This window comes from Arachis hypogaea, chromosome 13 (genome assembly GCF_003086295.3).
Source record: "Arachis hypogaea cultivar Tifrunner chromosome 13, arahy.Tifrunner.gnm2.J5K5, whole genome shotgun sequence".
NCBI lineage: Eukaryota > Viridiplantae > Streptophyta > Magnoliopsida > Fabales > Fabaceae > Arachis > Arachis hypogaea.
Window position 1 is genome coordinate 2,122,362 of NC_092048.1, and position 141,182 is coordinate 2,263,543.

Here is a 141,182-nt window from a genome sequence, read left to right on the forward strand (position 1 = left end):
AGGTCGGCCCGTGTAACCTGCCAAAAAAGGCAAGCCGAACTGAAAATTTGTAACTGCCATAATTAAAAAGCCTGTCTAACTTGCACCGCCTAATTCATGGACTTTGGCGGGGCAGGACGGGCTTCCCCGGCAAGCCGCCGTTTTTTTAAACGATAATTAAAAATGTTCTAAGTTATAATTGGATTATGTTCTATGTTTGATTGATTAGAGACTTGAAGATATTTAATTATATGTTTTGGATAATGTTTATTTTATTTTGGACAATGTTAGTTTTATTATTTTGTTTCAAAAAATTGGTTGATGATTATGTATTTATGTTTATTACATATTCAAAATTATAAAGACTTTAATGTTTGTGAATTTAGAAATTATGTATATTATTTAATATTTAATGGTTTATTAAAAAAAAAGAGAGAAACTTGGCTGCCTAAACCCGCCAACCCGCCAATTTGTTGTTAGAGGGGTGGAAGAAAAATTCAAGACCGCCTCACTAGGCAACGGGAGACGAACTAGCCCATTTACCATCCCTACGGAGAACCAACTAAATTCATCAACTTAGAAAACAAATTACATCAAAATGATATAAATATTTTTTTTAAGAAATGCCTCAAATATTTGTCTTTTCAATATTACAAAAAGATAGAATCAGAAAAACCGGAGTGGATCCTCTTCAGTGGAAAAAAAATTAGATGGTGTCCAGTGTAGGATTTCACCTTTCATTGCTCTTTCTCTTCTATTTAATTTTGGTCCCACTTATAAAATTAAAAGTGAGAGATCACACTTTATTCTCTCAAGTGTTAAAAAAAATGGAGATGATCCATTTCCCAGAAAAACATGGTATATAATGAATAAAAGTAATTGAAAAGATAAATGAGAGAATGTCAAAAAATGACTGAGTGTATTTTCTTTCCTTAATCAAAATCTGGTTGATATGCCAATATATACGAAAGACAATACGCTCAAAGATTGAATCTTTGCAATATGAAAAAATCAAAATGTTGAGCAAAACTTTGGAGAAGAAAATGGCTTTGATTGTCCTTAGTATTTTTTTTCTTTTTCCTCCTTGCTTATATACTGATGTATTCCCTTTTTCATTTGTGTTGAACTATTATATACCTGAATTCTATGCTAATTCATATAGGAGTAGTTATATTTCAATGTTTGTCCAAAAATTGATTTGCTTACTTGGTATTGACTACACAAATAAAACACACACTAAATAAAAAATGAAATTTTAAATTCAAACAAATATTTGTCATCATAATTAAAAATTAAATTATTTGCTAAACTCACCAAATATTTTAGAGAAAAATCAGCTTCTTTAATTCAAAATAACCAAATAATCTACTGTGTAAACCATCGTACCTAATTAATTCAGTCAACTACATCACAACTACCAGAAGTTTCATTGAACTATATACATCTAAACAAATAAATAATGTAGTTAGACCATCCTCTACCACGTATGCACGCACGTTTTGGTATATTTTAATTCGTTGTATAAAGATTTGATGGTATTACTGCATGATTTTTAGTCTTGGCACCGATCTTTAAAGTTATGGTGAGTTTGATAGTAGTTATTATTACAGTGGATATATTAGTGATGAAATTTTGATAATATTTAAAAAAGTATAGTTGAAATTAAGATTGTATATTTTTTTTATTATTTGATAAAACCTTTTAATTTAAAAAGAAAAAAGTGATTAAATTAAAAATATTGTCAAATAATAATAAAAAATTTTATTTTAACTTTAATTATTATATTTTTAAATATTGTAAAAATTTCGTATTTATCGTAGTAATTAATAACTGTCACCGTATATGTAGTGGCGGAGCTTGAAACAAAATTTTAGGAGGCCAAAAATTTAATATAAAAATTTAAGGTCAAACTCATCTGATGCAACTCTTTAAATTTTTGAAGGTTGTATCTCACTTTTTTCGTGATTCATTAAAGTAGAAAAACTATTTATAGGTGTTGATATTGTAGAAGTTATATGTTCTCCTTCTTGAATATTAGTCTTCCTCTTAAAAAATGCATCAATTCTTTGATTTTTCATCATTATTTTTGTATAAAAATTTGAATATATATCCTGTAAAATATGTAAAAAAAAAATTAAAAAGATAAATATTAAAATTTTATAATATTTATTGATTTTTTTTATCAATTTATACAAATACAATAATATCAATACTTATTGAATATTCTAATATTTTTTATCATATAAAAATTAAATTAAATAAATAATAATATATGAAATAATATTAAATTAAATAAATAAAAATACCTAATTTTAGAATGAGAAGTAAAATATGTTTTTATAATGAAAAACAAAGCAGCAAGCATGATGATTTTTGTTAGATAACTTTTTTTTGTTAGATGTGTTGTGAAGCCAATAAAAATCCACTCTAAAAATTATTATGCAATAAAAACATGAAATAAGAATTAAACCTGGATATTCTAAATTATAATAAAGCATTTGAACAAATTAAACTACTCTTTATTTTTTGAAAACTTACTACTAATTTTTTTTTTATAAAAGATTTGGAGACCATAGCCCCATTGCCCTAATTAAGCTCTACCACTGCGTATATCTATATCTCCTAAAACATTTTTCCTTCTTTTTTCTTTTAATTTTTTATTTAGTATTATAACATAGGATATATAATCTATAGTATCAGACAATAGATTTTATTATATTTTAGAAGAAAAAGTGTCTTATTATTTTTTATGTGACGTTACATTATTAGATGTACGTATAAAACTTTTTTATATTAATAAAACATCAAAATCAAATTCTATATACATTTGGTTATTTTTGTCATATTTTTTAATTTTTTTTCATTCTTTTAAAACAAATTCTGTCATTCACAAAATAATTCACTTGAATGAAATTACTAAGTTTTAAAAATAAAAAAGTCTCATTTATTCTAATTATATTTTAAAAAATGCATTAAAATTTGATAATTTTATTTTTAAAATATATATTTAATATTTAGAATAAAATATATTTTTGTTCTTGAAGTTTGACAAAAAATTTAAAAATATCCATAACTTTTATTTTATTTCAATGTTGTCCTATAATTTTTTGATTTGCATCAAATATATTTTTGGTGGCTAATTTTTTAAAAAATTTAGGAATAATTCAACAACAATCTTATAACAACTTTCAATACAAACAAATTAAACATAATTGTTATGCATTGTTGTTGGATTGTTTTTAAATTTTTTGAAAATTTATTAATTAGTTGTCGGAGTTTGATGCAAATTGAAAATTTTTAGGATAAAATTGAAACAAAATAAAATTTATGGATATTTTTAAAATTTTTGTCAAACTTCAGGGACAAATTAAAAAAATATACTTTACCTTAATCTTTCATTTTTTCATGTCTTTAATTTTTTAAATTTTATTTGTTAAATAAATAATCATTTTTTACCATAAAAATTATTTAATTATTGATAAAACTGATCATAAAAAATTTAAATACATTTGATAACCATCAAAATCTATTTTAGTCTAACAAAAGTAACAAAATATTAACTCCATTAATATAGTTTCACAAATACCTTCTATTTTCTTCTTTCTTCTTCATATTTATTTTATAACATTTTCTATTTTTATCACCGTTATTATATCCCACAATGCTATTCAAATAATTTTAAAATTGAATCAAAACAAAAAATCAACAAGTAAACAAATAAGCTTCAACTTCATCATCTTAATGTAGGCTTATGAAATAATGGGGTAAGAAAAATCTCACAATTCTTAATGCCACCAACATCAATCTTATTTCGAATGGCGGACTTCACCTTTTTGTAACCCAATTTTTCAAATAATGGCACATAAACTTTTTCATGATCCATCCTTTGCTAGAGAATCTGTCAAGCAACAAGTATTCTTCATCTCATATAACCCTATCCATATCAAACAATAAGAATTCCATTATCGTCACTAGAATCCACTAGTTCGCGGCACAGTCACACCACACAAGGTCCACACAAGCAATCACAGTTGTTACGCACACCTACTACTATAAGAAAAATGCTGAATACCGTCGGATTTAGCGTTAGACGTTAGCGCTGGATTTACCGATGGAATTACCGGTAAATTTGGCAATAAATTCGTCGGGTAAAAAAATTACCGTTAGATTTGGCTTTTCGACAGTAAATTTACCAGTAATAAATGGAGGGGAAAAAAAGAAAAATTTGTGCAATCATTATCGTTGGATTTATCGGTGGATAAATCTGACGGTAATCTGAATTAGTGGAACACTGTGTTTTTGGTCATTCGCAAAGCGTTACCGTCAGATTTGTCCGCTGATAAATCCGACGGTAATGTTGTCCTAAATTCGAATCGTGAACCCTCTCCATGGCATTTCTGAACTATGTTCCTTTCTCTCTAACCTTCTCCTTTCTCTTTGTCCCTCACTCTCTCCCCCACAAACCACCTCCGACAACCCCTCCACCACTGTCGGCCACCACCAACAGCATTCAAAGACTGCATGGACTCCTTACGTTGTGTTGGTTGCTCTATCGCCGTTTTTGTCGTTCCGCCACTGCTACCATCATTGTTGCTGCTGCTCCTTGTGTCACCGGAGCTGTCTCCTTCCTCCCTCTAAGTATTTTGTCCTTCTTCTTGTTTCTACTATTTTTTTAATTTATTCAAAAAAATCTTAAATCCTAATTTATTTAATTTTAATTTGTTATGTATTAAAAAATTTACAATTAGGGTGTCTATATTAGAGATTTAACTATTTTTTAGATATAGTTCATGTATTAGTTTAGATTTAGGGTTTTTAATTATGTTTTTATATTTAAGACATTTTAAAATTCTATTTTGGTTATGTGTGTTTTGACTTTGAATGTGAATGGTGTTGAGAATTGTGATGGAGAATGCTTGCTAGGTTGTGCAAGGAATTATCAATGAGCTTGAGTCACGGGGCGCTCTTCCTCGGAGCAATTCTAGAGTTTCTTCACTTGCTACTTGTTGTGGACCTAGGTTGGTACCCAAATAGTTGCACATTGTTGTTGATTCCATATGTTTCTGATCTGTTGATTTGTGTTGTGTGTTGTTACTTGTTTTTGATCCCAACATTAGATGAAACCTTGTGATGGTAGCTTGTTTTATAGTTTAAATTTGATCCCGGTCAGTATATAAGTGTCAAGTGTGAAATGTAAACTGTTATTTAACAATACACGACACACATTCCTTTAATGGTTGGATGAGCCATGCATGAAAACTAAATCTCTTAATGACAAGAAGAGGAAGTTCTTTTGTAGTTAGTGAACCCTGAACATACATCAACTACAAACTATAAGTGAAATCCTTTGGTAAAACTTTAAACTTAAAAATATTGTTAAGTGATTGGATTCCTTCCTCCCTCACCCGAGCCAAAAAAGATGCCATTACAAAAAGAGAATACCTTGTGATGCATTTCAAATTATATTTCTGCTTATACTTTCTGTTTTGTTGAATTGTACACTTCGTTTTGACATTATTCTATGATATATAATCCATATTATTTTTGGCTTTATTTATTTTCTTTTATGTTCTTATAACATCACATGGTATTGAGTAACTCAATTGAATCTTTTATCTTACTCAGGCAAGAATAGCCCTTGAAAGAAGAAAGTTTTTTAAGAATACTGAAATGGCTATACAACGTCAGGCTATGTGATCAAGTTTGGCTCATGAAATGACTACTGAATTTCGTGGCTTATGTGCTGAAGAGGTATATCAATATCTGAACACTACCTAAAACAATGTATAGTTGTTTTTATTTATATTATAACTTTAATTATTGATTTAAGTTATGTTTTTGGTTTAAATTATGTTTCTGGATTAATGATAGTTGAATGTCAATTAGTGTTTGATATGGCTGATTGATTGATTGTATATGGTTGTATTTGGCTAATGTTGTGGATTTTAGATTTGGTCCTATGATGCACGGACACGGACACGTACACGAGACACGACACGACACGGAACACATCGACACGCGAATTTTAAAATCTTACATGACACGGGGAAACGCATATATATAAAATATAAAGTATTTTTTAGATAAATTGTAATGATATTTTGAAATTTTATTGATATTAAAATATAAAATAAAATTTTTAATTATTTTTAATGTCTTATTTAATTATATCAAGTATTTAAAATATTTTTTGTTTTAATAAATAATAATATATACTATATCTAAATTTATTTTAAGAATATATGTTAAAAATAAGACTGGACATGCGGACACGTGATAGTATTTAGGTGTGTCCAGGCGTGTCCGGAGAATAATTTTTTATTTTTTATTAAGACACGGTTGGACACAGCAGACACGCGTGTCGGACGAGTGTCGGTGAGTGTCGTGTCCAAAATGTGTCTGACACGCGGACACGATAACTCAGCGAAGTGTCCGTGCTTCATAGATTTGGTGAATAGATCTGCAAAGTTTTTATGGTGTTTGCTTGATTTTGGTTCATGTATGGTTTGTGAACTTATGACTGAATGTTAATAGTGACTCTCAGATGATTAATATTAATAATAATTGACAATGAAATCTTTATTGGTCATGAATTGGTGTTTGATTTGGATATTGTATTAGCTTAATTTATGACAATGTATAGTTGATCTTGTAGGCGATAAATTAGTTAATTGTTAATATCATAAATAGTTTGGCATGGTTGATTCTTTATGTAATATAGTATTATTAGTATGGTCTAATCTCTAATATTTATCAGTATTGCTCTTTCGATTTCTAATTTAATATTATTCAATTTTTATAATTGAGAGTTTCGTGCCTTTCAAATCTAATTTTTCTACTTAATTGAATTCTTTTTTTAAATAATAAACTTTAATATTTAAACTTGTTTGTGAACTTTCAACTAAAAATTATTAAATTGTTAGTTTATAAATTATTAGATTTAAATATTTAAAATTATATATTAATTTTTCAAATAAATTTTTAAAAAAATTAAAATTTAAGTTTACCGTCGGATTTACTGTCGGTTAAATCCGCCGATAACTATTAATTTAATTATTAATAATAAATAATATATTATTGTTGGATTTATCGAAAAAAAATCCGACGGTAACGAACTCCAGAATTTTGCAATTAAAGGTTTATATTCGCCGGTAATTAATAGCAAACGAAAAAATCTTACAGTAAACAGTTACTACGCGAGGTTTATACCGTCAGATTTATTCTACCGCTAAATCTGACAGTAAACAGGCAAACTTTTTTAAAAAATTCGACGGTACTTAACGTTTTCTTGTAGTGTATGCTCATCATTGTAGTCACAATCGTCATGTTGTGAAGCTTCGTCGTTGTAGCGAATCATCCCATGCTACCACCGACAACCAAATCATTAACTTGGCGGACTTCACGATCTAAAAGCTATGAAATCAGGAGATCGAGGTCGGTCTTCTAGGATGTCAACTTGTATAATGCAGATGAAGGGTTGAACGGGATTACAAGAGGGGATGAGGGTTTGTGCAACGAGATTCGAGAAAAGCAGCAACGACGGAAAAGAATGACCGTTGCAGAAGATCAGGAATTCGAGTGAGATGGTGGACTTTGCAATGGAGGTGGGATTAATTGTGCGGGTGGAATATTAGAGATAATATTGATGATATTAATGGTAAAAAATGTAGAACAAATTAATAAAAAGAAGATAAAGAAAAAAAGCATTTCTAAAATAATTTTAATAAAGTTAATATTTTATTAATTTTGTCAAATAAAGACAAATTTTGATAATTATCAGACGGGCGGGAACCATAAGTTTCTAAACCCATTTGTGGATTCATCAACAATCTGATTAAGCGATTAACTCTATGCATGGACCACAATGAGCTGGATGGCAGATCAATTAATTAATAAACCATGCATCTGAAGCTAAGGTACAGGCCTACATGGAACTTAAAAAAAACCCAGTAACGCCCTACCCAACCAACTAGTAACTTAGTAAGCCACTAACAAGCTGTCACACGTTAAGCCTTGCATTAATATTAATTGATTGATTATCTGTTATTTTGTGGCAAACGCACCAAACACATTTTGAGGCATCTGGCTTTTCAGATTTTACAACATGACACATCACTAACCAAGTTTTTGCTGCGATAGACTTGCGCAATCTTCTTTTTTTTTTTTTTTTTCTTTTTTTGAAAACAAAAGTACGACGCAATGAGGTGGAGCAATGCTTACAAAACAAAATAAAAAAACAAAAAAATATTACTTAAATTATTTTTTTATTAATTTAATATTGATAGTAATTAATTATATTAAAAGTACATAAACAGTATTAAAATTTTTTACTTTTCTGTTTTTTATTTATTAAAAATGATCAAAATAAAAAGAACCAATTTTTTTTTTTCTTTCAACTTTCACTCTTCTTCTTTTTTTTTTTTTGTTTGTCAAACCATTAACATCATAGTTTGAATATTTACATTTTGATCATTTTTAACAAATAAAAAACAGTATCTATTCTTACTATAATTAATTATTATCAATATTAAACTAATAAAAAATTAATTTAAGTAACAAAGTAAATTTTTTTATTTTCTTATATTGTCATTAACAATAAAAGAGATTAACACCTAAAAATTTTTCACTCCACTTGTAATTTTTGAATGATTTATGAATAATTTTCTTAAAGCAATACGGCTTGCTTTATTTTAAATTAAAAATATCCTTTTATTTTTTCTATCAAATATTTTAAATGAAAGAGAAAAAATTAATTAACCACTTCTTAATTCTTACACTCTTCTTTTTACTAAATATTAATATCCAACTCTTAAACTGTTGATTTATTGCACATAAAATATTCCAAAATTTACTAAAATCAACTATTCAAGCACATTATGGGTCGTTTAGATAGGTTCATAAGTAGTATTAATATCTGTTACAATTTTTAAAACAAAATTGTAACTTTTTAAAAGGCTATTTTAGTGTTTAAGGAGAAATTAAAAAAATGACTTCTTTCATAATAAAAAGCTTTTTATCACTTTTTTTTTAAAATAAGTATTAATGTCTGTTACCTAATAAATAACATTATTACTCTACTACTCAATAACATTTAAATATTTAATCTACTCAATTTGTTCTTTCTATTAACCCTATGCTAAAACAAATAATATAAATCGTTTAAATCGCGGTAATACTAAACTTCTTGATACAGCTTTAGTAAAATTGTAACTTAATATATTCGTCGATAATATTGTTTTTTGCATACTTATATAAAAGTGTTAGTTGAAAAAAAAAAATAAATCAAACTTTTATGCAATTTTATTTTTTTCTGTTGTTTATTTTTTTTATCAGTTAAATATTTTATATACAGTAGTAATTGCGCATGAATAAATCACCTTTCTTTTGAAAATTTAAGTTTGTTAGAAACAAGAGACCAACTGGAGAAAGGATTTGTGTATTATTGAGTGTATTCTAGTTGTCTATTCAAGTTGTTTTGAAATGATACAATATAGAAGGGTATTTATAGGGGCTAAGAGAATCGTAATAATAAAGACGTAATTTTCTATAATAAATATTCAGATATACTAAATAATACTAATTGATCCTAATTATATTCTAACATCCCCTCAAACTCAAGTGACAACTTGAGTTTGAAACATATTTAAAACAACGAAATAAATAGAAAAAAAAACTGCATAAATTGATAAAACGGGTGCAGACGGAACTGTTGGAAGGAAGCACAAATGGAACTGCCGCTAATCTGAAGGAAGCGCAGACGGAATTGTCTGAAGGAAGCGCAGACGAAACTGCCGGTATCTGAAGGAAGTGCAGACGGAACTGCCACTAGAGAACACAAACGGAACTACCACGAGAGAACACAAATGAAACTGCCAAAAAAGAGCGGAAACTATATGATTTCTTCATGTAAGCAGCGGATGACAGTGGTGTTTGATCTTTCGACTCGAAAAAACACAAGACAGAGAAAACAAACTAGTCGGTGAGGTGAAAAAGTATCGAGTGACAAAAGGTAAGAAATAATGGCATAGAAAAAAAGTGCAAAAACTACGATGATTTCATAGCAAGGAAAACAACCTATTCTCTTCAAGGAGGATACCATAGCTCTGATACCATGTTAGAAACAAGAGACTACACTGGAGAAAGAATTTGTGTATTATTGAGTATATTCTAGTTGTCTATTCAAGTTGTTTTGAAATGATACAATATAGAAGAGTATTTATAAGGGCTAAGAGAATCGTAATAATAAAGATGTAATTTTCTATAATAAATATTCAGATATACTAAATAATATTAATTGATCCTAATTATATTCTAACAAAGTTAATTTATTTTTAATGGGTTAAGTTACGAATTTAGTTTTTGTTCTAAAATGACTTTAGTATTAACAAAGAAGAAAATGAAAATAGACCGTTAAATTGGATGGATAGAGTGTTTGATTTGCTTGTGGACTGTGACTTGTAAGGGTGTTCGCGGTGTGATTTGGTTCGGTTATAAGGGAAAAAAATCATCCGATTTGAACGTTTAATTTATGTGCGGTGCGATTTGGATTGGATGAACTTTTTTTAAAAATCCAATCCGATCCGATCCGATTACAAGCAGTTTGGATCGGTTTGGATTTGCCGTTTTTTAAATAAAAAAATTAAATACATATAACATAACAAGTCTTAACATATCTTAACATCAAATTTTAAATAATCAACAATAACATAACAAGTCTTAATATATCTTAAAAAACTAACGATAACATAACAATAGAAATAAAATTATAGATTAGTTAAAATAAATAAAAAAATAATATTTTAAACATAAAATATTTATTAAATAATAATAATACATGAATAATAAAAAAATATATAATAAATTGAACATGTTATAAATATAATTGTAAATATAATAATAAAATAATAATATTATAACACATTATGCGATTTGGATTGGATTTGATCGGTTATAAAAAGTAGATTCGAAATCCGATCCAATCCAGCGGTTTGCAAAAAATAGAATCCAATCAAATCTAAATTAGTGCGATTTTAATCGATTTTCGGTTTAAATTGAATTGAATAAGTAGTTTAATTTAGATCGGTTTGAATTTGAACACCGATAGTGACTTGGAGTGTTTTTTTTTTTTTTTTCGGATTTAAGTTGCAATTAAATGTGGCTAGAGTAGCATATACATACTTAATACATCCCTATATATTTATTATTCATGATATCGTAGGTTGAAACGTTACTTACCTGTTGTCATTACTGTGAATATTGATATTGAGTAATGGTTGTATTGGTCTTTAATATTTATTTTAATCAAATCAATTATTTTAATCTCACTGTCAATCCTGTAAGAATTATAATGCACTTCGAACAACTCTATCTTCATTCTTCATGTTAAACCACTCCAACTTCAATCCAAAGAAAGGGAATTTATATGCATCATATTAGGATTAGGATTTATTATTTAGCGATTGATTTAATCAAATTTTATAAAGTTATTATGTTTGTAGTCATTATGAAACGTGTTACATTAACTTTTGTTAACGGTAACAACAAAAAAAAAGTTGACAGAATGACGTGATTAACTTAAAATTTTTTAAGAATTAATTTAAATAATTTTTTTTTTAAAAATCGATTTATCGCGTAATTTTTTAAAGATTAATTTGACTATCTACTCAATATATGTTATTTGATTTCTATATATAAAAAAATTGCTGGTAAATAATACATAAATTTAATGAAAGTGTTATTACTTTAAAATTGTAATAAAAAATATTATCATATATATATATATATATATGTTTTTTTTTCAGGATATTATGTCAAATTTCATAAATTTTTATTTTATAATTATTTATTAAATACTACAAACAAGAGTCTACACAAGAAAAAAAATGTGTACTCTACTCATTTCTTTTTCTAATCTGACATCAAGAATAACTCCAACAAAATCTTTTTAATCATTTCATATATTTGCAATTCCAAAATTAAACAACTAGTTTTACTTGCACCTCGGGAAATTATGGTAGTGACAAGGCTTTATTTACTATATTATAATATTACATTTTTTAAGCAAATAAGGTATAAATCAATAGGGGGTTAATTTGCATACATTCATATTGATAATTGTCCTTCTTAAATTCATCAATACTAATATACAAAAATATTTGAAAGATAATAAAAAGTTAATTTAAAATCTGTCTAAAATTGTTTTATTTTATATTTTTTAATTATCACTTGTATTATTTTATATTTTTTAATTTCTAATGAAATAATTGAGTAATATTAGATATAATAACTGTATAATTATATAAATATTACATATATAAAATTATAGATATTAATATAAATTAAATAATTTTAGATTATTAACTTTCTACCATAACCGATTGATATATTACTATTTGTTAGATTTAGATCAGTGCATGGCGTGAAATTTAGATAGATATATAAATTAAAAAAAAATTAAAATTTATATAATTAAAATATTTATAAAGCTCGGGAAAAAATTATGAAAAATTCAATTGAAATTTTTTATTTAATTTTATATAATCATTTTTATTTTTTCTTTTTCTTAAGTTGTTGTTTTTTTTTTTTTTGTCTTTTTAGGTTAAAATTAAACACTCTAAAGCAAGAATAACGCTATTAGATGCAATGCAAATGCATATATAATATTTCAATAACTAAAAATAACATTTAATTTTTTAATTTTATTTTTTATCAATCACAACCCCATGCATTTTTAACATTATTATTATAATAAAATAATATTAGAAATATAAATTGTTGAAATGGTAAAAAAGTAATATGTAGGTGACAAATACAATATATAATTAATGAACACAATTAGACAAAAGCAAAAAAAAAAAAAAAATTGTAAGAACATATGTTTTAGTGTTCTAAAAAATTCATCATCTAATACATGATGAGCCAATTGTTTAGCAAAACAAGAAAAAGAACTTTTAATATTAATAATAATTTCACAAAATATTAGCAAAAATGAAAAGAGTAAAAGACCTCAGATTATGTAGAAAGAGATAAAAAAAAAGGTGTGGAGTGGATGTTGAAAAGATTTTTTAGGTATTTTCAATAACAACTATAAAAGTCATCTTGATTTATTTAGATTTATATAGTAAATATGAATAGAAGTGATTATAAAAATGAAAGAATGAATTTGGTGATTATGATTTGAGAATTAGCTGCCGAAAGAGAATATATTGTGTGTAGATAACGAAGGTAATTAGTAAGAGTTAGTGAGTATAATTGCTTAATTAGTGAAAAAAATGAATGCAATCATAACAGTTTCTAGAAACATTATAGATAAAAAAATAAACTTAAATGGTAATATGAGAAAAAATTAGACATTTATACTATAATACAATCAAATTATCAACATCGCATTGTCTCATAATATTGGTATTTGCTTTTATATTATATAAATATAAGATGCAAAACACATTATTTTTCATAAAATTTGAGCTGATTATTATTAATTTATTATACAATGCTCTACCCGTTTTCCCCCAAAAGGAAAGCTAACAACAAACTAAATTCAAGCTCGAAATTATCACTCAATTACTATTCTTTCGTTAGTATAATAACTATTACGTTTTCATTTTATGCATGTTCTGCCATATTTAATATTTACATTAAATTATATCATATTCAAATTTCTTGTTAACGATAATATAACTTTCACAACATTAGAAAAAGGGTTTAGTTAAAAAAACCACTCCTGTACAAACAAAAGTCATAAACCTTTTTCCTTTTTTTCCCACGATATTAAGGGTTAATTCGTGACAAATCTAAACTTTATTTAAGGTTTTATTATTGGTCAATAAATTGTTGCATGCATGAAATAATATTCGAACTCCTAACACTTATTTAAAGAGACTATTAAACTAAGTACTAAACTATTTAAAGTTAGTTAAATTCATAAACCTTTTAAAAATATTAAAAGGTTGTCAAATTTCATTCGAAAGTAGCACGAACACATTTCACCGCCAAAATGGCCCTCGTTTTGAGACTTTGATGATTGCTTTTCTTAATATTGCGCGACTATAGCATTTCACTATAATTCACCATGACACCATTTCACTATGCTCATCCCATCATCATTTTCAAACAGAATAAAAACTAAATTTTTATTATCCAACGCTTGTTGTAAAGGAGCCCAATCATGCTAAGCCGATCCCAGCCTCGGCTCCTCCCAACAGCAGCTGGCTAAGGGCAAAGTTTACAGCATAGGACAGCACCGAAATGTTGTCTCTCCTTTGGTGGATGAAGTTCACCATGCTTTGCAGACTAATAATCCTATCTACAAAATTTTCCTTTTAATCTCATCTTTCCATATATTTTATCATAAATCTCCGTGTTTAGAAAATGAAACACCAACATTCCATTCAAGTACACTAGAACATTTTAACACCTTCCAAAAACATACATCATTATGTATATCTTTTAGAGACATAAGAGCGATAGACATTAATCAAGCATTAACCAATTAATCAAACTGACAAAGCATTGAAAAAAGGTCATAGCGTATACAAATTAAAATATAAAGTTAAAAGAATTTAAACCTGGATAAAAGATTACAATAATCCACATTTACAAATGGGTAGCTCACAATAATGGCATAGAACTTCATCAGGCTCCAGCTTGTATTTTTAATTTTTATAATACAGCAACGAGAAAAAACATATGCCAACAAAGACTTAACTGTTTCTAGACTCTCAATTTTCCTGCTCAAGCTCATAAATTCGAATTTGGAATACTCCGATTCATACATTGATAGGATTCATTTTGAGAACTGTGGAACTGTCAACTAGGATCTGCATGATGGTAGAGTGATGCCTCCACAACAAGCAGCGATAATAAGGTAAAGTAAGAGAACAATCAAGCAAGTCAATAGCGCCCTGTTGAAGACCAAAGACACATACAATCAAGACAAGAATCCCAGCAAAAGGAAAAGGTGCCCTCTACCTTAAGATTTACTGATTTTGGAATCCATATACTTTATAAATTACTATAATAGGAAGCATATGAAAGAAATTAAACTCACAGGAGTTTGAAATTTTTCATCCAAAGAGCTCTTCGAAGGCGCTTTGATTGTTTCCTAAAGTGAAATGCACTGTCTTGCATTGTCGCGGTCTTATCAACAAGAAGCTCAATTCGATCGCCTCTCTCCAATATTTTCTCAATATTGTCCACCATGATAGTGCGTATCTATACCACAGATTGATAAGTTTAACGTCACCAACTAAATGAACAGACTCAAAAACATAGATGCATGATAATCAAATATCAATGAAGTGAACCATATTACAGCATCTATACAACTCAGAAACAAAACCCAACGTGCAACACAGAAGCATGTTGGTATAGTGATTTTCAGTAAAAACCATATATAACTTGGCTAGTAATCTAGTATAGCCTCTTGGTCATCCTCCTAAAAGCACGTGAAGATTCCAAGGGGTATCTGCTTCTGTTTAGCATAACAACTTTCTATAAAAGAAAATACTAATAACTGATATCTCTGCCATCGTTCTCCACGTCAAAATACAAATTACTAAGTGAAAATAACCTACTTTGGTACCTAAAATTCAGAACAATGAGGAGGAAGGGAAACTTAACGATGAAACATAGGGTTACAAATTACATAAACCACAGCACAACTTCACTTAGCATATCAAAACTTTATTAGCTTGTATAGTCTTCCATTCTCATATTATACTAGATAAATAAAATGGTAAGGATAAAGACAAAACGGGGAGGGACAGAGTTTTCTTTAAAGTGCACTTGCCTCACCAACTTCACCCCTGACACGATTGAGGGTATCAGCACTAGGATTGCTAGAAAAGAATTCCATTTGCTGGTGAAGAACTCTTGAAAACTCATCATTCATAGCATAGGCTGGTGCAAATTGGGCCACTCTACCGTAGTTCTTCATAAACCTCATTTGGATATCTTCTAAGTATGAAAAAGGGATTCTCCCTGCACAAAGAGAAAATGGAACATAGTTAGTATTATAGTAAGCTGATTAAAACATAGCATAATTGCTCGGACTATGGTTTTATATATAACTTCTACTTGTTATTTATTGTGATGCACAGACAAATATGCTAATCTTTACCAACAGATTTTAGAATTCAAAGGTTTCGACAAAGAAAGTTGGAAAACAGCACAGCAGGTAGCACTATAAAAGATTAAACTGAGGGTCCTGCGTATCAAATGATTATTGGAAAACCACTAGTCTACGCCACACTTTCTTTTAATGGTGCAAGTAGTTTTTGTCTCTAACAAGTTATAAAGAGCAAAGCATTCTATATTATCTCAAAGATATTTAAACGAGTAAACTACCATTTCTACCTACAAATGATCAAAATGCTGATAAATCTATCCACGAAAAAATGAAACTAACATTGTATCCATGAAAGATGGGTTTCGTGTATAATAATACCTAAATACTAAGAAACTGGCCAAAATTCTCAAACTACCCGTCCTAGCCCAACCTAACTTCAAATTTCCAATCACAACTCTAACCCACCCTAGCCCTGATCCCCAACCCTTCACCCCCACTCAGGGATCTCATTCAGGATGAATTGTCCAACCATCGATCTGGTTGCCAAGGCTTGCCTCTTCATTTCCAGAGTTTCCATTTCTTACTCTTTTCTATGCTTCCGCGGCCTCCCTCTAGATCTAGCAACAGGTGGGACCACCACTTTTTCAAACGAAAACTAAAATTTTAGAAAAATCGAAACCCTAACCCTTTTATTTCCTTCAGAAACTTCTAATTCTCATCCACCGTAGCTCTTAAAGGTACGATTTATTCGGATCCAAAAGCAATGTGTGCAAACCGAAGGAGGAACTTGAAAATATTTCGAAGAGTCGATGGAAAATTTGAAAATGGAAGGGAGGGGGGGGGATGGTTAGAAAAGAAAAAGTGTGTGTGTGCACGAGCGCGCGCGCGCGTGTGTGTGTGTGTGAGAGAGAGAGAGAGAGAGAGAGAGAGAGAGAGAGAGAGAGAGAGAGAGAGAGAGAGAGAGGTGAGTTTGAAGACAAACAGTTTTTGTTTGAAAAAGAGTGAGTGATTTTTTTGGTGAGACTGAGTAGTATTGTCCACCGAAACCTATCTTTCATGGGTACAATATTTCTTTAGATTTATTAGTGTTCTGAACAAAAGGTAATTTACTCTATCTAAAGCCTCACAAAGTTAAAAGGTCTCTCAAATATGGACATGTATCTTTCATCAATATGGTTTGTCAGCCTCACTACTTGCTAATACAATTTTTGCTTTCCCAATACATACTTGTTAATACATTAAAACAGGCTGCTGATTACATAGTTGGAAAATATCTGGCCCCATTGAATGCAAACAGAATTACAGAACTGAATAGGTTCTACAGCAGAGTCAATAAAGTTTAAGAAACACAATCTTGAAAACCTCAGTTGGAATGGTGGATCAGATGGGAATAACTTAGAGGCTAGGGATAGAGGGAGACCTAAAATACCCTGGATGAGCTGATCAAAAGAGATTTAAGTAACGGACTTAATTTAAACATGATTTACAACAAGGTATAATAACATTTGTCCATGCAGCTGATTCCACTTAGGTTTGGTTTGGAAAAGTTTTTGAAGAGGTAAACCAAAAGCACAATCACCTCGTTTTATATTTGGTAAATCAAAAGAATCATGTACTTGTGTTTTCAGCTTTTAGAAGTTAGCGGTGTTTTGAAAGAGCATCTAAAGAGGAACTTTTCAAAGTTGACTTGTGCTTATCAAAATTAAAAAAGTCTAATATAATATCATACATTAAGAAATATTCAAATTTACTCTTATGTCAATTATGGTCTTTAAAAATTTTTAAAACTATTTTACCAAACACAATTTTTGTTGCTTGGGCTTATTGAAAGACATTTTTAGCTTGATTTACCAAACATAGTTTCTATAACTTTTAGAAAGCCAAAAGATAGCTTTGATAAGCTACTTTTGAAAAATAAAAACTTTACCAAACCAAACTAGGATTTTGTTGTTGCTTTTTATGTAAACTATATAGGACTACAATAGGTAATGAAAGACTACAAAGTTTATCAGGTGGCAGTTATAAAACAAGCAAAGCATGTTGAGGTTCACGCAAAGGATATCCTTTTGTGCTTCAACACCACATACAACTTTTCAAGGAAAACTTGACATATTACAAGACTCGTATGTGGGAGATGGCACTAGGCCTCTGGCTGACTCTGGAAGCCTTGTAAGAAATTGTGTGTGTTTGGCTATCTGGCTAGAGAACATCCTCTAATTTAAGAATCAGAAGTCAGCAGACACATACTATGAGGAGCTGTGTGGTCTAGCGATTCTAGTAAAAAAATTCTGGACAGTCTAACAGTTTAAAGCAAGACTAGGTTTGGTAGAATCATGCATCATGGCATTTTTTCTCGTCAAGTGTGGTATTTTAGTCCGTATTCGCAACCTACTACAACATAGTGTTTAGAGCATATTCTAAAACTTCACACATCCCCTAAAGCTACAGACTTCACTCCTGAGTCCACACAGTTCCCTGATGGAAAAAGCCTTTCAAAAAGCAGTTAGTTTAAGATATCATGCCAGTGCACACCACATTCGACCAATTTGAGCACAGTGGGAGATAATGATAAAATCAATCAAGCACAGCAACCATGAACAATTGATAAACTCATACTGGCTATCAAAGAACATAGTAAAATATCTCGAGAATATCTCTCTCGATAACGATGAACAGATACAGAACAACATTTCAGAACTTGATTGACAGCCTTTACACAAATTTCAAGCCTCTCAGATAGATCCTAAGCTTATGCAGGAGAAGCAACACCATTAATCTCCCAAAACGAGTTCAAACTAGCGTAAATACTAGTGAATTGGATAACACAACAAGAAGTATAAGAAGAAAAGAAAGAGTTCAGGGCTCACTTCCGAAGGTGTCGTTGGCCATACAGAGGTATGAGAGGCCATCGGAACGGAGTATGTGGAAGATGTATCGGTCCTGAGAAAAGCAGAGCCTGGACTCGGCCTCCGCCGGGAGCTTCTCCAGGATGCGGCGTGCCACAGCGCCAGTATTCCCGGTGACAGCGCTGAACTCCGCCAGCACCACTGTGCCCCTGGCCACCAAGGCATAGAGGATCGCCATCGCGCAAAACCGCCGGCTGTAGAACTTTGTAGAAGGTTCTTGGGTCCCTCTGCTATTCCTTCTTCTTCCTCTGATTCCCCTTTCTAGCTAGATCTTCGAGTTCTAGGTCCCAATCCCATGGATAGAACCACCACGGTGCTATCAAAAAGAAAACGTTGAAATCGCTCCTACTATTTCCTGTTTTCCTCTTGTTTTGTTTTGCTTTTTTATTTTGGAGAAAAGGAAAGGGGGGGTGGGGGTGGGGGTGGGGGTTTGGTTAATTTTTTATTTTCTACCGGGGTTGTGATAACTAGGGCCTAAACCACCACGGGTGATTCCAGGGTGGGGAAAGATTAAGATACAGATTACAGAGACAGCGAAGCCACCCAAGTGACGCGTTGTTGGCTCCGGCTCATTGGTCGATCATCACTGTTTTGACTTTTGATTGAAAAATTGTTGAGGTAATCTAATTTGTTTTAATGAAAAGTTTATTTAGTTTTACTGTTACATATTTGGTGAGTAGATTTTGGAGTAAATGGTTAATTTTTTGGTGTTTAAATATTAAAAAAAAATAAAGTAAAACATTTATCTAAAATCATATATAATAATTTGTTGGAAAGTTTCGTAAGATTAAGATCAAATAACATGATTGAGATTATTTCTAACTTCATATCTAGGGATGGCAACGAGACAGCACGGAAGTAGACAACACCTTTTCGCTCTTCAGTCCTGCTCATAGATTTGTTCTTTGTTCTCGCCCTAATTTCTATCATGGGGGACTATTACTCTCCATTCCTATTTTTCGTGTATCTCTATTTCCTGTGGACATTATTCTCTATCTTTCTATATTGATCATTTATATAAAAGTTCTAATGAAAAATTTAAAATAATAAATTAAAAAAATCAGAAAATATTACTACAATATACAAGGACACAATCATGCAGCGGTGAAAAGGAGAAAGGACACCGCAATCAGAGACAATGAGGCGGCGAGGGGGTGACGACATGATGAGCACTGAGCAGGAGTGGCTAGGGATATGGTTGTGACGCTATGGGAGATTGGGATTTGTCATCCCTATTCATATCTAGTCATCCAATCCGTAGTTTTATTTGCTTCCCTACATATCTAATCAAATTGTTCGTACTAGGGTCTTGATAACAGTTACTGAATTTTGTTAACTAAATCAACAACTTCAAATTTACACCCACCAAAAGAGTCATACAAAAGATGAAGAATGTCCAGACAATCTGTTTTACACACTATGTCTCTCAATCCGCAATCCCAAGCTAAAACAAGGCCCCTCCAAACTGCAAAAAGCTCACATCAGATGATATATCAGGGAGGAAAGCTACCAGAACAACTCGCAATTCAACCCCATTTGAATTTTTAATAAGACAACCAAATCCAACCAAGCTCAAATCAGTAAACAAATTAGCATCACAATTAACTTTAAAACTATTACCTACAGGAGGTTTCCAGGACAAACGGTTCCTGAAGGTATTAAAAGAAGTATACTTATTCATATATAACCTTAGATCCATTACCGTGCTTATGATAAGAGCAACCACCTTGTGATATGTCAAATGATTTTTAACATTGAAAATGTCATTGCACCTATGCCTCTACAACCACCACACTCCGGTTCCTAAAAGAGCATCCTTATCAGACATGACCTTCCGAAACCAGGCTTCCACAGAGAAGCCTTCAACCGAATCAATAATCCGAGAATCTAGCATCTGCCAAATAACTCTGAAATATACACAATCTCTAAGGCAATGTTCTACTGTTTTCGAAGCCGCATTGCATCTCTGGCACATAACTGAACTAGCTAGATGCCACCTGAAATGAAAGACCTCCGTTGGGAGAGCATTATAAACCCCAAACCACATAGTCAAATTGATCTTTTCCGGAAGATTCAAGTGTCAAAGCCAGTTCCAGTTGCTATTTTTATTCCAATTCAAATTATTCTTTAACAACCAACGATAATCCTCTCTTGCACTATACCATTTTGTCCCTGCAGGTCACCGACTCCACTCCGGTTCCATGTCAGCCAAAGTCAGATAATGCAGACAATGAATGAAATGCTTGACCTAAAGAGGAATTGTCAATGCAAGTCTCTCTACCTCCCAAGATCCATCATGCCACAAATCCACCACTACAAAATCATATTCAGATATGTGAACATAGGGAACAAGATCACAAAGTCTTCCAAAAGAAATCCACTCATCATACCACCTAGATTGCTGCACATCCCCAACATTCCATTTGAACCCATCCTTGAGAGTATCAGATGCTTTGAGAATGTTCTTCCAAATGGCTGAAGAATTCTGATTGTTGTTGTTGTCAAGAAAAGTTTAATTCCAAAAATATTTATGCATTATAACCTGAACCCACAACTTGTCTCTATTATTGAAGCAATTCCAAACCAATTTGTCAATAAGTGCCACGTTAGCTTAGTAGGTATCCCTAACACCCAAACCACCCATCCTTTTATGAGTTATAGCAATATCCCACTTAACCAACAACAACCGTCTCCCATTAGTTTGGCCTTTTCATAAAAATTGTCTTATCAAAGAATCTATCTTTTCATAAGCTTACTTCGAAAGAAGAGCAAGCTGCATGTTGTAAACCGGAATAAAAGTCATTACCGATTTAACCAAACAAAGTCTTCCTATCTTATTCAGCAAACACGCACCCTTTTTAACTAGCAAGCTTCTTCTGAATCTTTTCAATAACATCTTGAGTCGTCCTCCTGAAAGACCTTTCATGCCTAATATTCACCCCTAGATATCTTTCCAAGTCTTGACAAAAGCAAATAGTAAATACTCTCGAGAGCACCTTTTTCCTTCTCTCAGAAATATCATTTGAGAAATGAACCTTAGATTTACTAAGATTCACATTCAATCCTAATGCTTTGGAAAATAACTCCATAGTCTGCATAACCTCCCCTACCTGAGCTTTCGTAGCTTTACAGAAAAATAGGAGATCGTCAGCAAACACCAAAAGGGAGATTTTAGGGCCATATCTGGAGACCGACACAGGTATCCACAACCCTTGAGAAACCCAATGAGTAATAAAATAAGCAAGAGCCTCCATACAAAGCACCAAAAGATATGGTAACATGAGATTAATAGCAGCTATAGGGAAACCAAACCTGACCAACGAAGCTTCAAAGAATCTCCAATCCACTCTATCATAAGCTTTCTCTAAATCAATCTTGAAAGTCATAGTCCCCTTTCTAGACTTAGTGTCCCTCGTGAAATGCATAATTTCCTGTGCAACAATGATGTTCTTCAGAGTTCCCCTTCCCGGGATAAAATCACCCTGGAACGGGCCGATGATCTCCGAAAAAAATAATCTGACCCTGTTCACCATCACTTTTGTAATAATTTTGTAAAGAACATTACATAAACTAATGGGACAAAAATCTCTTAACGAAGAAGGAGCTTTCACTTTAGAAATTAGAACAATTAAGGTCTCAAAAATAGCGGGATTTAAAATTTTGCCCTTAAAGACTCTCTTGACTAACCCCAACACATCGTAACTAAGAGAGTTCCAAAATTCTTTATAAAATAGAGCTTGAAAACCATCCAGCTCCGGAGCTTTGAAAGAATTTATAGTCATTATAGCTCTTTTCACCTCTTCTAATGTCACCGGTTTAACAAATCTTTGATAGGCCTCATTGCTAAGAGATGGGCAGAGAAAACCTCCCATAGCATTAAGGTCAATATTCTCCCTCGTAGAAAATAGTTTTTGAAAGAGAATTCATTTCTTGCTCAATCACCTGCGTCTCAGTGGCCCAGGTTCCATCATCTAACAATAACCCATGGATCTTATTCCTCTTTTGCCTAATAACCATCTGCAGGTGAAAAAATTTAGTATTTCTGTCACCACATCGAACCCACTGCTCTCTAGATTTTTGCTTTTTGGTACCACAAAATCTTTTCCTGAAGAAGGATAGAATTTAGCTCCTCCTGAATATATTGCTCTTTCACCCTCAACTTTGGATCTTTTCCACTCTCGAGAGAAATCTGAACATCATTCCACTACCTCTCCAACTCCTTCTTTTTAACAAAAACATTTTCAAAAGTTTCTTTATTAAAAGCAAGCGCATCCCTCTGATCCTCTAGCAAACTCCTGACAACATTGAGGGATCCTTTATTCCAAGCTGTATGAACAACATGTCAAAAAAGCGGATGAGTCATCCAGGCAGCTTGAAATCTAAAGAGACGGGGACCCTTCTTAGTTATCCTAGCTTTTGTACATCTGATGAGTAAGGGACAGTTATCAGAGTGAAGACATGCCAAAACTTCATTATAAGCCTCAGGAAACAGCAAACGCCACTCCTGATTAATGACAGCTCTATCCAATTTTTTTGCAACCTGTAACCCCCTCTGACTTTCCTATACCAAGTGAAACTCCTTCCAATAGCTCCCATATTAAATAGTCGATAGTTTGTCAAAGTATCTCCAAAAAGATCAGCTCTAACATTACTAAACGTTCCTCCTTTAACTTCATTCTGCAACAGAATCTCATTAAAATCCCTAACATAATCCACGGACCTTGTATTGTATTAGAGACCCTGATTAAATCATTCCACAGACCCATTCACCGATGGACATGAGGATTAGCATACACTGCACTACAAAAGTTAGAAACATTGCCCATAAAGATTTTAAAACTGATACATTGATCAGCCACATCAACCATTCTCACAGTCATCATAGAATTAGAACAAAGAACCTAAATACCCCTACTATGACCTCTAGCCTCAACAATTCCAATATCCTGATAACCAACCTTACTCCAAAAGGATCTCATTGTCTCGAAAGGAACATGAGTTTCAATAAGAATGAAAATTATTGGATGAAATTTACTAACTAATTCTTTATCATGCACTCGGACTATTTTGTTAGAAGCCCCTCTAATATTCCAAGATAAAAAACTTATATCTACACAATCCATAAAAATAAAATAGACATAAACAAAAACCAACCTCAGCAAAGGTCCATTGATGAAGCAACGATAGACCTCCAATATTCCCACTACTTCCTTGCCTCTCCCCAACTCATGGTTGCTCAGATACGCTCCCCATTGCAACAATAGCCACCACCGATGGGTTCTAGTTCTACTGGTTTGACGCACCATCATTGGCTTAGAATACTAGTGAGTTTTGCAACGAGGCAGGGTGCAACCTCTTGTGGCCATTTTAAGAGTAGGAGTAATCGATGGCACGACCATAGCTGCACCCTTGATCTTCACCCCATCCTTCATTGATGCTTGACGCGCTTGAGAGGAGTAAGACCCACTACCTGACTCATCTGCTGCCCAAAAATGAGAGGTTTATTACCTTTAGTAGCAGATTGGGCCTTCCTTGTTTGGCCCACTTTCCCTCTTCCCATGCCACAAACCTTAGTCTAGCCCTCTTCTTCTCCCAATGTAAGCATCCCTTCTTTCCTCCTATGCAGCGTGCTTGCCTTCATCTTCTCCGCAGAATCTGCAACTAGTGCAGAATGCGTATAGATCCAAATTCAAAAACTTGTTGAACCTTGTCTGATGAACATTTCTCATGATCCACCGCTGTGTGAACTTCCCCTACCTAGTCATCCACAGATGTCGAGGTAACCATGGTCACGCTACATTCACCTGCAACATGCCCAAAGCAATTACACCTCTCACATATCAATCGTAAACATTCCTATTTCATGTTATATTCATAGTCGTTCACAACCACTCTCCGAACAACCGGCAGTCCCAAATTCACTTGAACACAAGCTCGAGCAAATTTGCCTCTCTCCGCCGACTTGGTTGCAAGGTCTACCTTGATTGGTTTACCTACAGTGGAGGCAATATACATCGTGGCTTTCTCATGGTAATACCATATACTTAATCCCGCAATTCTTATCTAAACCATGGTGTCCCCAAAGGAGGCCTCACATGGTTTAAAATTCAGCGACCATGGCTTAACCGCGATGTAATGACCTAACATCATTTATGGACCCCCTAATAAAACCTTTTCCCTATCTTCCTTGAGATCACATTTGACAAGGAAGTAATCAAACGCAACATCCAAAATTCATATCCAATTTTTAGCCTCCATACCCCTTTCAGTTTATGCACCAAGGCCATATAGCTGAAGTGTTTCCTAAGAACCTTAATCACTATGGCCTCCGGCCTCCTTGTAAGGTTCTGATAGAGAGTTCCTAAATTCTTCAGTAAAGCTATTCTTCGGGGGTGTTGGATCACCTTGTTTTTCCATGACTACTGCCATCGTATCACCATCCAAGACATCAACACTGCCAAGCCCCAAGGTTTCAGAAGACCTTATCACCTTATCACAGAACGAAACCTTATGAGTCACCTAGCACTACCCTTACGTAAGCCCTCCTTGTCACCTGAAGTAATCCTCTCCGTACTCTCTCCCGTAATATCCTTGATTGGTAAAGTCTCACTGTGTTCTTCCTTCAGACACTCCACCCATCTCTCATCAGTCATTCCTCCATTGCCCATGTTGTGTAAATGGTTAATTTGGTCTTTGAAAGATGACGCGATTTCTATTTTGGTCTCTAAAAGATTTTTTTTAATCAAAATCATCCCTAAAATATTTTAAGTTAGTCACATTAGTCCTTCCGCCAATTCCATTGATAATGCCGTTAACAAAAACTGACATGGAACGATAAGGGTACACCTCAGCTTATTAAACAACACCATTTTAAGTCTTTGAGAGTTGAAATCGAAATGATGTCGTATTCCTAGCAACAAAGACAAAACACAAAACGTCAATCCCTCACTCTTCAACCACACTTCTCTTCACTCTTAGTAAAAAAAACTATTCTTTGTGGTTCTCTAAACCCAACAAAAACACTCCGTGGAAGACAATCGAGGTTCGAATTAGACGCATGATTATACGGTAGGTATCACGTGCTTCTTCTCCGGTGAGAGTCGGTTCACAGTTCGTAAAGAAAACAAGAAGAAAGGCAGCATTTTCGGCGCTAGTTGAAGGTAAAAAAATTATTTATTTTGTAACCTATATCCTATCTTTGATTGAAAAAGAGAGAATGAGATTTTGATTATTGTTTTAACTTAAATGGAATGTTATTCAATTTTTCTCTAATGTTATTTGTATTCTAATGATTCAGTTAGCAAAAGAGCATGTATTTCTGTTTTTTTTTATTTTGAGAGTAATGTATTTATTGTGGTGAATGAACTCTTTTAATGTGTTTAGGGTCGATTTTGTAGGTGGATTATGATGTAACTTGTTATTTTTGGAAATTGATTAGGATTTACATATTGTGATCGGTGAAGTTAAACATGTATTAGGCTTAGTTTTTAAAAACATAGTTGTTTGTTTTTGCATTCTTCTCAAAGAATTTTGATGAAAGGTATTGTTTCCAAGTATCTCTTCATCTAATGACCATTTTTTCCATTGTTCATATGCTTATTAGCTTTTCAAAATAGCATGATATGTTTCGGCTTGACCCCATATTATCTTTTATATGCATAATACTAGTTTACAATTTGATTTCTATAATCATTAATTGACATTTATTATTAATAACACATAAATAATAAACCAGTCTTATTGACTAGGTGGTTTACCTATTTCTTGGTTCTATTATATTAAACTAGCCCGGGACTAATTAGCGCTTACGAAATGTCTCAAGTAACACTCAAGTAAGGCATTCACTCTCTCAGTCTGCCCATCGTTTGAGGATGGAAGCTTGTTGAGAACTGAAGCTCCGACTCAAGGAGTTTGAATAGCTCTGTCTATAGTCGTCCTGTAAAGCGTGGATCTCAATCACTAATGATACTCTTAGGCAATTTCCAGTACTTCACCACATTCTTGAAGAATAGTCGTACTGCTTTCTCTGCAGTGCAGTCAATAGGGGCAGGTATAAAAGTAGCATACTTCGAAAATCGATCCACTACTACGAGAATAGATCCAAACCCCTCAGACTTTGATAAGGCGGAGATGAAATCTAGAGAGACACTTTCCCACGGTCGCTCTGATATAGGTAGAGGTTCCAACAACCTACTTGGTGTTTTATTTTCAATCTTATCTTATTGGCACACAAGACAAGTCTTCACATAGCTCTCCAATTCATCTCTCATTTGAGGCCAATAATAAGAAGATTCAATGAGTGCCAAGGTCCTTCGCTGACCTTGATGACCAGCCCACTTGGTGTCGTGGCATTTTCTCACTAATTTTCTTCTTAGATTTTCCCATTTAGGGATGTATAGTCTTCTCCCTTTAGTGTAGAGAATGTCGTTTTCTAGTCAAAATCTTTTGGTCTTACCTTCTCTAGCCAACTCCACCAACTTCTTGGCTAATGGATCGTGGTGGAACCCTTCCTTGATGGTATGCACAATATCTCCTTCAACCATAGAAATAGCCGCCAACCCAGCCTTGTGACTCAGCGTATCTGCTACCACATTAGTCTTGTCTGACTTGTATTCAAATTCGAAATCAAACTCAGCTAAGAAATCTTACCACGTAGCTTGTTTGGGGCTTAACTTCTTCTGAGTTTGTAAGTAGCTTGTAGCCACATTGTCTGTCTTGACGATGAAGTGTGAACCAAGCAAGTAGTGACGCCAAGTTCTCAGACAATGCACCATTGCGGTCATGTCCTTCTCTTGGACAGTATATCGCCTCTCTGTATCATTCAACTTGCGGCTCTCAAAGGCAATATGATGTCCTTCTTGCATCAGAACCCCTCCAATAGCGTAGTCAAAAGCATCAGTGTGGACTTCAAATACCTTTGAGTAGTCGGGTAGTGCTAGTATTGGTCCTTCCATGATAGCAGCCTCCAACTCATCAAAAGCCTTTTGACACTCCTTTGACCATTCCCAAGAGTGATTTTTCTTGAGAAGACCAGTTAATGGTGCAGCCTTGGTGGAGTATCCCTTAATAAATCTCCGATAGTAATTAGCTAACCTAAGGAATGACCTCAATTTAGATACCTTGTTTAGAGGCTCCCATTCTTTGATAGCCTTCACCTTTTATTGATCCATGCAGAAAGTTCCATTTTTAATGATGTGTCCTAAGAAGTGGATTTTGTCCCTTGCAAAGGAACACTTTTCCTTCTTCACATATAGGTTATTCTCTCGCAAGATCTTAAACATGGTTTGTAAGTGTTCTACATGTTCTTTCAAGGTATTGCTATAGACAACAATGTCATCTAAGTAGACCACTACAAACCGATCAAGGTAAGGTCGAAAGATCTCGTTCATCAAGGTACAGAAGGTCGCAGGAGCATTGGTCAAGCCAAAAGGCATCACCAACCACTCATACGATCCATATCTCATGACACACGTGGTCTTAGGCTCATCACCATCAGCAATTCTCACTTGGTGATATTCTGACCTCAAATCCAGTTTTGAGAACCACTTGGCTCTACCAAGTTGATCAAACAAATCGGCTATCAAAGGAATAGGGTATTTGTTCTTGATGGCTACCTTGTTAAGTGCTCGATAGTCGATGCATAGTCTCAACGAACCATCATGCTTCTTTTGGAACAAGACTGGTGCGCCATAAGGTTCCTTCGATGGACGGATGAACGCAGCATCTAGCAAATCCTTGAATTGCTTCTTCAACTCCTCAAGTTCTGGCGGTGCCATCCTATAAGGTGCTGAGGCAGGCGGCTTTGTTCCTGACTCCAATTCAATCTAGTGGTCCACCTTCCTCCTAGGTGGTAGTTGTTTTGGCAACTCGGGAGGCATCACATCCTTATTTTCTTCAAGGACTTCCTTGATTTCGGAGGAATGTATTCTCTTTCCCATGTTGACTCCTCTTGTAATAGAGCCAAATATATAATCTCTCCCTTCTTGAACCCTTTCTTGAGTTGCATAGCAGAGAGCATCGATGGTCCTCCAGCTTTAGAGACTGTAGGGATCATGCATGGAGACCCTTTCTCCATGACGCATACTATATCGTAGTATGGCATAGGTATTATATTTGTCTTCCTTTGCAAATTGATCCCGATGACTATTTTAAAATCGTCTATGGGTGCTACTGAGAAATCCATAAGGCCCTTCAAAGAACCAAGAGTCATCTCAACCCCCTTTTGGTACTCCCTTAAGGATTTCACCTTTGGTATTCACGGGTTTGAACTAGCAATTCTTTTCGGTGATCTTCAACCCAAATCTCTTTGCTTCATCAGGCGTGATGAAGTTGTGTGTAGCACCAATGTCGATCATAGCCATGACGGGTTTTTCATTGATAAAGGCTTTGACATATATCAAGCCTTTCTTTTCTACGGTGCTTGCTTCTTTGCCCTTCATAGCATTCATGAGTTGGATAGATCCAACACACTCATTTACTTGAGTTTGGGCCTCTCGTTCCTTGGCGATAGATGTCAGAGTCCCTAGCTTGGGACATTCCTTCATTTGGTGTGGTCCATTGCACACGAAGCATTCTCCTTTGGGTACAAAAGTCTTCTTCTTTTCCTCGTACTCTTTCTTTGAAGAGTATTTTCCTTCCTTCTTGGTTGAGAAACTCTTCCCCTTTGTCTCCCCCACCTTTAGTAGAACTAGACTTGGAGGAAGACTTGGGTTTAGAGTCTCCCCTATGATATTCAGTGAGTGATTCGGCCACCACGATGGTCTCATCGACATCCTTAACATTCCTTCTTTGTAGTTCTTGATTTGCCCAAGGTTGGAGTCCATCAATGAAGAAGAACAATGCATCCTCTGATGCTAAATTGGGAATTCGAAGCGTGAGAGTAGTGAACTCCTTTACGTAGTCGCTAATTGTACTCTTGTGCTTCAACTCCCTCAACTTCTTCCTTGCTTCATAAACCACATTCTCAGGGAAGAATTGTCTTTTCAATTCCCTTTTGAAATCTTCCCATGTACCTATGTTGCAAGTATCCTTCTCCATATCTACGCATTTTCTTCTCCACCACAAAGTAGCATTATCAGAAAGGTAGAGAGCTGTAGTGCGTACCTTTATTGCTTCTTCGACCACTCCTTGGCCTTCGAAGTACCTCTCCATTTGCCATAGGAAGTTCTCCACCTCTCGAGCGTCCCTCACACCCTTGAACTCCTTTGGCTTGTGGAGATCAATCTTTGTCGTCTCCCTTATAATGGTTGGTCGAGATTTTGCCTCCTTGAACTAAACTCGAACTTCCTCAAATAGTTTTAAGGAATTCTCAAGATTCTCTTCGATTTGGAGCATGCTTTCTTTGAAAGCATCTAGTTCTCCTAACATGTGAGTCTCGAGGGTCTCATCATATTCTATCCTTTGGAAACGCTCATCCATAGAGGATAGAACATTCTCCAACACAGAAACTCTCTCTTCTAAGAAGTTAGAGTCCTTACGTCTAGGCTCACTTGAAGAACGGACCTTCTTGCCTCCCCATTGAGAAGGAATAGCATTTATTCCTCTTTAAGACTCAACATGCTCCATGGTTACACTAGAAGCGATACCCACAAACCACTTGTGCTCCCTCTCGAACTTTGCTCTGATGCCAAATTGTCACAGCCTTGGACACACTCCAACGCTACCATGGCGGCACTCGGACTTACTCAACCTCTTGAGCTAAGACCAAGTCAGCCTAACCCTCAGTATTTAGTAAGAAAGCTAAGAACACAAGAGAACACAAGGGAAAGAAAGCTTTGGTAGAAAGAATACTCTATTACTCAAGTGTTTATTACAAGTGATTCACACATGACTCACACTAACTCTCTCCTCCTATTTATAGCCATTCACCTCTTTAATTGATGGTTAGAATTAAATCTAATCAACAGTCCAAATTAATTATCTAAAACCTTCATTACAAATATCTATCCTATTACAACTTTTTAAATACTTCTAGATTTTTTTATACTATTATTCATACTCCTATATACATCCATATTCTTCTAGAATATTTTATGACCTTCCAAAATTTTTCTAGAACCTTCTAGAGTATTTCAGGATCTTCTAAGACATTCTAGAATATTTCGGAATCATCTAGAACATTCTTAAACATTTTAAAAAATTATACAAACACTGTTAAATCTAACATTCTAAAATTTTCCGTGACACAAAACTTGCTTCTCCAATTTTCGCATTATGTCTTTTGCATTTGGCACAACTCAGAGCAGAGCAGGGATTGGTCTTGATATTTTCCGGTGGCCCCGCTTCGCTCTTTATTTTTCGGTACATTTATTTAATGCTCATGCCGTGCTCGTTGATGCATAATCAATGACCATGTGCTACTCCCATTGACTGTGCTGCTTCTTTACATTGTTATTAGAAATTCTTTTTTAATTGCTTTCTATTTGCTCTTCGTTTGGCTGGGATATGTGTGTTTTATTAAGTTGATCATTCATACTGTTTTTAAAACTTGATTTTCCCCCATACAACAGTGTAATATGCCTACCATTTAAATGACATTTTAGATATATAGTTTGATTTTTTTAGAGTGGATTTTTTCATTTAATTTTCCAAAAGACAAGATCAAGTGTGAATATTTACAAAACAATATCTTTATGTGAAAGTCAAACAAGAAAAGTAATATAAATTAAGTTTTATGATGAGAAATCAGATTTAATTGGATTTAGCTTTTCCAAAATAAAAGTTTACTTTAAAAGTTAAATGAGATTTTTATTTCAACTATATTAGATATATACACAAATATATAATAAATAATTTGATAGATGATTTTTAACAGAATGCACCTAGTATTTGTTTTTATATTATTAGATCTACAGAATAAAAACTCAACAGTAAAAATCCTACACTTTAGTCTTTAATTATAATAATATTCTCACTTTACAAACCTTTTTTTTTATCATTTGTTAGCAATAAAAAACTTTAAGTAAATTTGCTTGAAATAAATTTGTCGAGACTGAAGTGAATTTGGGGGCATACAAATCCAGCCTCCTAGCTAGCGTTTCATTGTCGTTTCTGGAAGCTAGAGTTAGCTTGTTTCTGGTTTCCTCTTTGGAAAAGTCTACGTTACCAACAGCATATCTGTCAACTTCTCCCAACTCTTATTTATAATTGTGTTTCATGAAAGTGTGTTCGTAGATGTGTCTAATAATTAATATATTTTAAATACATATATAAAGAGACACATCCAGAAAATATATCTATAAAGACACTTCTATTAAACACAGCTATAAAAAAGACATTTTTATTAGACACATCCACGAACACACTTCTATGAAACACAATTATAAATAAGAGTTGGCAGAAGTTGGCAGATATGCTGTTGGTAACGTAGCGGAACCGTTCGTCTTTTCTTGTTTTCTTTAACCCAAAAATAAAATAAAGTAAAAGAAAAAAAAGTTATACTTACGCCAGTCATTCATGGGGAAAGAGATTCACACACACACACATCATTTCTGTAAGAGAAGGGGTAGATGAGGCTGAGATAAAAACTCCAGAAAAGATATATATGAATTACAGAATTAGCAAAGTTCATACTCTAACAATAGATAAGTTACAAACCAGTACAATTAATTACTTTCCTTATTTGAAGCTGGAAATTATATCTTTTACTCACACAATAAACTATATATATATATACGACCACAAAGGCACACACATACACACACACACACACTATATATATATATATATAAAAAAAACAACTACAATACTACTACTACTACACAAACAAGACGACCACATATATGAATTAAAATTACTCTATTCTTCGTTATGATGAATTATTATTCCATCAAGTAACTATAAATATACTCGGGAGCTTTTAGTTTGTCTATGTTTAACATGTTTAAGATATCTTTATTTGTTGGTTGGTTTTGTCATTATTGTGATATATATGTAGTGGGGAACTTTATTTAGACTGTTTATGACTAGTGTTAAATTTTGGTTTTACTTGATTCTTAGTGCAGTAAAAAAATCTTTCACACAAAAAAGCAGATATAATATGCCTTTTTAACTCACTTTGATATTGTTCCAGCTGAAAAACGAGTGTTACATTATTATGGGACAAAATCGAAATTAGTTAAGGCTTGCTGCGTCTGTTTTCTTGTGCGGAGAATTATTTTATCGCGCTAAGAATAATTAAGGATTAAGTAAAACCAAAATTAAATTTTATCACAACAATAACTAACAAAACCACCCTATAAAAGTATCTTAAGCATGTTAAAGTATATGCATGCTAGAAGTGCCCGATATATTATGTTACTTGAATTGCTGGATAGATGAAGACATGCATGCATGATATGACGATCTATCAAGGTATTCCGATGATGGGAATGAAAGGTACGTAGTAACTAGATGGAGCCAAACCCCACTCTGGAGGCAGAGGAAGATCAACTGTTTTGGAAGAACCCACTTGGTTCTTGTTAGCCTTCTTGGGGCGTGATGTCATGAAGCTAAGAGGAGAAGAAATGGTGTAGCTATTATGGTCTTTTCCTTTTACAATTTTTGAGACTTGGTTCTTCCTCGAAGCATAAAGCTGAACTGGCCCACCGAGAACTTTTGCTATGCAATTCACAGAAGAAGATGGAAGGGCAACCTTGAAGGATCCATCATCTTCTGTACTTGCCATAGCAAGCTTATTCACACCTTCGCACTTCACTGAAACCTTAATATCTGAAAACAAAGGGTGGAGTGTACAATCAAGATAGCTAGACATTTCATCATCAAGGTTTTAAGTATAATGGACAAGTGACTCACAAAATGAGCATTCATCCCTTAGATTCAAAAGATACTTTTAGATAGTAATAGTAAATGATGGATTAAGCAAGTTGAGACAAACCAGATAAATGGTAGCCGTGATTGCAGTCAAGGCAAGAGACTTTTGCCTTCACAATTTGCTGGCATGCTGAGGGGTCAATTCTGGCTAGAGCTAGTGCAAAGAGAAGCACTGTGATCACCTGAGCATAGGCCATTATTGAGCGAGCTATGCAAGAAGCAAAATAAGAACGCTAGATCGATTAAATGTTAGTTTTGTATAGAAGAAGATATAAAGCCTAGCACCTTATAAATACTACTGACCATATTAAATATTGGGGGACCCATGGCTGACGTTAGTAGTTGGTGTCAACAGCTTGCAGTTAAGGCACACGTTACTGTAGAATTTCCTACACAATGCGAGCACATGGCTAGTCCTACTCTTAAAAAAATGCACACTTAGAGATATTGGTAGCTCATGATGCTTTGGAAGTTGTCCTTCAATTTTGGAAACGATAATGAAGCTGGGAGCAAGTAGAGTTAGTATATTAAGTATATTAGTTTATTGTAAGAAGGGAATATAAATTTTATATTATTTAAGATTATGAATTTTGTGTTATTTATTAGTGTTATATTGTCTAAGTTATAAAGACTTTTTTTTCTTTTTATTAGTATAAATAATTTATATACTTTTTGTATCTTATGTGACTAGGGTTAATAATGAGTACAGTATATAGAATGTTTAGGTTTTACCTTAATCCTATCTACAAATTAAAAATCTCTTAACCTTAATATTTTTCGGATTTTAAGGTTCTAAACTTTATTCAGTCTACTCTATTAATAAAAAATTGAATGAACTTAATTCAAAAAATGACGTTAGAATTTTTTAATCTACTTGGTGTAATATGTGATATCTCAATCTGAATTTTATTTTTATTTTAGATTAATTTTATATAAAAAAATAAATGTACTAAATTAGTAAATTAAATAGCTAGCTTAATATATATATAGTACATACATCAGTAACAAATAAATTAGGGTCTTTATTCTTTAATAAGTCTAACGTATGGACGTATGTATACACTATATAGTACATACATCGTACAGCTACTCTTTTATATAGATGGAAAAAATTTCTTCTCCTTAGTATGTATGGCATCCGTAGTATAAAATTATCTATTGTGAACAAGCTAAGTAGCAGAAAATTTCACATTAAAGTCAAGAATGTAGTTGAATTTAATTTCTTGGTGTTGCTTTGGACAACAGCTGACATTAGATATGAAAATTAATTTACCGTAAATGGTACGTAGGGCCGACTCACTACGGCCCCTGCAAATGGAGTAATTATCGTAGGAAATACATATGGCTCCTCTAAAATAAAAAAATTGTAAAAGTGGTCAGAAATTTAGAAATTAAATATTATTAAAGGATGCGTAGTATTTCCAATTAAATTAATGTTGTTTGTAAAATACTTTTAATAAGAATAATGTTTTAACTCTTAATTTTTTCAACTTTATCAATTTGTACACATTTTAGAAGCATTAAATCCAATTGTGGAGGTCTCAACTAAAATTTCTTTCTTGTAAAATAAAATAAAATCGCAAAAATGGTTCTAATTATTTTAGGTGTTTGCTACGGTACGATGATAAATTTATACGTACTGATACGTTTAAATAATAGATAAACAATAACAATCTACGTAGAATTTATTTTTCACATCAACATTTAATTTTTGTTTTTTTAAATATATATTATATCACCACTTTTATTAATACACCTATTTAATTAAATAAAAATAAAAAAATATTTTTTATTTAATTTTATAAAAAGTCTTAAACATCTTTCTTTTATTCGATTAGATAAAAATATCCTTTTAAATTAACAAAATTTTAGAATTCAATTAATAAGTAATAACTATATATATATTCCCCTAATTTCAAAGAAAAAGAAGAAAACATACAATCATTCTGTTGATTCCCGCAAATGTGGTGGATGAATGATCCAAGTGGATGCTAGCTAGCTGTGATGTGCAGTTTGCGCCATTAGAAACATTCGAACCACCACAATTTAATGCTGTGGATGTGTCTGAGTCATGAACTCGCTGATTAGAAACGTAGTGAATTAATGTACTGTGCCATAATGCGTACGGAAAGTAAGAAACAGTATTTCTAGTAAAAAAGAAATTGATTAGTGTTAAACTCAAATATAATACAAAGAAAAATATTGATTCTGTATTTGTGCGCATATATACAAGTGTACGCAAATAGTCAAAATAGGCTGTCAACAATCTATAGAATACGGTATGCCCAAAAATCAGCCTCTAGACTTTTATATATTATATTAAGTATAGGTAATAGTGAATATTCTAAATCACTTATCAGATGTGGTTAGAAGCGTATAAATTGAACGATTTTCTGGCATATTTTTTAGGTCAGAAAGCACACAAGTATTGTGCTGGGTAATTTGTTGCTTTCCCCTTGGCACGGGTCAATGTGCATTTACTTTTATCAACCAAAACCACGTTACAGTATTCATCTTGGGTTCCAAAGTTTTCATACGAATGAAATGATATATTGATGCACCGATGAGAAGGTAAATTCGCTAGCTAGCTTTACCTGGTGGCTGGTTGTAAAGAACAACACTATGAATATGGTTAGACATTCCACATTCTTTTATGATACTCGTCATCTCAACACAATGATATCACTACAATATTCTGTAACTGTAGCATCTTGATATTGCAATGTACATTTTTTATTTATTTTTATTGTAATAAAACACAACAAAATGGTAGTAGTCTTAACAGGCCTATCTAGCTATGAGTCACAACACAATAATTATAATAGGTGGATACTCCCATAATAACATCTTCACATAAAGATAGTATTGTAGACTATTAGATGAAGAATTAATATGTTTGACTAATCATCTAAAGATTCACAATATCATCTTCATATAAGTATTTTCACTTCTAATAATATATACAATACTCAACTAACGGACGATCGACCTTCACTTTAAGAAAGTGAAACCTCCACGTGCCACACATATATATAGAAATTAAAGATCTATGGATATGGTACAGTATTATTATACGAAACTATCAACCACCAGAAGAGATCATAAGTCCACCACCGCAACGGAATTTAATTGGAGCTGATAGTTTAGAAATTGCATAATTAAGGAAGGCATCCTTTTCTTGTTGCAACCGGATAATCATTCAAGTGAAGCCTTCAAGGGACCATATATTGATCGTAAAAAGAGGCTATGTGTTTCTTCAAGTGAAGTTTTGCATGTGAAGATTTTGTGGACAGTGGGCGCAACAGATGTGATGGCATGAGCATATATATATATAATTCTTTACCCTATCCACCAATTTTTATGTCTATTATTCGTTCCTTGTCTGATCTCTATATAGGAAAATATTATGTAAGATTATAGGTTGTTAATTGTTTTTCTGAAGTTGCTTTAATTTTGATGATAATGATTAGTGGTATATCCTTGTATGATATTATATACTATATCAAAAAGAATGAGCCCATTAAAGATACGTGTATATAAATATAAAGATGAAACTAGATTACCTTTATCAATGCATTATGCTTGGCCTAGACTTGAAAATTGAAGTTAAAAGTTTTCAACGACAAGCTAAGGGAGTCAACCTATCGTTCAATATACAATAAATATATCATGATTATCTGATTTAGTTTTATAAATAACTAACAAAAATAATCACAAAACACAAGATTAACTATGAAGAAAATTGTCACTTACAAGTAAATAAAAAATTACAAGAATATATAAAAACATAATGTTTAGAATTCTAAAATTATCGAAACACATTGTTACTCACGCGCACCAGAAAAAATAAAATAAAAGAAAGGGAGAACTGCCGGTTAGTTGCTGATGGAGTGCTAACGTGGCCTGCATGACTAGAGCAATCTATCTATTAATATATAATAAGGGATTTGGATCCTCTAAAGTTTGAATTTCACTTTAGAGAGTAAAGTGTGATCTTCTACCTTTGAATAGTTTCTCTTTCATATTTATTATTGGTCTCACTTATGAAATCAGTAGTGAGAGATCACACTTTACTCTCTAAAGTGAAATTTAAACTTTAGAGGATCCAAATTCTATAATAAGAGAATAGTAATAGGTTCAGTGCTTGACAAGTGTATAGGCTGATTGATCAACAAGTGTCTTATTTAAATAATTGACAAGTGTCTTACTAATTCAAAATACAAACATAAAATATAATAAATAATAAATATAAACAAAAAGCAAGCAACACAGCAACTTCTTCACGCAACTCTCACCTGCAAAGCTGCAAAAGTAATAGAAGTAGATTTGTAAATCCAAATCAGATGCATGTTGAGCGCGTTTTTTCCTTTTTAGGATTAAAATTTGAACTTGCATTGAAACCAGAGCAAGAGTAAACAAATTTCAAATCAGGATTTTAAAAATCAAATCTTTCCTTGATTCTCTCTCTCTCTTCTTTCTCGCGCTCTCTCTCGGATTTGTTTTTTCTATCATCTTCTTCGTCTGTATCGAGGAAGCTATCGAGCAGTGGTAGAAAGTATTGATTAAGTGAGAGTGTTAAAACAAACGAAGAAAATGAGAGCAAGATCTGAGAGAAGAGGAGGCAGACAAAGAGAATCGAGCTTCAGGAGCAGAGGCGAAGAGAACTTTCACAGTGGAAAAGAAGCTCTCATGCCAATGTCAAATATGGTTACTGCGGTATGTGTTTCTTCTACTGCTGTTCGGTCATCGTTCTCTTTTACTATGTTATTCTTATTTAGAAGGCTCAACCAATTTGGATATAACTATTTAGGTTTCTTTTTTCCTGACCGTTGTCGATTTCAGATGCACTAAATCTTGCTGCTATCAGCCAAGAGGCAGCAGTTCGGTAGCAAAGTGGTGACGCCAGAAAGCTAACCGGTGGATATTCACCGTTGGAGATGGGAGAGAAGAATGGTGATGGATATCTTGCCATTGAAGATGTTATCGGCTGTGAGGCAAAGGTAAGCCTTTTTTTTTTTAATTTCAAAATAAAAAACTACTGTATTTTTTTCTAATCTTCTTCTGTTTTTATTTCAAAACATTTGTTTCCCTTCTTTTAGTTTGTTTTGTGTGTGTGTTTTTGGGTTTAGGTTAGATCAAAGCAAGAGCTCTTTGCAGAGGCAAGCCACTAGAGAAGTATATCTATGTCTTTTTCTTATTTCTTATGCTGATGGGATATAATGCACTGTTATTTCTTCACCTAAAATTTTATTTTGACTTTTTAAAGCTTATTTGCTTCATTTTATCTTTTCGTTTTAATTTAATTGTTGTTTTTGTTCTGAGAACGTTGCATATGGTTATGTTGTTTGCTTGCTTTATTAGTTGGTTAAACTATAAATTGTAGATATAGCATCATATGGTTATGTTACCTTAGCTTCCTGATAATTGTGGTTAACGGATTATAGTTGTGTCCTACTTATTGATGGAGGGAAAGAACTTTTAAGATTTTCAATTAAAAGATAAAAGAACTTCTCAATGTGTGGAAGAAAGATGCTCTTTTTATTCTGTGTTTTGCGTTTTCTATCTACATGGTCGTTTTTTGTGCGAGGAAGAGATTCTTTTAGGATTTATGAGTGAATTTTGCACATGGATGATTTGAATAAACTGTGAACTATAATCTTGCAATCGTTGGGGTTTTGACCACTTCCTTTTTTGTGTATTTTGTGTATCTCTATCTGTAATTTCGTGATCACATGATTCTATTATCATTATTAAAATGATTCACTTTGAGCTTCTCATTAATAGAATAGGAAAAGTAAAGCTTGATGTACTATTAGATTTTCAAGTAAAGAAAAACCTATTGGTAGAGAGAATATTGGAGAAAAGATATTATTTGACATTGAAACTTTGTTTGTTGAAGAGATTGCTTTTGTGGTAAGTTCATTACTTTTTTAGATCCAACAATGTGTGAGCTTCTTTTTCAATCTTTGAATATTGATATATAAAAAATTCATTTTATCATTGTACAATTTCTGTAGGACGCAAATACTCAGATGTTGCATATTCAATTAGTAGAAAGTGTTTCTTGGAAAGATCTAGCATTTTTTAAGTTCTTCCATTTCTTCATGCAGAACATATTGGTGATATATCGAAAGGACTGAAGGCATATCGCAAGATTATTTTTAAAGAGGTATTATTCAAATTTTCTTCTGAACTATGGATGTTGAAAGGGTTAGACTGATATTCATTATTATCTTTATTTAAGATTAGATGTATTCGATAAAGATAATTGCACTATAATTCACTCTTCAAAAGTGAGGATCACAAAGTGGTACTTCCCCGTACTCTCAAAAAAAAAAAGTATCCAAGAGACACACTTACCTTAAAGTATTTTTTTATTTCCTCTGCACTGCACCACTTCAGTTTATGAATGTAAACATGTAATACCTGAATCTTAATTTAAAAGAATTAAAAAAACTCAAACTACAAGTATGCATATGCAGTGAATTAATTATTCTTTTATCTTTAAATATGCATTATTTAATTAATTTCATTCAAAGAATATACACAGATAGTGATCAATAGTGAATTGCTTTATATTATGGCATTTTCAAAGAATTAGCTATTAATAAATTTTTTGCAAAGTTACCATTACAAATAAATCATTCCAATAGGCAATAATATTGATGTTTCTTAAGGTCCTTTAATGATTTGCTTTAATAAGCATTCCATACTTTGTTTGCTCTTAGCGTAATTCTAAAATTATTATTGAGAAGTTTGACTAAAGGAAACACATACACGTTTCTGTTGTTCAATCTGGAATTTTGATTTAATAGATTACTTAGATTTATACATGGTAGGGTCATGTGGGAACTTCATCATGATTCGGAAAAGGCTTTATCTTTATTTGAGCAAGTGATTTAGTGTGTTTGTTGCTGTTTACTGTTTTTGTTGTTGGCAGTAGTCGCATCTCCAAACATGTTCTTGACATGAAGAAGTCAGTATTTTGGCTTGGTTGTGAAGAAGAACTTACGACAGTGATGAAAGGAAGCTCCATGGAAGGAGAAGAGGGCGGCGATGATGGAAACTGATGGAAACTCAGCTAACGCTGTCCAGTCAAATGCAATTGAATATAAATCATATAAAAAGCTCCCCATAGTATTGTACCCAAACAGAGGTATTATTCTATAACAGAGGTACTCTTGATTATTCTATTTATTTAGGTTTGATGCATGTAATCAGCAGCCCTTATTTTATAACATATAGAGAATAAATAATTTTCTATCAGCCATCGGTGACTGTTGATGCAGCTGCAAGGAGAAAGAATAGTGTCACGGTGAGTGGTGTTACGACCGTCACTAAAGAAGGAGCAGTTGGCAACAAGTTGAAACACCGGTCAAAAGAATGGAGAGTTCTGAGATCCTGTCATCCGCAGTGTGGGTAACTTTTCTTTTTTAAAAGTAGAAATTTATTTTTATTTTTCTTTCTTTTAAAAAAACGTTACAGAAAATACCATTAGGGTTCGAGATTCAAGCCGAGAGAAATCTATAACTATAACAATTTGACAATTGTATAGATTTTTTTTCACTCATTTTGTAAAACAAATAATTTTTTCCCTTTTTTTAACTTCAGAATGGGATATTGATTATGTGATGGTGCTCAATCAAGTCCTTCAAAATGATTTTTGCAGCTTATGAGTGCTCTTCCAATACTCTCATTATCCTCCAACATAAGTCTATTGTAGTTAAAGTTTCACTTTATCAGTTTGAGACACTATTTGTTCTGTTTTTTTTTTTTTTTCTTTATCTGACATTGCATATCTGAGTTTGATGTGATGATATTGGGTTATTGTCAAGGTATTTTCTTTACTTTTCATGTGAGTTGTTCTTCTTTCAGAGACTAATTTTTTTCTTTTGCAACCAATATGCATATATTGACTTTGATTGCTTCAGTAGTGCAACTATACTTAACTCTAGGCATTGATTCATATTTTGACTGTGATAATTTGAGATTCTAGCATTATGAAGTGTTAAAAATGCATGAATTAGAGTATGTATTATAAGACATATATTCTTATACTGTTATACAGTGTCATGATTTATTTGTCCTTAGAAAATTGGTTTTATTTTTGTGTAATATGTTTGGGATATTAGTGTACTTTTTTTTCATGGATAATTTTTTATAACTTGGAAGTTGAAATTGTCATTCTAAGAAATAGTTGCCAATATTGAACCTAGCTATAAGTGATGGCATGCAGAAAAATTATTAAGAAATCAAATTCAATTTTAAAATACATTTCTCAAAATTTACAATTGAGGGATTAATTTCATGTTCCTTTAAAAATTGAAATGAAAAATTCGGTAATAAACTTTATGTAAAAAAATCATCCAATTAAATATTCATTACCCAGATTTAAAGGGATACCTGACTTTATTATTAGCTTTTTACTTCTGCCAAGATAGCTATTTTTATTTGTGATTCTTTAGTGTGTGGTTTTAAAATTATGAAGTGTAGAGTATGGAGGAGGGCAGCAGTTTAAGGATCATTTGTTTTACGACGAAGGGTTTTAGTGTGGATCACTTTTTGTAGGTAAGTTTAAGTTTCACCAGTTCTGTTTAATTTTTAAAGGTTAGTTTTTAGGACTTGCTTTTTGGCTTTGCTCATTTTGGTTTTTTCTGGCGTTTTGTTCCAATTAAAGGATTAGTTTGTCTATATGGAATGTTCACTGTTTTTTATTCATATTTTCTAAAAGGATTTATTATGTTATTCTTCACCATTCAAGAATTAGGTTGAATAAGTTTTGTAGGTTGGGAATTCATAGTTATGCATGTGTCGGATGTAGATTAGATGAAATATTGTTGTGTTTCTTTTTTGTTTCACCTTTTGTTTATGTATTTTTGGTATCTTAAACATGTATTGTGGAAGCATTTTTATGAGGTGACACTTTGTTTGATATCGATTTTTATTGGTTTAAAGTTGATTGAGTTAAGTTATTGTAGCATATTAGGGATTGGTAATTGATCTGTAAATTTAATAATATTTAATGTCTATGACCAATTTGAGTCTAAGAAAATAATCTCACTTCATATTATAAGCATTAGAACTAATAATATTGTCATAGATAATTGGGTATTAGGTAAGAAAGATGTTATATTTTTGCTCCATTTACGTTCAATTTTGAAATTGGGTTACTATCTTTTATTGCGTTTATTGAACTTAATTTTAATACTTTTAAATAGTTATCTTGGATGTGTCTGCATGTTTTAGCTACCCATAAACCTTTTGAGCTTGATTTTCACATGTCTTGCAGTTTTCTTTATTGGTGGTAAATAAAAAGATTCTACTAGCTGTATTGTATTATCGGTTGTTATTTAATTTTATTGTTTTCGTCTATATTGGCTGAATTGATTATGCTGCACAAGTGTATAACTCATAACTTTTAGACAATTAAATACCATTATATTCATCATTAATTTTTGTTCTTTTTTAGATCTATATTTCAATTTGTGCCTTTTCTTTGTGGTATATTGATCTTTTGTAACAAAAATGATTTTATTGAAATGGTAGTTTATTTAAAACTGCTGTGAACATTTTTTAGATCTTCTTAGGATTTATTTATTGTTGCTTTGTCTTTTTAATAGGCAAAAAATTGACATATTCGCGTGGGTGGTTGAAATAATTTTGGATAGAAAAATTATAAAGGCAAGTTGTTGTTTTATTAAAATTGATATTCACGTGGGTGAAATTTTACTACCAGTTATTCTTTTATTTAGATTTGTTAATAATTTTTTTATAATTCCTATTCTTTACAAATTCTTTACAAAAAAGTAAATTGTTCAACTTGCAAAAAGTTTATTTTTTGTACACTCATGATAGAATGTTTAGACTTTATAAGATGCATTACTTATTTTGATTTATCACTACTCGATATTTGCAAGTTCTGTTATCTATTTTTTCTATCTATCACCATACCATTTTCATAAGGGTAGTTGTCATATTTCTTCAAAGTTCCAGATAGTCGTTCAATTTTAAATGAAAGCATATTCATATCATAAGATAAATAATTATTTTTGTGATATTTTCAGTTACATTGGATCTGAGCAACCTCCGGTGAAGTATCTAGAGCTAAGCAACAATGGAGAATTTAAAAATATGAATGTTACCGAGTTTCCAAGTTATTGAAGTGGGTGTCATACATTGTTATTGTGCTTTCTTTTCTTTTTTAGTTTTTATTCAAAATATGAGAATTCAAAGCATTGTGGTATTAGAATGTGTAACATCTTTTAGGATTCTTCTTTTCTCAATATTTTTATGTTCAAATATCTTATGTGAAACTAAATAAACCCTTTTTAAATAAGAAAAAAAAATCATATTTGTGCCATTTAAGTTGGCATTTCATTTTAATATCAAATGGTTGAATCAAATAAATATCAATTTAAATATGCCATTGAGAAAGACTATATATTGAAGTGAACTGATAAATTTATAAAACAGCAAACCAAAAAATTTGATTTGTTGCATTGTGTTCTGAGAAGGTATTAGTCTTTAAAAGATGATATCTCAATTTTATTGTTTTCTGATACAGATGAATTGTTTTATATTATGAAGTAGAGCAATTGAAAAGAAATGTCTATTTCACATAAGAATTTGTCTCTTTTATGTTATGTTATTTTATCAATTGCTATTCTTTATCATCTTTTTCATAAAATTGACACTCCTATATTAAGTTTCTCTTTGCCTATGACTTTAGACTCTAGCTGAGTAATTTTACTTCTTTATCATGTTCTAAAATAATTAACATAAATCACATTCATAGATCGTCAATCTAATTAATATAATAACTTAAAATTTTATTGAAGATCATTTAACATCAAATAAATAATGTGACTATGCTCCTATTTTATATAGATATTTTTTTAAGATGGTACAAATGGTAAGTGTTTCTCATGTGGTATTAATTAAAGGATAAAATTTTAAGATTTTATTTTTAAAAAATAAAAACTATTTTAGGTTGGTAAAATAAATAAATAATTATATCTCATTTAACTCACAAAATACTTACCATATAATAGTAATAAAAAATATTAACTATCAAATAGGTAAAAACTCAAAATATATTTTTTAAGTAAAAATCCTTTGTTGAATAATTAAACAAATAAATAAAATTTATTGTCTTAACTTATTATGGTAAATAACAAATCAAATATATTTTTTATTTTATTCAAAATTTAGGTGGTGGAGGATATATTACAATAAAAAACAAGATATATTTATGAATTTATTAGTAATAAATATTAAAAAAATTATTTAAGTGATTAATTTTTGTTATTTTCAATATATATACATCTTTATAATAAATATTATTTTGACACCAGTATTTTCTTAACAATTATACATATATTTTCTTTGTTTTGTTAATTAAAAATAATTTAACTATGTGATTAATTAATTATAAATATATTGTTGTACAGGTATAAAAATATTTAGTATATAAGTAATATTTTTTATGTATTTGTATTTTAATTAATATAATTATTTTTCTTTCATCATTAAAATAGAAACCTCTTTAAAATGATATACAATTTATTATATTTGTTGTTTGTGTGATTAGAATATAAACTATTTTGATTAAAGTTTTACTTTTTTTAGATAGTATAACAGGAACTATGTAACCATATTTATTTAAATACTCAAACACAGACTTTTATATTTAAGTGAAGTTTACTAATATAAACTAAAAATAACAAAATTATTTTAACTTTTATAAGTATAGAATAAAATAGTTTTGTACACTACATAATAAATTTTTATATATGAAAACTTTTTTTAAGTTAAAAATAATAACTATTAATATTAATAGTTTAGTATCAATAAATTTTTATAATAAAATAATATTTTACACTAGTCAGTATAACACTAGTGAGTATTTTTATTGGTGTGGGCAAAAACGACGTAGTGTATTCGTGTTCCTGGAGGTCCAGGGGAACGCCAATAAGGAAGCGCTCTGCGCCGGAGAGTGTGCATGGAAGGTCAACATCTATATCTATCCATGCTCATCCCTCCAAATTAAGACTTGTTTAGGTGAATTAAAAAATAAAAATAATTTAATATTAAAAATATTATTTATTTATTAATTATATTTTAATACAATAATATAAAAATATTTATTTATTTTTTATTATATTAAAATATATTTTTTAAAAAATACAAATTATAATTTTTTTTTATTAAAAATTTATTAAATATATTAAAAAAAACATTTTTTTAACAATATGTTGGCACCTAAACAAATTCTTAAACACTCATCGTTAATGGCTATTTTTTTTCCTAAATAATTTCTACAAAGATATCCTTATTATTACCCCCTTCTTATTGGTACTTTTCATAATTAAAAAAGTTGTAGTAAATATTTACATTAGTCTTTTAAACTTTATCGGTGAATTAGTCCTTTAAATTTCTATTGAATTAAATTATTAATTCCTAAATCTGTCTGAAAGATGTAAATTTTGGGGACATATCTAAAGATATATCGTGTATGATATTGAGGTTTTTTTTTTTTTTTTTTTTTTTTGGTGAGCGCATGATATTGATTTTATTCAAAAGAAGAAGCGTACGCAACTTTTATTTATTTTGATGAATTGTGAAAATTACGTTGCTCGAAATCAAAGAAAAGTATCAGGAATCCAAAATATGTAAAGAGAAGCTAGTTTGAGATATAGGTTCCATATAGAATTAGGACTAGCAGATATCGCATGTAATTAATTACAATGGGAAACTTCTTCTTCAAGCTCGACAAGCACGCTCTCTTATTGATCTTCTATCTTGTTCTCTTTTATCTTGATCTTCCTCTTCCGGTCAACTCACAGCACCAAAGAAATTCTTCACATGCAGGTACTCATCATCATCATTCATCTTCAATTCCTCTTTAAAAATAACTACTTTATTTCTCTCGATTTTGCTTTCACTAATTTAACATATGAAAGATTCAGCTACCCACAACAAGATTCCTAAAAAATGTTACCGATTAAACAATCTTTAAATGATTTGAAAATACGATAAAAATAATCAATAAATATTATATTTTTTATAAATGACAAAAAATTTTTATATTTAATAAACTACTTATTTTTTAATTCGAATTTTGTGACAATATTAAATATTTAAAAGGTGCACAAAAAATTTAGAACAAAATTTGAAACTTTTTATTTTTAATATGATGAAAAGAATGGTGTATACCTGAATTATGGGGGTGTATGGTGATTTACTGGCGTATGATGGTTGTCCAAGAAAAATCGAACCGTCCGATTAGAGGTACTGAAAACTCTGGATCCAATTTGTGTACTGGGAAAAAACACTGGGTCCGATTTGTGTACTGGCAGAAAACCCTGAGTCCGATTTTAGAAAACATTGGGTCCGATTTGTACCCCTCTCTCTCTCCAATGAAATCGGACTCTCCGATTTGTGTACTTTTCACAGTTTTAAAAAACACAGAAAATTACAATGTTAAAGTATATCACCACTCCTACTTCCATAACAAAAAAAATTAGTCCAAAATTTGATCTCTAAATTTTTTTTTATTTAAAAAAATGTGGTTATTCATAATAATTTGCTTAAAAAAATTACTTAATATAAAATTACTAAATTTTAAAGATGAAAAGATATTATTTTTCTAATAATGATTACAAAAATTTGCATCAAAATTTAATTTTTAAAAGGTTTTTTTTAGAATATATATTTATTACTAGTTTTTTTTGTCAAATTTTTTAATCTTTCAAAGATTTATTTATCGTTAACATCTTTTAAAATTATTTTTGTCAGCGTGATAAATTTTCGAAAATTTTCGAGTATTATTTTAGTAGATTATTCTATTTTTAATTTGTGGGTAATCTAAACTTCATTCCCAACCAAACGGAAACTACTTCAAAATTTTTTAGTACTATTATTTACTAATTTGTTAAAACCGTACTAAATATATATTAAAATTAATTATTAGAAAGATAAAATATTTATTAAAAATAAATCTAATAACATATATAATAACTAATTCTAGTATATACGTAGTATTTTTAAATTTTCTATTCCCATTATTCTTTTGATAATTGTATATCTTTGTATGGGTCTTTAAATAAAAGTCCTTATTATTTTTTTTTTTATTTAAAACAAAAAACAGATGTGAAAGGAGAGTTCTGCACTTCTGCTTCATTACCCTACCTACATTATTCCCCTTTTATTAATTTCCTATGCCAGCAATATATATTCTTAACTTAAAGCATAGCAAAGATTTCTATTTTTCATATAAATAATTAAAAAAATGTAGATATTTATTATTGTTGTTGTTGTTGCAGTTTTCCTATTAAAAATTAACAATATAAGCCACAATAAATAAAAATTAAAGTCATGTTTGGTATGATAACATGTTACAGCTGATTCAGAAACAATAATAAAAGCAAGTGCAATAGTATCAGTGGATAGGAGGGGTGGCGGTGGCGGTCACGGAGGTGGCGGTCACGGAGGTGGCGGTCATGGAGTTGGCGGCCATTCCGGCAGTGATGGGCACGGGAGTAGCAAGGGAATGAATGGTGATCATAGTAATTTGCCCATTCCTTTATATGGCGCAGCTGCAGGTAGTGCTGGTTACCGCAACAACGACCATCATCATGGTACAAGTAATGGTATTTTGAATTCTGTTTATTTTTACCATTATTTTCTTTTGTTTATTCCAATTGTTACATTGTTCGAAATCTCAAAATTGCATATAAATTCTAATTAATTAAGTATGGCACACATCATCATTGAATGGTAGCGTAAGAGATGTAATTTTTAATAAGACGACCAGTTTTTGGTTGAGAAAGCTCTCACATTCATTGGGAGTAATTATTTTCTTGTTAGGGTTGTCCACCAACTACGACGTCAAAGAAAAAATTACTAAGATTTATTTATATTAAAGTTTTAAAATATTTATCTTATTTTTTTATTAGATACTAATATTATGGAAAAAATTTCAAATATCTTTAAGTAATTTTTAACCGTTAATCTTAATAACGGTTACACTATTATGATGTAATGATGTATTGTACCTCTCCTAGCGTTAGGTAGCAGCTACCACCTGTTGCTTGGACAAGCAATCTAAATAAAAGTCCCTTGTGTATGTTTTGTCAAATTTTTTTAAGAAAATTCTTCTAACATGAATAGACTGGTAAGGTGAGTGATGTTTTTATCATCTTAAATTAAGATAACAAAATTTATACATAAAATGCTTTGAATGCAACGAAAACCTTCACAAATGACTGAATGAGGTAACGTACATCGACTAAATGACTGGCATCTTTTTGAAGGATGTTGAAAAGAGTTAACCGAAGATATATGGGGGAAGTACAAGTACAACAAAGGCAATCACAACCAGCTTGATTCCATGGCCGATTCTTAACTGTTTAACCCATCCTTACAAATGGAGGCACCCTAAATGTACACGTTCCCTAATTATCCATAAACAGAGACCGTAGCCCAGAAGGAACTCTATTTCATGAACTCTAGAACTTTCTGAGTAATATCTTCAAGGAAGGAAACAAAGCCCATTACACTTGTAAGCCCACTTCCATCAACATCCTGCTCCTCAATTAGAAAGTTTTCGAAAACTGAGGCGTCATCCAGCCCTCCTCGAATAAAAATGAGCTTGGGAGTGATGCATCTCTCTTGCTTCAATTTGTTGATTGTAATCCTTAACAAACCTGACAATGTATTTTGCATAAGATTTAGGCAGAACAGGTATGACATACTTCTACCAACTAAACCCAAGATAGCAGAAGAAAAAGTAGAGAAGGCTTACAATCATGGGGTGGAGGAAAAGGAAGTGAGGGGTCTGCAGTGGAAGAATAAAACACCACCAGAATTGTGAATGCATCAAGGAAAAATATTGGACTGCCACTGGTAATCAGCGCGGCACGACTCAATGAATGGCGAGGATATGCTTGTTTATCTGGAGTAGCGAATGATGTCAACACTGGATAGACAGCACGATGAAGGGAACTCGGTTCAAGCACACTACAACACGAATGAAATTGAATCGTATAATCAAATTCTTGAGTAGAAGTTCAACCTAGAATACAACACTACCAATATGCTGCGAAAGCAGTGCAACATTATTAGATACTAATTTTAGAGCAGCTAACTCTGGTAAAGAACATACTCATTTTACTCGTAAAAATCAAGACAAGGAAAATAAATTTATAACTGTATAACGATTTGACCTAGTACAGTACAAAAAGGAAAAATAATGTCCTAAATGACCTATTTTCTAAATAACATGTACAACACACTGTTCTATGCTCATAATGCACTGGCTGTCATTTTATTTAATAAAGAAGAGAGTCAACTACCAAAAATGCCCTCCAAAAATTGATTCACCAATAAACAAACTCCCAAAAATTGAAAAGAGCAAAATACCCACAAAAAATCTTGAAAACGTGTGCCTTGACATAAAGTATATACTAAGGGAAGCTTACTTTATGTCAGGATACTTTTATCACATTTAAATATTTTAAAAGTTTTTTTGTCGTTTAAATCTTTCAGGATATTTTTGTTAGGTACTAAATGTTTAGTGGGTGTTTTTTGGTGGTTTACTCTAAAAAAAAAAACCAAGTGCTACGATTTAGATTCTTAGGTATACAATTCTATTTTCATTTCTTATAAAAGAAAGACGCCTTTCTTGTTTTTTGCACATAAATGGTTATATTTCTAATAAATATTAATAAAAGCTCATTTAGCTCTATGTTGGTCAGCTAATATGTCTAACCTCACCCAGCAAAAAATTGGCACAATTATTCAAAGTCCATTGTTCAAATAAATCTGAAGACCAATCACCTGAACAGGCATTGAAGATAGATGCGATAGTCGGGGTGAACACCTTCTTCGTGAAAACGGAGAAGAGGATTTCGAAGGAGAGCAAAAATTAGGCGAGGTAGAGGCTGAAGTTGAGGACACTGGGAGAATGCAACATCTATCTGAGATCTTATGGAAAGTCCACTATTGTACTGAACCAGTTTAAGAGCATCATTGTATTGAGCTATGAGGATCACTAGCCATTCTTGAAGCAGAACCCTTCCCTCCCGAACACCTTCATCCAAAGAGGCTAATATAACCTGCAGAATACCATATAATAAGTTGCCCAAGAAAACTATATTTTAGAAAGAAAATAGAAGACTCAAAAAATCAATCAAGAAAACAGAGAAAAGACCGGAGAAAAATATTACTATAATTCTATATATGTAGCAGGAGTTCATATATTTATAAAACACTAGAAAAAGCATAACATCCACAGAAGTAGCTCTGAAGTGTGAAGCACAAAAATAAACATCACACCAAAGGAAATAGATTAGATGATTTTGCAATTCACCTTATGAACAAGCAACGATAGCACAACTTCAGGATCACAGCTGTCATAAAGTTCATTAATGTTCTCAGCAACACCAAACTGCAACGTGCGGATCCTAAGCCGGCGTTTGAGAGAATGTATGGTTCTGTGTCATTAATCAACACAACAAATTAAGCACAAAAAGGCCTTGAATCATTCCGTAAATAATTTTGAGATGTTGGCAGAAAATGAGAATTTCGAACACAATTATCAAGAAATTGAGGGACTCAGGGTATGCCCAAACAATATCAATAAAGCAAATGGAACTAACATTTTAAATAAATTAGAAAAAAAATGCCCCATCCGAAATAGAAATCACAGGAAAAGAGAACAAGGAATATTCCCTAGGAAATATGTTGAAATGTTAACAAAAATAGACTTTTCAAGAATATTCCCTAAGAAGACGATGATGATGATGAAAAAGGTAAAGTCCTATGTTCAACTTATAATTTGTAGTTTGTGGAGATTAAATAAACGAGAGTTAAAGAAAGATGCCTTGGTAAGAAATCCCATGATCCATCTTCAACCAACAAATACTTAAGTTGAACAAAAGAAGAAAAGCTAGAAACTTGGAAGAACATTATTTGTGGCCATTGATGGCAAATAGAAAGTACTTGATACTTAATGACAACAAAGCTTTGCTCCATTAGATAGGCTTAGTGATAATGCATCAAACAGTGCCACAATATTTGTTGTGACATCTAATAGGACTCACTGCATCTAACATGGATAATATAGAAAAACACCCATACCATATATACCATAGGATAATGGGAGAAGATCCATATACAATTCATAAACATCTAATATCTCCTCTCTGTACCTATTTGTAGAAACTCCTGCTAAATTGGAAAGTTCCTTGGGAGGAACTACAACTGAGTACTGAAATGCAATTTGAATTGTAGGAACATCTGACTTGTTTCTGCAAAAAAGATAACATCGAATTGGATCAGAACAGGAAAAGTATCAAAGAAGAACTAAAGCTTAATTGCTAAAATATGACACAAAATTATAAGTTATTGAAATCACATAAGATAATAATGTTACTAAAGATTAAAATTTTCCAGCTACTTTTAGGTTCAAAATTTTCATCTTGCAGTCATAATATACCAACAAGAGTACTTTATACATCATCTAAACCCCTCCAATCAAAAAGAAAGCATCATTTTTCGCAAACAATCTTCATGTGCATGGCTAATCCATTTTTCCCCTTCAGTTACTCCTCTTCTTGGTCTAGTATCACCAGACAAGCTCTAGGGTTTCCTTATTCAGTAGCAATCTGAACCTATTGTCAATACTTAAATACGTGAAGGAAAAAAGGTGAAAATCACACGCACACTCACAAAGTCACAAAGATAGCATGTGTTGGTATGATGATGGTTTCGATTAATCAGATTGTCTTGGTTTACAAAGTTATTTTACTTCTTCAATATTCAACAACACCACCACCTTCTCCCACTAAGAGGAGTTGACTACTTCTACATGATAAAATTGAAGAAAAACAAAGTCATTGTTAAAGCTCTTCAAAGCACAAACTATGAAAAGGTACAGTCTTTCCATTAAGAGAAACTGCTACTTAAACAATCAGTAGTTTATGGACAAACTAATGAATTAGAAGACTAGACGTAGAATGGCCTCATAAAATTCTGAGTAAAAATAACACAGAAAAGTACAAGGCTTACATAACATTTTCACTTTTGAATGCACCTTAAGTAACTATACATTAGAAAAGGAAAAAGTATATTTTATACCCTTAGCGTTTGTATTTAAATTTCAACTTTATGCTTAAGTTTTATTTCATTTCAATTTTACACCAAATGTTTCATAACATTTCAATTTTAGGCTTCTGAAACAGGGCAGGCACAAAATTTTGACCAGCCTTTTTGAAACGTTCTGAAACATTTGGTGTAAAATTGAAACGAAATAAAAATTAACGGGTAAAATTGAAAAGGTTTGAAACATTTGGTGTAAAATTGAACAAAATAAAACTCAAAGGTAAAATTGAAATTTAATTCAAACGCTATGGGTATAAAGTATACTTTTCATGTACAAGCTTTCAAGCTAGTAAAAGTCAGACAATACTGTAACCAGTAATAGTTTATACCTTGAAAATCCAACATTGTTTTCAAACACAAAGTCATAAGCATATGTAGCATAAGAATCACAACATATGATGTGTTGAACATTTTCATACTGTGGATCCGGGAAGAAGTGACCATACTGCAATACAATATCACATTATTCTATAAATATATGCAAAAGATATGAAATATAAATCCATCCATTAGATCACACTTACAGAATTGCCAGGTTTAAATTCAGTTGAAGTTCTCAATCGAAGGACACAACCAAATGCATATGGCCGACTCAGCATTCGGTACCTGCAAGGAGAACAGATCACAATACAGTCACCACTTGATATATATATGTGAAAGCATGTTAAGAAATATCATTAATAGTTGGGGGATACTTGCAACAGTTCTTCAACTGCGTTTAATTTTTTATATTTGAGTTCAAAATTTATTACTTAAGTGAGTTTCCGGGTTGCCAAATTAATTAACCATTTTGAAAAAGAAACAGCTAAAGCAATAAACATATATTTCAATGTTATTAACATACAATTAGCTCTATAGTCAATTTAAATCTAATTTGACTAAGAAGAAAGTTGTCACAATATCACCGATTTTAGACTGTATTGTGGACACAGGAAAATAGTCAACAGCCAATACTGAACACCTATCTCCTACAGATATAAATCAGGCAACTGCAATGGTTTTACCCATAAAGCATGTCTTGGAAAGTTATGAAATGAGACTTACATGTCCTGAGGCAAAGTTGAATCCTCAGTACTTGTATACAAAAATAAGGAACCACCACTTTCAATACTCAGAAATTTCAGGGAAGCCAAATCTGTGTACTCATTTGTTACCGCAAATATGTCCACACAGACACCTGCTTGAACAGCAACAGCAGCCTGTAATATGTCAACTTTTTCACTTCTAAAAACATGAAAGGTAAAAGTAAAAAAATAACATAAGTTAAATACCAGATCTTTATAAAATGGTGTCTGCTCTGGGAGTAAAGCACGATCTGCATCCTCTCCTTTGCTTGCATACTGCTCACCATACCGTCTTGTATCCAACAGTCCAGCTCCATAATCAGGGGGACCAGACAAGAAAGCAAAGATTCTAGCTGCAGTACTCAATGGAAATAACATCTGCTTGAAGCTTAAGCATGCAAAATTGACATTAAAGAAATCAAACATCAACCTTGTAAACAGCATCTGAGTTTTGTAGTTAAAATCATTCAAACCTAAAGCAAACGTGTTTCCATATTCGGATCCAAGGTAATTGCAGAGGGCTTCCATTGCCACCCCAAAACCGCGCCCACCTATCAGAACACCATCCAGTGATTGACCAGCTGCCGTGGTTCTCTCCCATGAAGTCGTAGGTCTTAGTGTTTCAAGCGCAGATGCAATATGGTCCTTACAGGTGTCCACCTGAAAAAAAAGGCTTTTAGGTCGAACAGAATTTCCCATATAAAGTGATCTTTTGTGCTTCAACGTGAAAACAGTAATCCTAAAAAAATTGCATATGGTTAACATACAGGAGCCAGAAACTGTAACAAAGGCATGACATCATCAAGCCCAATTGGTAAAGTTCCCTCTGCATCAGGAGGGATGAACACATTTTTTACAACAGGAATAGGACCTTGAATATCATACAATCCTAGTTTGTGGCTGAAGGTAGCAAGCCCAAAAAGTGAACCAGGAGCAAGAGCTGTAGTAGAACACATGGAAAAGAAAATTAAAAGAAACCATAAAAAAATTACCATATACAAAGAACTGTTTAGTTGGATTAACATATTACCTTCCAAAGCTGCCAGCAGTGCACTTTTAGTCAGCTCCAAAAACTCCTCTGAAGCTGCAGTAAAACCCAGAATATTTTCCAAGTTATAAATAACAATATCAAGAAGATTCATCTGCATATTAGTAAATAATCAAAAAACAAGTGTAACAATAACAACAAGGCTTTGTTCCACAGGGTTAAATCCATTATATGGATCCAACATTATATTGTAAACCATGTCTATTCAAACCATTAAAATTAAAATATTTGTAGTGGTCTCGTCTCTAGTGCTTCTTAGTCTCCTTCTAATTCTATCAATAGGGTTAACTCAGTATAATTGACTCTCCTATAATTGACTCTCCTTAGTATATGGATCTTTAAAGAAAAAAAGTATATAATCGAGAGTATCAAAGGGAAGCTTTCTGGACTTGATAGCATGATCACAGCATCCTTCTACATAGAATCAAATGTCAGGGCAAAAGTAACTAAGTGAGAGAAAGCAAAAGGAGGAAATGATCAAATAATTGCAATTACTGCTGTGATGGAATTTTCGTTCACATTCGACAGAAGTAAGGCCACAAATCACTGGTTGATCACAGTTCACAGTTTGAAATGCTATATCAGTATAACTAGTAGCAAATTTGTCTTGAACAACCAGGGAAGCATTGTACACAACCGTTACCAATTTGCCATAATTCACATCTAGACTCATAAATGTCATGTCATTCCAAACCATGGTCTCCCTTCAGCCTCGACCCTTAAGGAAGCAAAGGCAGAAACTGGAACCAAGTTCACAAATGCGCCAAATAATCATTGGGGGAATTCATTTCTTGCACCCAAAAGCAGCTGCAGCATGAATGAACTTCACACAGACCTCTCTCACACACGTCAAAAACAATGAACCAGCTAAAAGGAAACGCAAAAGTTGCATTCCAAAAAACAAAATGATCTCTCTTTCTCTCTTTCTCACTGCGAAACCCCTAACTGACTAACCTCACCGAACTAAGGAAATTATGTGTGTGTGTGTGAGAGAGAGAGAGAGAAAGAGAACGAGGGAGAGAAGAAAGGAGGAAGAATTGTTCAGTTCAAACAGATAAATCTTACAGGACAAGTCAACGGCAGCAACATAGACAGGACGGGCTTGCATTGCCGCTTCCTCCGACGATCCATCTAAGCCAATTCAAATTAAAAAAGAAGTCATAATAACAAAAGACAGAAAATGGATAGGAAACCTGTACAACTTCAGTTGAAGAAGCAAAGCATCGATTCAAGGGAATTACCTAATGGCAACTCAAGATCTACGAAGGAAGAGCACATCTCGGCGCAGGACTTGGGGAGTGAGTAGCGCTCGACAGCGGCGGAGGAGAGGCCATTGAGGGTGCCGCAGAGAGAACATGACCACGCCCACTGCTCCAGCTCGCAGTACGTGTTGAAGTACGCCCAACAGTTCTCGCACCGAGGTAGGATGTCGCCGCCCGATCCGAACGCCGGAGAATTGCCGTTCTCGTCGACGGCGGCGAATGGCGTCACGGTGACTCCCCAGAGGAGGCCAGATCCTTCGCGTGCGTCTGTGTCGACGGGGAATCGCGAGACTGTGGCTCTCACCGCCATGGTCGTCGAGGATGGAGCGAGTTCGAACTGTGTTGACACGGATTCGAGTGACCGAGTTCGAAACAGTAGTAGGTGAGTGTCTGAGTGATGTGTGCGTCACTACCCGCGTTTAGTGTTTGGGATTTTCGCTTTGGGTTGCTTGTGCCTGCGGTTGCGGCCGATGTAACTAGTCGTGTGAATGTCTCGATGAATTGGAATAAAAATACATTTTTTTTAGAGACCTGCTACACATACAAGTTTTTTTGGCATATAAGTTTATACAAATTAATCTTAATTCAATAAAATTCACTTTTATAATGCAAGAAAGAAAAGAAAGAGTTTGAATTATACAAAATTTATCAATATACATACACCAAAAATTTTTAAACAATACAATATAAATGACTTGTATGAACTTGTATGTATAAATAACTTGTATGTGAAGAATAATTTTTTTTTAGAGTGAATACCTACATTTATTTTTAAGGAGTGCGAAGTTCCTAATAAAAAAAATATTTATTTATTTTGGTTTGTAAAAAATTTTGGACAACACTAATTTTTAATTAAAATTAATTATTTAATTAGTTTCTAACAATTAATTCTATCAATTACTTAGATCTTTTATTCTGTCAATTTTAATATGAGATAAAATAATTCCTAATTTTTATCATATCTCGCATAACCCTAACATTCATATTCTCATTCTTCGCCTTCATGGTCTTCTTTTCTATTTTTTCTTTCCTCCTCTTTAACTCCAAGATCAAATCATGGTTTAACTGCCACGTGTGTCGTACCTACCTCAACATGTCATAAACCACGCACTTCCTAAATTTTTGTGATTGGTACACCCACCTACTTTGCACTTCACTCACTAGAAACATCCACCTCCACGTCCTCGATAAAAACATCACATCCAACCTCCCGATAACGTCCACCACATCGTTAAGACCAAGTTCTACAACTACCCCAACAGCACGTCTTTCTCTATTTTTCGTCAAGCAATATAGATTGTTAGACATTAGATATCATGAGAAAAATTCTCCTTTTATATCATGAGAAAATTCTCCTTTGATATCATATGCAAATTCTCATTTGAAATGGACCTTGAGTGCTTCATTCCTTCTCTTTCGGAGTCCAACATGGAAGACGGCGTCAGCCTCGCATCTAAGCTATCAGTACAACGAGCAATGTCGCTGTCACCGCTCATATGAAAACTGAAGCGATTATTGAATATTGGTTCGGAGAAGAAGGTGAAGGAAGCGATCGGAGTGGTAGACAATGTGGCCATGGAGATGATAAGACAGAGGATGAGGGAGATGGTGACGACGACGGATCTTAACAAATCGGATTTGCTGTCTAGATTCACGGGATCCATCAAAGACGGTAAGTACTCAAGAAACATAGTCATTAGTTTCCTGAGTATAAATTGGTTGAAAACAAGTTGAAGATTTGTCTTCTTGTGAATAATGAAGTTGCAGTATTAGACTGTTAGGGTTATACGAGATATGATAGAAATTGGGGGAGAACAATGTTATTTCCGAACAGAGAGTCAATAACCATTTTATTTTCTGTTAGAGTTGTCAAAGACTATTTTGTCCTCCGTCAGAGTTGATGAAGTAAAGGACCTAAGTGACTGACGAAGTTAATTGTTAGGAACCAATCGAATAATTAATTTTAGTTGAGACTAAAGTGTTTAGTCCGAAATTCATTGAGAACCAAAATAGATAAATACTCTAAAAAAAATATTCATTTAAGTTTTTAATATTTAATTTTGTAAAATTGGTTAATTTTTTATCAATGATTTTTTTCAGGACATACTTATATGATACGTTAATCAATAATATATTTTTTATTTAATTTTTATAAGTAAAAATAATTTAAAATTTACTAATATTTTTTAATTATACATAATAAATTTAGTCAATGTATTTAAAAAAATAATAACAAAATAACTATACGGTCTTGACAATTATTTTTAAAAGACAATGAAATTCTATAAAAAAAAAAATTTCAGTTCTAGTTGGCTCTTAACAGATAAATCAACAATTTAATATGCGTGTAGATTAATTCTGTTAATACATAAAAAATATTAGTAGAACCAGTCTCAAAAAATAAATATCAAAGGCTGTAAAGAGTATTTTTTTTATTGAGGATCTCATTATTTTTCTAGATAACTGTCAAGGACATTTTAATTTTTTTTTCCTTTCTTTTTTGTTGAGTATGGAGACTATTTTTTTAAAAATGAAAAAATATTGGGTTTTTTTTAATATGAATATTAATTTTTTTTTTAACTTTGATTAATAAATTTGAAGGTGAGATTTGAGGGATAATAAAAATTAAAATTGTTAAAAAAAATTTATCTTTAAATTTTATGAAGACAACAATATTAAAATTTAATGGAACACAAATTACATGGTTTGATTTGTGTTAAAATTTAAAGAAACGCAAATTTAAGAGTCAAATTTACATATTTAAAAAGTCGAAATTATAAATTTAAGGGTTAAATTTGTATATCCCAAATCTAACTATCTGATCGATACCGATTTTATATTACGGTAAAACATATCAAATCCCAATAAAACTCAAAAATATTATTATTAGCGGCCCAATATTAACATTAAAAAGCAGGATATAGATACACGTAGATGAATTTTATTTATTCTTTGAATAAATAATAGAGACAAAAATATGTTTAAATAATTTTAAATAATTTGATACACTTAAAAAAATATTTTAGAAAAATAAAAACTTTTTAAATAATCTTTGACAACAAGCTATTTTAAAATTTGTAAATATATTTTTATTTTCTCTATTACTATAGCCAATAAATAACTTGTGAACGAGATCTTCATTTGAACATTTTTTACATTTTCACAGCTTACACTAATAATTCTTAAAGAATATCTTTTGATTACGACTTTAACTAATCAAATATTGCACTCTATAAATATTAACTGACTAAGCAAATAGACTGAAATTTAGATTTCGAAGTTGGTGTTAATTTCTTCTAATATTTTTAATAAATATGTCTTAGGATTTAGAAAGATTAAAATAAATTGTTTTGGCAGATGCTTCAAGTTAGATGATCATAAATTTTGTTAGATTTGAATAATTTCTGGTTAGATTATAATATTTTAGTAATATAGTTTACTTATTTCAATAAGAGGAGTGTTAAGGGTCAGTAATTTTTGTGATTTGTAGTCATCAAATAGCTATTAATGATGATTTTAATGGTATGAAATTGGTGTGAAATTTCGGTTCACTTTTTTTTGTTGGTTACATACCAGCTAGAATTTGATAAAATTGCTGATTCAGTATACTTTTCCTTTCAATAATATGCTCCTATCATTTATTAGGGAGGTAAGGTCTGATTATGCTACATAATTTAAGAATCTTGTCTTTGGCAATTCTCATATATGATATATCTGTATTTGTTGAGTGGTGAAAGTTTGAGACTCATGCTTTTCACTTACCGTGCAGTGAATATGCCATCATACCACAAGAATGACATGTCATCTCGGTAACAAATAGGTGTAAGGTCTCCCAAAGTTACGTCTATGCAGATAAAAATTTACTAACATCTAAAATACTCATAAAAACAAAATACCAACATCTAAAATAATTTATCATGAAGTAAAAGCTCTAAAACACATGCTGGAAACCTAGAAAGTGTGATTCTATAAATTTACCAACATTCAGTATTTTTTCTAAGTGCCACACAAAAATTCCACAAATAATTTGATGAGGATTATTTAACATTAATGATATTTTAGCTGACCAGACTCTACATTTATATACGCTGTATTTTTTTTAATACTATAATTCTTCACTGCAATATGAACAATTTTTTTACTCCCAAATCTGTGGCAACATAGAATTTGACACCACCATTTATATTATAATCATCACAACCTCTAATGTTAAAAAAATCATCATCATCCATTACATCAAGATGTAAAGTGTGATCATGACTAAAAACAGTTGATACATCTGAAATAGACAACTGTGTTAATAGTAGAAATCAAGCCTTTTCACCAATTAAGATCTTTGCACAAACTCATCAGAAACATCACTGTTGCTAGATGATTCACTTGCAGCAACATAATCTTCATCCGAATAAAGTTTTTCGTCTACATAATCAACCGATGCTGCGTACTATAATGTAGGAGTGGTTAGTAATAGAAGATGTAGAAAACCTATCTCAGCCTCTAATATTGCGAATCTTAGCATACAATTCCATCACTTGTTAAGTCGTAAATCTTTCTATGTACATCAAACATTATTCGCATATGTTCATTGCATCTAATCTAAAATATGTGATAATAGAATTGTTGGTTCTTCTAATACCGACAAAAATCTGTATCCAATATTGTGAATCTCCTTAAGACCAATTGTCCACGTATTCATCCATTTAAAATTTTTCAAAATAGCCAAAAAGTTCACACAGCATGTGCGTATAAATACAGGAGAAGTATATCCAAATACATCTCCATATTCACCATTTCTTATGCCACTATTTGGATAAACACTAAAAAAAATAAGCTCACCCATCACCACTAGTCATTTGTAAGTAAAGCTAAGAATAAGAGAAGAGTTTGAATCGATTAATTATTTCATTATTTGTAATAGTGTGCAGGGAATGGGTTTCCTACTATAAATGAAAAACTTTTGAATACTATATCATTTACAGAATACTCGAGAAAAAAAAATTATATATCCTAAATTGTAAATGATTTTTTTTGTGAAATACACATATCATATTTGTAAACAAGATTTTTTTTAATTAATTTATTATACATATATTTTTACAATATATATATATATATATATATATATATATATATATATATATATATATATATTACTCGCATTATAAATTGGGTATATAATAATCCACAAAAAATGTAAATATTTTTTAGATTATATATATTTTTTATAAATAAAATATTTATTTTATTTTAAAATTCTTAATTCTTTAATTAAAAAAAACAAGGAAGAGCATTATTAAAATTTAAAAGACAAAAACCCATCTCCGTTCTTTCTACTTCATCATTCTCTCCGATAAAACAATCCAATCTATGGACAAAAAGGTCAAGTGGAGCTGGACCTCCGCCCTTATCGGAGCGGCATCAGCGGTGGCAGCCACGGCGGTGCTCTCAGCGAAGCCCAAGGACCCCACCTTCCACCTTATCTCCATCAACTTCACATCTTTCAAGCTCAACCTTCCAACCATCCTCGATGCAGAACTAGTCCTCACAGTCCATGTCACCAACCCCAACATCGCACCCATTCACTACTCCTCCACCGCCATGTCCATATTCTACCAGGGATCCCTCCTCGGCTCGGCCGCTGTAGCTGCCGGCTCCCAGCCCCCACGCTCCTGCCAGCTCCTCCGCCTCCCTGCGCGCCTCCGCGGCCTGGAGCTCGCCCAGCACGCCAAGTGCTTTGTCGCTGACGTGGCCAGGCGGGAGATGGTGCTTGACGCCGCCGTGGATATCAGCGGCACCGCCAGGGTGCTTTGGTGGGACCACAATTTTAAGGTGCACGTTGACAGCCACGTTACCGTCGATCCTGTGTTCCTTGATGTCATTGATCAGGAAAATACTTCGGAACTTGAACTTTTTGCCGCTTAATTAGTGAAACTGAATAATGAGCCAGTAATCAGTGATGGAATTTGGGAATGTACTCCAAACAATGGAGAGGAAAATTGTTATTTTTGGGAATTGGTGATAATCAAAGCTTTCAATCGTTTTATTTTTTCTTCCATTTTAGTTTTTTTTTTTTAAATTCACTTTAGCCTATTTTGATATTAATTCTTCTTTTCGTTCAATATCAACTAGTTGACTAGTTCCAACTCTAGTTTTAACTGTGAATGTGATAAATAAGATTATTGTTGTCTTGTTGAAGGCGTATAGGGTTGCCATGTATAGTTGTATACACTATACAGTGTAATTGTGTAACAGTGGCATTAGTGCAGAGAAGCAAACTGTAGCGTTATTAGCTTTTATTAAAGTTTTAAACTCTTGAACTGGTTTTTAAAATTGAATCAGTGTAAAACAAACAGGCAACAGCTATTGAGGGTACAATAAAGTGACAAACCCCTAAAACTGGGTTCATAAAAACGAGAAGAGTAGAGTGACAAATAAACTCCTGAAAATTTTATACTTCGAATATATTAGTTTTTAAAGAAAAAAATATTAATAAAGTCTTCTAAGATTGGACACATTATCTTTAAATTAATCTTTATGATTAAGGTAGAAGGTCTAAATTTAAACTAATTTATCCATGTTTGTTATCTTAAAAAAATTTATTAGTATTTTTTTAAGGACTAATATATCTGAAATGTAAATATTTAGAAATTAAAATTGTTAAAATAAAATAATCAAATTCATAATAAACAAATAAGCAAATTTGTTTATAATAGTATAAAATAATAAAAATATTTGGTATTAAATATTTTTATCGCATTTTAAAATGTTTCGAAAATATTTTTGTCATTGATAAGAATGTGAAATACTTTAGGCTACGTTTGTTTGCTTAGACATGGATACTGGTACATAAACACAGTGATATACATTTATTGTTGTTTGCTTATACACGAATTTTGAATGGACACGGTGGTACATAGAAACATCCAAAATACATAGTTTCAACGTCTCTCCTTAAAGTTGAGACATTGAGACACAACTTTTTTCATTTTTATCTCTAGTTAATTTCAAAAATTCCAGCCTTATCCCTACCTCAACCCTATTCTAACCCCTTTCTCTACTCCCTCTTCCTTTTCCGTCAGTCTTCTACCTCTCTCCAAATTTTTCTCCTCTGCCATAGATTCTGTCACCACCGCCATGGCTCCCTCCTACGACGGTCCTCTCTTTCTCTCTCTCCATTGCTGCACTCTTCTTTGTTGCGTTCTTAAATTTGTGTCTCATCCGCACTCTTCTGTTGTCGCCTTTCTTGGATCTGCGCTACCTCTACATCACTGCTGCCACTCGTCCAGATCTGTTACCCTCGCCGTCCATCCCTCCCGACACAAAGTCACAGCACCGTCCAATCCCCTCGACAAAGCAAGTCAGTGTCGCCATCCAACACTCGTGACCCAGAAAATTGCAGCACCCTCCTCTGCTCCTTCTCTCGCCGTCTCCTTCATCTCTTTCATTCTCCTGTGATTGTTTTTAATTTTGGTTATGATTACTGTGATTATTGTCTCTGTCTTCTCTATCTTTTTCTTTTTATTTTGTTGAGATAAATAGTGATTATTAAAAAAATGATCAATGTTTGTTTGGTAATTATAAATGATGATGAAGATGATAATTCTGATAGTGATAGTGATGATGGTAGTAGATGGTGATGGTGGCTGTAGATGGTGGTAGTTGTAGATACAATGGTGTTATTGGTGAAGATAAATTTGTCATTTTGATAAATTTGTGTATACAGTGTATTGTTATATATAATGTTGCTAAACAAGATAAAAATTTTGTATATGTTCATGTTTATATGCTGTCATATCTTTGTGTCTTTGTCCATTGTTGGTTAAGATAACAAACAAACGAAATCTTAGTTAACGTGTTGTTTAAAAATCTGGAGCGATATTAATTAGTAATTTGTCCAGATAAAGTAATTTATAAAAATCAAGCTATATAGATATGAGAGGCTCCATTTTTTATATATTGGAATAAGGTGTGTGATTTGTATGGATATGGCATTGTCATTTCTGTGTGTTTTACGAACGTATGAGGATTTTTATTTGAGTTGACCAAGATACCCCTTCCTTTCTTGTATGTTTTCCGACATTATCTCTCCTTTTTTTGCAAAATAACCAAATCGCCCCGTGCATTGGGCCTATTTTTCTCCTCTAGCCAAACAGATCAAGCGATTTCGGTTGGTGATATTTTTGTCCTATAATTCAGAAATACACAAAATTGGGTTATTCTTGGGTATTTCATCAAATTCAAACCTATATTAAAATTGCACCATAAGGTCACGAGTTTTTTAATTTTGATATGGAGTGATTGTTGGTGTATAGCATGGTTATGGAGGTATATGGTGTTTCACCGGGCTGTGATGGCTGTGCAGAACAAATCGAACGGACCGATGGGGGAAACTGTAATCGGACGGTACACAAATCGAACCGTCCGATTTGCGTATTGCTTCCACATGGCGCGCATGCAGCTGCTTCCCTGGTTGGCTTCGTTGCATCTATACCCATTCGAGTGTCTTCCCCTTCCCAACAGCCATCACTTTCACTCTCATATCCCTCTCTGCTTACTCCCCAACCCCACAACCTTCTTCATTTTTTACCATTGCTGGACCACAAAACAGCTTAAAAAAATTACATACAATGCCAAGAAGACAAAAAATTAAAAGAAGTGAATCAGTCAGAATTCATATTGTTAATTATCTTAGACATCTAAATTATGTAAGTTTTTATTTTTTAATATTTTTATTTAATAAAAATAATAGTGATAATATTAGATTTTAGTAGCAATATATATTATAATAGCACTAAGTAGAGATTAGTCATGTATGTATGATATTATTACTGTTAGGTGTTAGAAATAGAGATTAAAGTAGAATTAGTTAGTTTTTATGAAGTCTGTGAATAATGTTGATTAATAGTATGTTAGATTTTGATTTGGAATGAAATTTATGATTATTAATTAATATGTTTTGAAATGAATGAGGCTAACCGATTGATAAAATATGTAGATATCATTATTATTATTATTATTCGTTGGAATGAAATTTTAATTAACATATTTTTGTTTTAATTGTATTGTATTAGAAATAGAAATATGAATTTAGGATAGTTTAAGTTAAGTAAAAAAAATGTCAATTTAATAAATTTTTTATGATTATTAATAATTGAATTTAACATAATTTAGTACAATTTAGACAATAAATTAGTAAACATTAAACCTAAAATATAAAGTTAGTATGTTGTTTTATGAATAATAATAATAATAATAATAATAATAATAATAATAATAATAATAATAATAATAATAATAATGATGATGATGATGTTATAGGTTAAAAGAAGAAAAAAAAAATATATATATATATATATATATATATATATATATATATATATATATTAGTTCTATGAATAATTTATCATTACTAAAATTATTCTGGTTATTTAGTTAAGGTTAATTAATTTTTGTTATAAGGTAATAAATATGAATGTAGGATTTTTGTATAACAGATTTACTATATATGTTTGAAATACAATTATACTGGTAGTTATAATGGACATGTAAGGATAATTATATTATTGTTAATATAATTATATTATACTGGTAGTTATAAAGGAAATGTGATATTGTAGGGTTCACGGATGTTGATATATGACCACTTAAAGCCGCCGGATCCGTACAACCAAATTGTTGAAGGGCATTTACGGGAGACTGGTTTTTATCATGTTTCCTAGATTGGAGTCATCCAATGTCAGTCAGCAATGATTAATGCTCTAATCGAGAGATGGCGGCCTGAGACTCACACATTTCATTTTTCGGTTGGTGAGTGTGCTTTGACGTTGGATGATGTGGCGATAATTCTTGATCTGCCGACAAATGGTCATATGACCCGATTGGTATCCACCATCAAATGCCAAAGTATACTGCATATGGAATCCAGTCAAGCCAGTTGGTGTAAGCCTCACCCCGTTTGCGTATGATAAAAAACATATGAACAACTATGAACAACATTCTATTCAATCGTAATTACAATAACAATAGAGTTTATTTTATTCAAACTTACCAATATTGACGATAAGCTTCTGCAAGCAAGGTACCTTGAACTTCCTCAAGAAGCTCGACTCAATATGGCGGATACAAAATATATGGAAAGCTCTAAGAGGAGACCAAGCCCCATTACTACGAGCAATAGCTAACCTGATAGAATCGTGTCGATCAGAGATAAGTCCTACACCATCACATGTCACCACATGTTGACGCAAATTACTTAGAAAAAAGTACCATGCGTTATAAGTCTCTCCCTCCATTATGGCAAATGTAATAGGCATGATATTGTTATTGCTATTTTGTGAGACTGCAACCAACAAACAACCCTTGTATTTTTCATATAAATGAGTCCCGTCCACCTGGACTACCGACTTGCAGTGTCTGAAGGCCTTAATATAAGGGTAATAACTCCAGAAGACTCGATGTAGTACACGGATATCAAGAACCAAATCATCTCCCTGGTACGCAGGCATTGTTTCAAAGTGAAACATTGCTGACGGCTCCTTGTGACACATGGCCTCAAACTATATGGGCAAAGCTTCGTACGATGCTTCCCAACCTCCAAAAATTGACTCCACCGCCTTCTGCTTTGCTAACCATACTTTGCGATAACGGATAGTGTAGTTAAACTTCGACTGTACTTTCGCAATTACTGATTTCACCTTTATAAGATGGGTCAACCTCTACCAACAGCATAATTGCTTCTGCAATTGTCTTGGAATCCAGTTTCGAATGGTCTTGAAAAATAGTAGATCTAGTACAAGTGTGACTACCATTGTACTTCCGTATCTCCCAGTATTACTTCTTCTATATTTTGGTAACGCTGATCAGCCAATCACAACATGCGCCATATTGTGTACATTTAGCATAGAATGTCGTCGATTCCGACTTATACACTCGATAGTCTACACCTCTACGGATGGTATAATCTTTCATTGCCTTGATTATTGCCTCCCTCGAACTGAATTCCATTCCCACCGTAAATTCACCATCCACCACAGCAGGAAGCTCTGATACAATCACACTGCATGATATATATTTTCATAAATAATCATTAAATATATATCATAACAATTAAAATCTCTCTATACATTATAGCTAATAAATTATAAATTATTTATTATGTATACAGTAATAAATCATTTATTATATACACAATTGATAAATACACTTTAATAAATATAATTATAATAGTCTATATTTTAGCTATTTTATCTACACAAAGACCTAGTAAATATAATCCATAATAAATAACTATTAACTAATAAAGTAATCAAATGCTATGATCACAAATTATAATCCACATATAACATATATTACTCATCTGACCTTATTGATCTACAACTTCAAACTATCACACAGCGATAATTCTTTACATACCTGCATTCATATATTGGGAAAATTCCGGTGCATGCATAGCCTCCAAATCCAAATGACCGCATGAAAGAAGGCTCATGAAACGAATGCAGGTTTGCTAGTGCATTTGCAACTTCCACTACATTTGCATTCATAGTGCCGTCAGCTTCATCTTCGTTTTCACCTAGATCAACGATTTCATAGTTACTTTCAAATTCCTCCTCGCTATCACTATTATAATCTTCCAATTCAATATTTCTGTCTGCTTCAGATTGCTCGAGCTCAATATACAACTCGATGCATGACATTCGGTGGCGATTTTCAATATACATTAAAAACATTTCATGCATACTCGCTTCATCCGTCACGTATTTGGTCTAAAATTGAACAAACCCACCAAACACATATAAAATGATACTTGTACAAAATACACGATACTCTCCTAGATATTTGAGAATCTATTTTCTCACAAATCACACTTTTAATTCCTCAAATACCAATGTTAACGAAATAACAACATCTAATGGATTTTCACATACAAATTGAACTTCCTCATATGTTTGTAATAAAATTTGTCCATAACAATATATTTTCAACGTAACTCTATTATCCATAATAATATACGTATTTAAACACTTTCAATCTCACTATTTTTTTTAAAAGAATGAAAGAAGAGGAAGAACATGAGCTGAGATTTGAAACTCACGATAAAGAAGAAGTGGGGAGTTCTGTGAAATTTTGGTTTATGAATACATAAACAATTAAATTAGATGGTCTGACTGCGTGCTACCATTTCAAATTTTTACAGAACACAATGGACCGTTTGATTAGTATTCTCTCGCATTAAAAAAAAATTTACACACTAAAAAATCGGTAGGTCTAATTTCATGCTACCAAAATTTCTGCTTCATATAAATCGGACTGTTTGATTTGTGTTTTTTTTTTTTTTGCAAAAAATTAAACGGTCCAATTTTTTCTCCTCTAAATTTCAAAAAATAACACATTACCACAATGTATATCACCCAAAATTTCATAACCCAATGTAACTCACATGTGTGAATCATATAAAAAAAAATTAACGTAAGGTCACACAGATTTAACGGCAATATGTTTGTCTAGTTAGAAGACGCATTGAGTTCAAATTCTAGTTATAATTAGAAAGTTGATATATAGAACCAATTAAAAAAAAATGTGTATGGGTGTAACTTGACCAAAAAACAAGAAATCCATATTAAAATATAAAAATGTGAATGTGATGTTATGAAATTAGAAATATTTACGGATAAGATTGGTTTAGATTTTGAATAAAATAAAAAATTAAATTGATTAAATTTTAATGGTTTAAATCGGTATAATTTTGTGATTATTTATAGGGGGATTCAAACCAATTAAATTCAAATTATGTTGGTTCGATGATTAAGTATTCAATTGAAAATAAAATTTATATAAAAATTAAAAAAAAAATAATAAAAGATAGTACATCATCAATTTAAATTTAAATAATTATCATAATTTAAAATATTTTTAAGTTAAAAAATAAAGATGTATATATATTATTAAAATTTATTTATTTTTAAATTAATATTAAACTAATCGAATAATTAGATTAGTTTAAATTTTTCGATCCTAAAATTAATATCCAATTTAATTTAGATTTTATTTAATCGGATATGATCCGATTTCGCCTAATTACCTATCAAATCCAAAATCAATATAATAAAATTTGATCCATTTTGAACAGATAATCAAGCTGCGGTTACAAGTGAACCCCAAATTGAAGCATTTATTTGTTGAATACTGGAATGAAACATCGGAAGTTCCTAAACGGCACCGTATTTATACCCTCAAGTCTTAACCTGTACTCCTCTTCCAATAGCAATTGCCAACAGCAACTATTCACGCCTTTGTTCCAACTGCCAAATTTTTCTCGAGACTGAGGTAACTTGCTACTCTTCCCTGAACTCATTCCTTCTTCATTCTCATTCTCATTTAAAAGCATTTCGATTCATTTTCATTCCATTTCGGATCCATAGGATATTTGAGTTGTCGCGAATCTTCCTCTTAACATGTTCCCCAAGAAATGCAATGCTAAATTTAGGGTTCACGTTTTTCGTATCTTTCATTCATTGATTCAATCATCGAATTTCACTTTCTTAAGTAGCTCATATTCTTATCGGAATTTCTTCTTCGTTTAGATCGTTCTTTACATGTACGACACTCCGAATTTGTCTAGGCTATTCTTGTTAATTCATCCTTAAAATACGAAATGGTAATACCTGCAGCAGGATATTTATGCTAATTCATGATTGAGGATTATTCCGAATATATAACCACAAAGGAAATCTAAAATATGTGGAAAAAGAAAAAGAGATTTTCATATATGTAGGTTAGTGCTACACTTTTAGAGCTTTTTCGGGTTACATAAAAAGTATGAAACCTTTTAAGACTTGAGATTTTTCCCTATCTACTTCTTTGTGTTTGCCTACTCATTGTTTTTATCAAGCCTTTGAAACTATTGGCCTTTTCGTAGCTGAAATGTTTGGCTGTAACTCTTGTATGTATAACAAGTAAGCTTGCTATTTGTTTTCTGACTTGCAGAGATTGGGACTTGAAAAAAACTAACTGCTATGGCAATGCGGGTGGCTGCAAGAAATGCATCTAGAAGGCTATTTAGCAGCGGCTCTGGAAAAATACTCAGTGAGGAGGAGAAGGCCGCTGAAAATGCATACTTTAAGGTAACTTGAGAAGCTGCTATAGCATAGTGTGCTGCTCAATTGTTTTAATTTTATCCTGCTAGGGACTGCCAAATTTGTTTGAAGATGCTGTTATAAATTTGATAAATTAGGAAGTTTTAAGGACATGTGATGATCAGTTATGCTGGCGAAGCCCTTCTTTGCAGTGTTGAAGAATGTTAACTTGAAGTAATATTTTCCTTTAAGAACAATCAAAATTCAATTTGTTTTAAATTTTATTTGATTCATTTTTCGTAATAATTTATATAATTCATCCAGAAGGGAGCCTTGGAGCAACGGTTGAGTTGTCTCCATGTGACCTCAAGGTCACGGGTTCAAGATGTGAATGTAATTATCAAGTTGGGATACGTACATTACATCCTTTTGGTGCGACCCTTCCTCGGACCCTGTGTTAACGTGGGTTACTTGTGCATTGGGCTGTCCTTTTTATATTTATATAATTCATTCAGATTGGCAGGGACATACAATGTTGTCTGTGTTCTAATAAAATGATGTAATTTATATTTTAAACTTGTGTGCTTAGATAATCTTCAGTTTTAGTTTAGCACTCACCTGAAAACAGATTATTGTTCAGGATCTTCAAGTACTCATTGTCATAAATATAAAAGTAGAAGCCTCATCCATGTTTTTTCTTTCTTGTCCACTCAATTACTGAAGAGAAAGATGCAAGATGCTAGCTCTCATAAGTAGAGTTTGTATATGTTGGTTTATGCTTTTTCTTGTTGATAGCATATGTGTAGTGTGCTTACTTATTTTAATAATTCAGAAAGCTGAGCAAGAGAAGTTGGAGAAGCTTGCTCGCAAGGTATGTCCTCAAATTCTGCACTCTTGTTTTTCTTTTTTCTGTTAAAATCTCAGTAAAGTACATGATAAGCTTGTTGAAAATATTTAGCAAAATTAAATGGATTTTTATTTATTGCCTTAGGTCCTCGACTCAGTTTTCTGCTTCTAGTTTGCTGACGTTGGATATATAATGTATCTGATTCATTTAAAAGTGTACACTGCTTATACACATAGTTAATGTGCTCTGTAGTCCATTTGATATCCAAAAAAGAAATATGATCATTGTAGACTCTGATTATATTACAAGTAGATTTATCATTCACCTTTTCTTTTAGTGATGTTTGATTTCAAGAGGACAAGGTTGCAGTATTAGTGTTGGTTGACTGACTTGCCAGGTTGAAACGGGTTGATGTTTGAACAATCCCATAATTGATCTACTCATCCAGTGTCCTGCATTCGATGCACCAGAATGTATACTTAAGATAATTTAGATTAATGCACATAGACAGGCCCTTAATAATTAAGCCATAATTCCATATAATCATTTTGCTACGAGAATGATTTTCAGTCATGCTGCTTCCTTTCCCCTTTTCTTGTCAATTAATATTTGTGCCTTGTACTTTTAAAGCTTAAAACTTAGGTGAAAGTTGATTCCATTTAATTCTGCCCATGTCTGTGTCTCTGAACAAGTGAAGGACATGCAATTTTGATTACTCAGCCACTTCGTGTTTGTACCATGCATTGTGTTACTTTCTATTTCTGTATCTTGCTTGCTAGCAACTTCTTTCCATTTGAGTATAAAATTTATGTTTAAGTATGAGCTTCAAACTTAGTAGTAAACTTTTTATTCTAATGAAGGGACCTCAATCAGAAGCCAAGCCAGCCACAGGCTCAGGGGGTTCAGTACCTGATGCCAAGCCCAGTGGCTCAGCACATACAGATGCATCAGCTGAAAAGGTTTCAACTGACAAGTACCGGAATTATGCAGTTGTGGCAGGTACAATAACATTTCTTAGTGGTTTGGGTTGGTACCTCAAGGGCACTGCAAAAAAGCCAGAGGTGCAGGATTGAAGGTTTCAATGGTGTATGTTCTGATTTTGGTTTTGGACCTTCCGGTTGCAGCAGTTGCACAGAAATAAATGACCAAACACAGTTTTTGTTGCATCATACAATTACCATTGTGTTTTTTTATTTCTTCTGATGTTTCATTGTAACCCCTATATGCTTGATTATATTAGCATGAGGAACATCGAAATTGATTAGTTTTTCAAATGTCATGCGGTTAATCATTTGCTTTGCCCCTCGTTGGCATGTTGAGATTGTGATCCAAAAGTATGTGATATATATTATGCTTCTAGCTAGTTGCTCAAATGGAGCGAGAGGGAGGTCGAAGTATGAGATAATTGCGATAACATATGAAGACTGTGAAGTCAAGTTAGTTAATAGGTTAGTTAGACTACATGTTATCAATCTGTGTTTCTCTTAGTGAAACGCAAAAATAAAACAAAATAAAATAATTGAAAGCATTTTGTGTCTTGAATAACATCACCAAACGCATTAAATAAAGTTTTTTCTTTTATGATATAAAATATATTTTTTTATATTCTTTTATTTTTTATCAATTATTTTTTATAAAAAATAGAATATATATATATAATTTAAATAAATATTCCTGGGACCTCAACTTTGGTAGGTGAAGAGGAAGTTTTGCTAAATCCAATTGTGTCATGGATGGTGGTGTATGGATGCAATAGTCTGAAGAACAGGCAACTTGCAGTAGGTATCTCAGTAGTTACACCACACCCTTTCTATGTATGTATGTATAACACCACACCTATTACTATGATAATATATATATTTAGAATCACTGAGAAACCAATAAACAGCAGAATCACTCTGCCCCTAGGCTCTCTAGTCGCTATATATTTAGGCAAATTATTGCATTCGTCCTAAAATATTTGGATAGGATGCATGGGATGCTCATGCTTTTCATCCTCCATTCATGTATTATTGTATTTATAAGAGAAAAGCTCAAGAACAAAATTTATTATTTTTTACTAGTATTTTTAGTTATTAATTTAATATTTTTTATTTAACAGTCTAATAACATATTTTTAAATATTATTGGTTTTTTTCTCTAACATTCCGCTATCTATAAATTAATGAAAATATGAAATAGGATTTATTCATTATTATAATTATGATTAAATATACAATTGTTTCTCTTTCCAGAGAGCATTTGACCATATCATCAAATTTGATAAGAAGAAATGCAATTATATTTAAATACATTAATAATAGACCAAATTTTTCATAAATGATATTACATTCATTCTATTCCTATCGGATTAGGTTTTTTGGTATGATTATAAAAATAATTGAGTAATCTAGATTTCCTATAAAACAGATATGATGACTATAATATTAAGTAAAAAGAGAAATTCATATATCATTTATTTAGTCACTTAAATATGTGATAATAAATAATATTTCTTTAGTTAACAATCAACTACCAATAATAAAATAAATGATAATGAAGAAAATAAAAAAAGATATAAAATTTGGGTTTAACAACAAGCGCCCATATTAAATATACAAAGCTGCAAATAATGTTTTCTAGAGAATATAATTATTTATGTATTTAATATCATTGATATTTCAATTTTTTTTAGTATAAAACTTTTTTGTATATACATTCTTAACAAATACCCTAACAAAACAAAAAAGTTTAACTTTTGCATTGAAACTTTAAAATGGCATCAATTTAAAATATGATTAATTACTCACATTTTAAATGTTTTTAGAACATTTCTTAATTATTTTTAAAACATCTTGAAAATTATTTAACATCTTGAAAAATATTTTTAAAACACTTCTTAATTAATCATATTTTAAAACAGATTTTAAGTATAGATCTAGTTGATTTACCGGAATACCCCTGATTCGCTGGCCTGTCTTCGGTCTTCACGAATTATTTCATTCCTAATGTCAAAAGAATAATAATCCGGCAGTTTTCAAGTTGCGGCGGCAGAAACATTGGTGTTTGTGAGAATCAGTGAGTGGGGCACTCGAATCTAGGGTTCGTTAACCATTTTTCCATTCTCGTTACTTGTCTAATTAAAGCTACAATTTTGCATCAAAGTTAATGCCTATGAGATTCGTTTTGCTATCCTTTTTTTGGGGGAGGATCCATAACCAATAGTATTTTGCTTTCATTTCAGCTCCTCCAATTTGGATCCTATAGCTTCATTCTTCTCCCCCCATACAGGTTCTCTCTCTCTCTCTCTCTCTTGCGCGCGTACACGGATTAATTGAACTGGTTAATTTATTTTGTCCTATTTCTTTTTTAGGTTTTCTGAAATTTATTGTGTAATTTAAGGTAGTAGAAGAGTACAACTGTGACACCATCAGTATCTCAGAATTGTATGTAAATTTGTGGCAGGAACGTGCACAGATTAGTAAAACTGCTATGTGCTATTATTTTTACTGAGATTGGGATTGGAACACTTGTGTAGGCTTCGTGATTCTCCTTCTGTTCTGCTATCTCATCCCCTTTAATGCCTGATTTGACTCGTAATATGTAATCAAACTTGTTGGACTCTCGCTACTTGTAAACATAGTTTGTTCTGCTTTCATGCCTGCAATTCTGGATTTTTCTTGAGGGGCTTTGCCTCATTTGACTTTATGTTATACAAGGGCCTTGAGCTCATCCACTATCCCTTTTAAACCTGTACCCATTTGGGTTACAGATTCAATTCTGTTCCACCACCTTTGTTGTTTCATTTTGCAAGTCTTATTTCATTTATTGTACTTGCCTGCCAATGCTGCTAAATTATGTTGTCATTGTCCCTTTGGTAAAAATCTTTCACATTGCGGCCTGCTAATTCTTATTCTCATTGCATGGGTTTCCTTCTGAGATTCATTCGCCACAACTCGTTTTTGGTCTTTCATTTTCCTCCATTCGATATGTGCATACTTCTTCCCAGGAATTCTTTTGGCCTCTATGCCTTCTTCACAGTTGCCTCACAAGCTTGTTTACTTAGTTTCATAAGATGCCACGGGGAAAGGCAAATTCTTCATCAGTTGCTAAGCCATCCGAGCCTGAAAATCCAGCTGAATCTGATGAAAAGATCGATTTTGATGACGCAAATGATGCTGAGGAAACAATGGAAGAAGAAATTGAATATGAAGAAGTAGAAGAAGAAGAGGAAGTGGAAGAAATAGAAGAGGTGGAAGAAGAGGAAGAGGATCCGGAGGAGGTTGAGGTGGTGGAGGAGGAAGAGGAGGAAGAGGATCCGGAGGAGGTGGAAGAGGTTGAAGAAATGGAAGAAGATAATATCATGCAAAACAGTAGCAAGGCAGAAGATAAGGATGAGAAGAAAAAGCATGCTGATCTTCTATCTCTTCCTCCTCATGGGTCTGAAGTATACATTGGTGGTATTCCACTTGATGCCTCAACTGAGGATTTGAAAGCATTTTGTGAGTCTATTGGGGAAGTTGCAGAGGTAAGCCTGTGATATCTTTTTTTTGTTTTTTTATATATGGATACAAATATACAGTATCACCTGGTAACTTTAGGATTGGTGAGAACAGGTTCGTGTAATGACAGGAAAAGATTCTTCTGAGAATAAGGGATTTGGTTTTGTGACATTTAAAAGTGTGGAATTGGCTTCTAAAGCCATCAAGGAGCTGAACAATAAAGCATTTAAGGTAATATTATATTTTTAAATCAGTATGAAGTATGAACTATATACTATGCAATTTCTCCTCATAACTAATGCAGACAATTATCTTCTTTCAATGCAATTTTGTGATTTCAATGCCTGAGTATACCAAAGATGAATTTCTCAGGGTAGAAAAATAAAATGTTCAACAGCTCAAGCAAAACACCGTCTTTTTATTGGCAATGTTCCCAGAAACTGGGGTGATGAAGATCTCAGGAAGGTTGTATCTGATGTTGCACCTGGAGTTACTGGTTTAGAACTAGTCAAGGTATATATTATGTTGTTGTGTTAGAGGTATGCCTATATCATCATAAAGTTTTTTAGTTTTTTTTTTTTTTATAAGTTTAATTACTTTGCTAGTCTTAATAGTTTCACCCAATTTTTAATTAGGTCTTTATAGTTTAAAACTTTGTAATTGAGTCTCTATATTAGATAAAAAATTTTAATTAGGTCTTTTCAAACTTTTTTTTTGTTAGAAAATACAAATTATTTTTGGAAATTTTTTTTGTGTGTTTGATATAGAATGAACTGTGAAATATTCTAAAAGCAAATATTTAAGATTATTATTTTTCTTATGAAAAAAAAAAACACGGTAGGGACTTAATTACAAATTTTTATCTAATATAGGGACCTGATTACAAACTTTTAAACTATAACGATCCAATTAAAAATTTGGTGAAACTATAGGGACTAACAGAATAATTAACCTTTTAAAAATCACAGGTTATTCCTAAACTTCTTTTGTTGCATCGCAGCTGCAGAACATAAAGCCAATATTTTGGTTTTCTTTTTAACATTTGTTTACTTTTGGTTCAATTTTCATTTCAGGATATGAAGAACACTAAAAATAACCGTGGATTTGCTTTTATTGACTATTATAATCATGCATGTGCTGAATATTCAAGGCAAAAGATGATGAGCTCAACATTTAAGCTAGGTGACAATGCTCCAACGGTGAGCTGGGCTGACCCTAAAAATGCTGATTCCTCTGCTTCATCTCAGGTCTGGACTCTTATAACTTTTGTGTTTTTACACTCAAGTGATAGTTATGGTTACTTTGACGAGAAAGCCTTTTTGTTTATAGAAAACAAATTTTATTGTGATGAAGAGGTGGAATTACCGAGTGAGCAGGATAAGTAATGCTCCCAAGTAGAACCAAAGAGTACAAAAAACAGACGAGAAGGGAAAGAATAATATAACAATGCTTTTCAATCCCTGAGCATATACATTAGGGGCCATTTACCTTGTATCACTCACAATTCCTTCCATGCACTCACTACAGGATAACTCAGCAGCTAGGAAACAACAGGCATTTCCTGTTTATTCTAATTTCATTTCCCTGATTCTCCTCATCTTTCTCTCTCACTCTTTGAAATTTTTTCATTTAGATAACTTTCGTAACTTGTAGTTGGTTTCTATCATATTTTAACAGTTTAATCCTCTACCCAGTGCTCAATACAAATTGCATTTAGTGAGATCTTAAGCATATATGAACAGGTGAAGGCAGTATATGTGAAGAACTTGCCTAGGAATGTAACTCAGGAGCAGATGAAGAAGCTTTTTGAACATCATGGGAAGATCACAAAGGTGGTTCTTCCACCACCAAAGTCTGGGCAGGAAAAGAATAGAATAGGTTTTGTACATTTTGCAGAGAGGTCAAGTGCTATGAAAGCACTAAAAAACACTGAAAGATATGAATTAGAAGGTGACATACGCATCAATTTTTCCCATTTTCCTAACTATTTATGCGAGGTTGTAAACACTGGCCAATATTAAATTAGCTTTTTGTAAATATCAGGTCAAATTTTGGACTGCTCTCTAGCTAAGCCACAGGCTGATCAAAAGTCTGGAGGATCAAACTTGCAGAAGCCAGGATTGCTTCCAAGCTATCCCCCACATGTTGGTTACGGTTTGGTTGGTGCCCTTGGCACGGGACATGGTTCCCCAGGTTTTGCACAGATGGTGTGTTTATGTTTGTTATCATTATATTATTAACTCTTCTCCAAACAGGAAGTTACCCTCTGCTAACTTAGAAAGAATCTAAAGTTTATTGCATTGCCTACCTCTTTTGCATGTTCCGATATATTTTAAACATCAAAAGGAATAATTTATATCAGACCTCCTTATATGTCTTTTACTTGTTACAACATTCAAATCAATTCGTCTTGATGACGGGGGTTCATCTTTTGCAGCCCTCGATGTATGGAGGGGGTGCTCCTGCTGAAATTTCCATGATGCCTATGCTTCTGGCCGACGGTCGGATTGGATATGTCTTGTAAGTGAAAAGCCAACTGTTGCTTGATATGTATATTACCTGCATGACATGTTACCTTAATATAAAACATTTGGTAGATTGGCATTTAAACTTTACAATGATGCTTTATATCAATAATTAGAGCAAATATTTCCTGAAAGATTCTAACATTTTAGTCATTAAAAGATTAAATGTATCCACTCTAATCATTAAAAGATATTCATTGGACACATTAATTAACCCCTTAACGTGAAAATTGGATGCACATTGCTATTCAAAAGATTAATGTATGAAAGGCTAACTATTTGAAGAACTAAATATTATTATGTTAAAAATTGACTTTCAGGGACTAATTTGCCTGGGGTCTAATGCAATTTTGTTTCCTTTTTCAGGCAACAACCAGGTCAGGGAGTGCACTCACGAACACCACCCTTCTTTCAGAGAGGTGGCTGGGGTGGTGGTGGTGGGAGTAGCAGCAGGAATGCTAGCAGTTCAAGTAAAGGAAGGCACAATAATAATAGTAGCCAGGGGCATAGATACCGCCCATATTAGTTGGTCTTTTAAAGGTGTATTCTCCTTCGTGCCTTAAGAATTTCGTTCAAATTTAGTTAGTTTGTTAAGCAATTTTTTTATAATTAAATAGTTTATCCTGTAGATTCAATCTTACTTATCATGTTAGGCCGTTTAGAACCTGAATTGGAAGTTTTATTATGTTAAATAATCTAAGGAAGATAATTTTAAAATATAAAATACACAAGCCTACACATGTAGAATATTGGAAGCGTAAAATGTAAATCATCTAGAGCTACAACTGAAGGCTATAAGTAAAAATGGAATGATATTTGCATAATTGTTTACGGCAAGCATTTAATGTGTTCAATTTATATAGTCTTGGCATTACAATTATACACCTTCAACAAATAGAAATCTAAGAATGTGCCAAATCATGTTGAGTGACTTCGTATTATTATGATATCAGTCATGATTTGGTAAATCTTTTAATTTCTAATGATTGGTGTATAAAAATTAATTTAAGGTTAAACTACTATAAATGCGTCTGAATTATTTTTTTGCTAACAAAAATATTTTCAAATTTTGTTATTGATAAAAATGCTCTCAAATTATTTAAAAACGAGACAACTATAAATCTGTGAACTGAAATATTCTTCGTCAATGGAAAAAAAAAAGTGGCAAACAGAACTTCTTATGTGAAAAGTCAAAAGTGAAATTCTGGCATTGGTAAATGAGTCAAGTCACGTTTTTTCTATTAACAGATCACAATTAGGTTTTGTCAACGCAAAGATAATTCAAATACATTATTAGTACTTTATCCTTAACTTAATAAATCCTATTTCATAATCCACATACACGATGAATATGTACCTCTATGGTCGATTTGGTAGCTAACATGAACAGAATCAGGGTCATTTGTCATTTAAAAAAAAGGTCTCCAAAGTTAGTTGACACCTTAAATTCTTCGCTTATTTTGTGTGGTAAATATTGGCTTCTTATCTCACCAAAACTAAGGGAAACTTCTCGTCTTTATCTATTTATTTTTATAAGAATTACGTATCATATTTTCAACAAGATCGTTAAATGAGTTGATAAAATTTGAACACACGACCTTACATGTTATGAGTTCAATTTTAACATCATAATTATAATTTAGAAAGCACCTATAAATGGAGTTGGCAGAGTCTGAAGCAAACGGCACCTATACGGGACTTAAAATTTATGAAAGGTCATGCCACTTCGTGCAAGGGAGTAGGAATTTTGAAGCCTGCTATGCTTTATCTATATCTGACATTTATATAAACCATAGCCAAATGCCATAAATTTAATCCGAGTATAATCGCATTCTCTTCATAGTTTAAACTTATGGTAGAACAAAATGGTAACTGCTAATATCCATCTCATAATTTCACATATTTGAATGGCAAGTTTGTGCTGTTAGTTGTTACACAGCATTTTCCATTTTGTCTTCAACGTTCACATTCTTTCTCTAAAAGTATGCCAGTTCAGCAAGGCTTTCACCAAGTAAACAGGGATGAGGGGGAAACATTCTTGTATTCTACAAACAATAAGCTACAATTTTGACACAGATCTGAGAGCAGTTTGCATGCGTGAATCAAGCAGTCATGCATATCATCCGAACAACAAAATGAAATATTATGTTAAACAAGTCCCCTGTCTCTGTCATGACAAATGCAACTGCCTTCATTCCTTTGGCCTCATTCGGCATCACCACTCTCCCCTTTCTCGGGTGACTCCCCATTATCAGATTTGACTTTACCAGATGGCTCCCCTTCCACCTTCCTTTTCTTGTTCTTCCCACTTTCCTTTTCTTTTGACACTGCTGCTTTCTTCCCAGCATTCTTCTTCCTGAAGTCTGTTAGGTCATGAAGAACAAGTGTTAAGATCATCAATAGGCCATACCGACACAGTATATTAGTCAAATCAAACAGTTACATATATTTTGTTGAAAGTGTATCAATTTCTAATTTAAAACATCAATTTTTTCTTTGTATTTTTCAACAACTGAATTGCTGTACTGCTAATATCCAATCTTATATACTCATTGTGAATGAATCAATGAACAACAGCTCCTCTCGCTCCGCTTTGACCTGAGTTTTTGCTTTTACTCGAATTTCACCAAATAGCAGATCAAGCTAGTTTAGCATAATGGTAAAGAACAGACTAATTAACAACACGGGATTGGGACATAACAACCCGTGCTCACAATTTAACATGACAGAGTAATGTGCACTGATCTCAACCATCCATAATAATGAAGATATGATAAAAGAAAAGGATCCTGATAATAATATAATATCAAATATGATATGTATTCCTGTTGAATGGGAGCATGACGATATTTTGAACAAAAGCACCCCAATAACCTTGCAGAAGATTTTGAACAACTAAAGCTTTATTATCATGGCAAGTCTACATTCTGAAGAAAAGGTCCCCTCATGTTTTGCTCTGGACAATTTGATAACCAACCTTCAAGAGAAGCTTTAAGAGGGCGGATAAACTCAGAGAAGTCAGTTTCTTCAAGAGCTTTGAAAATATCATCAGCATTGACTATCTGCCTCTTTGACTCCTTACAAATGTCATTAGCTCTGCATCACCACATCATTTCACAGTAATATATTTCTGATCATATATATATATAAGCAATTTTGTTGTGTGTAAGTGTGTGTATATTCTTTTTTTTAAGGCCTAAACAAAAGTCCGCTCAATTAGCCTCCAAAATCTTATCCCGGCTACTACTAATCAAGTAAAATTTCATTAGCACAACTAAAATTTAACATGTTTATCACAATAAAATGGAGACAACTAAAATTTCATTAGAGCACCAGAAAGGTGGTTTCAAAAATAGGGTAAAAATGTAAGAAATTTACGTTGCGGAAATGTAGTGGATAAAGATCCTGGCACTTTCAGAGAATGCAAGAAGTGCGTCTTTGTTGACGGATATGTCTCCGTCTTCGGAGCATCGGGATAGCTTATCCTTCACGATGCGGCGCACGATAGTCCTGGGAAGCTCTTCCGCCTCCGGCACCGGTTTCGCCTCCTCCGCCATTCTCTTCTTTCTCTTGCAAGCGATATGCTCACTACGGCAGTTTCACTGTACTTATTCGATTTTTGGTGTGCAATTAGGGTTTTTCTTTTCTTTTCTTTCCTGTGTTTAATTTATGGAGTAATTGATCAAATTACTTCACTTATTTTTTAAATTAGTTTTTAAATTTTTTTTAATTAAATTGTCTTTCAAAAATTATAAATTAGTCATTTTAGTTCTTTTATCACTTCTATTTGTTACTGACTTTAAAATTTGTTGATGTTACATATTAAGTGACACTACAACATAGTACTAATTGGCTATTAATATGATAAATTTATAAAATTATATTAAATTAATTTTAAATTGAGAAATGTTTCAAATATTTCTTTCAATTATGTTTTAATTTGATCTAATTCCATAAACTTATCATATTAATAGTCAATTAGAACTCATATGTGTATTGCAGTATCATTTAACATGTCACATTGACAAATTTTGATACTGTCAACAAAAAATAACGCGATCTTTGAAGAACGAATTTGATTTAAAAGAAACTGTTGATAACTAATTTGGATATCGCCTGATATTTTAGAGACGAATTTAATCATTTTATCCTTAATTTTATGGAATTATTCCTTTCCTGCCATAGGTTAACAACATACTTTGCGCTTTTGATATATTTTGTGCATTACTGTTCTTTTACGATAAAATAACCAATTGGATGTTAAAGTGTTCAACTCACTCGTCCGCTTAAGCAAGCGTTGGGAGTTCGAATCTCGTCTTATGCATACAGTAACCCATTGGTCAACAACAGACCCATAAATAAAACTCAGATATATTCAATCCGCAAGATGATTGAATCAAATAGAATCTGATCCGCATTTTAATAGGATCGGATCGCTATATATCACATTTGTATCCGTGAATCTGCTACAGACACATTAACTTCACAAATCACAAAGAACTCTAATTTTACCCCTTTCAATTTTGGCGTTATGCCTTTAATTCTCACCCGAAAGAATGGGCAAAAGTACACATGAATTTTTACGCGATAGACAGATGTACACTCTATTTTTTTAATGAGTCATATGTATACACCAATATCAAGTTCGTTGGTTATTTCTACGTTTCTGTTGTCTGAGTAACTTTTTCGGCCGTAGTTGCTGCCAGGTGGCACCTTATATGCTATGGTAACACTGTGCATTGTGTGACGTGCCTCTTTTGATGACACTGTAGCAAATAATTGTTAAATTATTGAATTTGCTAAATTAGAATTAAAAAAAAAATTACAAGTTATGACATCTCTTCATTCTCTTCCCTTCCCTATCAACTCCATACACACTAAACCTAATTTCTAATACTCTTCAATTCTTGATTAATCCCATCAATTGTCTGCAATATCTTTATTTCTTCTTCCACCATCTATATGCTTTTTTCAGTATGCTCCTGAATCTGAATTCTCAAATCTTTTCCAGCATCAACAATTTCGTCAGCCCAAATGAAATAATCACACCTCAATTCAACTTTCAACATTCATGAATCTGAAGACAATTTTAACATTTTCACATAAGATTCATAACATTTATCATCATAAATATAACAAAAAATCACATACCTTCCATAGCAAACAGCAAAGAAACAATCTTCTTGGGTTTCACTCTATCGCAGACTCAAGCATCACTGTATCAAGTCTATGCAGACACTTACTATTGTTGTAGTTGAACTTCTTCTTATTCTTCGGTGCAGCAGAAGAGCCACCACAACCATTCGCACAAACATGAAGTATGTTCTTCTTTAGTTGAGATTGTGACATTTTGGTAACTTAGGGTTTACAAATCTCTATTATGAGAGACGCGAAAAAAGTTTAGAGAGAGTGATTTCTTTTTAATCTCATAGAACAAAGACCGTAAAAGAAGAGAATGAAGAATTCTTTGTTTACTCTCTGCAAGGATTCTGTTAGAAGTAGAGAGGGAAGGAAAAAAAATGAAGAGATCTTGTGACTTGTAAATCTTTTTCTTTTTTATTATAATTTTACAAATTCAATAGCTTGACAATTATTTTTCACTGAGGTGACAGAAAGGTAAAAGTGACTGATAGACTTGATATTGGTCTATACACATGACTTATTAAAAAAATGGAGTGTACATGTGTCTACCGTGTGAAAAGCTCTGTGTACTTTTGTCCATTCTTCTATTCTCACCCACTCCCTTTCCCTCGCGTTTGTCCTCTCTTCCTTGCGTTCGCGCTCTCTTCGCTGGTTCTATACTTCATTCATCGTTCCTCCTCTCTTTTGCGTTTGTCCTCTCGTCATTGTATTGTTTTGTCGTTCTTCGTTCTCTCCACATATCTGTTGTTCGTTCTTGCCATTGCAGTGCTTTGTCCCTCAGCTCAGACGGCTCTATTAATCGTCATTGTCATTCTGCTTTAGTTGCCGATCTACTTTTGTAGTTCTGCTTTGCTTTTGGAATTTTACTTCTACTTCACTTTTTAACAGTTTTGCATTTGCTTTCTTTGATGCTTTGAGAAGATATTTAAAAAAAAAATGTCACTAAATTTTTTTGTGTTCTTTAATTTCTTAGGTTGTGCCTCTCTTTTAGTTGATTTCTTTTTACATTTAGATATTATTAGGGTTTGGTTCTTTAAAAAAAAAATTGACCTTTTTAAAATTTTTTAATTTTAAGAATATTTTTTTTGGTTGAGTATATTTGGTATCCGATGTTATGTGTAAATATGCGAATTGGATCGAATTCAAATATTAAAAAAGAAAAAAAAACAAATATTAGATCCAATCTAATTATTTTGGTGTGAGACAAATAAAAATTTTATTCATATTAGATTTGATCCGTAAATATTTTTATGTAGATTTCTCTAAGGTTGATTTAAATTCGATATAGATAAATTTATGTGTTCCCATTTGCAAATATGAGAGACATATTTGTTATTAAATTTAATAAAAACGTATTTTTCTTCTAAATAAAAAATCGAGGATATATATATATTTTTTTTCTTCTAATTCAGGAGTAAAGAATTTTTCAAAACGTTATATAATCAAGTGAAATATCTAACCACATCCAACCAAATTATTATAACATAGTACGCACGCTTCTTTTTCTTCTTCGTACACACTTCTTACTAACTTACGCTCTTGTTATTTCTTATTTTTCCTCACCTTTTATAAAATTTTTGTTTTAGTTTTGGTAGGTTAAATTCTTTTTGTTTGTGTTTTAATCCATGTTGTTAATTTGTTCCATTAAATAATGAAATGTACCATATTAATATTTGACTTCTAACGTATTAAGCAAACAACAAATACTAAAATAAAAATAAAATTATCAATGATCTAAGTATAAATAAAATGAACAGCATGTACAAAAGAAAATAAATTCATTATAATACAAACTTTAAAAGAATGCAAATCTTAAATTTGCTCGCAAATCCTTTTGGTGGTGGTGTTTGGAGGATTGTGGTGGGTTGTGAATGTGATCGGCGCGGGAGTGCATAGCAGTGTTGGATGAAAGAAATGATGTGGTGCAGCAGTTGGTGGTAGTGTTCCTTTACCTGCATGGGGTCATGCCTACCACGCAAGCCACGATGGCGCTCTGCAATTCTTCTCTCTTCACTTGGGTTTGGACTTTGGAGGTTGTTTCTTCCATTTTACCCAAAATTTGACCTTAGATATGGCTAAAGTTTTATAACATTTAAAATGAAAACAAAATAAGAGAATTGAGTGGGCCTGGCCCAAACAAACAAGGCCCGAAAGACCTAATAATCATTTTGGAGGTTCCTCTCCTTCCTCTCCACCTACGATCTCCCTTCCACCGTATAGTCATCGCAACCATGGAAAACTGTCAACAACATCATCACCACCACCTCCAAAACCAAGACACTTCATCAGCATCACCTCCCATCACCGGCACATGCTGCAAGTGCGGCGGCCCTACTACCTTCCCCCCTCCCCCGCCAGGTCCCGCCTTCTCCGAAATCTCCCCTCCCCCAACCTACCGCCCCATCCGCGCCCCCGCCGTCCCTCCCGACCCCGACTCCAAGCGCGCCATCGTCCTCGCCCCCGTCCCACAGTCTCAGAAGGTACCCGTCGCACAACCGCCCTACACCTTCCAATCTCCGGCCAAGCGCATCCACTCCCCCGACGACATCCGCCGCTTCCACGAAAGCGATTCCGGCAAGAACTTCATTGGCTTCGTCGTCGCACTCTCCGAATCTATTCGCGGTCACAAGATCTCCGACCCCTGCCCCGAGTCCCACACCCTAACCGCCATCGTCTCCATCTTAGAAACCCTAACCCAATGGGTCGATGAGATCCCTCCCGTTCAGCAGTCCGCAAGATACGGCAACATCGCCTACAGAACCTGGCACCAGAAGATGTCCGATTCCGCCGAATCCCTTATGCTCCGATTCCTCCCGGAGAATCTCAAATCGGTGACGATCGAGATCGTGCCCTATTTCACTGACAGCTTCGGGAACTCGAGCCGAATCGACTATGGAACTGGCCATGAGACGAATTTCGCGGCTTGGCTGTATTGCCTGGCCAGATTAGGGTTAATAAGCGAAGAGGATTACCAGGCTGTGATTTCTAGGGTATTTGTGAAGTACCTTGAGTTGATGAGGAAGCTTCAATTGGTGTATTGCCTGGAACCAGCTGGATCACATGGTGTGTGGGGTCTTGATGATTATCACTTTTTGCCATTCATATTTGGTTCTTCTCAGTTGATTGATCACAGGTACATGAAGCCGAAATCGATTCACAATCAGGACATACTGGAGAACTTCTCCAATGAATACCTATACCTCGGTTGCATTGCCTTCGTGAAGAAGGTGAAGAAGGGTCTCTTCGCGGAGCACTCCCCCATGCTGGATGATATCAGCGTGGTGCCCAATTGGAACAAGGTCAATAGTGGTTTGCTCAAGATGTACAAGGCTGAGGTCTTGGAGAAGGTCCCCATCATGCAGCATTTCCTCTTTGGATCACTCATTAAGTGGTATGTCTCAGCATCTTGATTCTTGTATGCTGTGCTGTCATCACCATACTGCTTAATTATGTAATGAGATTTGTCTCCAATGCTTGTTGCATGAGTTGATCATTATAATTAGTATCGGACATGATTGTCTCGTGTGTTCCATCTGTAAGCCAACTCCTGAATGTCTCCCTGATCCTGGGAAAAAGGGTGGAGGTTATTTAGGATTAGCAGCGGTGCTTGAATTGTTTGCAAACTCTGTGAAAGTATAATTTGTTTTTGTTTTGTACCAGGGAGTAATTCATGGGTTCTCTCTCTTCCAACGACTTGTGCTTGGATTCAGCTTGGCTGTGAGACCAAGATATAATCCAGTTTGATCATATCACTGGTGTAGGAAGACATTACGGGGAATCATATCTCACAGCAGTTTAGTTCATTGATCTTTTTTTTGTTTCGGTGTTGAAGTGCTGGTTCACTGTTGACTGTTATTCTGGATGCACGCATTAGTCAAAGTAAATAATGGGTAGTGTTTATTCATCTAATACAGAGAATAGAGATATATAGTATATGAGGAGAATGTTTGCCGCCCACATCACGTTTAATGATTCTGCGCATTCAAGTTTCTATATGATCTAGACAATGCATGCTTGCTGATGGTTTGGAGTCCTAATTTTGTAGGATTGAATTTCATGTATAAAGAAGTTTAACAGCTTAAACAAAATATATAATCAATTTTCTGTATTCGAAATTATCAAACTATTTCATTTTAATATTTTCAAATTTTCTTTTGTACATGAATAATTTGACTTGATCATTCATGTTAAAATATTCTTAGTTATTAACACTAATTCACTCTGAAAATTGTGCTATATATGCATTCGGTAATATTCTTCAATTATAATAGAAGAATTGGTGAAAAGTATTAGAACTGGTAGAGTTTTCTATTGCTTTAGCATATAGGATCACCGGCTGCCCGTCCCTTTGTTTGGAGGGATAGAAAGATGAGATGAGAAGATGGGGGGAATTGCCATTGGCAGTTTTATTTGGTATCAAATATTCCCAACAGCAGCCCGGGAGTATTCAGGAATCATATGGGAACTTGGCTGAAAGGTTTTGCTCTTCGCATTGGCAAGGGGAATGCTATCACAGAATCCAGAGCAATCCTTGAAGGCTTAAAAATTGCATGGGAAACTGAACACTACAACCTCATAATAGAATCAGACTATAAATCCAGAGCAATCATAGGGCATGCATTGCCGGTTCATTGTCTCTCCTTCAAGCGCTAGAAACTGGTTTTGTCACCAATTTTCGATCAAAGTAGTTGCATAACACATAAAGCCTTTTGCCAAGCGCTGTGGAGACTGCACATTGGTGCTTGGAGGAGGAGAGTTGAATGATGAGAGGCAGTTTGGGAAAGTGTGAGAGTTTCGGAGAGAACACTCGGATCACTAGGTCTGGTGGTTTGAGTCTCAAAATTCGATTACGTAGAATCTTAACATATAAAATGCAAGATAATTCTTGATTTCTTTTGTTTAAAAAATCTACACAAAAAGTGCTGCAACATTATTTGAAATCCTATTTTTTCTTTGAATAAATCTGAATCCTTTTCAAATCTGAAGATATTTCAATGAATAGAATATTATTCCTGATGTATCTTTTCAAATCTGAACCGACAAATTTTTTCTTTTGGTATGCACAGTTGCATATAGCTCCAGCACCCGAGACTTGTATAACTCAAGCTCGCAAGAAAGGAAGTAAGAAGAAATAGCAGGTGTGGATGGAAGATGGGGAAGAACAATGATGGAAAAAGGAGAGAGATAGGAAATGAAATGAAAGGAATGGAAGGGAAACGGGTAGTGAAAAGCGGGTGGAAGGATGAGGGAGGGCCACCGCTGCCTTGATTGGTATGGTGGCGGCAGCCCTCCAAAGGGTTCTGCTTTCCTTTGGTGCACAGAGAGAAAGAGGGAGGGACAGAGACTTCCTTCGAAGGAGGGTTTGGTGAGTGCCTAGTTAGGACAGTTAAAGTCCATCCAACCTTTATTTTAGGCAGATTAGACGAATGTAAAATGATAAATGCTTTGGATTTAAATCGTTTAAAGTGATCAAATACATAAATTGTCTAAGTACACATGTGAGAATTGTAGGTAATTGGAAGCAGGATATGGAATGAATCGCTACCGTTTTGAAGTGGATTTCTTTCCTTCCACTCCTGTACTTGCTTTCACATTTCATACCTCAGGTGTTAAAAAAAATGTGCCTATGATTAATGGCCAATCCAAGCATCTATCACTGGGAGCCATTTGATGTATTCATAGTGCCAGCTTGACCTTTTCTTTTGTGTTGATCTACCGACCAAATGGCTCCACAATTCAAATTTTGACAGTCTTCCTTTGCCATCTTCGTGATAATCAAACTATCAAACTCTCAGACTATTAATGTGACCCAAGGAATTTGCAGCATTTAACATTATCGACAAAGTTTATACACATATATCTGATGACAGAGTCTATTTTGAGGATAAATAGAAGGGTCAATTATATCATTCATAAGCATAGAAAATGATACTGATTTAACACACAACATAATCAAAGTGTTACTCAAAAGACATTGGCGGTATTCGACAAGGAGATATGGATCACACATCTTTTACCAATATTAAAAAAATTTAGCCACCACTCTTATAGTCCGAATTAGGGATGTCAATGGGGCGGGGCGGGGGCGGGGGATGCCTCCCTGCTCCCCATCCCCGCCCCCAGAATTAATCCCCGTCCCCGCCCCATTCCCCGCCATGGGGGAATAATTGTCCCCATCCCCATTCCCCGCGTTCCCCGCATTCCCCGCGGGGCCCCATTCCCCATCTCCCTATGTAAATTCATATGAAAATTATAATAAAAAAAATCAAAAAACCAAAAAACAAACTACAAAATATTATTACAAACACACAAACATATCTTATCCAAGATTATAAGTCCAGAAATATAATATAGCAAATCATAGTCCATAAAATAAAATCTTGAACAATAGGGTTATGGTTTTTCAATGAGTGAAATTACTAAAAGAACTCCTATATTAGAAATAAAGTAAGGGTTATTAAGTAAGTTAAAAGATTCGGGGAATTATCGGGGATGGGGCGAGGATCCCGCTCGGGTCCCCGCGCATGTCTCGAGGGAATTTCGCTCCCCATCCCCATCCCCACGGGAAAAATTCCCCACTATTGGGGCCCCATTCGGGGCGGTCCCCGCGGGGATCCCCACCTCCTGGGGATTTTTGACACCCCTAGTCCGAATTTATCCTAGGTTTATTCATGACATTAAAACTTTATTTTACCGTTTAATCAAATTATTCTGTGGTCCTCAGAGAGTGTCATAGATGTTTATTTTTCTAGTTGAAGTATTAGTAAAATAACATAATAAATAAATCTTAATACGTAGAATAAGTGTTTGTTTCACCGTTATTATTCTGATAAAAAAGATTTTTTTTATAATAAATAAAAAAAGATTTTTTTTTTATTTTTTAGTGTATTTATCAAATTTTTAATAGTAAAAATAAAAATATTAAAAAAATAAAAAATATCTTTTTTAAAAAGTTGTAGTTTATATTTTTTTAAAAGATCTTTTTAAAAAAAAAAAAGATATTTTTTCTGTAATAAATAAATAAAAAAATATTTTTATATTATTATACGTAGATAATTGATAAAGTCAAACATAAAATTATTTTTATTTTTTTATAAAATTAAAAAAAAAAAACTCTGAAAAAAAATCTTTTTCGTCCAAACAAGTCCCAAGACAATAAGGCATAGGAGAGAGACAGAGGGGGAGGGTATTCGATTTGGTGCGGCGGAATGGGCAAACGAGAGAAGCAGAAGCAGAAGCATCAAAGAGGCTTAGCGCGAGGAGCTTTCTACTATCTTCAGGACCAATCTGAAATTGATGACACTCCCAGACTTCCACCTGCAGATGAAGTGGAAGAGGCTGATGATGAAAACCATAGCGAAGAAGACGAAGAAGAAGAAGAAAGGATGAAAATTCATGAACACCTATCTGATGATATGCCTTCGAAATTCCACCTTTACCAACAATCTGTGCAGGTTTGTTTTCCTATCTTCCAAAAATATCCTCTTTGTCAAATGGGTCTAGCTTGGTTTGGTTGGTTATTGTGTTGAAATGAAACATGGAATGCTACAACGTTTGAACTTGTTAAATGTGAGAACGTGTGTTTTTTTCTTAGCGCTTCTGAGCTAGCTAAATAGATGATGGCTTATTGTGAATTGCGTTGTTTTGATGCAGTCTCCCAAAGGAGACATAAGTTATATGCAAAAATTCTTTCTCATGTACGTGGGTGGAAGGATGCCCCTCCATCTTCAAGAAGATTTCTGTGGCACTGCCTTGCTTAGGTATATTGAGGTTCTTGTAATTTCTTGTTTGGTTAATGACTCTTTTAGATTTATTTTTTTTTCTTTTTTCTTTTTGACATGATGAAATAGGTACATATTTTGGTAGGTTTTCTTATACGTATTTAAGCATGTGCGTAGTTTACACTTATATAATTTATGTTGATATAAGATGCATTTTGGTTTTTAAGAGATATGGTTGTTTTCTAGTGTGGACGGGTTCATCATTCCTCAGGATGTTTCAGTTTTAAGCATTTAATTGCTGCTTCGGTTACGTCTCAACAAATCTATTTACCAGGCACTGATTTATGTTTGACAGTACGGAATGGCTCCGCAGTGATCCAAGAAGAACAGCAGTAGGACTGGACTTGGATGTTGAGGCACTTCATTGGTGCATGGAAAACAACATACCTAAAGTTGGGGCTGATGGCTTTTCTAGAATATCCCTCTATCATGGGAATGTCCTACAACCTCTTCAGTCTAAACTTGTGAAAATGGATCCGCAGGAGCAGTTAAGGAACACTTCACTGACAGAGGATGCTGCGAATTTGCAGGCTGGTTTGCTGGAATCTGACCTTCAAACAGGATCTGCTTCCGAAGATGCTGAGTCAAACAAGAGAGGCTTTCCACCTAGAAGAGATATTGTGTGTGCTTTTAACTACAGCTGCTGCTGTCTTCATAAACGAGCAGATCTGGTTTTGTATTTCAAGCATGCTCACGATGCCTTGTCTGCTAAAGGTGGAATCTTTGTCATGGATTTGTATGGGGGTACATCTTCAGAGAACAAGCTGAGGCTTCAGAGGAGATTTCCTAATTTCACGGTACAAAATTTCTTGATATAAACTTGTTTTGAGGAGCTATAACCATTTAACCTATTGGGCAAGACTATTGAGGTTTTTGCAATGAATGGCATCATATATGCAATTAGTGCATGAAAGTATGTATATTACTATTATTATTGGATTTCTGCTTTGACTATCAAATAATAAAGTTAGCAACCAATGTGCAGTATGTCTGGGAGCAAGCTGAATTTGACATCATTCAGCGTAAAACAAGGATTAGCCTCCATTTTCATCTGAATAAGCAACAAAGAAAACTTCGCCATGCATTTTCGTACAGCTGGAGGCTGTAAGTTGTTTTCTTTTTTATTTTTTTCTTAAGTTCATTGAAGAAAATTGTTAATATTGAGATCCGTAAATCAAAATTTGTATGTCAATATTTATATTTTATATTTCTGAAATTCTAACAAAAAGAGTGGTGTGCTTCAGGTGGACATTGCCCGAGGTCAAGGATTGCTTGGAAGAAGCTGGATTTCGATCTGTTCACTTTTGGATAAGAGAGATGCCTGACACCACAGAAATTGTAAGAACAGAGGGACTTGGTGCTCGGAAGGATATAAAATATGAAGAGGCAACCAATTTTCAGCAACAAGATTCTTGGAATGCTTACATAGTTGGTGTTGCATAGCTTCATCTTAAAAGATTTAGTTTCTGATGTATGGATTTTGTCATAAATGAGACAGGTATGGCGTGTAGTCAGTTTCATTGCTTGTAACCTTCTTTACTTTATTTGGTATCCGATTTAGCTCAAAATAAACAATTTCTATGTTACAAGTTACAACAATATCAAAGTTCGTGTGAAATTTCATCACTTTATGGATCTCTTGCCTTCAGGGTAATTTCTTGATTTAATGTTATATCAATCGTGAGAAAAAAAACTGACCACCAAAACTAATAATAAGACAAAGTCTTTATGTATTCCAATACATGTTGGAAATTGGTACATCTTTTTACTCAACATTAGCACAATTTCAGTAAAACATCGAGTTCAACGATAGCCCTAGAAAGAAAGAATTAACAGAAGATGAGTACTAGGGGGCCAGCAAGTTTTGTGTTTTGTAACCATCAATTGGCCATCAATAGTGTTTTTAATGGTGTGAGATTACATCCAATGGTAGAAGATCACTCACTTTTCTTTTGATGGTTAAGTGCCGGCCAAATTGTAAAAAAAGTGCTGGTCCCCTAGATTTTTCCTTAACAGAAACTAAAGATATACCCTTTCTTGTGGTCTATATAATATCTCAACTACTGCAGCATGTACACTAGACAGAAAATTGCCTCTCATAGCAGTGATGTGTTTACATAAAAGAAAAACTGAATCTTGAAGAAAAGGTTCTTGCAGTCAATTAGACGGTTTTGAAAGTACTTTCTTGATAGCACTAGAATATGTCTGGTGTTGATATTGGAGGGTATCATCCAAGAGCTTATCAAGAGGTGTCTCCGGCTTCCAACCTAATGAATCCCAAAAAAATACACATTAAGATGAAGGTTGAAATTCTGAAGAAAAGTAGCATAGGATGAATAGAAATCATTGAATACCAAGCTGCCTGGTGATGATTGTCATGTCAGGGATGCGCCTATCACTGTCGTCATAGCCTTTACCATAGAATTCCTCTGAGCTCACATCCAGAGTTGATAGGCTAGAAGAAGGTACACCGGCCACCTTTGCGTAAACCTTCGCCCGGAAATACAAAAATGAGCAAAAGCTTTTATTTCCTTGGACAGGAATAACCTAACTAATGCATGTGTTAAAACTCACCTGTATCATAAGCTCAGCTAGTTCCTTCACGGATACTTCATTATCTGGGTTTCCCACATTGAATATCTGTCCGTTTGCTCTTTCAGGATTATCCTGTGACAAGTTGACATACACATTATCTGAAGCTCATGGCAACTCATAAAGTCGGGTTGAGATTTACTCCTGAGCTTACAATCATTAACAGAACAGCCTCAATAGCATCCTTGATGTAGAGAAAGGTTCGCTGTGATCTTCCACCATCAACAAGTTTGAGCGGCTCACGACGAAGGAGGTTCTGGAAGAAGTTTTAAGAAAATCAGATGTGCATCAAAATCATGAAAGGCATTTACTAGAAACAGAACCAGGTAGCTGATGCTACATTACTGAAGCAAGCTAGAACTCTGGGGACACCATCACATGGTCCATCCACACCAGGAATGAAGTCCATTCTTGGGCCAATCCAGTTATAGGGTCTCACAATTGTGAACTTCAGGCCATTCTCCGCATGCTCAGCTATAGTTTTGCACAGCAATATAATTAAGTTAACAAAGAAAATAAAATATAATTATAGCTTACCATAAAAGAGAAAAAGTAGATTCTTTACCATATATTAGCCTATCAGTCATTTGCTTTGCACAGGCATAAGACCATCTCTGCTTCTCTACTGGACCAAATATACAAGGACTGACGTCTTCCTTTAGCATATAGTATTTAGGATCCTGCAGGCAGCATGAAAAAAGTAAGGGTAAAATACAAGGGTACCAGCGTCATATAACCTAAATCGTCGTGGAAGATTAGTGTATAAATTTTACAAATAAAAAGGTGCTATTAGGGGTAGTAAATTAAAACAAAGAAGTGTCCTAATTGAACAACATCAATTTCTGGCATTCATCATTATGAAGAAGTTACCTTGCGAAACTCCTCAGGGAGAAAGCTACCTATGGTTTTGCCATAGACCTCGCAGGTAGAGAAATGGATTAAACGCTTGTTGTTCTCAGTGCAATACTTAATCTGCATTACATGAAGAATTGGCGTGTTTAGGTTATTGAAGATAAGGCAATTGAAGAAAGACGTACTCACCACTGGAATAGCATCGATGAAATTGCTGAAGATGGTATCCAAGGGGCGCGTGTTGTAATCGGCGGGAGTGCAAATTGCGGCAAGGTTGATTGTCTACAAAAGGGAAAACAATGATCAAAACCTGGCATTGCTTCTTCTTTTGATGTGATGTTGTGTTGTGTTGTGTGAAATACAAGTGGAAATTACGAGATCGGAAGCTTTGATGAGGGTTTCGAGGCGGGAATCGTTCTTGATGTTCATGTGGTGGAACTCAATGCGGCTGGACCACGGGTGCGACTCCCCCAGCAGGTGGTTGATCTTCTCGGAGGAGACGTCCACCACCACCGCCTTGTGTGACGTCTCTGCCATCAGCTTCTCGCACAGATGAGATCCGATGAACCCTCCTCCCCCGATCATGCATATTGACATCGCCGCCACTGGCTTTCCGTCCAGGTCCACTCGCTGCGCCATTAGTTTGAATTTTTCTGCGCGTGTGTGTGTGTGTGTGTGAGAGAGAGAGAGAGAGAGAGAGAGAGAGAGAGAGAGGAAAGGAAGAGAAGAGAAGAGGGTGTGGCAGTTATAACTGGTTTTCGAAAGAGGGGAAGAACAGAGAAAGCGGTTGCAATCTTGTAATTTTACAGTTATTGTTCCGCGCTTTGGCGGGCAAGCGTTCAACTTGTTTCCTATTTGATATACCACTTTAACCAAATATATATATTATTTTGAAGATAAATCAATTTAGTCAAAGTGACGGTGATTTTATAATAAAATAACTATCATTTATATTGATCATATTATTCAAAATACTTACTTTATATTAACTATCTGCAAAATAATCCTTAAATTCAAGTGTATCTCAAAAAATATATATCCACTTAAATTCTTGATTTATTTAGAAACAAAACTTTTTTCTTCTTGATGAATCGATAAAGGAAACCAAAAACAAACTGTTAGCTCGGGTATTTGCCATTTGTGCGTATTGAGGGTTGTTTAGTTCCCGTCCGTTTGGTTTTGTTTTTGTTTCATGATTATCTATTATTAGGTCCAGTTAGTTGCTTTACCCAAACCTTTGGCTATTTCCTTTCCAATTTCTTCATTTGCGCACAACAAGTTGGCCTTTTAAAATCTCAGATTTTCCATCCCCACCTCCCACGCCCAAAGTGGAAAGGAAAATCCAAGATTTTACAAATTGATTGATTTCTCTCTCCCTTCTCCCTTCCCCCCGGTCGAGATCAGAAAGAAACAGCTCTTTCTTTGATGGCGGAAGAACACAGGTGCCAAGCTCCACGCCTCTGCGTAAATAATTGTGGATTCTTTGGAAGCCCGACCACAAACGGCCTCTGCTCCAAGTGCTATCGCAATCTCCAGCTTAAGGAGCAGCAGTCTTCCTCTGCCAAATTGGTCCTCAACCAAACCCTGCAGGTTCCTCCGGCAGCAGAACCTATTTCTACTCCTTCAGCATCAACATCATCATCTTGTACGGAGGAGCTTGATCGTCCTTGCAGCGCAGCAGTGATGGAGGAGAAGGTAGCAGCGAATCGGTGTGCAAGATGCAGGAGGCGTGTGGGGCTTACGGGGTTCAAGTGCAGGTGTGGGTTGACGTTGTGTGGGTCCCATCGGCACCCAGAACAACACTCATGCCACTTCGATTTCAAGGGATTCGGGAGGGAGCAAATCGCAAAGGCAAACCCTCTAATCAAGGCCGACAAGCTTAACAAGATTTGAATCTTCAATGATTCTTATGTGCTGTGCCTCATTATTCTGTAAATTAAACTTAATATAACAAACTATCCCTCCATTCAAATATTCTTTTCTTTTTTATTTTCTTAAATACTTGCCACCTTCCACCTTCCTTATCAAATTATTTTACATTTCTTTAGTTTAAATTGTCAATATAAGTATCTAAGTTTCTATACATGTAGCATGACTATAATTAAGGAAAAGTTTAAGGCCAATAACTTTATTAAATTTTGGTCGGTATGTAATTAGTAAAAAAAAATGAGTAATTTCATATTATTGAATGAAATTTTATACCATTAAAAATATTATTAATGACTATTTAATGGTGCAAATTACAAAAGTTACTAGTCCCTAGCACTCCTCTATAATTAATTCAACATAAGGGGGTTGGGAGGTGCTGCAAAAATTAGTATGCTAAAGAATTTCAAAAATAAATTTAGGTTGGATATGTTGGGTTTGGTAGAAACAAAGAAGGAGTTACTGACTAAATTTGATGTTGCTCGTATCTGGGGGAGTGACAGAACATGTTGGGAATTTGTAAGTTTTATTGGGTCTTCTGGAGGCCTGATGCTAATATGGAATGAAACGGCCTTCAAGCTGTATAATTGTTATAAAGGAGATAGATGGTTGTGTCTAGAAGGAGTTGTGAGAAAAGATAACTTTCATTGTGCTGTTTGTTTAGTGTATGGGCCACATGAGAGAGCTAAGAAAATATCCATGTGGAAAGAATTGAGTTATATTGCAGGATTGTGTCACGTGCCGTTCTGTTTTTTGGGGGGATTTTAATGAAATCTTGCATTTGGAGGAAAGGAAAGGAGCGACTAATCTATCAGCATCTGCGGCAGAGTTTAGGACATGGATAAATGATATGGAGCTGATCGATCTGGCACTGAACGATCGAAAGTATACATGGTTTAGGGGACAGTCGTGCAGTCGTATTGACAGGTGCCTGGTCTCTCTAGGGTGGCTTGATGCATACCCGGAGACGCGTCTAAGGAGCAGTCCAAGAGGTTTATCGGATCACTGCCCTCTGATTATGGAAGACGTCAGAAGACTTGATGGCCCAAGACCTTTCCTTAGCTTGGACTCATGGTTTACACATGAAGGATTCTTGAGTATGGTAAATTAAGGAAGAATGGAGGGAATTAGGAGATACACAATTCTTAGCAAAGGTGAAAGCACTATCAGAACCTCTACGTATATGGCATAAGCAGCATTTTGGAGATATGTCTGGGAGGATAAAGAGATTTGAGGAAGAAATAAGGAAGGTGGATGATATGGTTAGTAGTGGACGGTATGATGGTACAACTGAGGCAAGGAGAAGGGCATTAGTGAGGTGCTGCGAAAAGTGGTATATAAGGCAGGATATGCATTGGAAGCAAATGTCAAGATCAAGGCAAGCCAATGACATGGATAGGAACACAAGATACTTTCATAATATTGCTTCTGCAAGGAGAAGGAATAACAAGATTGAGGCTTTGGTGGTTAATGGGAGGCTAGTGAGAAATCAAGCAAGGATAAAGATAGCGGTCAGGGACTATTATAAACGTTTGTACCACTAGGAGGCATCCCCAAGAGTGAGCTTTAGGGATGGTTTAGTTAATCGTTTACAAAGGGAAGAAGCGGAAAGCCTAGAGGTGCTACCATCAGTAGAGGAAGTGAAAGAGGCAGTTTGGGACTGTGAATCTTCCAAAGCGGCAGGGAGTGATGGATACAACATGAACTTTATTAAAAAGTGTTGGAATGAGATTGGAAAGGAGTTCACTGCAACTGTGATGAAGTTTTTTGAGACAGCAAGATTACCAGCAGATGCTAATGTCACTTGGGTAGCGTTGGCTCCGAAATTTGTTGGGGCGAAGGAGATGAAAGATCTCAAACCTATCAGTATGGTTGGTTGTGTTTATAAAGTCATCTCAAAATTGTTGACAAGAAGAATGAGGAGGGTAATGCCAGGCTTAGTTGGGGAATCACAGAGTGCCTTTGTGAAGGGGCGAAAGATACATGATGGAGCTTTAATTGCTTGTGAAACTGTGCAATGGTTGAGACTGAGGAAGAAGGCTTCAGCGATTATTAAACTGGACTTTCAAAAAGCCTATGACAGAGTTAAATGGTGCTTTGTGGATATTGTGCTTGAGAAGATGGGTTTCGAAAGAACTTGGAGGGCGTGGGTAACGGAGTGTGTTACATCGGCATCTATCTCTGTTCTGATAAATGGATCACCATCGAAACCATTCAAAATGGAGAGGGGAATACGTCAAGGTGACCCCTTATCGCCGTTTCTATTCGTCTTAGTGGTGGATGTGTTGAACAGGATGATCGGTGAGACAGTTAGAAACGGTCGAATATCTCCTCTATTAGTTGGTAGGGATAATATAGAGCTATCACACTTACAATTTGCTGATGACATTATTCTGTCCACCGGAGGAGGAGACTGTGAGAAACTATAAGAGACTTCTGAGGTGCTTTGAAATAATGTATGGGTTGAGCATCAACTTCGAGAAGTCTAACTTGATACCAGTGAACTGCAGTCAAGAATGGGTTAACCAGATGTGTCAGCTACTCGGGTGTCAAGAGACATCTCTACCTGTAAGGTACCTTGGCATTATGTTAGGTGCGAATCCGCAGTTGGTAAAAACTTGGAAGCCGAATATTGATAAGGTGGAAGAGAAACTCAGTCTGTGGAAAGCAAATGTTCTTAGTAAGGCTGGGAAGCTGGTCCTCATTAAATCAGTAATTAACAGCTTATCGATTTATTACCTGAGTTTGTACAAAATACCAAATGCGGTTGTAAGGAGAATTATCTCTTTGCAGAGGAGGTTCTTTTGGGGGAAAGGACGATGGGCAACCTGGTATGGCCCTAGTGAAGTGGGAGATGGTCCAGGCACCAAAGAAGTTAGGAGGGTTGGGAGTGGGTGATACTGTTGTCCGAAATACGGCATTATTATTTAAATGGTGGTGGCGGTTCTCTAAGGAGGACTGTCCTCTATGGAAGATGATTGTATGCTCTTGTAATAGCTTGAACCCAAATCACTTGTTGTCAACCCAGACGTTACCGAAGAGGGGAGGCCCGTGGATAGATATATGTCAACTGTAAATAAAGGAGCAAGGTGTCATGCAGAAGATGATTGATAGCCTTGCTATGGAAGTAGGAGATGGCAGATCAACCAGATTTTGGGAAGATACATGGCTCCAAGTAGGAAAGTTGAAATATGCTTTTCAGAGACTCTTCTTGATTTCAAACCAACAAGGATCAGTAATTGGGGATTGTGGGTTCTGTGATGGGATAGAGTGGGTGTGGCATTTCCAATGGAGAAGGGAACTACGACAATAGGAGACAAATACATTAAACCAGCTGCTTCATGTCTTACAATCTGTTAGGTTGATAGCAGATGTGCAAGATAGAGTGGTGTGGAAATTTGACAAAGACGGCGTTTATTCCACTAACTCATTTGTGCAGGTTTTGCAGGAAGAGACTTTAGATGAGGAGCTTTTGAGATACAGGTTCACAAAGGAGATTTGGAAAGGTCTAGTTCCGTCGCGAGTGGGGTTGTTCATTTGGTTTACTTTGGTAGGCCAAGTTAATACAAAGAACTGGCTACATAGATTGGGAATCCTACAACAGAGTGATATTTTGTGTGTGTTGTGTAAGAAAGAGGTTGAGAATTTACAACATCTATTTATTACTTGTGAGTACTCTTGGCAGGTGTGGTGTGCTTGGATCTTGGCGCTTGGGTAGGAGTGGATAGTCCCCGGTACTTTGAAAGAGCAATTTGAGAGTTGGAGATCTGTACCGATGAGACAAGAGGTGCACAAACTTTGGCAAGTTGGGTTCTTCTCAGTTATATGGACTATTTGGTTACACAGAAATGATGTCATCTTTAACAGCAAAACAACAGGAATCAGAGATTACATGGATCAATCCTTTTCATTTGCTACAGAGTGGTGTTGTAAATAACTCATGTTGTTGATGGCTATGTCGGAGATGATATAAGAGTTGTTAGTCTTAATGATTCTCTTTTTGTATTACTTGTTTCACTAGAGTGTTGAACTTTTTTTTTTTAAAAAAAAACTATAATATATACATTAACAACACTTATAAAATATATTTATATCTTTTTGCATAATCTGTTTTTTGTTATTACGATTTACATGTTATATATTCATTTGTAATCTGCGAATGCATTTTTGGCTTTTATATGAGAATTTTTGTAAAATTCTGTTCGCTATAGCAAATTATATAAAATAGGCATAGGAACAAAATGTAACCAATTTAAAAATATTGCATTTATATCATTTTAATTTTTATTTATTTTAAATATGTGAATTGCTCTCATTTTGTAGAATCTATATAATTCAAATCCTTAATCAACTGTATCTAGTCATCTACACTGGTTGCACGTGACTAGATCACTATAGTACTTATCGTCTTGGAACTTTTGTTATTTCTGTTGGCAATACGCATGCCATCAAGCGAGTAACTTAAAGACCAGGACTGATACCAATTACCCAGAAAAATTGAGATTAAAAATTAGGGTGGACAATGGATAGTTTAGGTTAGGGTTTGGACTCTATTTTAATTTTATTTATAGATTAAAATTTTTTTAAAAATTTTACCCTATCTTATTTTGGATTGAGAAATTCTCAATTCTAATTCTATCAGCCTAAAATTTTAAACTATACTCTATCCGATTTTAGTCGTAGAAAAATAAAAAAATTTTAAATAACTATAAAATTTAACCATTCCAAATTTTATATATATTAATAAAATAGAAAATAAAAAAACTAAGTTTAAATTAAAATTAAAAACAATAAAATCTTTAAAAAATTCAATATAAAATTATAAATAATATAATCATCAACTAATTTAGTGGTTATTTCAAATTTTTATAAGAGAAAGATTGTGAATTTAATATTCACTTTTTTCATTACATACATAACTTTTACATATATATTATATAATATATGTAGGGTAGAGTATGAACCCATACCCTATCATATTCGCAGACAAATTTACATTATACTCTATTTTATCTGCAGCAAATTGAATAGATAATCCTATTCGAACAGATTAATTCGAATTAGAAATCCACAAGTAGTATATATATTGCCAATCCTATAAATAAGAATTTTCTAGTGAATCCTGTGTATGATACTGTGGAACACCTAGAAAGTTTTGATAACATTATTATTATTAAATCAGTTTTATTGAACAGATATCATTTAATTCTAGTTCTTTAGAATATTTATTCGATCCACATGTAACATGTTAAAGACTAATTTATTAACAATTAGAATTTTATTTAAGCATCTAGTTAATAAACTAGCAATATTAGATTTAAATTTCACCATTAAGCGAATTAGTGAACTTATTATTTGATTAAATTAAATTGATATAATTTTAAAAATATTATGTACATATAAAAAATTCTATCAAATTTATTATTATATATTTATGTATAAAATGTATATATTATTTAAATTATTTTTAATATATATTTTATATAAATAATTAATTTTATATGATTATATCTTTTGTAATTATTTTTAAACATTTTTTATTGCCTGTAATTTTAAAAATCTTGTTAATAAGTATTTCAAAAACACTACTTAAATATACTATAATTAGAGAATATGTATAAAAAATATAATTTGAATGTGAACATTTTTAATTTAGAGTAATACTCTAAATAGGTTTTTAAAGATTTGACGGTCCGATAAATTTGTCTTTCAAAAAAATTAACTAGGTCTTGAGTCTCCAAAATTATTAGATATATACTATATAGGTCCCCAAATCAGGTTAAACCGGTTAATACGACATTCTATCTCCTACGTGGAGGTTAGGTGTGATGTGTCAGGTAAAATAATATGTGTGACACTCAGGACACATTAGTCCCTGGACACATGGCTAAAATGACGTCGTTTTAAGACAACACCAAACGTTTTGAAGGGACAGATACATCCCCACCTTTGTTCTCTGATTCTCCAAACTTTGACGTTTTAAAGTCAAATAGGTCCCTAAAATTTTTATTATAAGTCAAAAAGGCCCTAAATTTATAATATATATGTCAAATTAGTCCCCTCAAATTAAGCAATTAGAACCAGAATCAGAATAAAATCATGATGAAATTATCCAAAGTACGTTAAAGTATGCAGTTCTAAGCACATGAAATGACAAATCTTAAGTACAATTACAATCAAACCATTAGAATTTGTCAATATCCTCGTCTAGCATCTTGTTCTTTTGTAAAACTTTTATCTCTTTATCTCCATGAATTGGATGAATACCAGATTTCAAGTTAACAAAAGTGGGATCATACTAATACGTTGTCATGTGGTCAACTGGTTATGGTAATCCAAATCCAAAAAAATTTCTATAGGTCAAAGAAATAAATCAAGTCACCAAACAACCGACACAATACAACATCACAACAGAATACAAATTTCAAATACTTATATTATTTTTGTTATTATCAAATACATATTCGTAACCACTTCACAATTCTCACTTAAACTACACCTATAACATACTATCTTTGATCTATTCTAACATCACATGCACGTTCATCATACTTTACTCTTTACTGCCAATTTAATACAGCAAAAGCTAACCTAACTTACTTCAAACAATGGCGATATACACGACACACCACCACCAAATAGTCCCTGTACACACCATCAAAGCACCATTACGAATTTGGATAAACATTAATGGGGTAAAGAATATGAAGGGTTAGTTTGTAAAACTTAGGTGAGGGTTTGTGATACTTGTAATTTTATAAAGAGAAAGAGAGAGGAAGAGTTTTTTTTTATGTAAGGTACTCACTTAAATTCGGGGACCTTTTTGACTTATAACAAAAATTTTAGGGGACCTATTTGACTTTAAAACGTCGTCGAAGTCTGGAGAATCAAAGAATAAAAGTGGAGACGTATCTATCCCCTCAAAACGGCGTCGTTTGGTGTCCCAAAATGACGTCGTTTTAGCCACATGTTTAGGGACTAATGTGTCCGAGCGCCACGCGTGTTGCTTTACCTGACACGTCACACCTACAACCTCCACGTAGAAGAGAGAGTGTCGTGTTAACTGGCTCAACTTGGCTTGGGAACCTATATGACATATATCTAGTAATTTTGGAAATCCGGGACCTAGTTAATTTTTCTAAGGGATAAATCTGTCGAACTGTCAAATCTTTGGGGACCTATTTGAAGTATTATACATTTATTGAATTGGATAAACAAATATCTTTTAAGTTTAGAGCATTTTTAGGTAGGATTAAAATTTTTGAAAATAAAAAAGTTGATAAAATAATCACATAATACATTAATTATTTTTAAATTAAAATAATAAAATACACATTTAAAGTAAAATTTATAGATTTAATAATAATTAATTTCTTACCCTATCAATTTACTAACTTTTTCTAAAAATAAATTCTTTTAGCTAAATCCCCATTTTAATAGTTTGATCTTTGTCACCAAAAAAAAAATAGTTTGATCTTTTATCCTTGTTATATTGTATTTGTTTGGAGGCAAAAGTTTACCTGTAGTGCGGGTCATTGCCATAATTCCAATTGAGGGACATGATGGGCGGTGGTAACATAACAAGAAGAAGATGCGAGTTTTTGACAGTCCTGTTATTAAATGTACAATGCTTAGTGCATAATATTAATTTGAATGAGAGTACAGTAACAAAAGTTATTTATCCTTCCATGATATAATCTAATTATGCAAGAACTTCCAAATCCACCTGCAGATCTAAATTATGCATAACAAGAAATGAAAATCCTTGCTTTGCATAGAACATTATATTATCATTCCCAAATTTTTCCACACCTCACTCTCACTCTCACACCATAATGGCCTTTGCCCCACAGTCAGTGTAGTGTGGCTTTCCTCCACCACTCAATTCATTGCCTTTTTAACGTGCTCTAACACCACCACCATTTTAATCTTCAATAACACTACCTCCACCTCACAGCACAAAACCTGATTTAGAAATATCATATTTTCATTCTCTCACCACCCATTAGGAACCCAAAATCTCATGCTCAATGTTCCAAGCTGAAAACTACACACATCACTGGAGAAAAATTATTCAGCTTCCGCAACTACAACGCATTCTTCATCCTCTTCCATGCCATTTCACAGCTTAACCTTTAATTTCTTCCTTTAGGGTTCTGTTCTATTATCCCTCAGCTCTCAGCTCTCAGCTCTCAGCATCAACGATGACAAAAATCACTTTTTGACAACAACCCCGCCAGATTCAAACCAAACACCGCCCTATGCAGGTCACAACATTTACCTCCAAAAAACCACTCCCCATTGTCTTCTCCTCCTTCACCTATGCCTTCTAGGGTTTCCGAAGACAAACATGAATCCGAAACAGAACCACCCTACCCTAAAACGTTCGCCGCCGTCGACCCTCCATTCCCAAATTTAGTGACCATGAAGAACGCCTTCCCCATGAAACGCACCGTTCGACCACTCTTCGCGCTCGTCCTCCTACTCGTCTTCGTCGCCACCCTTACCTCACGCGCCATGTTTCGCCGCCCCCTCCTCTCCATCGAGCTCGAGACGCGCGTCCTCTTGATCCACGCGCCCCCTCCTCCTCCTCCGCAGCTCAACGCCACGCTGCTCCGCCACGCCGCCATCGAGATCGGCGAGGACAAGGCCAAGCAGGAGATCCAGCAGCTCCTCGATGGTAACTTCGGCAGTCAGGCTCGCCACCGGACCTTCATCTCGTGGCGGCGGATCATCCATCACGACGTCGCCAGCGCCGGAGACAGATCCTCCTCCCGGAGCACCATTCCGGCGACGCTCCGTTCCCCTCTGTTCTACCGTTACTGGCTTGATTTCCGTAAGGTCCTGAACGATTGGGCGAGGAAGAAGCGATTCCAAGCAAATATCATGGATGAGCTGATTCGGTTGGTGAAAGCCCCCATTGACAAGAAAAAGGGTATCTTGGATGGGAATTTACGAAAATACGGTTCTTGTGCGGTTGTGGGGAACAGCGGGATCCTGTTGAAGAGTGATTATGGTAGGTTGATTGATTCGCATGATGCAGTGATAAGGCTGAACAATGCGAGGGTGAATAACTTTGAGAACAAGGTTGGGAAGAAGACAACAATATCATTTGTGAATAGCAACATTGTGCACCTGTGTGCCAGAAGAGTTGGGTGCTATTGCCACCCTTATGGCTCTCACATCCCCATTGTTATGTATATTTGTCAGGCCGTCCACTTTCTGGATTTCACTGTCTGCAATGCTTCCCACAAGGCTCCCCTCTTGGTAACTGATCCCAGGTTTGATGTCTTGTGCGCAAGGATTGTCAAGTACTATTCATTGAAGAGGTTTGTGGAGCAAAGTGGCAAGACCTTGGACGAGTGGGGCAGTGCCCATGATGGGGCTCTCTTCCATTACTCTTCTGGATTGCAGGCCGTCATGCTTGCTCTCGGCATTTGTGATCAAGTTAGCATCTTTGGATTTGGTAAATCAGCTTCTGCCAAACATCATTATCATACCAACCAGAAGGCTGAGCTCCATTTGCACGATTACGAGGCTGAGTATCAGTTCTACCGCGACCTTGTCGATCGCCACAACCCTATACCATTCCTCTCAGACAACTTCAACCTCCCCCCTGTTGTTTTATATCACTGACTCTTGCCTATCTTTTTTATGTGGTTCTTTCATCATGATGTCTGAAATTTTTTGTTGTCATACTTGTAGTGAAATGCATAGATAGTGGAAAGTTAAACAACGGTGACTCAAGGTTCAAAGTTTTGTATTATTGTCAAGTTTGTAATCTCCCCCCAAAAATTGTAGCCTTAAGGCAGCAGTAACAAGAACAAGTGTAAATTTTTGTTAGAACAAGACACGCTTAATGGTTAAACATGCCATCATATCTATAACTTTTCTTCTTTCTCTATCACCTGGTTTTCTTTTGTCCTTGGTCTATTTCTTTTCCGTCCTTGAATGAACCAAATGATTTCATTCAATATGCTGGATTGTGTGTTCCATCATTTAGATTTTCAGACAACTAGGCAAAACTGGTGAGACAAACTGAAAAATTAGGAACTATTTAGCAATATTATCCTCTCATTAACTATTTAGGAATTATATATAAGATTTCAGTGGAAGCATCCACGCGACATTAATTCAAAGAAGAAAAGATCATCTAGTCCTCCTTTTTGACATAATATTCAGTTGAGAACTCGTTGCTTTATATTTCTAAGAGTAGTTAAAAACATAAGATACATCACAGAAGGCGACTGTCCACTGCTCTATATATACATTAGATCAAAAGTTCACAGCACTGCACTCCAATAGTAACCTAATCTGTTGCAGTCTGGTATGTAATGTACACCAAAAAAGAAAAAGAAAAAGAGGACACATCTTCCACTTCTTTCTAAACTTGAAAGAGCTTCAGCCAAAACACATGGTCCTTAATTTCACCATCACAAAATGCTGGTCTCTTCACTCTGCGGTGTCCATCACTGCTCCCTTCTCCTCATACTTGACTCCCACCAAGTAGCATATTCTCACCTGCTTAGGATCATAAACAGCATACTCATTGTATTCCAAAGGGCTATCTTTATGCTCTGACGCAACTATCCTTCCCGAGGGGACTTTGATGTCATCCTTCCAAACAAAGTGCTCTGACTCGTCTGTTTTCTTCTTCCCCAGCCCCTTCACTCCAACCTTCTTTTCCTCCAAAGATGCCGTGTCCTGTGCCATGCAATCACATTTCACAATGTCAAAGAAAACATCGAAGAAACTATTCTACTCTTAGGTGCCTTACCTCTGGCGGGGATTTCAACTCGGTGATCTCATTCCCCAAAGAAGCAATCGCCAAAACCAAGAACCCTTCAGGCCTGTCCACCGCTGTAAAGCCATATCTTGCAGCCTCCGCTGCAGCATCTGAACAAACAATCGCCTTCCCAAACTGTTGCAGTTCAATGGAGCCACGGATCAGAATATTCTTATCACGAGAATCGAGTTACAGTAACACTAATTTATCGTACCATGTATCCTGGCACTGGTAGTGAACATATAGCTGGTAAGAACCCCTTGTGCAAGTGCCTCAAAAGATTTGAGCTTCGTGTTCCTTGCATCACAGCATAATCACCACATTTAGAAGATAATCATAATTACGCTTTGTTCACCAGAAAGTTGAGATGTCGTGTTTCTTACCACACCATAAAAGAACCTTGTTTGGGAGCTTCACTATGTCTTCATAGGGTGGGCATGCACTCGTTTCCACAGAAAATATGTTCTCCACAGAAACCCCATATTCCTGAGATTCATTACAAGTAAATTAATCACGTCAACACACAGAAAAATGACATTCTGAATTCCAGATGTTACCATGTCACCAACTTTGACTGGTTCATAAGTTCTCTCCAGATACTTGACAATCATATCATAATCATCGGAATCCTTCTCCAAGGGAGAGATTGAGCAACCTAATTTGTTGTAGGTCTCTGACAAGGGGTCATCAATGGTAGAGCCACTCACATCTCCTATGAGGTGAGAAGCCACGGTTATGTCCCTGACACCCTCCAGGGCAGCAGCAGCCTAACAAGATAAGAGTAAGAGTGATTAACACAAGTGAATGATTTGAAGCAAATTACCATTAGGCTTACATGTTCTGCGATCTCTTGATAATCTCTGAAAAGGAAAGGCCTAGTAGAGGGCATCATAGTGAACCATCTTTGGCTAAAATCTGTCCAGACAGCCTCAGCCTTTGGTCCACTCTCCTTCGATGACTTAACCTTCTCTATGAACTCCAACAATGCTTCCTCACCTGATGTACCTCTTGTCAGTCTCGTTGAAAGTACTTGACAAAAATAAATCAAATAATCAGGGAAAAAATAATTGCCAAATTGCATACATCTTTTCAAGTGAAACTGTGTAACCATTCCTATGGGAAGGTCTGGCGAGTCGTAACCCATCTCCATCAGCGCATACCTGATTTCAGTATTCCAATATTCGGTTATTTCTAAACAGCCGCAGCAGCAACTCTAAAAGGCAGTGTTCATACCTGTATATCTCCTGGCTGCATAAAACCTTGACGAAATTGGCAACCATAGGCTCAAGTTTACAGTGTGTAGCTGCTATCCCCAGCTGTCGCAGTCCCAGTGCGCCGTGCCGGACTTCTACTCCATCATCCTAAGCCACGTTCCAAGGAGATTGTTGCATTCTTTTATCTCACAAGTGCTAGCAATGGCATACCTAATGCTTAGAAGTAGCAGTAGAAACATACCATGTCAATGGGGTAGAACTTGAGTGGCTTTTTGCTGAACTTCTTGTCTCTTTCCCAAGGCTCAAACTCGTTACCGGTGATCTCTTCAAAGAGCCTCGTAAACTCTCTCAGAGCATTATCCACGTTATCAAACTCTTCCAGTCTCTCCTCTGCATTAAGATCGTCTCCAGCTCTTGCTTTCTTGAAGAATAGATGCAAATGATTCTCCGGGACCGTAATGAGTTGCATGACACTGTAGCTGCTCCAAATCCACATCACCCATAATCAGGAGGTTTTGTCACATAAACGCAAAGATGAACAGAATAGAATATAATAGAATAAAACGAAGGCGAAATTGCAATCACTGGTTGAGTTGTCGGGCATGGTCGCAGAGGGAGAAGGCACAGTTGTACAAAATTCCATCTTTGTCAAATATGTAGCCTCCTTGTTCCTGCAATTTGGTATCTTTGTAGACCCCTCTCTTGCCATAAAGCTTGAGCTGTGACAGAAAAAGAGGAGTGTGAAAGATTAGAGAGATTAACATTTATATTTAGTAGCTTGAGTTGGTGAATAGACCTGTGAAACTAGAGATTCAATGGGGTGGTCTCCAGGATGGTGTTTATCCCCGGCTACTGCGGACAGATGAGTGACAAGTTCATAAGCGTCCAAAGGTTGAGGTTCTTGTTTCTCGATTGTGTCGCTCAACCAGGCCTCCGTTACCACTGGTATACCCCTCTCCCTAGATTACATAAATAAAATTAATGTGTTACTTAAAAAAAATTATTGTGGTTAAGCTTATGTATTTTTAAGTACTCCTTACGTACTCTTTAGATATTTTTATTATAATTAATTAATTATTATTAATATTAAACTAATAAAAAAATAATTTAGATAATAGTATGCATGGTAAATGAGGTGATCATATAATCTGAACGGATCAAAGGAGACTGACATGACTTCTGCAAGTTTGGAAGTGCCACCGCGTTCTCTTTCAGCAGGCGAAGCCACCAAACAGGTTGACCCTAATAACGATATAAATTGGAAGTTGGAGTTGGTAATTAATTAAATGAAACAAGAGCAAGTGCTTAATTAATTACCAATGATGGAGTTGGCGACCTTCCCTCCATGCTTCTCAATACTCGTTTTCCAATAATGCTAATTAATAACAATACAACACGTTGGAAATTTGTGTTAGCGTGATAAACAAAAGTGTGTAGTGTGGAGTGGTATATGAATACGTACATGCGTACGAGAAAGACGGCCCATGAGAGAGATGGTCATGCCAGTGAAAGGCTTGTCGGCTGAGCCTAAATCCCTATGAGGCCTGCCAGCAGGAGCAACTTCTTCGTATTTCTTTAACAACTGCATGCCATGGTGCACATGGAACATGAATATAAGAAATGAGACGTAAGAGATATATATATATATATAGAAATACAAGGTAAGAGATGGACATGTGCGACGGGAGTGTCGTGAAGGGAATCAGGTAGCTTGGTGGTTTGGTGCTTTCTGGGAGGGTCTCTGGTGGAGAAGGTGCAGCTACACCACTCGCTGTAGAACCCTCTACAACAATAGCGCCTACCATCGAACTCCAAGCTCCCATTGCAAACGGGACACTTCTCCAGGGCACCATAAAAAAGCAAGTCTTCACTGATATATATACATACAACATTAGTTTTATTGTGAATAAATCAGAGTATGTATGTATGTATTTACTTGTACCATTTTCTAGTGATTTCAAGGTCAGAGTTAGAGGAAGCAGAGGAATCAATGCCATTGGCCTCAAGAATTTGTCTCATGTCATCAACAGAGAGGTGGTCGCTCATGGCCTTGGACAAGTCGTCAAATTCAGCACATGAGGATTTTCCATTGGTGGTGTTGTGGACATCATCAAATTCTATTTTGGCCTTCTTTGGGGTGTTATCGTGAGCCTGCTTATTAATGGACTCTGCCTTCTGCTTCCTTGTCATAATCACCTTCTCTTCCTCTCCATGAACCTGATGACCATCAAGTATAATACACATTCATTCTGATCCTAAGAAAGAAACCAACCAAATCCAAACATAAACAACAAAAAGCAAACCTTCATGTTGAACTCTGTAATTTCCAGATTTGAAGAAACACAACACTGAGCAGCAAGTGAAGTGTGAATGGATCATAATTATAAGGAGGTCTGCCCTAAATAAGCATAAGCCGAGAGATATCCCGAGGTGTCACGAGTATCCACTTCTTGTCCTCATCACAAGGTGCCACGTCTACCAACAACTCTCTTCTTTTCACACGTGCCTAAATGCCTCTTTTTCCACCCGACACCTGGTACTTCGCTACACCTCTCCAAACGGTGCCATGCAATCTATCTATCTATCAAACACATACATACATACACTTGACTCATTCATTCCCTTAAACATATTTATATTTCTTTACAAATCTCTATAGTTGATGTGCTTTCTCCGGTTTTTTTTTTTTTTTTCTGTATCATCTCTTCTTTTATCTTTATCAACTTCATTTTTTTATGCACCAATACGTTTGTTACATTTAAGTGGTTTTGTTTTGGCTTAGTCACTGTCGTAGCTATTTCGATGAATTTTTATTTATTTCTGAATTAGCTATAAATTCACTTTTTTAAGTATACCATACAATTTTTTTTTATTTTTTGTATTATGAAATTTGATGAATTCTATATTTTATTTTGAGAGGATATTAAAAATAGTACGCTATTATTTAAATTATTATTTTATTAGTTTGATGTTGATAATAATTAATTATAATAGGAGTACATATATATAAAATTAACCACAAAATATTTTTTTGTTTTTATTTATTTTAAAACTTTTAAAATGAAAATAATTAATCTTTTTCCCTTTCTCAAAAAAATATTTTTAGTTAATCTTATGTACTTCTTATGTACTTTTACTGTAATTAATTACCATCAATATTAAACTAATAAAAAATTAAATATTCTCCACGTACAAATTATTTACATATACAAGTCCATACAAATCTCTTTAACCTAATTCACCTCACATGTCACTTTTTTTTTTGTGACTGAACATAACACAAAGAAAAAAGACCTAAGAAAAAGAGTAGTACTTCTCTCTAATAATAATGTCTAAATTATTAGGAGGCAGTAACCACTCTAGATACACCTGCTTGTTTAAAACAGCAGTCTTAGCCATTAAATCAACCGCTTTGTTTGCTGTTCGCTGGATGAGCACTAAAATAGCTGTCCAATTGCGCTGGAGCATCTCTTTGATTTTGTCAAGCAGACCAGAGTCATTCCTAATCATGCTGGTTGTGCCTCGCGAAATAAGAAGAAACGCATCAAGATTATCAGTTTCACATATGACCTCTTTGCATTCGCAATCCCAAGCTATAACAAGCCCTCTCCAAATAGCATGAAGCTCACAACAGAGAACACTAGAAAGAGGTATACTAACAGAACAACCTTTTATCCAAATTCCCATGCTGTCTCTAATAATACATCCAAAGCCAGCTAATTGCTCATTTTCAAAAACGCTTGCATCGCAGTTCACTTTACAAACATTCATTGGAGGTGGTTCCCAGTTATATTTCAAATAAGAAGGAATAATATGTTTTTGGTTGATAACAACATTAGAGAAATCTCGAGCAGCATGTTTAACTAAGTGAACAATTTTCTCCTTACTCCATGGATCATCTTGGTGGAAGATGTCATTGTTCATATCCCTCCAAATCCACCAAAAGGCCACTGCAAAGAGAAACTCATTTTTGTTGAGATTAGAACGAATCCAAGACACAAATTCCAAACTAGAGTCCTTAGCGGTCATTTCCCAAATTTAAGCTAATCCAAATCTGACGAGCTTTTTGGCAAGTCCTAAAGCAGTGGTTAATATCCTCTAGAGCAAGATAACATCTCTGACAAAAATCAGAAGTAGAAATACCTCTTTGAAATCGGTAACTAGCTGTGGGAACTCCGTTGTTATCTTCTCCGGTATTCTCAAGCGCCAAAGCCAAAGCCAATTTTCATTATCATTCCAGCCAAATTTCTTCTTCAGTAGCCATTCATACCCGCTTTTAGTCGAGTAGGTGAGAGTATTTGAGTTTGTCCAAAACCAACCTGTTTTATCTCCTGCCTGCTTGATAGGATCAAAGAGCATCAAATCAAGTTTAACTTCTTTCGGAATCATTGTGCAAAGAATATCACACCGCCAATGCCCATGGTGCCAGACATCTTCTAACTTCAAGTGAGAATCAGAAATGTGCACAAAAGGAACCAAAGGAGCTAGCGTTCCATATGGTCGCCAAGCATGATACCAAAAGGATTGAGACATCTTGCCTGTACACCAATCAAAACCATCACGAAGCTTTTCTATTGTCTTATAAATCGCTCGCCAAGTGCTTGAAACATTATTAGAAAATTTGGGTGAAAAGCAAGAACTCCCAGATAAATATTTTGCCAACATAATTCTTACCCAAAGCTTATCTTTATTATGCAATAATTGCCAAACAAGCTTTCCGAGTAAAGCAAAATTTACACGTTGAGTATCTCTAATTCCCAATCCTCCATATTTTCTTGGAGTGACAACTTTGCTCCACTTGACCAAATTTAAGCAACGCTCCCTCACCTTTCCTTTCCACAAGAATTGTCTAAGCATAGAATCAATCTTTTGACAAACCGAAGTAGGAAAAAGAGTCACTTGCATCTGATAAATAGGAAGAGAAGAAGCAACAGATTTAATTAAGCAAAACCTGCCTGCTCTGTTAAGGAGTCGACCTTTCCAACTAGCCAGCCTATTCTTGATATTCTCTAAAGAGTCTGAAAAAATAGATCTAGCAGCTTGAGGATGATTAAGGTTCACCCTCAAGTATTTGCCTAGGTCACTAGTAAAAGGAATATGAGAAACACCAGCCAACATTTCCTTCATTCTATTAGAGATATTTCTAGAACAAATAGCTTTAGATTTTTCAATGTTAACCTTCATACCTGAAGCTTTACAGAACAACTCCAAAGTGTGCACAACATTCTGAACTTGACTTTTCTTCGCTTTACAAAAAAGGAGGAGGTCATCTGCAAACATCAAGTGAGAAACTCTAGGTCCCCCACTAGAAACAGCCACACCATCCCAAATACCCTCGTCAACTTGTTTGGAAATGAAGCACGCCAATCTCTCCATGCACAAAACAAATAAATATGGAGAAATTGGATCCCCTTGCCTGAGCCCTCTGCAAGGTTGGAAGCTGTCCAATCTATTCCCATTCCAAACGATGGAAAGATTTGAGACCTGAACACAATTCATTACAAGCCGAATAATTAGAGAAGGAAAGCCAAAAGATTGAAGAGTGTACTCAAGAAAATTCCAGTCAACTCTATCATAAGCCTTTTCTAAATCAATCTTAAAAGCCATAGCTCCTTTTCTAGATTTTGTCCGCTTAAGAAAGTGAAGAACTTCTTGGACGACAATAATATTATCAGGTGCTCCTCTACCATGAATAAACCCTCCCTGAGTTGGGCTAACAATCTCATCAAAAAATGGTCGTAATCTATTAACCAGCACTTTAGTCACTAGCTTATAAATTACATTACAAAAGGCTTATTGGCCGAAAATCCTTCAATCTAGTTGGAGGGTCGCACTTAGGGATAAGAACAATCAAAGTTTCCAACAAAGAATGGCTGAACGTCTCCCCTAAGAATACTTTCTGAACAGTACGCCATACCTCATGACCCACCACATCCTAATATTCCTTGAAGAAAAAAACTTGAAAACCATCCGGCCCAGGAGCTTTGAACGAGTTCATATTATCCAAAGCTTCTTTAACCTGGTTTAGACAAATTATCACAAGCATCCTGGCTAAGAGATGGCATAGAAATTTCTTCCATGCAATTAACCTCAACAGGCTCAGTAGAACAAAAAATATTTTTGAAGAAATGAACAACCTCCCTTTGCAAAACTTCCGGATCATCAGACCAAGACCCATCACTGACTAGCAACCCATGAACCTTGTTAGATTTTCTTCTAAGGATGGTTTGCATATGGAAAAAGCTAGTATTTCTATCACCATACCGAACCCATTGATCTCTTGACTTCTGGTACCAAAGCAATTCTTCCTGGGCCAAAACTATATTTTACTTAGCTCTCAATTCTTCCTCTTTGTGCTTCAGAATCGGATCATCATCAGCTTCCATTTTCCGTTGAATACGATTCAAATAACCCTCCAATTCCCTCTGTTTAATAAAAATATTGTCGAAGACCGTAGAGTTAAATTCCAACGAAGCTTCTTGGACCCCCAGCAACTTCTTATGGATGCCAAAGCCTGTACTATCCCAAGATTTCTGAACAATGGCCTTATAATCAGGATGCGTTGCCCATGCCACTTGGAATCTAAAAGGCCGGTTTCCTTTCTTGATAGGAACTCCTTGACATCGGATAAGTAGGGGACAATGATCAGAGTGGGAACGACTGAGAACCTCACATGCCACTATCTAGCCAACTTTTCAATTAACACGTGAATTTATAATGGCTTTTTCGAAAGAATTTCGTTTCCTTTTTCGAATTTTTCTAACGTTTTCGATCTACGTTCTCTTCTATCTCTGCGTTTCGTTCGTCTCTGCGTTCTCTTTTTTCGTTTTTTGTGATTTCTTTCGTTCTTTTTTTAAATCAAACTCTGAAATTAATTTTGAACAGTTATCTCGTTGTTGAAGATAATGAATGATACAAGTTCAGATTGTCAATTGAACCGAACGAAGTGGATTATTGTTTTGAATTCAATCAAGTGGCTTAGGTATGATTTGATTCTAGTTAATGTTTTCGTTAGTAGTTTATGATTCGGTAGGTGAATAATGTTGTTTTTTTGTGAAGATTGTTGTTCATCGTTGATGGTTTGAATTGAATGTAATATAGGAGGTCTATATTAAAGAAAATATTTTTGTGTATTTGCAGCAAATTTCGGTGTAAAACTAAGACATTTATGTGTATTGTTTAAGAATTTTTGGTGAATTTGTATTAATAAGTTATGCATAGTTCAAAATTCTTCATCTTTCTCTTTCCTCATCTTTTGCTGCTTCTTCTTCTTCTTTTTTTCATCATTATCAGCATCTTCTTCTTCTTCTTTTTCTTATTCATCTTTTCCTTCTTATTTTATCTTCTCAAATTTTTTCTTATTTTACTCCCTTAATAAGAATAAAAACAAAAAAAAAATCAAACAAAGAAGAAGAAAAAACATATAATACTCCAAAATTACTTGAAAGAGGATGAACTTACATTCATTCAACTAAATGAAGAAAGAAATAAGAAAAATAAATGCAGCATTAAAAAAATATTTTTTTTGTAGTTATAACAAATTTTGGTGTAAAACTAAGACATTTATGTGTATTGTTTAAGAATTTTCGGTGGATTTGTACTAATAAATTCTGCACAATTCAAAACTCTTCATCTTCCTCCTCTTTATCTTCTGCTACTTCTTTTTTTTTTTCATCATCATCACCATCTTCTTTTTTTCTTTTCTTATTCATCTTTCCTTTCTTATTTTACCTTATCAAGTTTCTTCTTGTTTTACTCTCTTAACAAGAATAAAAACAAAAAAATCAAACAAAGAAGAAGAAGAAACACATAATACTGCAAAATTACTTGGAAGAAAATGAACTTACATTCATTTAACTAAAAGAAAGAAAAAAAATGCAGCATTAGAGAAAATATTTTTGTATATTTACAGCAAATTTCGGTGTAAAATTAAGACATTTATATGTATTATTTAAGATTTTTCAATGGATTTGTACTGATAAGTTATGCATAATTCAAAATTCTTCGTCTTCCTTCTCCTCATCTTCTACTGCTTTTTTTATTCACATTTTCTTTCTTGTTTTACTTTCTCAAGTTTCTTCTTGTTTTACTCTTTTAACAAGAATAAAAACAAAAAAATCAAACAAAGAAGGAGAAGAAACATATAATAGTGCAAAATTACTTGAAAGAAGATGAACTTACATTTATTCAACTAAAAGAAAGAAAGAAATAAGAAAAAAAAAAGAGAAGAAAAAAATGCAGCATTAGAGAAAATATTTTTGTGTAGTTGCAGCAAATTTCAGTATAAAACTAAGACATTTATATGTATTGTTTAAGAATTTTTGGTAGATTTGTACTGATAAATTCTTCATAATTCAAAATCCTTCATCTTCCTCTTCCTCATTTTCTACTGCTTCTTCATCTTCATCTTCTTATTTCATTTTCTCATAATTCTTTTCGAATTCAGTTTTAAAACTTTCTTCACCTTTCGTGACAATTTTGAGATATTTTTGAGAGATTTTGATTGTTGTTTAAATTTTGAGCATTGCGGTTTTGATTAAGAAAAAATAACCGTTTGCACTATTCTAAAGTTGGAAAAGCACATATTTACACGCAAATCTAAATTAAGGATTGTTTTTGTTGGATTTTAGCCAACCTGTATGAACTTTTACGTCCAAAAAAGTTTGTATATGAAACTAAAAAAATAATGGAGTTACCATGGACGAAATAAATTTCAAGGATTTTGTGGTATTTTTATCTACTTTCAAAGCTAAAACTACTTCTCAACATAAATTGAACGTGTGTGTATCTATACCGCTCAGAAATGAAGTAGTTTCTCTCACCTTTCTCTCTGCACAATTTTGTAAAAATAATTCCGAAATTGTTATTTTAATTGAATATGGTCTCCTTCAAGGCACATTGCTTTGGATTCTTGTTACATAGAAGTTTTAACATCATATAATTTGTTTAGTTGTTATGGTTCCATTGGTTCATAGCTCACACTCGAAGAACTTTAAGTCTATCCTTTATTTGAATGGAATGAGGGTACTGAATTTATCTGTTTGTCTAATGAACAAGAGAGATATTACTAAAGACTTATATATATTCTAATTTTAATGTTATTTTGCTATTTTTAAAAAAGAATAATTTAGTTTTGGTTCATTGTTTAGTAATTTGGCTATTTTTTTCTCTGGTTTTGTTTTGCAACGAGTTCTGAGTCAACAGAGAAACCCGATACACAAAAGACTCCTCTTTGACATTGAATGACTTCATTAAAGTTTGTATGTTTGGTAATTAAGTGAGTAAGTGCTCTATATTTAATTATTTATTACTCTACCTCTATATATATGTTGGACTTTACACAGCCTACAAAGCCAGTAATATATTATCTTTCCCTCTGCTGTCTAGTTATGCTATTATCTGCTTCGTTTTTTTAATTCAAAGTCTAATTAAGTTATGCACTTATTACTGGAATGTAAAAAATATTTGCTAGTGCATATGTGATGTTTACATGTCGTACAAATATGTGAAGAAAATTGAAATTGAAAACTGAGAAAGATAATAGAGAATTAATTACATTAAAAGAATAATAGAGAAAATACTCAGAGTGGTCCTTGAACTTGCACTCGATACTCAAAGTGGTCCTTAACCTTGCACTGGCCTCAATATTATCCCCGAATTTGACACAAGTGTTTCACGGCCGTCCCTGGAGCATTTTCCGGGGAATATTCCTTAACGGCGCGCTGACGTGTATGAGAGGGGCCACGTTGGATAGGTAACGGTTATCTGATGTGGCAGTTATCTTTTTTTAACTCAATTTAGTCCCTGAAATCATTTATAACCCTAATCCCCAATTTATCACGAGAAACCAGACTGTTTCCTCTTCTCTGCTCTGCTTCGTCTTCCCCGGCACCGTTGAGCTTGAGTTGAGTGGAGTGGGTCATGATGGGTGGAGGCAGCAACTATGTAAGTAGCTCCAGTAACCGACGTTCAGAGAGAAGCTATGGGAGGAGAACCACCAGACGCAGTCAGGAACGAGTTCCAGATAGGTGTGGGTGTGGTAGCCGACCCGTCCTGAAGTGGTCAGGAACAGAGGCGAATCCAGGGAGAGCATTTTATGGTTGTCCTAACTACAATGTAAGTGATTTTTGTTAATGAATATACCTAGCGTCGTTGCTTATTAAATTTGTAACATTTCTTCTCCATGGGCATGAAATGTGGTTGCAGAGTGTTGGTAAGAGGTGGTGTGGTCTCTTTATGTGGGCTGACAAATTGGCTGATGAAGAAGAAGAAAGTGACAGAGGTAGTTATGGCTTTGAAATGGAGGAGTGGAGAATGAAATTTGCTTGGAAACTTGGAAAGTTGGAGTGTGAAGTTAAGACTCTAAAAGTAGCATTTTGTTTGTTGTTGGTTGTTGTTACAGTAATTGTAATTGTTGTTTTGTGTAGTATGGAAGCAGTGAAGTTCAGTTGAATATTATGTAAAACAAAAGTTGTAATTGCTGTACCTTATGATGAAGAAATGAATTGATTTGTGTAATTCTATTTTAAGTAGCTAAGCAAGTGTAATAGAATTTGAAACATTTAACAATAACATTCCCACATGGTTAATTGTTTTCCAAAGTTGTCTGTGTCAAACTAGACACAAGCAAAAGACAACATAGAGTATTTAACTACCATAATCCAAAGGACATACACGATCAAAAGACAACATAGAGTATTTAGCTACCATGGAAATCAGAAACCATAAAGTTCAATGTTTAAAAGCAAAATATCTTAACAAAAAATTAGCAAAGTGTTCATTTGTTGAATTTTCTTGGTGGTTTGAACCCCGGAGTTGGAACAAAACGCATGGCGTTACGCAACCTTGAAGCTGTAGCTGCTGATGCACCAACCATTGGATCGATAGAAGCACTTGTCGGAGGTGGAGTATTTGAAATTGGAACAGTGGCTGGTGGAGGAGCATTTGAAACAGTTGGAGGAGGAGCACGGGTTGCTGCTGGAGGAATCGAAGCTGTTGCAGGTGGTGGGGGTTGTCTTCTTTTTTGAGGGAGCTTTGGTGGCCTTGCCTGGGGCTGATTTACCTTGTGGGCTTCTTCATTTTCATTTTCATTTTCTGACACCATTGGTTGACTCATGCCAACCTCAATCTCAGTAACATTGCCCTCATCTGGGACTTCAGGTGCAGCAGGGAGAGGTTGATTATTTCCTGTGTTAGCTTCAGTAGTAGCAGCAGCAGCTGTAGCAGCTGCAGCAGCTGCCACAGCTGCAACTTCGTCGTCAGCCTTCTTCTTAGCACAATTTCTCTTGTCGTGACCCTTGCCACCACAATGACGGCATGAACCCTCTTTATATACCCTCTTCATCTTGGTGATCTTCTGCTTCTTGTCTCCAACCGGGCCTTCATCAACTCCCTTTCTTCTTTTCTTCTTAGGTGCTCCTGGCATCTTCCTAAATTTTGGTGGTTGTGGTCTATTCTGAAGAGACTTCTCCCATAGTTTCTGGCCAGGAATAGGATTGATATGGAATGCATAGGTGTCATTGTATGCATCCATTGTCAACCATCTATGACAGAAGTCTTCGGGCTGCCTGCCTGCCCTAGCCATTGCAGCACAAGCATGGACACAAGGCATCCCTGTTTCAAATCAATTATATGCATCCAAGTTACTAAGTAATCAACTCCAATTCCAGTATACAATCCACAATAAATTAAGAAAAACAATTACAATATCAGAATAATTATTGGAAGGGTAATGACAATTAAAGTAATACCACTCAGTTGCCAAAGTCCACACGTGCATATTGCCTTTCCCAAGTCCACTACCATGTTTGTCGGCCACCCGTGTACCTCGAATTGTTCATAGTCCGCATCTCCGGACCACATTGGCAGCCAATTCTTTAAAGCATTCCTGATCTTTTCCAAGCGGCTACGTTGAACAGGGGGTAGTAACCCAACATGGTTCTTGAATTTCATTTTGTTTCGGGCTATTGTCCTCATGATATACATTCTAACTTCCTCGAGTAGTGTGATAATTGGTTTAGCCCTTGCTTCCTTGATTCTTGCATTGAATACTTCGCAAGCATTGTTACATATGTTGTCGCATTTTGGTTGGGTAGGGAAGAAGGCCCGACTCCATGCATCTCTTCGCCATTTGGCAAGGTACTCCCAGGCTTCCTTCTTAGCTCTCTGAATTTTCATCATTCCCTCAACGAATCCCTCTTGAGTGGTAGATCTTGCACACTCCCACAGTAATCCTCTGAGTTCGTTGTCTTTCCACTGCTTATTGAAGTTTCTCCACAGGTGCCAAACACAAAATCTGTGGTGGACACCAGGGAAGACCTCCTGGACAGCTATGATTAGTCCCTGCAGGAAACCACCACAGAAATTATTAACTTATAATATCGAGACCCAATTTGGTCCCTCAACTTATATAAGTGACATAAACTTAGTCCCTACACATACATAAGTGACAGTAAACTAGTCCCGGCTATATAGTAAGTTATACTACTATCTCATTATATTAATACAAGCATATTGAAACAGAATCATGAAAGCAAAACATGACAGCAACAATGTCTGAAAGAAACCAGTGTTATTGGAATCAGAATCATGAAAGCAATAACTAGTAAATATCAAATTCGTCGTTACCTTTTGCATATCCGAAATGAAACAGCATCCATTTTGGGTGTAGCTCCCTAGATCATCATGCAGCAGTTCAAGGAACCACCTCCAGTTATCTGTGTTCTCCACTGGTACAATGGCATATGCAATTACGTAAATATGATTATTGGCGTCTTGTCCAATGGCTGCCAATATTTGTCCACCGAATCTGGTTTTCAGGAATGCTCCGTCAAGCCCAATTAGAGGTCTGCATCCTGCCTTAAACCCCTTCATGCATCCATCGAGACAAATGTACATCTTGTCAAAAGTGGGCTCTTCTGAGTGGTTTGGATGAGGAATTGTGGCGATGCGCACAGTAGAACCAGGGTTGCACTTAAGGAGAGTCTCACCATAATCTCTCACCATCCCATACTGTGCAGCAGCATCACCATACACAATGTGCCTTGCATCTCCGAGTGCTCTTGTCAGGGAAGATTTGTTCAACTCCAAGTCATATTTACTTTTAAAGTAAGTTAAAGCTTCAGAGTGCTTCAGATTCGGAAATTTCCTAAGCTTCTTGACCAACTTGCTAGCTAACCACCCTCTGTTAGCTAATCTATTTTTTATCTCCCTTGGGCAAGTATGATCATCATTGAAGGTTTTAACTTGCCAGCAAACACTCTCACTATCCATAGAGGCATAGATAACCCATGGACAGTCCTCAACCTTACATGAAGCCCTACATCGTACTTTATCATTTTTCTTGAATCTAACTCTCCTACCTTCCTGGATGCAATACTCCCTCACAGCCTCCTTAAAATCAATCTTCGTGTTGAATTTCATCCCAACCTCTAATCGGATTTCCCCAAACCTTGTTCCTTCTCTGAAAACAGGAAATGCGTCGTCATTCTGAACTTCATCAAATTCATCCTCTGAGTTGGGGGTGTCCTCATTTCTTCGGAATGCCAAGAATCTGCCCCGTCTGACTCATCATGATATTCATCATGAGCATCATAAGCCCCAATATTAGGACTCTGGCCTCCCGGTTGTCCAAAAAAGAACTCATCATCTTCACCGGAATCATCCTCAGGTACTAATCCATCATCAGGTTCTAGTATCTCCTTCCACAAATTACTCTCCTTAACTTTTTTAGGGTGCTTCCTGTTTACCTCTTTCCTTTTACCTTGCAGTATTATATTGGTGACCTCTTCATCACTCGAACTTTCTTCAGCTCCGGGCTTGTAAGCACTATCCTCCGCACTTTCATAACTGTCCGAACAATCTGATTCTGATAACACAACCGTATCAGCCAGCTTTCCCTTACCCTTAGTTGTTTGCCTCCCCACATGACCTTTGGCTAGACCCCTGGTTATATATCTCCTATTCAGTGTTGTTCTTTCTTTGCCTTTCTTTCCAGTTTCTTTCAAAGCAGCTTGTTTCTTCTCTGTCCCATTCTTTGAGGGCACTTTCGGTTGGAAAATCTTACCCTGTTTTGGCTTAGGCACCACTGTTGGAGTACTTTTGGGAATTGGTGTTGATTTCGTGGTTGCAGCTTGTTCTTGAGTATGACCCATATTTTGGTTGGGTGGTGCAGGGGGGGTAGCAGCCATAGAAATTGGGCTCGGAATGGTGGATTTGAGGGTTGGAGTTGATTTGGTGGTTGCAGGTGGTACTTCAGTATGGTCCATGGGTGGGGCAGGGGTAGTTTTCGTAGAGGTTGCCTCCTGGGTGGGTTTGCTAGTACTCGGACGGTTGATACATGGGGTTGGAACTGGGTATGGAGGAATGGCCTTGGAGATTGCTCCTGTTCTCAGCAAAACTGGTTGGGTAGGGAGTTCAACCACCACCTCCTCCTTGTCCTTTCTGAATGGTGGTTCTTCCAAATACATTGGAATAGATACCCCATGTTCGTAGTACACATGCACCTCTCCATTGTTGTTTTCAGCAAGAAAGCACATCTCTAGCAGCTCAGCATCAGAATTAAGTTCCCTTAGGCCAGTCTCTAAGGGTCTCTTTGGAACCAGCCACCAACAATGTTCTGCCTTATCATACCCAAGTTCTTTGTAGTAATTCTTGATGAAAAAGACATCTAGCCTATCAGGATCAACCTTCGGAATCTCTGAAATATGGTCCCTGGTGTATGACACAACACCCTCTTCACTCCTCACAAAGGATCCCCCATGGTGACACACAATAGTTATGAGACCCATCTGAAAAAAAAAATAACAACTGATCATCAAGATAGCCATCACCCAGGAAAGCACAATAACACAAGTCCCTAACCCTCCATGAACACAAATAAACAGCATACATAAACAACCTGCATTCTTCTATTTTCAGCACATTACAACCATAGATACCATCAATGAAGCAAAAAAACAATAACAAAAAAACGCAAAATCAACGTACGCAGAAAACCCTAACAAAAATTTTCAGAAAAACCATATAACAAAAGGCAGAGCGAATGAATGTATAACAACTTAATAATGTACAAAAAGTCATGATCAACAAAAACAGAGCAGTAGATGGTAGCTATTATGTTTATCCTTTCTATTTTGCTTACCTCTAACAATCAAAGTGCTTCCCGTCAGACCGCTACGTGTGCAACAGAGACGGGATAATCACAATATGCTTGATTTTGTTAAGAGACAAGGCCAGCGAAAATCCCTCTCAAACTGGCGCCATTGAAGAAAATAAGGAGAAGATGAAGAGACTGTGTTGGCTTGAGAGAGAAGTATGCCCTGCATGTTACATCCCTTCTCCAAACACTAACCGACGATGTTTCAATGCAATTTGGGCGCCAAATTACAAAACGACGTCGTTTTGGAAGTCCAGCATGGCTTCCAGCGTGGCATCCGTAAGTCCAAGTCATCTTTCCGTCACTGGAAAATGCTCCAGGGACGGCCGTGAAACACTTGTGTCAAATTCGGGGATAATATTGAGGCCAGTGCAAGGTTAAGGACCACTTTGAGTATCGAGTGCAAGTTCAGGGACCACTCTGAGTATTTTCTCAAGAATAATAACATGTCTTTTAACTAAAGGATCACTATGTTTTGTCCGTTTGATAATATTTTTTTCCGTTAAAATTAAACTTCAAACAATTAGCCATTATACACATGAAACTATGAAAGTGTCTTTTAAGCAAGGTTCTAAAAACCGAACCGATCATCGAACTGTTCTAACTACTGATTTATTGATTCATAGATTCAATCGATTCGACCGTGGTTGAACTGAAAAAACCGTTTTATAATAAAATAATAAATGAAATATAAATAAACACATTAAAATATAATTATAGTCTAATATAATTATATAAATCTTAAAGTATCATCCAAATTAAAAGTACTACATAGACCAGAATGTTATGATCTCATTAGAAGGATCAGTTTTTCCGCGAACATTAGAAGTATGTGATTGACTTTCCTTAGATCCGGGAGGAAGATAAGGTTCATTGGAAGCCGAGTTATTCTCAGCATTATTATTCCTAGGTAGTTCTTGGTTGATACTCTCATACATACCTAAACATTACCAGCAATCCAATAACAATACAATCAAATCCAATTATTCAATTAAAACAGACAAACAGACAATAACAATCCATTCCAATAACAATACAATCCAATCCAATAACAATACAAAGTTCACAGTTCCGAGTCAATAACTTAGTTCAGTTGAAACTTGAAAGTTGAAACAGGCAAACAATTATAAATTATTCAATCAATTATATCAGTTCACACTTCACAGTCACAAAAAAAACAATTATTCAATCACTAATTCACTATATCACACCATATCAGTTCACAGTTGAATAACTTGAATAAGAGTTTACAGAACTTTACTATATCAGAGTTCACAGAGCTTCATTATATCAGAGTTCAATCATAAATTCATAGTTAATAAAAAAAATTACCTAGAGAACATGCAAGAGACTGTGGTTGCAGAGGAGGACAGAGACACCGAGCGACCAAAGGAGACAGAGACACTGAGAGACACCAAGGGAGACAAAGCATGCAAGAGTGGTGGAGCAGATGGTGGCTTTGAAGGTTGCGATGGCTGCTGCGCGATGGAGGGGAAGTGAACAAGCACGAGGCGGTGGCTGTTTGAAGGAACGACGACGGCGGCAGCACGAGACGGTGGCTGGACGGAGGTGAGCTCGATGAGATTGAGAGGATTGAGGAGCCCTCCCCCTGACTGAGTGTGTGTGCGAGACTGAGAGGAGCTCGATTAGGGCTTGGCTTGCGCGATGGAGTAAGAGTTAGAAATTGCTGGTGATTGAAACGGCGACGTTTAGTTGCCTTCTCTAAAAACCGGTCAGGTCACGATTCAGTTCAACCGATCAGTTCTCGACTGATTCACCGATTTGATGGCGGCTACAATTTTACCTATTGTCTGAACCGCTTTTTTCAACAGTTTACCGTTTGATTAATCTGACCGATCAGTCTAAACTAGTTTTCAGAACCTTGCTTTAAGTAACAAAGCATGATTAATGAAATAGAAAATGAGACAAAACTTGGAAACATGTTCATTTTGAATGCCCACTCTCATTTAATTATGAGCTTCTTAGTTTTTCTTTCCCCTGGAAAATTAATTAGGGTTAAAAGTGATCATACCGTCAAAAGAATATGGGATGATACATAATAGCTAAGCACGATTAATTGTTCCTTAAATGTGTGGCAGTAAATAATCACACTTCTGTAAGAAAGTTGGAGACAATTATGCGAAAAAATTGAGATTTATTTATATTTACTATTAATTTTTGAACTTTGACTTGGATAGTGTGAAAGGGAGACACGCACAATAATATCAGTAAAGAAAAATGCTGTGTCTTTTAAAATTTAATTTTTAATTAGTTTTTTTAATTTAAATAATATTATTTAATTAAATTTTAATTAAAATATATTTTTAATTTGTAATTAAATATGTTAGTAATTAAAATAAATTTAAATTTTAAATACTAAAATTTATCTAATTTTTACTCATTTTGTAAAATAGTTACTTTAATATTTTTTTATTCTCTCTGAACGTTCTTCTCTCTCATACGTTCTTTTCTTTTTCTCTCTCACATTCTTCACAAAAAATTTTGTAGAGGAATGTTACTCCTCTACTAGTTTATACTTAATATTTTATTATTATTATTATTATTATTATTATTATTATTATTATTATTAGATGAGTCGTGCTATTTTGTTTCTATTTGACTCGAGTGACTATGCATGCTAACTCAAAATTCATTCATCGTCATTATCGAATGAAATTTTAACAAAATTATATTAACATTTGAATTAAAGAATAAATGAATTATCAGTCTTTGCATTAATATTCTTTTCTTCTTTTTCCCTTTTCTTTTTCTTTGTTTCTTTTGTTTTTTTAATATTTATCTCTAAAATGATTAGAGAAGACCACCAACATAAAATTATTAGACCGAATTAAAGATAAATAAAAGAATAATTACACATCTAAAATTATTAAGTTATCTAAAAAATATTTTTAAAACATATCCAAAATCATAAATCTAAAATTTAAATTTAAACATTAAAAATAAAATTAATTTTTTATATCTTATTCGATTAAAGTTCATCTAATATTTCTTTTTTTTAATAGTTAGAATTTTTTGTTACTTATTTGAATATTAATGCTTTAAAAATTATTAAAATATACCTAAATAAAATTTCGTTTTTGCTTTCAATTGTAACACATCTAAAATTATTAAGTGATACACAAAATATTTATGAAACACATCCAAAATCATAAATCAGAAATTTAAATTTAAAGGTTAAATATAAAATTAATTTTTTTATATCTTATTCGATAAAAACTCATCTAATATTTCTTATTTTTTTATTATTAGTTGGATTTTATCGTTACTTATTTGAACATTAACGCTTTTAAAATTATTAAAATGTATGTTTGTAAAAATTGGTTATTTTTTTCAATTATTACACATCTAAAATTATTTTGACTTATCTACAAAATATGTTTAAAACACATCCAAAATCATAAATCTAAAATTTAAATTTAAATGTTAAAAATAAAATTAATTTTTTATATCTTATTCAATAAAAATGTATCTAATATTTTTTATTTTTTTATTAACATTTTTAAAATTATTAAAATAAATAATTAAGCTAAATTTTTTAGATCTTATTCAATAAAAATATATCTAACATATTAGTTCAAAATATGATCTCTTGTAGGAATTTTAGATGTGTGGGTTAATAATTAAAACCTTTAAAATTTACTTTTTGAATTTTAAATTAAAATCTTTAATTTTACTAAATTTAATATTTGGATATGTATTTAAATCATATCCTGTTAATAATTAAAAATATTAAAATTGAAACAAAAATTTTAAATTTTAAATTTATTTAGTTTATATTTTAAATGTGTATTTAATTTTAAAATTAAAAGATATTAAATCTATTTAAATGTATTTATTTTAATTTTTTTAAAATTATTATAATAAAAAATTAAATAAAAAATTACAATTAAAAAAATACCTAATCGTAAAGTAAACTAGTGATCCTATAATAACATACATCATATAATAACATACATCACTAGCTAGTCACCAAAAAAAATACATCACTAGCTACAAGAATTTCATAATAAAATTATAAAACTCATTAATTAAATTATTAAACTAGATTTTTCTAGCTACACGTAACGTGCGCCGCATATATTCAGCTGTCTTAAATCTTCTGCTTCAACATTTCTCACATCTCTAATTAAGGGGAGGATATTATATGAAGTGTATAGTTGAGAGGTTTTAAATAATTTAATTTATTTAATTAAGATTTTATTTAATAATTTTAATTATTAACTATACGTAAAATTAATTTTATATATATTGAGAATAATACAGAAGCAGAATTATGACATTGTAACAAGGTTGAAATTGAAAATATATAAATTAGAGATTCTATAGTAGTAATTGTGAGTATAGAGTTGATCGTGATGGATTTGATAAAATTATGGTGGTGAATTAGGCATTATGAAGTTATGGAAATGTGTATGAATTTGAGGAATAAAAAAAAATAGAGTAAATTATCATTTTTATTTATGAAAGTTGAAAATATTGACACATATATTTATAGAAGAAGAAAATTATTATTTGTATTTATGAAATATAGGTTTTGCACAATAAATTAAAATTATCCAAACACTAAAAAGTTATTTAAAAACTCCAAATTACTCATATCATTACCATTACCACCATCATCCTCCTTTTCTCTCTTCGCATTCCTTTTTTATATATTTTCTATTTCCTATTTTTTTCATTTTCACCCTTCTACTTCACAATGAACTTTTGCCGCTAGCTTCCTCTAACGCTATCGCAGCAGCCAAGAGACTCACAATCACCACCACTGCATCTTTTCCTCCATTTTCCAAGGCCTTCGACGCCCTTCCACTTCCGATCTATTTTGCCGAAAAGTAAATTCTATCTTTGCCTCCAAAAACCTTGAAGTTGATGGGCTCCCTAAAGCACTGTTGCGCGACCTCCATCAGCCACAATGACTTCAATTCACCAACCATTAGCACTGTCGCGCGACCTCAATCAACCACCACGAACCGACGTTACAGAGTGTGAGGACGCGGTCTCCGATGAGGACTGGACGTTGTGGCTTCGCAAGAAGATTGGAGAAAAATTTCATCCACTGGTGGTTGTTGTCGCCGTGACTTCAACACTTAGTTCTGCAATGGTACCTTTTAGACCCTTCATCTCTTCTCTCATTTTCTGTCATTATTGCTGGTGTTGTTATTATTGTTGGGGAATGTGAAAAGGAACAGAGATAAAATGGTGGACTTGCACCTTGCGGATTGAATTTGTGGCCTTGAATATGTTTCTTCTGTGATGATGTGGTTACGTTGGCTCAATTGGTTTCTGGTTCTTCTCCATTTGATGTATTCTGCTACTATTGTTGGTGCTTCTGTTGTGACAACACGTATATTTCAAAGAGAGAGAGAGCAATGCGATGATGCAGATGATGATAAGGATAATTTGAAATTTTTAAGTGATTTTTTAGTGTTTAGGTAATTTTGTTGTGCGGAACCCATATTTCATAAATATAAATAATAATTTCCTTCTTTTATGGATAGATGTATTAGCATTTTCAACTTTCGTAGATAAAAATAGTAGTTTATTCAAAAAAGTATTGGTGAGAGAGAAGAATATAATAATAAAGGAAAAAATTCCACATAAAAAACAAATTTTATTAACATTCAATACTTTTTGTTAGTTTAATTAAAATGTCAATTTTGTTAAGCATTATCAGTTAACATTTTTAAAATTATAATTTTATTTTAAATTTTAATAAATTTTAAACTTTTAAATTCTAATTCTAAAGTTTAAATTCTTAAAAAAGTTTTACAATTAAAAAATAAATTAATTAAAAATTCATTTTTTATACTTACTTTTTGTTCGGTAGGTCGGTTACCGGACGGTTCGGGTCAGGACCCAGGGTGAAGGAAAGGGCTCGTCTAGTCACGGTCTTCCAGTCCGGGGCTGGTGAGGTCCCGAGCACGTCGTGTGAGAGAAGAGGGAGGGTGCCACCTGCAAAGACACTCCGACGCTCTTGTCAGAATATGTGCAGGCGAAATGAGGGTGGTGTAGGGATGTGACGTACCTCGGGGGAAGAGCCAGTCTTCCCCTTATATACATGTCAGTATTGGGCCCCTCTAGAGGGCAGGCCCATATTCCCAAGGACGCTGTCCCATAGCTGTGAGAGAGCCGTACGGGACGCGTGTCCGGGTCGGTTATGAGGCGTGTAGTCGGGCCGGGTGAAGCTCGGGTCGGGTTGACCCGTGGGAGCCCAAGGCCGTAACAGTGCCCCCGACGCGCCAGTGATGGTCGTGAGGCGATCGATGGTGCGTGATATCCTTGTTCGTGTGTTGTCGTCGAGTCGGCTGACTGTGGGAGAGACGCGTCTCTGGTGCGCGTGTCTCTTGGTCTGCTGAGGCGTTCGTTCGTCGCTTCGTTCTTCGCACTGAGCATTAAATGCTCGTAATGATTTGAAAAAACCCCGTGCGCAAAGACCATTTTGCCCTTGCCTTCTTTCGCGCTTATCATGATGGTTTTTAAACAGATTTCTTTTCTCTTCCTCCCACTTTGCTATTTTCATCTTCTTTTCTCCCTGACATCCAAAAATTCTCTATTCGAGCCAACTTGTGCCTCTCTTTTACACTCCAGTTTCATACTCCATTTCAGGTAATTTCTTGATCCTTCTCCCCCTATGTTTATATTATGCCTCACTGTTGCGGTAGTTATTGTTTGTATGTTTTGGTTTACTTTTGCTGAATGGCCTTCCACTGGTGGGGTAGACGAACTAGGGGAGGGGTACCATTCCTGGGTAGGTTTTAGGTGATTTGCGTGATAGGCGTAGTTTTTACCTGTTCTTGGCCATGATCTAAGTTTGAAAAGGCGTAGTTTCTGGGTTTCTATGGACTCCCGACCTCATAGTCTAACGGAGTGGTACCCCGATGTAGGTATGCCTTGCATCGTTTCCCGGTCTTCTGGAACTGGCGCGGCCTACGACCCGTACGCCTGGGTGACCGACGATATAAGGAGCTCACCCAACCAAATGGACTTGGAGGAGTTGACCGAGTTCCGGCAAGCCGGCTACTTGTGTGGGGGGACTGACGAGGAGGCCAACTACGAGGCCATTATCCTTGCCCCAATGAGCGTATTTATGAGCTCAACTTCCACTCCCCTCGTGTCCCCGATTGGATCTGATTTTACAAGTCCATGTTCACACAAGTTGGCGTTCGGATACCGTTCTCCGACTTTCAAATGGCGCTGCTGAACCGGATATCCGTCCCCCCTTCTCAGCTTCATCCGAACAGTTGGGCTTCGATCCGCTGTTTCAAAATGGTTTGCGAGCACCTGGAGCTGCCGGTGTCGGTGGACGTTTTCCTCTTCTACTTCAACCTTACCAACCCTTCCAAACAGGGGAAGGCGAGAAAAGGGTTTCTTTCTTTCCGTTCCGCCCAGGGTAGGAGAATTTTTGGCCTTTTTGAGGACTCCTACCATGGTTTTAAAGATAAGTACTTCAAGGTTCGTCCCGTCAAAGGTCGTCACCCCTTTTGGTTGTCGTTAGAGGGGGAGCGCCTTATCCAAACTTATTGGAGTTTTGGTGCGGGGTCGAATCCTTTCATCAAGGTGACGTACAAGAGGTTGTCGGCTGTAGATAAGCAAATAGCTGACGTACTTTTTGCCATTTTTGAAAAGAACCCCGTGAACCCTCATCTTCTTATGGGTGAACGGGAGGCCGCCAGGAGCTATATTCGTGAGTTGTCTTCTTTGTTTGCCTATGTTTCTTTATTGTTGTTTTTCTTTTCCCGATCTAACGACTAACGTGCCTGTTGTTCGTTGCAGTGGAAATGTCTGCCACCGTGACCGGTCTTGAGAATCTGATGAAGACCTTTTTTGAAGCCAGTGACGACGAGAATGCCAAAGAGAAGGATGTCGGTAAGTCGGAGGGTCCTTCTGGGGAGAAGGAGAATCAGGCTGTGCCTTCTCCCCAGGGTGCCGACGTGTCGGGGAAACAGGTTGCAGGGGGCCAGGCTTCCCCTACCCGTGAGGAAGGGCCCGCTGAAGGACACACGTCTCTCACCCCCCAGCCGGATAGTGACGTGGAGCTCATCCATACTCCTAAGAAGCGAAAGATGTCTTCCAGCCCGGAAGGGGCCCTTACCATAATGGAAAGGAACTTTAATGCTACCAAATTTATTGATTCCCAGTTGTTACCCGGGACAGAGGAGCATTTTTACGAGACTGAACTGTCCGGGCAGGCGAGGTGGATGTATCGCACCTTGCTTCGTGGGGCCGTGATAGCTCGGAAGGCTGAATTCAAATTATCGGGGATGGAGGCGCTCCGAAGGAAGCTTGAGTCCTCTGTTAAGGAGAACAATGACTTCAAGGCTCAAGTTGAACTCCTCCAGGGTCAGCTGTCCGAGATGGGGGGAAAGCTTAGCGCTGCTGAGGAGAAATCGTCGTTTGTTGCGGAGAGGTTGAAGGCGTCCGATGAGACCGTGGCCCGGCTTCTTGAGCGTGAGATGACTTTGGAGGGTCAGCTGAACGCCGCTCAGGGTCGGGTTGTCGCCTTGGAAAAAGAGCGGGAGCAGGCCGTCTCGGAGGCGAAAACCGCTAAAGCTGAAGTCGCTGAGCTTAAGAAGAAGCTTAAGGTGACCAAGGAGCAAGGGAAGAATGCCATCTCGATGACCAAAGATGCCCTGAAGGCTCAGCTGAGGATCGCAGCTCCTGATTTCGACACGTCGTCAATTGGTGTTTTCAAGACTATCCAGGATGGAAAGATTGTTGACATGCCGAGGAAGTGAGGTCGTGTAACTTAGGATATTTTGTAACGCGTTTGCTGAACAACTTATTGCTCGTTTTTTGTTTTGACTCTTTATAAGTTATACTTACTTGGTCATTTGGCCGGGTTGCCGTTTACTATATTTGTTGTCGTTATTTCTCTTGGGGGGCTCGCGCCCGTTTTCCCGTTTTATGATTGTTATAGCTTGGATCGCCGTGGTCGTGTTGTCGTCGCAGTTGGCTTTGGCCGTAACGAAGATGGCCCCCGGGGTGATCAGTCCCGGTCTGCCGTTTTAAGGCGCGCTCGTGTGCGGCGCACGTAGAGAAGAGGTAGACAAGTACGAAAATTTTTTTGACAAGTATGAGTTAATCGTTAGCTAAGCAAATTAATAAATATGGCGAATATTTGACAAGATAAAAAGGTAGATTGTCATGCAAACAAAGCAGGTATTTACTATTTCTTTAGGTTCTCAGGTCGGCGAGTCGTCTGGTCATGGGTAGAACCTTCTTAAGCTACCCGCATTCCATGTTCTGGGCACTTCCTTGCCGTCGAGTCTTTCGAGCTTGTAAGCACCTTTGCCGAGTACCTCCCTTACCCGGTAGGGACCTTCCCAATTTACCGCTAGCTTGCCTTCCCCTGGGGTCGGGACGCCGATGTCGTTGCGTCGCAGGACGAGGTCCCTTTCCTCGAAATCTCGTTTGAGGACTTTTGCGTTGTAACGCAGAGCTATTCTTTGTTTCAGCGCCGTTTCTGTTAGGTGAGCCATCTCCCTTGTTTCCTCAATCAGGTCATTTTCGACCACTTCGCTCATGCCCGCGAGTAGTAGTTGGGGGCTCGGTTCGCCGATTTCGACTGGTATTACCGCATCGACCCCGTATGTTAGGCGAAAGGGAGTTTCCCCCGTGGCGCTTTGCTCAGTTGTCCGGTAAGACCATAGGACGGAAGAGAGTTCGTCAGCCCAGCTTCCTTTCTTATTGTCTAGGCGCTTCTTTAGACCAAGAAGGACGACTTTGTTTGCGGCCTCTACCTGCCCGTTTGTTTGGGGATGTTCTACCGAGGAGAACTTTTGCTTTATCCCTAGGCCGGAGAGGAACTCCATGAACTTCTTGTCTGTGAACTGGGTCCCATTGTCTGAGATAACGACTTCCGGGATACCGAAACGGGTTATCACCTGCTTCCACATGAACTTCCGACAGTTGGAGGACGATATCGTAGCCAGCGGTTCAGCCTCCACCCATTTGGTGTAGTAGTCGATGGCGACAATGAGGTATTTGACTTGTCCTGGGCCGACCGGGAAAGGCCCCAGGAGGTCGACTCCCCATTGTGCGAAAGGTCGAGTAGTCGTCAGAGAATTTAGCTCGGAGGCCGGTGCCTTGTGGAAGTTGGCGTTTTGTTGACACTTTATGCATTTTTTGACAAATTTCTTTGAGTCTTTCATCATTGTTGGCCAATAGTATCCTGCTCGGATGAGCTTCCTTGCTAGGGCTTTGCCCCCGATGTGGTGTCCACAACACCCCTCATGGACTTCTCTAAGCACGTAGTCCGTCTGGTCGGGGTGCAAACACTTCAACAGGGGCTGACTGAGTCCCTTTTTGAATAGTTGTCCCTGTATAATTGCGTATCTGGCCGCCTCGCTTCTTAAGGCTTTGGCTGCTTTCTCATCTTCGGGCAACTTGCCGAGTTCCAGGAAGTTGGTGATGGGGTCTAGCCATGAGGGGCTTGACTTCGTCAAATGGAGGGCGACCGTTGGTTCCTTCACCATGCCTTGGATGAGGGACCGGTTATCCGATCCTGGCTTTGTGCTCGCCAGCTTAGACAGGAGGTCCGCCCGTGTGTTCCTTTCTCTTGGGACGTGTTGGACGATGACCTCCTGGAACTGACTCGTTATTTCTCTAACCTTTTCCAAGTATTTTTGCAGGAGGGGGTCCCGGGCTTGGTAGCTTCCGTTTACCTGCGAGGTGACAACTTGTGAGTCGCTGCATACTTCGACCTTTTTCGCTCCGACTTCCCGAGCTAATGTTAGTCCGCCCAAGAGAGCTTCATATTCTGCTTGGTTGTTCGACACTGGAAACTCGAACTTAGTCGATTGTTCATAGATGACCCCTGCTGGGCTTTCTAGGATGACCCCTGCTCCCCCGGACGTTTGGTTGGAGGCCCCGTCAACGTGGAGCCTCCACCGTGTGCCCGTTTCCTCGGGAGGGTCCCCCGTCACTTCAACCAGAAAGTCTGCCATTGCCTGAGCTTTGATCGCGTGTCGGGGTTCATACTGTAGGTCGTATTGGGAGAGCTCGATGACCCAGGTCATCATCCTACCGGCCAAGTCAGGCTTTTGCAGTACTTGGCGAATCGCCTGGTCCGTCCTTACGACTATACGATGGCTCTGGAAGTATTGTCTTAACCTTCGGGAGGAGACTAGGAGCGCCAGCGCCAGTTTTTCCAGCTTGCTGTATTTCAGTTCTGGTCCTTGGAGGACCCTGCTAACGAAATAAACGGGTTGTTGGGTCTTTTCCCCTTCTCTGACGAGCACCGTGGCCATTGCTTCCTCGGTTACCGATAGGTAGAGATAGAGCGGTTCTCCGGCCCTGGGTTTTCCGAGAACTGGTGGTGCCGCTAAAATCTGCTTGAAGTGGTTGAATGCCTCATCGCATGCTGGGGTCCATTCGAACGTCATTCCTTTTTTCATTAGATTGAAGAAAGGTAGGGCTCTTGCTGTTGACGCGCCGAGGAATCGGGACAAAGCCGTTAACCTCCCGGCAAGTCGTTGGACGTCTTTGATACAGCCCGGGCTCTTCATCTGGAGAACTGCCTGACACTTCTCAGGGTTGGCTTCCACCCTTCTTTGAGTAATCATGAATCCCAAGAACTTACCGGCCTCCATGGCAAACGCGCACTTGAGCGGATTAAGCCTCATGCCATGTTGCCGGAGGGACGAAAAAACACCATCAAGGTCGCTAAGGAGGTCGTTGGGTCGTGTAGTCTTCGCGAGTATGTCATCCACGTAGACTTCTACTGTTTTGCCTATGAGTTCACTGAATATCTTATTCATCAGCCTTTGGTACGTGGCCCCAGCATTTTTCAAACCGAAAGGCATCACCCTGTAACAATAGATTCCTCCTGGTGTTATGAACGCCGTTTTTTCTTCGTCAGGTCGGTGCATCGGTATCTGATTGTATCCTGAGTAGGCATCCATGAAGCTCAGATACCGGTACCCCGCCGCTGCGTCAACGAGTGCGTCAATGTTAGGTAGAGGGTAGCAATCCTTGGGACACGCCTTGTTGAGGTCAGAGTAGTCTATGCACATTCTCCACCTCCCGTTATGCTTTTTGACCAGGACCACGTTTGACAACCAAGTCGAGTAGTCCAGTTCTCGGATGAATCCTGCTTCTAGGAGGCTGGCCGTTTGCCTGGCTACCTCTTCTGCTCTTTCTTGCGACATTTTTCTCCTCCTCTGGGCCACTGGCTTGGTTCCCGCCTTGACGGCCAGATGATGCGATATGAGCTGGGGATCTATCCCGGGCATATCGGCAGGCGTCCAGGCAAAGAGGTCGGCATTAGCCCTGATCATTTCCATCAATGGCTCCTTCATTTCGTGGGGGAGGTTCCTGTTTATGAATGTGAATTTATCGTCCTCCTCGCCGACCCTGAACTTTTCCAAGTCCCCTTCTGGCTCTGGTCTAGGTTTGTCGTCTATTCTGGCGTCTAGGTCAGCCAGGAAGACCCTAGACGCTTCTTTGGATTTTTTCCTGAGAGAGAGGCTGGCGTGGTCGCAAGCGACTGCCGTTTCCAAGTCGCCTTTGATGGATCCTACGGATCCGTCATCAGTGACAAACTTCATCACCAGCAGCTTTGTGCTAATGGCGGCCCCCAGGTCGTTAATGGTTTTTCTCCCCAGGATGATGTTATAAGCCGTGGAGTCTCGTAATATTACGAAGTCCGCCATGACTGTTCGTCGCTTTTGCCCCTGTCCCACAGAGGTCGGGAGTGAGATGATTCCATCCGGCTTGATGAAGTGGTCCCCCAACCCTACCACACCGTGCTGGTGGGTCGTCAGGTTGGCGTCCCTTAGTCCCAGGGCATCGAAAACGTTTCGAAACATGATGTTTGAGTCTGCCCCCGTATCTACAAGGATTCGTTTGACGAGGCCCGTTCCAACCCTGGCCGTGATGACCATGGGCGGACTTTTCGGTGCCTCGTCAAACCATTGGTCCTCTGGGCCGAAGGAGATGGGTGGGATACCTCGGAAACTTCTACCTGTCGAGGTGGAGACCGCTAGGACCTTAGCGTCTTTTTTCTGTGCTGACTTTGACCTTGGGGCGGTATTCCTGGCCGTCACCATGTTTACCACCGTAAGGCCGTGGTCGTCACCCTCTGGTTCCTATCGTCGCCTTGTTGGCCGGGATCTATCTTCGCTATCGTGGTCCCGGTTACATCTCCTTGGTTCCCGTATAAGGTGGGAGAAGTCGGCAAGTTTCCCATCCCTGATAGCTTGCTCCAGGGCGTCTTTTAGGTCGAAGCAGTCTTGGGTCTTGTGTCCGTAACCCTTGTGGTACTCGCAGTAGAGGTTCTTGTTTCCTCCCGTCCTGTCCTTCAGAGGTCGGGGCTTTGACAGTATCCCCTTTTCCGCTATCTGTTGGTAAACTTCGGTGATTGGTGCTGTGAGGGGGGTATAATTGGTGAACTTCCCAACTCGGGGGAACGGTTTGGGTGTTTTACCCGGACCGCCGTCCCTGGCGTGTTCCTTTGGTCTTTCTCTGCCTTCATAGTGCCGGGCTTGGTTGTAGGCGGGCTGCCGCTTATTGGCAGCCACGACCCGGCTGACTTCTTCGTCATTGATGTATTCTTTGGCCACGCACTGGATCTCTTGCATTGTCCAAACGGGCTTTGTGGTAAGGTGTTTCCTGAAGTCCTCATTCGAGAGCCCGTTCGTCAGGCATAGACTTGCCACCGAGTCCGTTAGACCGTCAATTTCCAGGCACTCGTCATTGAAACGGTCCAGGTATTTCTTGGTCGGCTCTCCGGGTCTCTGTGTCACCCCTAGCAAATTGATTGGGTGTTTGGCTTTGACAATCCTGGTCGTGAATTGAGCCAAGAAGGCGTGGCTGATGTCGGAGAATTGAGTCACCGAGCTCTGCGGGAGGTTGTTGAACCACCGTATCGCCGGGCCCGCCAAGGTGACCGGGAAGGCGCGACATCTGACCTCGTCTCCTACCCCTTCCAGGTTCATTCTGGCCTCAAAGGCCGTCAAGTGTTCCAGGGGATCTTGTGTTCCATCATACTTCATGTCTGTTGGCTTGTCGAAGTGTTTCGGCAGCCGGACCTCGAGTACGGAACGGTGGAAAGAGGTCGCTCCTATTATCACTGGTCCCCGGGTAGTTCTCCCCGGCTCGTCATTCTCCCGACGGCCGTCCTCTTCGCCTCTGTTCGACGCACGCCGTCTCTCGTGTCGGGCGTAAATGATGGGGTCTCGGCTTCTTCTTCTGGCTCGTCCCCGTCCCTCCGTGCTCTCCGACTCGTATTGGGGGCTGGGTGAGCGCCTCGAGCGGCTCCTTGAACGGGAACGGGTGGGGCTTCGCTCCGGGGTGCGTTGGTCGCGTTCTCTTTCGGCTAGCCGGCGTTCTAAGTCTTGCATCCTATGGCGCAACTCTTGCATTATCCTGGCGTGGTTGTCGCCAGTTCCTCCGAAGGGGCGTCTTTCGTGAGTCTGCGTCGCATCCCTCTGAGGCGACCTCTGCTGTTGTCGGGTTTCTGTCGAAACGGCGCCTCCCCCAAGCACGGGAGGCGCGGCCTCGCTGCCGGTCCCAGTCTGGACTAGTACGAAGTCCATGGACGATCCCCACAGACGGCGCCAATGTTCGGTAGGTCGGTTACCGGACGGTTCGGGTCAGGACCCAGGGTGAAGGAAAGGGCTCGTCTAGTCACGGTCTTCCAGTCCGGGGCCGGCGAGGTCCCGAGCACGTCGTGTGAGAGAAGAGGGAGGGTGCCACCTGCAAAGACACTCCGACGCTCTTGTCAGAATATGTGCAGGCGAAATGAGGGTGGTGTAGGGATGTGACGTACCTCGGGGGAAGAGTCAGTCTTCCCCTTATATACATGTCAGTATTGGGCCCCTCTGGAGGGCAGGCCCATATTCCCAAGGACGCTGTCCCATAGCTGTGAGAGAGTCGTACGGGACGCGTGTCCGGATCGGTTATGAGGCGTGTAGTTGGGTCGGGTGAAGCTCGGGTCGGGTTGACCCGTGGGAGCCCAAGGCCGTAACACTTTTTTTAATATTCTCATTGCCAAGAGGTTCAATTATAAACAATACAGATATTAAAATCATATTTTAAATTTTATTTGCATTGTCACGAAAACTATATGATGTGTTTTCTGGTGGCCAATTTTGTTTTATGGTTATGGTGACTATAAGTGACTGACAAATCATAATGAAATACGTAAAAGATAGAATGTTCGTTGATCATAATTTTGACCGGCATAGTAATTTTTATTTTTTTTTGTCTTAACTTCTCAGCATCAACGAAACAATATACTAACAAAGAAAAAATGGGGGTTGAAACAAGGAAAAACATGTTTCTAATCATATAATTCCTCTTCTTGGATTCAGTCTGGCTACCAGATTTGGTTTGCCGCTACAAGTAATAGCCTCAAGTCGGTGAGAGATGTCTTCTTCTACCTGGAGTTACACGGAACCGAATGCGATCTTTGTTTCGACGGAACTTCTTGCTACAATTCCAGCAATCGGTATCTATGGCCACCGCCACCTATCTGCCTCCGCACCTCTTCCTTGATGAGATTGCTTCCTCCGTTCCTTGCGATAATCGGAGGTTCTGTTTTCAACTTTTCATTTATCCTTTACCCAATTTTCCCTTTTTTTTTTTGCCGCCGTAGCCTCCATCATCTTGTACCACACCACCATCGTTCTGTTAGCTCTTTTCGCTTTCCGTTAGTTCTGACATAGAATTTGTCTTGTCCATGTGTTTAGGTTAAATACATTTTTTCAATTAGTCATACATAATTTAAATTTAAATTTTATATTTTATTCATGTACAATATCGATAAGTAAAAATACAAAAACTAACTTTTAGGTAGTTAATATTAACAAATTTTAGAGTTAAATTTATAATTTAGAATTAGAAGTTTATAATTTAATATAAATAATATATATAATTTTGAAGAAGGTTAACTGGCGTTGGTTGAAAGAAAATGTTGTTTTCCTGACTTTACTGTATTTGTAAATATATTATCTTTAACTTTTAATGCAAACATTTAAGATTAATGTAGAGTATTGCATAGTACATTACATTTTTTTTATTATTATTATTTGATGTACCACACACGGACTGCTACATTATTAATTATTCTACATTTTTGTTAGGCATTTTTCTTTCAATAAAGGGGCACATCTGCACGTGTTATCTGAATTAATTTAGAAGCTAGCGAGTAATTTGGAAAAGGTGACATTTAAAAAAAATGAAAGAGAAAATTAAAACTTAGGGTGAGAGCGAGATTTACCCCAAGAACTCGTCAATGGAAACTATAAGACTAACTATAAAATTTATATTATAGGGGCACAGTATCGTAATAAGCATGGCTATGTTTGGGAATTAAATAGTGTAATTGTAGGAATGGAAAATTTGTTGAAAGAAAAAAACAAAGCCTAAATTTCTAAGCAAACCTTACAATTGTGATGTCTAAATTAACGTAAGTGGTTTGCGGTTTTCTTTTGGGCTCTGGCTGGTTGGCCCATTAATGTACCCAAAACTTGTAAGAAGTAGTTGACAAGTTGAACAAAAATCATCAAGAGAATTATATGAGTCATAATTCCTTCCTTGATCAGAGATATGAAAGTCCAGGACGCTCCTAGAGAGGGATGACTGGATGGCAAAGCATAGTCGAGAAAGGCAGGATGTTCCATATATATCCAGATCTTGTTGGTCTTATGTCTAAAGATGTAAAAAGGTAGGGGAGTATTATAACTCCTATGAACAATATTAGTTAGTCTCTTCTTGTTTTAATTTGGACTTTGGCCCCGATGGTATACCCAAAATAAAAGAAGAGTGGCATGTGGCATGCAGGATGTAGTGTTATTAAGGGACAAGATAATCATATGCAGCGAAGTGAATAATGTTAGTTTGTTATTGAAGCCAAGACAGCCACCCATGCATATGACACATGATTTCCACGTGGCAGGTGCTGCTACACAATTCCAGCTTGGCACTACCACTCCTCTCTTACCTTTCGAAATGGATCCTCTCCAATCTTTTCAACACTTAAAAAAATTCAGTGTGATCTCTCACCCTTAACTTTATAAGTGGGGCCAAAATTAAATGTGAGAGAAAGAATAATAAAAGATGAAATATCACAATTAATACTATCCAATTTTTTTTTTACTAAAAAAGATCTACTCTCCTTACCTTCTTCCCACTCCCACCAATTTCTCATTGGCTGTATCCAATAATCTTAATTCACATACTAATATAATAAATTTATAAAATTAAATTTAAATAAAAAATTTTAATACCTCAAGATCTTTTTAAATTTGATTTAATTTAATATAATTTTATAAATTTATTATCTTAGTAATTAATTAAAATTGTTAGATGTATACAATAATTAATATAGTATTACTTAATATATCGTATCTATAAATTTTGACACGAAAAGATTAATATAATTAGTTTAAAATTTTTAAAAAATAAATTTAATTTAAAAATTCAAAAAAACAATTTAAAAAATAAATAATTTTTTAGAGATAAATTTAACTATTTAT

At 35.1% G+C, this 141,182-nt stretch overlaps 14 protein-coding genes and 1 long non-coding RNA gene across 23 annotated transcripts; 8 read left to right on the plus strand and 7 right to left on the minus strand.

The window, feature by feature from the left end:
• Positions 1–14,467: 14,467 nt before the first annotated feature.
• On the minus strand, positions 14,468–19,558 carry LOC112736358 (vesicle-associated membrane protein 714). Its single transcript, XM_025785773.3, has 4 exons — positions 18,916–19,558; positions 15,770–15,960; positions 15,029–15,192; positions 14,468–14,882 (listed from the first exon to the last, which is right to left on the minus strand). The coding sequence occupies exons 1-4, from the start codon at positions 19,130–19,132 to the stop codon at positions 14,792–14,794; spliced, it is 663 nt and encodes a 220-aa protein (XP_025641558.1). The 5' UTR covers positions 19,133–19,558; the 3' UTR covers positions 14,468–14,791.
• A 12,911-nt stretch (positions 19,559–32,469) lies between these two features.
• LOC112736359 (uncharacterized) lies at positions 32,470–34,097 on the minus strand. Its single transcript, XM_025785775.3, has 2 exons — positions 33,830–34,097; positions 32,470–33,663 (listed from the first exon to the last, which is right to left on the minus strand). The coding sequence occupies exons 1-2, from the start codon at positions 33,960–33,962 to the stop codon at positions 33,302–33,304; spliced, it is 495 nt and encodes a 164-aa protein (XP_025641560.1). The 5' UTR covers positions 33,963–34,097; the 3' UTR covers positions 32,470–33,301.
• A 12,279-nt stretch (positions 34,098–46,376) lies between these two features.
• Positions 46,377–49,785, plus strand: LOC112736361 (uncharacterized). Its single transcript, XR_011869277.1, has 2 exons — positions 46,377–46,635; positions 48,168–49,785. It is a non-coding gene; the product is annotated as an uncharacterized lncRNA (long non-coding RNA).
• LOC112736362 (protein transport protein SEC23 D) lies at positions 48,936–56,787 on the minus strand. Its single transcript, XM_025785777.3, has 14 exons — positions 56,283–56,787; positions 56,107–56,172; positions 55,024–55,077; positions 54,761–54,933; positions 54,467–54,653; positions 54,201–54,346; positions 53,974–54,128; positions 53,454–53,535; positions 53,259–53,374; positions 51,978–52,076; positions 51,137–51,260; positions 50,605–50,882; positions 49,571–49,785; positions 48,936–49,472 (listed from the first exon to the last, which is right to left on the minus strand). Exons 1-14 carry the CDS (start codon positions 56,611–56,613, stop codon positions 49,261–49,263), a joined length of 2,238 nt encoding a protein of 745 aa, XP_025641562.1. The 5' UTR covers positions 56,614–56,787; the 3' UTR covers positions 48,936–49,260.
• A 4,830-nt stretch (positions 56,788–61,617) lies between these two features.
• Positions 61,618–62,356, plus strand: LOC112736145 (uncharacterized). Its single transcript, XM_025785481.2, has one exon. The coding sequence runs from the start codon at positions 61,671–61,673 to the stop codon at positions 62,223–62,225; it is 555 nt and encodes a 184-aa protein (XP_025641266.2). The 5' UTR covers positions 61,618–61,670; the 3' UTR covers positions 62,226–62,356.
• A 7,058-nt stretch (positions 62,357–69,414) lies between these two features.
• Positions 69,415–72,516, plus strand: LOC112736363 (uncharacterized protein At2g27730, mitochondrial). Its single transcript, XM_025785778.3, has 4 exons — positions 69,415–69,629; positions 70,290–70,426; positions 71,211–71,249; positions 72,086–72,516. The coding sequence occupies exons 2-4, from the start codon at positions 70,319–70,321 to the stop codon at positions 72,296–72,298; spliced, it is 360 nt and encodes a 119-aa protein (XP_025641563.1). The 5' UTR covers positions 69,415–69,629; positions 70,290–70,318; the 3' UTR covers positions 72,299–72,516.
• Positions 72,517–74,120: 1,604 nt separating this feature from the next.
• On the plus strand, positions 74,121–78,955 carry LOC112736364 (heterogeneous nuclear ribonucleoprotein Q). 8 transcript variants are annotated; one of them, XM_025785780.3, is made up of 10 exons: positions 74,121–74,306; positions 74,449–74,495; positions 74,578–75,732; positions 75,821–75,937; positions 76,079–76,219; positions 76,780–76,953; positions 77,449–77,656; positions 77,750–77,913; positions 78,144–78,226; positions 78,598–78,955. In XM_025785780.3, the coding sequence occupies exons 3-10, from the start codon at positions 75,280–75,282 to the stop codon at positions 78,755–78,757; spliced, it is 1,500 nt and encodes a 499-aa protein (XP_025641565.1). In that variant the 5' UTR covers positions 74,121–74,306; positions 74,449–74,495; positions 74,578–75,279; the 3' UTR covers positions 78,758–78,955. The 8 variants fall into 8 exon arrangements, 6 of the variants coding, with proteins under 6 accessions (XP_025641565.1, XP_072067113.1, XP_025641568.1 ...); XR_011869285.1 differs by having other exon boundaries at positions 74,157–74,306; positions 75,271–75,732; positions 77,750–77,899; XM_025785783.3 differs by having other exon boundaries at positions 74,157–74,306; positions 75,271–75,732.
• A 1,145-nt stretch (positions 78,956–80,100) lies between these two features.
• LOC112736365 (DNA polymerase II subunit B4) lies at positions 80,101–81,920 on the minus strand. The gene is made up of 3 exons (XM_025785784.2): positions 81,610–81,920; positions 81,209–81,327; positions 80,101–80,594 (listed from the first exon to the last, which is right to left on the minus strand). Exons 1-3 carry the CDS (start codon positions 81,786–81,788, stop codon positions 80,437–80,439), a joined length of 456 nt encoding a protein of 151 aa, XP_025641569.1. The 5' UTR covers positions 81,789–81,920; the 3' UTR covers positions 80,101–80,436.
• A 3,169-nt stretch (positions 81,921–85,089) lies between these two features.
• LOC112736366 (uncharacterized) lies at positions 85,090–87,520 on the plus strand. Its single transcript, XM_025785786.3, has 2 exons — positions 85,090–86,764; positions 87,034–87,520. Exons 1-2 carry the CDS (start codon positions 85,605–85,607, stop codon positions 87,038–87,040), a joined length of 1,167 nt encoding a protein of 388 aa, XP_025641571.1. The 5' UTR covers positions 85,090–85,604; the 3' UTR covers positions 87,041–87,520.
• A 2,973-nt stretch (positions 87,521–90,493) lies between these two features.
• On the plus strand, positions 90,494–92,780 carry LOC112736367 (uncharacterized). Its single transcript, XM_025785787.3, has 5 exons — positions 90,494–90,827; positions 91,027–91,133; positions 91,450–91,951; positions 92,140–92,258; positions 92,399–92,780. Exons 1-5 carry the CDS (start codon positions 90,582–90,584, stop codon positions 92,595–92,597), a joined length of 1,173 nt encoding a protein of 390 aa, XP_025641572.1. The 5' UTR covers positions 90,494–90,581; the 3' UTR covers positions 92,598–92,780.
• Positions 92,781–92,861: 81 nt separating this feature from the next.
• Positions 92,862–95,852, minus strand: LOC112736368 (UDP-D-apiose/UDP-D-xylose synthase 2). 2 transcript variants are annotated; one of them, XM_025785788.3, is made up of 9 exons: positions 94,974–95,852; positions 94,788–94,880; positions 94,617–94,718; positions 94,312–94,426; positions 94,087–94,220; positions 93,901–94,002; positions 93,729–93,821; positions 93,509–93,644; positions 92,862–93,421 (listed from the first exon to the last, which is right to left on the minus strand). In XM_025785788.3, exons 1-9 carry the CDS (start codon positions 95,235–95,237, stop codon positions 93,312–93,314), a joined length of 1,149 nt encoding a protein of 382 aa, XP_025641573.1. In that variant the 5' UTR covers positions 95,238–95,852; the 3' UTR covers positions 92,862–93,311. The 2 variants fall into 2 exon arrangements, with proteins under 2 accessions (XP_025641573.1, XP_072067115.1); XM_072211014.1 differs by having other exon boundaries at positions 94,617–94,880.
• A 171-nt stretch (positions 95,853–96,023) lies between these two features.
• Positions 96,024–96,572, plus strand: LOC112736369 (zinc finger A20 and AN1 domain-containing stress-associated protein 3-like). The gene has a single exon (XM_025785789.3). It carries the CDS (start codon positions 96,024–96,026, stop codon positions 96,489–96,491), a length of 468 nt encoding a protein of 155 aa, XP_025641574.1. The 3' UTR covers positions 96,492–96,572.
• Positions 96,573–104,181: 7,609 nt separating this feature from the next.
• Positions 104,182–106,428, plus strand: LOC112736371 (beta-1,6-galactosyltransferase GALT29A). The gene has a single exon (XM_025785792.3). It carries the CDS (start codon positions 104,847–104,849, stop codon positions 106,158–106,160), a length of 1,314 nt encoding a protein of 437 aa, XP_025641577.1. The 5' UTR covers positions 104,182–104,846; the 3' UTR covers positions 106,161–106,428.
• A 273-nt stretch (positions 106,429–106,701) lies between these two features.
• Positions 106,702–110,943, minus strand: LOC112736370 (protein ADP-ribosyltransferase PARP3). Its single transcript, XM_025785790.3, has 17 exons — positions 110,828–110,943; positions 110,467–110,741; positions 110,199–110,394; positions 109,987–110,106; positions 109,842–109,899; positions 109,697–109,766; positions 109,321–109,483; positions 109,110–109,243; positions 108,766–109,003; positions 108,544–108,671; positions 108,394–108,470; positions 108,146–108,306; positions 107,868–108,077; positions 107,694–107,796; positions 107,525–107,607; positions 107,302–107,445; positions 106,702–107,228 (listed from the first exon to the last, which is right to left on the minus strand). The coding sequence occupies exons 1-17, from the start codon at positions 110,831–110,833 to the stop codon at positions 106,977–106,979; spliced, it is 2,418 nt and encodes an 805-aa protein (XP_025641575.1). The 5' UTR covers positions 110,834–110,943; the 3' UTR covers positions 106,702–106,976.
• Positions 110,944–119,301: 8,358 nt separating this feature from the next.
• Positions 119,302–121,946, minus strand: LOC112736146 (uncharacterized). The gene is made up of 3 exons (XM_025785483.1): positions 121,152–121,946; positions 120,275–120,866; positions 119,302–120,137 (listed from the first exon to the last, which is right to left on the minus strand). The coding sequence occupies exons 1-3, from the start codon at positions 121,944–121,946 to the stop codon at positions 119,302–119,304; spliced, it is 2,223 nt and encodes a 740-aa protein (XP_025641268.1).
• Positions 121,947–141,182: the final 19,236 nt, after the last annotated feature.

Bases quoted from the DNA above. Each gene is read 5' to 3' on its own strand.
- LOC112736359 (XM_025785775.3), bottom strand. From the start codon at position 33,962: ATGGCCTATGCTCAGGTGATCACAGTGCTTCTCTTTGCACTAGCTCTA. The intron at 33,664-33,829 runs GTTTGTCTCAAC...CTTTGTTTTCAG, and splicing joins TCACGGCTACCATTTATCTG to ATATTAAGGTTTCAGTGAAG.
- LOC112736358 (XM_025785773.3), bottom strand. From the start codon at position 19,132: ATGGCGATCCTCTATGCCTTGGTGGCCAGGGGCACAGTGGTGCTGGCG. The intron at 15,961-18,915 runs GTGAGCCCTGAA...CTCTTTGTGCAG, and splicing joins GGCCAACGACACCTTCGGAA to GGAGAATCCCTTTTTCATAC. The intron at 14,883-15,028 runs GTGAGTTTAATT...GGTCTTCAACAG, and splicing joins ATGAAAAATTTCAAACTCCT to GGCGCTATTGACTTGCTTGA.
- LOC112736146 (XM_025785483.1), bottom strand. From the start codon at position 121,946: ATGAAATTCAACACGAAGATTGATTTTAAGGAGGCTGTGAGGGAGTAT. The intron at 120,867-121,151 runs GTAACGACGAAT...GGTTTCCTGCAG, and splicing joins TCATTTCGGATATGCAAAAG to GGACTAATCATAGCTGTCCA. The intron at 120,138-120,274 runs GTATTACTTTAA...GATTTGAAACAG, and splicing joins TGGACTTTGGCAACTGAGTG to GGATGCCTTGTGTCCATGCT.
- LOC112736366 (XM_025785786.3), top strand. From the start codon at position 85,605: ATGGAAAACTGTCAACAACATCATCACCACCACCTCCAAAACCAAGAC.
- LOC112736362 (XM_025785777.3), bottom strand. From the start codon at position 56,613: ATGGCGGTGAGAGCCACAGTCTCGCGATTCCCCGTCGACACAGACGCA. The intron at 54,654-54,760 runs GTATGTTAACCA...CTTTTTTTTCAG, and splicing joins TGTTACAGTTTCTGGCTCCT to GTGGACACCTGTAAGGACCA. The intron at 53,536-53,973 runs GTAAGTCTCATT...TTCTCCTTGCAG, and splicing joins TCAACTTTGCCTCAGGACAT to GTACCGAATGCTGAGTCGGC.
- LOC112736145 (XM_025785481.2), top strand. From the start codon at position 61,671: ATGGACAAAAAGGTCAAGTGGAGCTGGACCTCCGCCCTTATCGGAGCG.
- LOC112736364 (XM_025785780.3), top strand. From the start codon at position 75,280: ATGCCACGGGGAAAGGCAAATTCTTCATCAGTTGCTAAGCCATCCGAG. The intron at 77,657-77,749 runs GTGACATACGCA...TGTAAATATCAG, and splicing joins TGAAAGATATGAATTAGAAG to GTCAAATTTTGGACTGCTCT. The intron at 78,227-78,597 runs GTAAGTGAAAAG...TTCCTTTTTCAG, and splicing joins GGTCGGATTGGATATGTCTT to GCAACAACCAGGTCAGGGAG.
- LOC112736363 (XM_025785778.3), top strand. From the start codon at position 70,319: ATGGCAATGCGGGTGGCTGCAAGAAATGCATCTAGAAGGCTATTTAGC. The intron at 70,427-71,210 runs GTAACTTGAGAA...TTAATAATTCAG, and splicing joins CTGAAAATGCATACTTTAAG to AAAGCTGAGCAAGAGAAGTT. The intron at 71,250-72,085 runs GTATGTCCTCAA...ATTCTAATGAAG, and splicing joins TGGAGAAGCTTGCTCGCAAG to GGACCTCAATCAGAAGCCAA.
- LOC112736370 (XM_025785790.3), bottom strand. The intron at 110,107-110,198 runs GTCCATCTCTTA...CATGGCATGCAG, and splicing joins ACGACACTCCCGTCGCACAT to TTGTTAAAGAAATACGAAGA. The intron at 109,004-109,109 runs GTGATTGCAATT...GATTTGGAGCAG, and splicing joins CATGCCCGACAACTCAACCA to CTACAGTGTCATGCAACTCA.
- LOC112736368 (XM_072211014.1), bottom strand. From the start codon at position 95,237: ATGGCGCAGCGAGTGGACCTGGACGGAAAGCCAGTGGCGGCGATGTCA. The intron at 94,003-94,086 runs GTAGCATCAGCT...AACTTCTTCCAG, and splicing joins TTCTAGCTTGCTTCAGTAAT to AACCTCCTTCGTCGTGAGCC. The intron at 93,822-93,900 runs GTAAGCTCAGGA...AACTTGTCACAG, and splicing joins AGGCTGTTCTGTTAATGATT to GATAATCCTGAAAGAGCAAA.
- LOC112736367 (XM_025785787.3), top strand. From the start codon at position 90,582: ATGGGCAAACGAGAGAAGCAGAAGCAGAAGCATCAAAGAGGCTTAGCG. The intron at 90,828-91,026 runs GTTTGTTTTCCT...GTTTTGATGCAG, and splicing joins TTTACCAACAATCTGTGCAG to TCTCCCAAAGGAGACATAAG. The intron at 91,134-91,449 runs GTATATTGAGGT...TATGTTTGACAG, and splicing joins TGTGGCACTGCCTTGCTTAG to TACGGAATGGCTCCGCAGTG.
- LOC112736369 (XM_025785789.3), top strand. From the start codon at position 96,024: ATGGCGGAAGAACACAGGTGCCAAGCTCCACGCCTCTGCGTAAATAAT.
- LOC112736371 (XM_025785792.3), top strand. From the start codon at position 104,847: ATGCCTTCTAGGGTTTCCGAAGACAAACATGAATCCGAAACAGAACCA.
- LOC112736365 (XM_025785784.2), bottom strand. From the start codon at position 81,788: ATGGCGGAGGAGGCGAAACCGGTGCCGGAGGCGGAAGAGCTTCCCAGG. The intron at 81,328-81,609 runs GTAAATTTCTTA...GTGGTGATGCAG, and splicing joins ATCCACTACATTTCCGCAAC to AGCTAATGACATTTGTAAGG. The intron at 80,595-81,208 runs GTTGGTTATCAA...ATGACCTAACAG, and splicing joins TCTTAAAGCTTCTCTTGAAG to ACTTCAGGAAGAAGAATGCT.